At 38.2% G+C, this 139,280-nt stretch overlaps 4 protein-coding genes across 6 annotated transcripts; 2 read left to right on the top strand and 2 right to left on the bottom strand.

Annotated features, from left to right (window-relative positions):
• Positions 1–12,680: 12,680 nt before the first annotated feature.
• LOC126377188 (uncharacterized) lies at positions 12,681–21,691 on the bottom strand. Its single transcript, XM_050024883.1, has 7 exons — positions 21,560–21,691; positions 18,900–19,017; positions 17,320–17,390; positions 15,902–15,977; positions 15,233–15,379; positions 14,614–14,773; positions 12,681–13,580 (listed from the first exon to the last, which is right to left on the bottom strand). Exons 1-7 carry the CDS (start codon positions 21,653–21,655, stop codon positions 13,442–13,444), a joined length of 807 nt encoding a protein of 268 aa, XP_049880840.1. The 5' UTR covers positions 21,656–21,691; the 3' UTR covers positions 12,681–13,441.
• A 4,509-nt stretch (positions 21,692–26,200) lies between these two features.
• Positions 26,201–54,827, bottom strand: LOC126376981 (huntingtin). Its single transcript, XM_050024542.1, has 46 exons — positions 54,643–54,827; positions 54,427–54,568; positions 52,957–53,078; positions 52,024–52,241; positions 51,623–51,754; positions 50,937–51,070; positions 50,563–50,749; positions 49,888–50,039; positions 49,150–49,299; positions 48,627–48,736; positions 48,285–48,409; positions 47,825–48,003; positions 46,974–47,600; positions 46,568–46,764; positions 46,208–46,327; positions 45,742–45,991; positions 45,280–45,454; positions 44,711–44,962; positions 44,211–44,383; positions 43,461–43,991; positions 43,107–43,267; positions 42,551–42,644; positions 42,115–42,214; positions 41,905–41,999; positions 41,427–41,550; positions 40,990–41,111; positions 40,498–40,733; positions 40,096–40,262; positions 39,471–39,657; positions 39,039–39,180; positions 38,628–38,810; positions 38,240–38,358; positions 37,820–37,951; positions 37,469–37,621; positions 36,123–37,167; positions 35,373–35,566; positions 34,703–34,849; positions 34,433–34,624; positions 34,090–34,238; positions 33,166–33,293; positions 32,409–32,630; positions 31,800–32,005; positions 31,334–31,472; positions 30,633–30,768; positions 29,878–30,197; positions 26,201–28,702 (listed from the first exon to the last, which is right to left on the bottom strand). The coding sequence occupies exons 1-46, from the start codon at positions 54,705–54,707 to the stop codon at positions 28,298–28,300; spliced, it is 9,339 nt and encodes a 3,112-aa protein (XP_049880499.1). The 5' UTR covers positions 54,708–54,827; the 3' UTR covers positions 26,201–28,297.
• A 2,890-nt stretch (positions 54,828–57,717) lies between these two features.
• Positions 57,718–59,718, top strand: LOC126377190 (pyridoxal phosphate homeostasis protein). Of its 2 annotated transcripts, none has more exons than XM_050024886.1 (5): positions 57,718–57,905; positions 58,187–58,406; positions 58,664–58,801; positions 59,010–59,251; positions 59,590–59,718. In XM_050024886.1, the coding sequence occupies exons 1-5, from the start codon at positions 57,813–57,815 to the stop codon at positions 59,656–59,658; spliced, it is 762 nt and encodes a 253-aa protein (XP_049880843.1). In that variant the 5' UTR covers positions 57,718–57,812; the 3' UTR covers positions 59,659–59,718. The 2 variants fall into 2 exon arrangements, with proteins under 2 accessions (XP_049880843.1, XP_049880842.1); XM_050024885.1 differs by lacking the exon at positions 57,718–57,905 and adding an exon at positions 57,965–58,111.
• Positions 59,719–60,337: 619 nt separating this feature from the next.
• On the top strand, positions 60,338–101,832 carry LOC126377210 (uncharacterized). Of its 2 annotated transcripts, none has more exons than XM_050024908.1 (5): positions 60,338–60,604; positions 94,824–95,210; positions 98,046–98,213; positions 98,889–99,024; positions 99,491–101,832. In XM_050024908.1, the coding sequence occupies exons 2-5, from the start codon at positions 94,985–94,987 to the stop codon at positions 99,624–99,626; spliced, it is 666 nt and encodes a 221-aa protein (XP_049880865.1). In that variant the 5' UTR covers positions 60,338–60,604; positions 94,824–94,984; the 3' UTR covers positions 99,627–101,832. The 2 variants fall into 2 exon arrangements, with proteins under 2 accessions (XP_049880865.1, XP_049880866.1); XM_050024909.1 differs by lacking the exon at positions 60,338–60,604 and adding an exon at positions 91,205–91,497.
• Positions 101,833–139,280: the final 37,448 nt, after the last annotated feature.

Genomic DNA, 139,280 nt, shown 5'->3' on the forward strand with positions numbered 1-139,280 from the left:
GCAAATCTGGCAACGTCGTCCGATATCGCCCCATGTCGCTAAGGATAATAATAGCCTAATGGGGACGCGGCTTTTAGGGCTAGGTGTGAAATTCCTTGCCATCACCTGTTTTCCCCAAGAATTCCAATTTAAACCACATTAAGGTAACAAGGAACAGCTATATGTCAGCCTAGCGTGTTCCACTCTTACTTTACACACAAACTAATGTTATACATGAATGAATGAATTCCATTTGCTGTGGTCCTGACACATTTCTCTTGCTTCCTCCACGTTCATATACACGCAGATAGATCGTACTAAACATTTTCTAAGGACATCTCCAATTTGGTGAATGTATGTGATTCTAGGTCTTCCTCTGCCAGCCTTACCATCAACCTTCGCTTTATATACTGCTTTTGTGCTTTACGTGTCCAAACCAACTTAACGTTCCCTTCTCAATTCAAATTCAAATTCAAAAATATCTTTATTCAATAGGTAACATAGTTACACTTTGAATCGTCAATTTTACATAACGAACGTCTCATCCGCCTAAAACTACTGCAGCTTCTCACAACCTGTATAGCCGAAGCTGCAAGAAAAACCTCGGCACAGGGCCCTAGACGTTCTTAAAAAAAATAAAAATAAACATAAAATATTGGTATACAATTGAGTAATTTAGCTGCCTAATATCAGTTCTCAGACAGTTAATCCCATGCATTCATATCTTCTAAATAATCACTAACTTTATAATAACCTTTTTTGTAAAGTTTTCTTAGTCAATCTTAGTCACTTCGTATTATATCGTCTTCAAAGACGTCTAGAAGACCACATCTCTCTCTTATCACACTGTTGCTTACTCTGTCACGGAACGACCTTATTATATTACGTATTGGAAGTATATTTAATTATAAAATGACGTATACAGTCTATGCTGCTTCCGGTGAGGAGACGAGGCAATTTTCGATGAGGAAACCCCGACGAGAGATTTATAGTAAGCCCGATATAGATAGTCGAAATTCGGAGAGTGGTGCGAAATATGAGGTTTCGCGATTTACCTATGCACCTATGTTTCATACATATACAACTATGTTATATACTCTAAACTCGCATACTCACACATTCATATTAACTCATGCTCGCTACAAGCTCAAGACTTAAACATACATGATATAAACATCCTATATACGTTACAATGCTGGGCACAGGCCTCCCCTCAACCGGCCGGTTGGAGGTATGAAGGGAATCCACCACGCTGTTCCACTGCGGGATATTTGAGCTAGTAGCCCGGGACCAACCAAGTGATGCAGCCTGCAATGTCCTAGCCAAAGAAAGGACAGTCTCACAAAGTTATTTTCGACAGTATCCACGTCGGAAATCGAACCCGGACCTCCAGATTGTGAACTCAATGCTCTAATCACTAGACCGCGGAGGATGTTCTAAGACTTCTATATGAGAGTTCCATACTTAAAGTTATTTATTATTCTATTGTTTTAAATATAAACGCCAGGCGCTTCTCCATAAAGCCGTAAGCACACACACGCGAACTACCCAGGTTGCCTCAGGTAGGTAGTCAACTGATACACCCGTCGCCAAATAATTTATGTTCGCAATATCCGAACACACGCACTATCCGTCTCACCCTTCCCGCGATTTTTCAGCCCTAGTGTGAGTGAGCCCTTAAAAGTGACGTCATTTCTCATTGGGTGTTAGAGGCAATCGACTGACACGATTTGTGCTAGGAAGAGATTGCCACTGAATGACGTTGGAAAAATCTCTAGCCTTTTTTTTTCAACTTTAAAAAGTGATATAGAATTTAAGTGCATGGTTCGGCTACTCTAAAGTAACACACACTTGATCTTCATGTTATCATGTGGGTTGTGAGGTGGACTACCAACCCCATCAACCCTGGTGTCAGGGTTATTACTGAGCCGCCAAAGGCCCCTAACATGGCTCGAGTAACGACTACATACTTACATTTGTAAGTAGTAACCGGGACCAACAGCTTAACGTACCTTCCGAAGCACGGATCATCTTACTTTCGGACAATCAGGTGATCAGCTTGTAATGTCCTTACCAAACTAGGGATCACAAAGTGATTTTTTGATATGTCCCCACTGGGATTCAAACCCGGGGCCTCCGGATCGTGAGCCCAACGCTCAACCACTGGACCACAGAAGCCGTTGCACACTTGATAATTAAAACATATAAAAACCAGGTTCTTACCGCGTTTATCAGGGATATGAGACTATTTCAACACTGTTGCAATTGCCACGATCACGGGACGACCGGGAGAAGCTTGCTTACACTCATTTCCCCTTGAGTTAGACAGAGACCAAGGAATTTCACTGACTAAATTCCATCCTGACAAGCCACTTTCGTTTCTTCCAGTCTAATCAAAATTCTTGACCTAGCTGTTCTAAAAACATTCATTACTTTATGTTACTAAAAGTTGGTAAGTATGTACTACGGGAGTGGATGGACAGTCTGAGGCCACTGACCAAGCTACTGAAGACTATATCCCAATTTGGTGTCTACCCCTCAGACGTTGGTCTAACAGAAAGCTGAGTTAGGCTCGTCAGAGGTACATCCACCGCAAGATGGACTAATTATCCCCCTTGCGATGGATGAACCTCTGACGAGCCCAATTGGGATATAGTATCCAGCAGCTTGGTCAGTGGTACCTATCAACCCTACTTACCAACTTTAGTATAGCGTCCCTTAGTACTTAGTCCTTTTAGTATTGAAACGTATAAATATACAAATCTGTGACTGTCACATACATAATGTGTTCAAACTTTCACGCAAGGTTTCAGAATAATCCAAGTTTTGGAATACATTGGCGACACGTGCAAAGCTAGACAGAACTAGCGTACACTGGGAGAGTTTACTAGAGTTGACAACTTATAAACTTAGTTCACAGAGTAGCAGTCTGACGGTATTGCGTTTACACCCATATTCTGAGATATTAACTCGAACCTTCGGCATTGTCCTCAGTTGAAGCAACCTTGTGGAAAACCTCAAACTCAGCTCAAAATCAACGGCCTCTGTGGTCCAATGGTTGAGCGATGGGCTCACGATCCGGAGGTCCCGAGTTCGAATCGCAAAAATCACTTTGTGATCCCTTGTTTGCTTAAACATTATAGGCTGATCACCTGATTGTCCGAAAGTAAGATGATCCGTGCTTCGAAAGGCACGTTAAGCAGTTGGTCCCGGTTACTACTTACTGATGTAAGTAAGTAGTCGTTACATGAGCCTTGTCAGGAGCCTTTGGCGGCTCAGTAATAACCCTGATGGGATGATGAGGTTGGTTCCACCTCACAACCTACACGATAAGAAAAGGAGCTCAAAATCAGTATTCATAGACGTTGCCTCAACCTTATCTCGAGATTACTCCAGTGAGGTTGAGTGAAGGCATTACGTCATTATTTTCGTTTTATTTTGTTAGTAGTATGATATGCTCGACTCCAGTGAGTAAAGGCCTCAAAGTCGAAGACGTAATAATAATTGTCATTTTAAAATACCAAATTGATGGCCGATTCGAATGGAGGAAGTTTCGAGTTAAAATCTTAGAATAGGGGTGTTAGACTTTGTTCTCGTGCAAGAATAAGTTGTCTTTTCTTATAATAAAATTAAATAGAAAGAGGCGTCTGTTGTTTCACATATAAGTCATAACTACATGTCACAGGTCACAGACTCTCAGTAGCCTGTCCGTAAGTAGAATCTTCTTAAGTAGAGTGTCCATTCAGAAAACTGTCCGGTTTGACGTAATGGAACGGCAAATCCCGTGTCATTATTAGAACGATAATATCCGAACAACAGAGCAATTATAATTATGTACGCATATATATTCTTTATTTCTATATTGTAGGAAAGGTAAATAACCACTTTCGAACCAGAAAATTGATGACAAGTCGTTTAATCTGACGACATGAACGAGTATTGTTCTCGGTAAAGCCGATCGTTAATTTAATTTTACTAGGGACAAATCCCGTCTTACCTTGTCTGCGAACACGTAACTTAGAACTAGAAGCTAAGCCAATCTACAGTTTTCAAGCCGTTTGGAGTTTAAAGGTGAGAACTTAGTCACAGCCCGGACACTCCATACAAAAATATCGATATCAGTATCGGTTATCGGTATTTTTACGGTGTGCCGCGACGTAAGTGTGAGGAAGACAGACAGTCCGCGCGCGCTCCCTTACGACTATTTAGACAAAAGCAAGACCCAATGGCCTTAGCTCCACGAAATGGTTCGGGGCGCAAATGGCCGTTCTGTAGTACTATTCTTTATTCTATGACTTGGTTTAACGACTTTTAAGATGTTGTCAATACCCAGGACCGATGATTATACCTGTCCTTCGAAGCACGAAACACAAACATACATTAGGAAGATGTATTTATCACACGTGTAGGCGTTATAATTAGTAGTATATTTTGTATTCGTTCGTTTTGGGTTGTAATAACGTAAATGGCATGTAAGCAGGCCCCATTATGTTGTTTATCAACATTAAGGTCACAGATCAAAAAGAATGACTACCATTAGTCATTAATAAAATTATAATTATTATAGGCCCTTCTTTGATGTTCGGATCACGTGGTTTTCAGGATTTGTGTCCTGTTAATTAGGCTCGGCCCCATAGCTGTCGCAAAGTGGTTGTATAATTATACACCTACTATTATAGCCTATTCAGTTGGTTCGGTTGCCGTACCCGCGGATTTTCTCCAGCCGTGTTGTAGCTGAAAATCAGCGTTTTGTTCGTGAGAGCAAAAACTTGCGCCGAGCTATGACCGATTTGCGCTGCTATAGCACACATACATACCTGGCGTGTTTAATACAGAGCTTCGTCTCTGTTGATTGGTTGTCTGTATCTAATCTTTTTCTTTTTGTATGAATGTGTGTCTGTGGACCAAATAAATGTTTTTATCTATCTATCTATCTACCCCTTCGGAGACAAATGCGTGATGCTGTGTTATGTTATGCCCTCTTTTTTAAATAATTATGTTCTGTGAAGTTTCTCCCAATCGTTATTTATCATCATTATAATTTTATCGATCGATCAATCTCTTCGCTTAACGTGATTCAAAGCGCTATTGAAACCTCCTTTGCTCTTTCCTGCTGAACAAATAGCAGTGCCTTAATACATAATAGTAGAGTCGATTTTCGTCACTCTTTCATTCGGTTCGCGTACATTTGTTTGAATACACGTTTTTCGATAGTCCATTCATGTTTTCAGACGTACTTATACTTACACGTGTATACAGGGTGTTGTGACATCGTAACGAAAACTTTGAGAGATGATTCAGACCATGATTCTGAGTTGATATAAAGTGGAGTTTTCAGTCGCAAAATTATGGAACTGAAAATAATAAAAAAGATACTAATATTTTTATGAATTTTCCTACGGAAATTCCACTTGATATGAACTCAGAATCATGGTCTGAATCGTCCCCCTCAGTATTCGTTACGGTGTCACTAATACATGAACGCGTATGGCTACCTGTACGTACTTGTACGGGGCGTAACGAATACTAAGGGGGGTGATTCAGCTCATTATTATGAGTTAATATCAAGTGGAATTTTCCATCGCAAAAGTATAAAATTTAAAATACTTAATTAAAAAACCTTTGTTTTAAATCATCCCCCTCAGTGTTCGTTACGATGTCACTAACACTCTGTACTGCCGCTCTTGCGAGTACATTATTATGTATTATAGCCAACTTAATTCATGTTTATTGTACTAATTAAACAAGAAATCCTTCTCTTGCTAGCTCTAATAGGATAATTTATAACAAGGCAAGACCCTTATTTCACGGCAGTGGTACGTATACATGATGAATATTAGGCACGCAGTAAGGGGTACGTACTAATATTATATAATACCTGTAAATCTGCGTCTATTCATCAAGTTACATACACAGGTTCCCAAATACGGTTCAACGACATAATTATTTGCTCGTGACATATATTACAGAATGTTTCGCCACGTGTTGGTTGGCACCACAGTGTACATACACAGATGCCGCGGCAGCATAGCCAGTGCGACCGAAATATGCACAAAATGATCATATTGATAACTGATCTCTCCGACCGATTTTGGCCATGGTGACCCCATCGACTCCTAGTCGGCACGACGCTGATGCGCCTGAAGATGGCTTATGTAGCCTGTCTTTATATGAGCCAAATATCATATTATAAAACTTTTCGGAAGCTTAACTAGTGCGTGTGTTACTACGCAATTCATAGCGGCAAGATCCGGTTTAACGCGATCCCCATTGCACCGTATAGAGAAGCACATTATTCTGGGCCAGATAAAGGGTAAGCTTGCCAGAAGAAGAACGCCGATCAGATGGGTGGACCAGGTCAAGCATGTAGCAGGCGGGCCTATACAAAGAGCTGTACGTATAGCACAGGACCGAACTCAGTGAAGGAAGACCACACACAATCATGATCCTCAACAGTGAGGGAACGACAAGAAAGAAAGAAAGAAATCCAGTTAAATCGATGTATCAGCTCAACCATAAACGTCTTGCTGCGACCGCTTCACATGATTTATTGCTGAGAGCATATCTCCCTTGTTTCTATGATCTGTGGTTTGCACGAACAATTGCGGTCGTACCCCAGGCCCAGGTTGTAGTGAATGCACACCCCGGACACTTCATACAAACAGCCTCGGTTTACACAGACACTACACATTGACATTATCGCACATGCGCAACGTGTGTGTGACGTCTGAGGGCTGCCAATTACAATGCCTAATTTAACCGTCATATTAACTTAGGTAGGTAGTTTTACTTATGAAAGAAGCTTTTATAATCATCAGTTAATATTTATTAATTTATTTATTATTTAACACACAATTCCGAATGATCACAATATTAATAAAAAGGCTTTTTTTCACTTGCCTTAAAAAATCACATTAACTATACATTAAGCACTTAGCCTATGTTTAATTTATTGGAAATTATTGGCATGTTTTGATGAACATTCACCATGAAAAATAAATATTTATAGGCGCCACGCAGACTGGCCCATTACTGTGATACAGGCAATTACTGTGACATCAAATTTAATATTCGAAAGAACGTCGGAGTCCAATTTCAAAATTCGAACATATAAATTAAACTGATAAAAATAAAAACAACGCGCCCAGCCTAAGCTGGAACGGAGAGTTGCCGTTCTATACGTAGTATTATTCTATGATGAATGGACGATTCGGTGTTGATACCAAAGTAACAATGTGCGTATGGTTTGATGGCACGTAGACGTCTATGATTCAGAGACCCTTACCCAGATAATTTCGGTATTGAGCGAATGAATTTGAATTGATTTGGTACGTGTAGAAGTATGAGAGTGTGGGACTCATAGCATAGCCTATGAGTAATTAGATCTGAGTATGTGTTTGTGATTGAGGAGCTCGGTGGCGCAGCGGTAAACGCGCTCGGTCTGCGATTGTAGAAGTTAAGCAACTTTCGCAAAGGCCGGTCATAGGATGGGTGACCACAAAAAAAAGTTTTCATCTCGAGCTCCTCCGTGCTTTGGATGGCACGTTAAGCCGTTGGTCCCGGCTGCATTAGCAGTCGTTAATAACTATCAATCCGCACTGGGCCCGCGTGATGGTTTAAGGCCCGATCTCCCTATCCATCCATAGGGAAGACCCCTTCCCCAACAGTGGGGATGTTAATGGGCTGATGATGATGATGATGATGATGTGTTTGTGTTTGGGTGTGTGTGTATGTATATATATGCATTGGCCCCGATTCCTGCAGACACCGCCTAATTTTATTTTAAGTTATATCCGTCATTTTCATATCCGTCGAAAAGGAAAGGGACAGATGATTCACAGCTCTTAATTTTAGGAAGAACGTACGTCGCTGGTATGCAATCCGTTTGACGTGCTGTCTACTTAACTGTGTCGGGTTATTGACTGATGTAAAATTTTTAGACGGTTGGTTTAGATTTGTGCTTAAAATTGACGTGTGTTCCATTTTTATGCTTGTCGATTACCCGTCCCTTTCCTTTTCGGCGGATAAGAAAATGACAGATATAACTTAAAATAAAATTAGATGGTATTTACAGGAATTAGCACCACTATGTGCTTATTTAGATGGGCTCATCACTTATCAAATTATTTATTGCTGAAAATAACATTCCGGAGTTGTTACTATGTATGACTTCTTTCGTGTTACTACGTATATTATTTAATTAGGTCGTGTACTAGGTTCAGGATTAATTATGAAATTCTGATTACTATTTAATAAAGTCAGATGTAAAACTACCGAAAATCATTTATTCCTGTTTCTATTTAACTTATTTATAAATTTTAATCAAGAAAAACGTAATAATAAGTCGGACATTTTATCACGTTTTTCTATAAAGTCACAGTGTGCTTTTTCATACAAATTCCATAGTAATTTCGTGTTTTGACGTTTAGTAAAAAGTAACTGATTTGACTTGGAAACTAGCCTATTGTAGGTAAGAACGATCACTACGAAATGCCCATCAAAAAAAAATAATAGAAAATGTCAGTAACACTAACTAACTAAACGGCCGGGCGGCCTCTGTGGTCAAGTGCGTGAGCGTTCGGCTCACGATCCGGAGGTCCCGGGTTCGAATCCCGATGGGGACATATCACAAAACTGACTTTGTGATCCCTAGTTTGATTAGGACATTTCAGGCTGATCACCTGATTGTCCGAAAGTAAGATGAACCGTGCTTCGGAAGGTACGTTAAGCCGTTGGTCCCTACTTACTACGTTGGTTACTACTTACTGATGTAAGTTAGTGGTCCCTAGGCTGATCACCTGATTGTCCGAAAGTAAGACGATCCGTGTTTCGGAAGGTACTTTAAGCCGTTGGTCCCGGTTCCTACTTACTGATGTAAGTGAGTAATCGTTACATGAGCCATGTCAGGGGCCTTTGGCGGCTCATTAGTAACCCTGACGCCAGGGTTGTTGAGGTTGGTAATCCACCTCACAACCCACACGATAAAAGAAGAAGACTAAGTAGCTTACTGCACCGCCATCTAGTGGCCAGCGTGTTATTCATATTATATTAGTTCCAGGACATCGTACCAAAGTTAGTTGCAAGTTATCTTCTAACTTGTGGATCTGCCGTGCTCTACCCGCTCCATTAGGAATTTTTATTTTTATTTATTTAAGGATTTTTTATTTTTTATTCCTTAAATAAATAAGAATAAAAATTCCTAATGGAGCGGGTAGAGCTCGGCATAATAATATTATATATATCGTTCTTTCTTGAGTTTGTTTTAAAATGTGTTTAAAGAATATTTGATTTGATATGAAAAAAATAGAACTTCCTTTTTTTGAAGTCGGTTAAAAGGGCTTTGTCCTTGACCTTTTGGATACTGAAATATAATGGCTACCTACCACCTGAAATGTAACAAACAGTGAATAATTCATGTCATTTATATTGCTAACTATATTTCATGGTCACAAGCATACATCTAATATTATATTGAAATGATTACATGCAAATTGGAATGGGTGGAGGCCTGAGTACTTAAGGCGGGGGATTTCGCTATAAGCAGAAGCGGGTATCAAAACACATCGCCTGTGCCCCGAAGAGGTAACATCATCACTAATTTAACACGCTCTTGTCGGTGTCACATTCTCCATGCTACTTTTTAGGGAACAATAGGGCAGTGGTTTCCTTCTCGCCTTCCGACCCGCAGTACTCTGTCTGACGCGAGTGGGATGGCGCCCAGAGTAGTCTATTGTATATTTAGTCTATATATTCCCATTCCCATCCTAGAGTTGAATTGCATCACAGATTGAATCAAGTTAACGCTGTATAGGACCAATCGATAGTAATAATACGTATTTATAGATATTAGGAAAATTTATAAAAGAAAACATCGAACTATCTATTTGCGATATAATACGTAATTTCAGATATCCATCGGAATCGATTAGGTAACTATATTGATAGTGCATCTTATCGCCTGAACAAGAGTAGGTACAGGAACGTACTTGTTATAGGTATTCCTACAGAATAGAAGAAAGAGATTGGAAAGGCCCTAACACGCATTTTGTATGAGAACCGCTGGCGTTTCAACCCCACTCTCACTCACTACTAATCCTGTAAACAGATAACTACGATAGCTCTACTGCTTCTCAAATTCCATAGCCATTTTACTGTATGGATGTAAATGGATATAGAGGAAAGAAACGACCCAAGAAAGTGTGGATAGATTGTGTAAAAAACTATATGTGTGTGAAAAGTGTGAGTACCGAGACGGCTGACAGAAATGAATGGAAGAGGAATACTTGTTGTGCCAGTTGAGGAGCTCGTTGGCGCAGCGGTAAACGCGCTCAGTCTGCGATTGTTGAAGTTAAGCAACTTTCGCAAAGGCCGGTCATAGCCCATCCTATGACTTTATATTCTAACTATCTATCTATCTAGCGTGATGGGGACCTTTGCGCCCGGATCCACCCGCGGGGGCTTATTTGACTAAATAGATTGTTATTGACTATTTTATATGCGTATTTTTGTTTTGACTTAATAAATGAACAATTTTTTTTCTATCTATATCTATATAATTTCATTTCTATGATTACCACAAAAAAAGTTTTCATCTCGAGCTCCTCCGTGCTTCGGAAGGCACGTTAAGCCGTTGGTCTCGGCTGCATTAGCATTCGTTAATAACCATCAATCCGCAATGGGCCCGCGTGATGGTTTAAGGCCCGATCTCCCTATCCATCTATAGGGAAGGCCCGTGCCCCAGTAGTGGGGACGTTAATGGGCTGATGATGATGACCTGTTGTGCCGACCCCACCTAGAGAGGGATAAGGGCAGATCGATGATCGTTGTATTGCCCGATTCCTAGATAAAATCTGCTCAAATCCAACATCTGGTCACACCCGGAACACTTCACACAAACAACCTCGATTTACACAAACACATTGACGTTATCGTACCGTCACGAGCATTAATATGTATACACTTTGGTACCAATGTCACATTAACTTTTTTGACATTTTGAACTGTAAGTCTCACTAAATGTCAAATAAGTATGTTAGTGCGACAGAGTCCTAATTATATTGCTCATGACTGTACACGCTCATCTCTGTGGACGTCTGACGCCACACGATTCAAGTCTAAACTATGTTCGAGGGGGGTGAGGTGAACCGAACTCAGACGCTGGTGGGGAGCGGAGAGTTGCCGTTCTATACGTAGTATTATTCCTTATTCTGTGATCTGGTTAGAAATGCATGATTTGGACCACACACAATTGGGGCAAGGAGCAGAAGGGTCCAACGGCCGTCCCGGGACACCCAGGCCAATTTGGCCGCTATCCATCACTTGCACAGAATATGTTAACACTCACCCGGATTACTGCAATTTACCTTTAATACGCACTATTTAGTTTTAGAGGTCAATTTATTCGAAGGACATCTACGACGTCGTACTTATTTTTTCTGCCTAGCAATAGTTTGGTGAAGAGGTTTGCCTTCGATGCGCGATAAATCTTCTAGTGTAATTGGTTGCGGGTGGCGGTGGTTTAGTAGTTAAAACGTAGGGTTCACAATCTGGAGGTCATGGGTTTAATTCCCAGTCTGAAAAAAAACTCTTTGTTTGACTCTGATGTATCCAACTTCATACAAATAAATTATTTGATTTGATCTCAAAGTTATTTTTGTGATATGTCCCCACAGTACTCGAACCCGAAACCTCCAGATCGTGAGCTTAACGCTCAACGACTGAACCACGGAGATTATTATCATGTAATTTGATAAATTAATAAAGTGTAAGTTCCTTGAAATAATTTAATTTAATTTTCCTACAAGTTGTACTTAATGTAAGTTTATTTATTGCAATTATCATAATATATAATATATTTATCTCAGAATATAAAAGTAGATAATTATTATACATGCATTATTTAGTTCAATACAGTTTTAAATTCTGAAATATTCTTAATGAGCCAATTGGTTATTATACATTATTTGATCAGATAAGAATAGAGATAGGAAGGCAGATTGTGATCATACAACCCGCGTAGATAAGCCAAATTGTTAAATGTGTTGACTAACAATTATGTACGTAGTTTATAAAAGATATCTTACTAAATAAATTACTTTATATTTACCTAGAAAAATAGGTCCGCTTTACACATGCTTAGTTACTTACTAACATAATTAGTTTAAAGAAAGGCAAGGTCGCATTTATTGTATTTAATCCGCTGACACTTCATAATCATAATAATCAATCATTTGCCCGAACATAAACTTAAAAATATTAAACAATTATAACAGTGCATGTATTCAACCTGCAAGCAGGAGGAATGAAAATTTATATAATTGGGTAGGTAGTTTCCTAGGAAATTTAAATTCTGATTACTAAATAAAGATAGATCTAAAGGTGACAAAAAACCTTTTCTTTGTTCTATTTAAGTAACTTTTGTTATGAATTTTTAATAAAGAAAAATGTACGACATTTTGAGTGCGACATTTTGTCACGTTTTCTATGACGTCACAGGTTGCTTTTTTATACTTTCATAGTAAATTCGTGTTTTGACATTTAGTAAAAAGTTTGACTAAGATTTGACTAGTTGGAAACTACCCTATTATATGATTATGTATTACTAAACTTAAACAAAAAACACAAAATCCATTGTATAATAATATTTTGGTTTTTTTTTAAAAAAAAAAGAACGTCTAGGGCCCTGTGCCGAGGTTTTCTTGCAGCTTTTTTTTGCCCGGCTATACAGCTTATGAGAAGCTGCAGTAGTTTTAGGCGGATGACACGTTCGTGCCTGATTCTGGTGCCTATGATAAATAATGATAGGGTGTTATATATAGGTGTTGTACTACTAACATAGAATTAAGTTTCATTGTCACTAACACTTTAATATTTAATTTGATTGTTAACTAACCTAGTAAGTAAGTGCATTGTTACTAACAAATTATGGATGTACGTATTATCCGAAATAAATTGTTTTGAATTTGAATTTGTTATGTAAAAATTGACGATTCAAAGTGTAACTACGTATGTTACCTACTGAATAAAGATATTTTTGAATTTGAATTTGAAGGTACCTACATGGTTTTGCGAATATAGAAGCCGATCTGGGAGCAGCTAATTCTTCTACATTCCGTGAATTTAATGACGCCTATTTTTTTTAACTAAATAATCTAATCTAATGGAGGAGGAGCTTGAGGAGCTCGGTGGCGCAACGGTTAACGCGCTCGGTCTGCGATTGTTAAAGTTAAGCAACTTTTGCAAAGGCCGGTCATAGGATGGGTGACCACAAAAAAAAAGTTTTCATCTCGAGCTCCGTGCTTCGGAAGGCACGTTAAGCCGTTGGTCCCGACTGAATTAGCAGTCGTTAATAACCACCAATCCGCACTGGGCCCGCGTGGTGGTTTAAGGCCCGATCTCCCTATCCATCCATAGGGAAGGCCCGTGCCTCAGTAGTGGGGGCGTTCATGTGATGATGATGAATCTAATATAAGAAAATGGTGCCGTCAGAATGGTTCTCCACTTTGATGGTAGGGGGCGGAGGATCTCGTTCTAGCAAGTACTTCCTCAGTTCAATGAGACCCACGTTGCATAGTGAAAATATCACCGCAGCTATTAGCAACCTGAAATACAAATAGTACTAGTTAATTCGAAGTAGTATTTAGTATAATTTATTTAACACATGTTTATGGAATACGATGTTCGTGCGTCACTAACAGGGTCCACATAATACCATTGTCGTGGTTCACGCCGCGACTTGTGCTGAGTGAGGCCCTTTTATCTCAGGACGTCCACCACCACCTTATGGTCATTTCGACAAACGTCCGTCTTGCTTTTTTGTAATTGTTTTAGTGGAAATTTGATATGATGTTGTTGATTTTTTTTTGTGTGTGGCGTCCTTTTATAATAAACTTTTTCTATTCTATTCTATTCTAATTGTCTGCTGAGCTGGGAGTATATGCTTATAATCTCAAGCCTATTGTGAAAGTCCACAAAGAGATTTTTTTTCCTCACTAAATAGACCATTATAAGTAATACTATTATGGGTCTTTCTTTATTTACTAATCAAACTAGGTGCGCACATATACGAACAAAATTAAAAAACAATAACAAAAGTGACATGAGAAGCACAATCGGCGACCTTACTGCTAAATAGCAATTTCTTCCAGGCCACATTAGGGTAAAAGATCTTGCTAAATATTGGAGTCAGGGACGGATGTAGTATATATTTAGTAGCAGCGTTAGAGAGGGTGGAAAATCTGTGGTCGCTACATAATGGAGTCAATAAAGGGTTTCACTTCTAACTTGCCAGGGACAGGTCTGATTTTGACCAAAATTCAAATTCCAAATAATATGTTGTCTTTAATGTACTTTAAAGAACTTGCAGCTCTAGCCTTAGGTGAAGAAGAAGAAAAACCAGTCTTAGGTGATAATAAAGGGATCTACGGTTAACTAAGTAATAGGTACACTTTTAAAAATATACCTTTTTAAGTACACAAGATAAACTTTCGAAATATAAAGGACTGGAAATGTCAGTTATGTATAGTTTAATACTTGCTAAAAAGTCTGATAAAATTATGTAAATGTCTAACTTCTATAGTTCGCAAGAAAAAATGAAGTACTTAGTTTTGCAGGTTAGTGTACATAAAATCTTACCAGTAAGAGTATCCTAGGCCCTGGCTGAGAGTGTAAGATATTTGCGCAGTGTCAGAGAAGGCGAGATGGTCTTTTAGCCCTGAGGTCGCCCAGTACACGCCGAACATGAGAAGAACGGTAAATCCTAGGACTGCTGTGATCGCGTTAGACCATAGACATCCTGGAATAAAACACTTTATTTAATAATTGGAAAGCAATGGCTAAGCGATGATGAATAACTTGTCAAAGAACGCAAACGCAAATCGGCCTAGAGGGCCTGTTAATTCTTTGAAGAATAAAGTAAATTTATTGCCAGTAACGAAACTATCTGTGAAATCATCTATATTGGTTTTGGTCAACGTAGCCTGGATAGTTCCTCATTCGCGCCGCGGACAATTTCACCATTGACCTCATAAACCACTCAAATGAAAAAAGAATTTAAACCTAACCAAAAGTAACAAAATGAACAATACAATACACTTATAAACTATTCACACGATAAAATGACACTATGCTATTTACTGCACTCCAACTTAACCCAACCTAACCGTAACCCAACCTCCAAACCTAACCTAACCGTAGAGAGAAATTGGACTGCTATGTTCTTCACTGTTATTCGGATCTATTACAAGCAACTCACCAGGTAGACCCCATATAGGTTCAGTGGGATTCCTCGTAGCATTGACGATGGCCAACCCTGAGGATATCACGGCGAAGGCCAGGTGAAGGAATATTACGGCCAAGGTGGACGCGTAGAACGCGAACGATATTACTGGTGGTGGGTCCACTGGAAGAAAAATGTTTTTTTTTTATGAATCCGGAATGAGAGACTTCCAGCGTAGTGTCTCCTCCGTGGTCCAGTGGTTTGAGCGTTGGGCTCACGATCCGGAGGTCCCTGGTTCGAATCCCGGTGGTGACATATCACAAATATCACTTTGTGATCCCTAGTTTGGTTAGGACATTACAGGCTGATCACCTGATTGTCCGAAAGTAAGATGATCCGTGCTTCGGAAGGAACGTTAAGCCGTTGGTCCCGGTTACTACTTACTGATGTAAATTAGTAGTCGTTACATGAGCCATGTCAGGGGACTTTGGCAGTTCAATAGTAACCCTGACACCAGGGTTGATGAGGTTGAGGTTGGTTGGATGTATAACATTAAGAAAGGAATACTTATCGGGCGATATCGGAATAAAAACATTCCAATACTCAAATTCCCAAAAACTAAAAAATGTAACCTAGTTATGTCATATTTTTTATTTAAATCTCGTCTATTTTGAAAATGGAATACTTATACTAAAATATACTCACATAAATCTCCAGGAAGGATGGTTGAGTCCGAATTACATCCTAAAACTGGACGGTAGCCTTGAGCTAAGGCTCGAACCTGAAATGTACAGACAATTATTATAATTATAACATTACCATATAATATACTGTTATATTATTTATTTTAATACATTATATTATTTTTATTATTGCCGTAACCAAATAGGTGGGCTGAGTTACAAGTAGGTAATCAACTAGCAGAATTTTTTAAAAACTATCTATTTACGTATTTTATGTGTATTTCAAAGAATTTATTTTTTATATTTATTCCACTTAGGAAATTTTCAAAGTTTCTTGGAAGACAATTTCACAATGAATATGTAATTAAAATTGTAATATTCAAGTAATTTTGTGCGATGTCAGGAGAAAATTGAACATTGTTACGTAAGTACATCCCTGGGGGCGTTAAAAAGAAGGCGACATCAAATCCCCCCCAAGGTCACCCATATAATAAGTAATTGCATATTAAGCAGTTTATGTGGTCCCTGGTTTGATAAAAGAACATTATTTGATCTCAATAACACAGTATCATTAAAAATATCTAGATATACATACTAAGCAAAAGATTTTCCTTTCCCATTATTCTGTGTAAAGCTCCCTTGTTCCCAATACAATATTCCTGGAGCTAACTTTGCTCATGAAATATTTTTCAATCAAATGAGCACACCTTTTCAACCGGGTAAAGTCAAAATTGCCGGGAAAGCGTAGGAAAGGAGGCGTGAACTTTATGTAACCACCCCGGAAAAGTTATCTGGTTTCTGCTGTGCGGCTAACTTTAAAATTGAACGCTTTTTTAATATAAAAACAGTTCTTTTATCGTGTGGTTGTGAGGTGGATGACTAATCTTATCAATCCTGGCGTCAGAGTTATTATTGAGCCGCAAAAGGCGTTAAGGTAAACAGTAAAAATAAAAACAGTTTACGCAACTATATTAACAAAACATAATTTAATATTAATTTTAGTTCAACAAAACACGACTTTTGCCATAAATAAATAAAAGTAAAAACATGAGACTAAAATTTTATGTTTTTGAATTTAGAACATTGATAATGAATTCAAAACCGATAAGTACCTACTGTTGTTACTAATCTAATTATTTAATATTAATCAGGGGGTTAAAATCGAAGGAATTCATCTAAGAAATCAATATTTTAATTTGACATTTGCGCATATAAAAGTAAGTGCGCAATGCAAACAAATGTCAAATAGCAATATTGCTTTCTTAGATGAATTGCTTCGATGTGGCCATTTTAATCCTCCTGATGATCTTTGAGGTGTTTCGATTTTTTTTGACAAAGAGTGTATAAATACGAAGGTTTTGATGAAATATTTTCGCTAATTAAAAATTAGGTACTTAGTAAGTAAACAGTAAAGTTAGGAACTAAGTAACTACTTCTTACCTCATTTTCTCTCGCCTCAGGCGTCGTTTTACAGCTTACAGCGCAGGCATTTTCGTCTACCACACATGTCACTGGAAATAACAAACAAATCATTTATTAAAAAAAAAAAAAAAACTTTTATTTCAAACAGAATAGTGCCCATTTTTTTGTTAGTAACAATGTAACTTACAAACTATGTTAGTAACAACAATGATGTAGCGTGGAAATTTTATAATAATAATTAGCCCATCCCTCGGTCTACCCGTTTAACGTGCAGATCCAGGAACCGGCCAAAAACATCAGAGTCCATTCTCGCCTCTATCATATTTAGGAACTAACTTGACTATTAACTTGCTAATTAGAACTTAAAATAACTTTCATGAAATTGGGAATTCGAGAGAAAGTTTGTCGCATTACAAATTTGTGTGATTAATTATGTACATATTATAAATGAAATTAAATTAAAATTTATTATTTTAAATGTGATATACAGATGGAAGTATTATTTTTAGCGTTCAGCACACTTAGTCATATTGTGACAAACAATGATAATTAGATAACACAAATAAATACAAATATTACTTATATTTAAGTAACTAAAACAAATATTTAAAGCCTTAAATAATCATTTAAGCTATAAAGCTGTTGTCCCTTTAACCAGTTTTAGTTTTATAAATAAGATAAATAAATCAAAATGTTTTTTTAGTAAGTAAGTATATAAAATAAATACAATGTAATTAGGTCTCAATGAGGTGTTCGATAATCGATAAATCGCCGCTGTCGGCTATCGCCCTAAGAACACTGTTTGCTGCTTCCACGTAGCCACTGTCTACTCTGAATAAGAAGCTATTAAATATTCATTCTATTCTATTAAATATAAGACAACCATTGTGACGTGCTGCGAGGAGCAGGCATCGAGACAAACTTTTGCAGGTTTACTGATGTCTGTATTCCAATGTTTGTAACATTGTTTTTATAAGAAAATAAATAAATAAAAAATAAATAAAAAATGCTGTCTACCTCTGCGTGCGCAAATTCAAACTACCAGCGCGGTAGTCACAACAACGCCCTTGGGTTACGTGGTTGTACTGGATACGCTGGGCACTGTATGTCTTCTTACACACATACATACATAAAATCACGCGTATTTACCGTTGGGATAAACATAGACCACGGAATTCCACTTACTACATTGACCCACAGACTTCCCGTGTAAAATTACGAGTAAGTACAGAGTGCTTTCAAGTAGCATCGTAACGAAAACTTTGAGGGTTGATTCAGACTTAGATTCTGAGTTGATATGACGGAAAATTCCACTTGATATTAACTTATTATTATTATTATACTTGTACAAAATTTTCCTGTACCCAAAGGTTGCCTGGAAGAAATTGCTGCATGAGCAATAAGGCCGCCTGTTGTACTTTTCTGTATATGTTGTCCTTATCTCTGTATTTTGTGTCCATTGTGCTCAATAAAGTATTTTATCTATCTATCTATCAGAATCATGGTCTGAATCTTCCTCCTCAGTATTCGGTACGATGTCACAAACACCCTGTATATATACTTACTGCGATTATATACAAATTCACACAAACACTTACTATACAAGGTATTAATGACAGGAGTGCTCAGGATATTGATCTCCAATTCGCCCCGGAAGAGTCCATAGTTAATGTAGTTGTCGCGGATCTGCCCTTGCGCACTCGCGCTCGATACTATCTGAAACACGCTGGCGGTTAGCAGGATACTAACCGGTACGGAGTGAGAGCCCTCAGCGCTTCTCATTTTTCCGGTCAAGTAATTAATGCCATGACGTGACTTATTGTAAACCTACACTAAGTCACGTCAAAATAAACCGTGCCTTCCGAAGCACGACATCATCTTACTTTATTGGACAATTAGGCGATTCAGCTGAAATACAACACTGCGTTCAAAATCTGAAATCGCTGATGTGGGACGTAATGCCGCTAGACATAAATGGGATTGGGCCGGACATATTTGTCGCATGCACCCTGAGCGGTGGGCACAGATCGTCACGCATTGGGTGCCTCACGACGGGTACAGGCGTCGTGGTAGACCTCGAAAGAGATTGCGTAACAACTTTGACGCATGCCGGTGAGCCTGGCCGGAATGGAAAGCGGAAGGGAAGGTCGTTGCCCAGCAGTGGGATCTTGTAGGCTAGATTAGATTAGGCGATTCAGCCTGCAAAGTTCTAATCAAGCAAAGGACTGTCTTCGACAAAATCCATCGGTCCCATTTCCTAACACATTTGTGAGCCCAACACTCTAACTTCGCCGGTATTATTTCATGTCTATAAATATCAAGTCTTAACATTCGTCACTTATCATTAAAGGCGTGATTATTATCATTCGTTACGACCTAAGATATACAAAGATTATTTAAATTATTTTGAATGAGGATAAAAACTAGAAGCTCAAATGTAGACGGCAGCACACAGTTTGACAGTTTGACAGTTCTCCGTACAGTCCAGCTGAAAGATAAATTGCTAAAATGCGGAGCAACGTGGAGTGTATCCCGTTTGAAGGATGAGTTACGAAAAAGAAAAGCAGCTATTTGGAAAAAAGCAATAAGTTTTTCTAAGTTTTCTCCATTCCGATCTTGATATTACAGCTGCGCAAAGGGTTGTGGTGGCAAAATATAACCAAAACAATATGTTTGTTCCATAGTATGGGGAACTGTCAAAATTGAATAACACTTAAAAGTACCGACACATGATGGGAGAAATAGGCAATTTTTACCCTCATTATGTTTTAGCCGTTGATCCCGGTTATTAGCCGTAAAAACACCTCCACCAACCCGCATTGGAGCAGCGTGGTGGAGTATGCTCCATATTCCCTCCGGTTGATTGAAGGGAGGCCTGTGCCCAGCAGTGGGACGTACATAGGCTGTTTATGTATGTATGTTTTGGTTAGTTATATTAGACCGAGAAATAAAAGCACCTTGAATTTAAGCGGGAATACACTTGCCTTTAGCTGGCGTACTTGCATGCATAATCTGTGCACGTGCCTGCTACTTTCATGTGTAATAAGTATGTTAACCGGTATGATGATGCCTGTACCTACCTCAAAGATATTTGTAAGTACCTAAATACCGGAAATAAAATACAAGCCACTACTCCGTTTTACTAGCATGTCTATTCCCGCCTTTATGTTAATAAAATTATGCCAAAACATAAGTTCACGACTGGGTATATTCACAATTACCTTACAATGAACGGACTACCCACGCTTCACCTGAGCTGTCTGTTAGAACAACGTGTTAGGTGATGGAATTTTGTCAAAAAATGATTGTAATCTGCAAGCAATTTGTGTAACGAAACCCAGCTTCGATTCCCTGAAGGATTGAATTGGCAAACTTACTTTTCTGCCTTTTTAGGTAAGTGGACCCTGTGAAAAACTGGGTAACGCTAGTGAGATGATGACTTTTCTGCCTTTCTCTCTGCCTAACCCAATGGCAATAGGCGTGATCTTATGTAAGCCTGTACGTATTTTTCTAAAACTATTCTGGTCGGAGGGTACCTTTTAAGAGTTGCTTTAGGAAGCTAAATACTCGTACTTTACCTACATGAAAATGTTTTGAGAAACCAAAAACCAGGAAGTCCTTTCTCTCCGTTTTAAGACATCTACTTCAGTGGATATTAAAAACAATTTACGCTTAGGTACCTACCCTATAGCTACGTAGGTACCTATTAATACACAAAAAAAATCATTATCTAGGTCTTTTATGAGACAGTAAAATTCACATAATACCCAAATATTTTAAGACCTATGAGAATGTCGTCAATTGTAGGTAGGTAGCACCTAATTTTTTTGTTTTGTTTGTTTGCCCTATTTGTTGTCTCAATAAAGAGTTTTTAATTATACGTATTGTATTGTAACAGCCTCCGTAGTCTAGTAGAGCGTTAGAGCGTTGGGCTCACGATCTGGAGGTCCGGGTTCGATACCCAAAGGGGACATTGTCGAAATCACTTTGTGAGACTGTTCTTTGTTTGGCAAGGACATTGCAGGCTTGAATCACCTGATTGTCCGAAAAAGTAAGATGATTCCGTGCTTCGGAAGGCACGCTAAGCCGTTGGTCCCGGGCTACTAGCCCAAATACCTCCATCAATCCGCAGTCGAGCAGCGTGGTGGAGTATGCTCCATACCCGGAGACGGTTGATTGAGGGGAGGCCTGTGCCCAGCAGTTGGACGAATATAGGCTGTTTATGTTATGTATTGTAAAGAATGAACACATTACTTACCCAACTATCACTTGACACTGCAACCACAATCAAAAGCACAGAGACAACTCCAATTAAAAACGAAGAGAAAATATATTCCCTCCGTGTTACCGCCATGTTGTAAACTATATAACTAACAATATCCGAGTAATTTATCGATAATTATCACTAGATAAAACGTACGATTTGATATCCAGATAACAGGGTTTAATCGCGATTCGTTTATATACGCAATTTTCCCGGAGTAGATAAGTTCGTCCTTACCCTTCCATGTCTCCAAACACAGGTTATGTCGCTTAAATGGAGACCCCAATCCACCAGTAGTTAAGGCTTTATTGTAAAAGAAAATAAACATTTATCATTTTCATTTTTTTCATGTAAAAACCGACAGACGCATTATCTTTTCTAAAAAGATTAAGAATGTTGCAATAAAACAAAAAGGTATTTTCATAATTTTATTTATCCATCTCATTACGTAAGCTTCATGTTAAAAATATAGTTTCAATATTTATTAAATTATTAATAAAATATACAACAATTCCTAAGAGTTATTCATAAAGTAAATTACTCTCTACACACAATATTCATATCATAACGAGGTCATAAAGTGATAAGCGCTAATAAAATTGACACTTATCCATAATATTATCAATGCATAGGGACTGTGTTATATATACTAATAAAACGTAATATTAAATTGTCCGGGGAATCCCCGAAAGAGATAGCTAGCCTAAGCTAAGCCCTACTACGTTAAACGGCCGTTAAGTGACATTTACTAATTTTTACCGACTTCAAAAAAGGAGGAATTCTCAATTCGACTGGATATTTTTTTTTATGTTTGTTCGGGGATAACTTTGTCGTGTATGAGCCGATTTTGATAATTCTTTTTTTGAACTAATGACACTATCAGATTCAGTAAAGCAATCTGCGTCCATCCATCTGATCGGTAGGTATATTATTATCTTTATTAGTCTCAGAGATACGGTAAGCGTTTAGAAGTGAAGTATATTAATTTTGACAGAATACTAAGGTGAAAAGCGGGAATTCGCTACATTAGACTTCTGTTTCGCAAAAAAGGCGTTACGATACCTTTATTGTTATAGATGATTCAGACCATGATCCTAAGTTGATATCAAGTGGAATTTTCGGTCGCAATAGTATGGAAATGCAAATTGAATTTTCCGACAGGAAATTCCACTTGATATCAACTCAGACTCTTGATCTGAATCATCCCCCTTGTGCTACGGTGTTACTACCACATACGTAACGAATACTGAGAGGGATGATTCACCTCATGATTCTGAGTTAATATCAAGTGGAATTTTTCATCGCAAAAGTATAGAATTGATAATAATTTAAAAACACAACAAACATGAATTTTGCGACGGCAAATTCCACTTGATATCAACTCAGAATCTTAGTCTGAATCATTCTTTAAAGTTTTCGTTACGCTGTCACTAACACTGTATACACTTACAAGTCGTTTTTCAGGTCTTTGTTTTCTCTAAATGTACTTTTGTCTATTAACAACCTTTTAACGTATGAGGGCAGTAAGGTACCTCCCTCACAGCACTATAGGAAGGATATTGCATTAAATGTACGACTTTAAGAGTAGATAAGATTGCATTCCCAATGCAACTCAATACAAAATGACTTAAGTTCTTCATTCACAATAGTACCAACAAATCGAGGTTTCATAACATAAAGCACCTAGTATTTGATTTTATTAAACTATATCTACTATATTTTTGAAAAGGAAATGTTTTAAACACTTTAAAGCAGTTATTGGTCTAAATTTTTTACCCCGTGGTTGTTAGCTTGCGTAATATTAATATATAGTGCGACTACTATAGCTTGGCAAATAAGTATAAGAACATTTATTTACATTCATGATTTATTTATCCAGTGAGTAATTAAAGCACATAATAACGGGTTCTTACCGCGTTAAAATGGGGATATGAGACTCCCGATATTATGATAATAACAGCGTAAACTTAAAACAATGTATCCAGTGATAGTAATAGTCAAAAGTAAATTGTAAAATGGAATACAAATACAAAATACAACACAAAACAGATTTAAGTAGGTACCTAGATAAACTTTTTGTTGTACATCGTCGTTGCCAATGTAAAAGCTATTATGTGCCACCAGGTCAATTTTACAGAAATTAAAAAATATTCCGCCTGAATTTTTTTTATATGACTGTGTGTTAAAAAATATTAAAAGATAATTGATATTTAAGTACATAAGAGTGTATACTGAATGTTTTAGAAGCGAAATACTATTCGATCCTGACAAAAAAGAAATTTGGTGAGGGCGATGTATCGCTGTATGTAGCGATGTATCTTATGTATAAGAGCTTTTAAATTGGCAATGACGATATTGTCTACTGTAGACTCGTGGGAATCTACTACCCAAATAGGATGTACTGGTGTGTAAGATGCATTATTAATCATATTTCTGTTTTAGACAACGTATAGTAATAACGTATAATGTCACGTATAATGTATTTATTTTTTTGTACTTCAGATCATACATACATAAAACATAAACAGCCTATATACGTCCCACTGCTGGGCACAGGCAATCCCCTCAATCAACCGGAGGGGGTATGGAGCATACTCCACCACGCCGCTCCAATGCGGGTTGGTGGAGATGTTTTTTTCATATATTTTTTCAGCGCATTGGGTTACGCTGTAATGTTGTATGTACCTCTACAAATAAATAAATAATAATAATATCTAATTCAAAATTGCGTTACTTATTTTAGTGAAAATTTTAATAAATTATTAAAGGAGAATGGGCGAATCTGGTCCAAGAACCTCCACTGATGAGACTTATATGTAATGAAAGCTTATGCTTTCCCTATGAATCTGGCAAAGTTCTATCAGATTCTGTCCCGGGGTTCTTTTTTTACGGCCATGTTTGTCCTGGCTAAAAATGTGATAAAATACAGTGGGAGCTAAAATCGGCTCAAGATTTGTTGCTGGATAACTAAGTCTACATAAATAATTATGTATCATATTGTATATCATGTTAAAGAGGATCTTTTCCAGAATCCGAAACATAAAAAAAAAAACAAAAAAAGTCTTTATGTAAGCGAATTATAGTCAATTTACATCTGCAGCGCCATTGTTTCTCGGTAGCTAAGTTCAAGTTTCATGCCTTTTACCCCTTCCAAAAGTATCTTACCGATTTTTTTATATTGCTTCCTGAATTTGATCTAAGTGATAATAACAAGAAAAATAAATAGACACCTCTCCGATAGAGACCGCCTAAGCTATTGCCTATTGCAAGAAATCGTCATCATTAGCAAGTCATTACGGTATTGCATATAAGCTTACCAGCAACTTGGAACTTGGTCCAAGAACCTCCACTGGTGAGACTTGCATGTAATGATAGCTTATACTTGTCCTATATTCTGGCAAAGTTCTATCAAACTCTGTCCTAGGGTTTTTTTACGGCCATGTTTGTCCTGAGTGTACAGTAGTGGACTGCAAAATCACCTCAGGATTTGTTGTCGAAAAACTATTTAACTAAGTCTATATACATAATTATATATCATAATGTATATCAATTTTAAAGGGGAAGGTTATCAGAATCAGAAACATAAATAAAAAAAATACATTATGTAAACGACTTTTAGCCAACTCACGTCCGTAGCACCATTTTTCTCAGCAGCTACGTACGAGTTTCGCGCCTTCCAACCTTTCCAAAGGAGCCCAATCATTTTTTTCCTTCTTCTGATATTGCATTCTTAACCTGACAAGTGACAACAACAAGAAATAAAATAGATACCATTCCGATAGAGGCCGCGTAAGCTATGGACCTATTGCAAGATAACGTACTCAAAGGCTAGTCATTATAATCCAACAGACGTAACATGATTAGAATGCGGCAGGACGGAAATGTATCAGAAGAAAGAAAAAATGATTGGACTCCTTTGGAAAGGTTGGAAGGCGCGAAACTCGTACGTAGCTGCTGAGAAAAATGGTGCTACGGACGTGAGTTGGCTAAAAGTCGTTTACATAATACATTTTTTTTTTATTTGTGTTTCTGATTCTGATAACCTTCCCCTTTAAAATTGATATACATTATGATATATAATTATGTATATAGACTTAGTTAAATAGTTTTTCGACAACAAATCCTGAGGTGATTTTGCAGTCCACTACTGTACACTCAGGACAAACATGGCCGTAAAAAAACCCTAGGACAGAGTTTGATAGAACTTTGCCAGAATCATACGACAAGTATAAGCTATCATTACACGCAAATCTCACCAGTGGAGGTTCTTGGACCAAGTTCCAAGTTGCTGAAAGCTTATATGCAATACCGTAATGACTTGCTAATGATGACGATTTCTTGCAATAGGCAATAGCTTAGGCGGTCTCTATCGGAGAGGTGTCTATTTATTTTTCTTGTTATTATCACTCAGATCAAATTCAGGAAGCAATATAAAAAAAAATCGGTAAGATACTTTTGGAAGGGGTAAAAGGCATGAAACTTGAACTTAGCTACCGAGAAACAATGGCGCTGCAGATATAAATTGACTATAATTCGCTTACATAAAGATATTTTTTTGTTTTTTTTATGTTTCGGATTCTGGAAAAGATCCTCTTTAAAATGATATACAATATGATACATAATTATTTATGTAGACTTAGTTATCTAGCAACAAATCTTGAGTCGATTTTAGCTCCCACTGTATTTTATCACATTTTTAGCCAGGACAAACATGGCCGTAAAAAAAGAACCCCGGGACAGAATCTGATAGAACTTTGCCAGAATCATAGGGAAAGCATAAGCTTTCATTACATATAAGTCTCATCAGTGGAGGTTCTTGGACCAAGTTTCATACAAAAGTGCCCATTGTCATTTGCATAATTTCTATTCATCTTTATGACTTCAACTACGTATGTATTCTCATAGACAATCAAAACGGAGTTCAGCGTTCTTTCTAAAAAGGCCATATTGAGACAATTCTCACAAAAAAGCAATATTTGACATTGAATTTGAAATTGCGCACTTTTATATGCGCAAATGTTAAATTGCAATCACTTTTTAGATTAATTGCTTCTATGTGGTGGTAACTATAATAATTTCTTTTTAGCACATTTCAAAACAGACATATCAAGGTGAAGACAAGGTATAAAAATACTACTCGCTACATACAAAGCCTCGCGTTACGAACTTAGATGACGTCATAAAACATTTTTGCATAGATTCTGTAATATTTTGTTGTTGACAGTTTTAGTAAAATAGAGTAGGTAGACAGAATTTTTAATATAATCTCTCATATAACATGAAAACGTCATTACTGAACATCTAAACCGGGTGGTTTCACGAAGTATTTTATCTTTGTACCATATTGATACAGCACTCATATTCAAGTGTATTATTGTTGGTAGAATCAACATTACATATTTTTGATCGGCCGATGTTTAACGTAGCATGATTATGAGATATAGAACATCGCCTAGTGCGAACGAGACGAAAGACATGTCTCTTTCGCACTAAAAGTATACAGTTTAGTACGAAAAAGACGAACAACTACACATCACTATAATCATAACAACATAATCTGCGCTGTAAAGTCGCGAAATGTAATGTAAATAATCTCTCGACTATATCCAAATTGAGTTACTCAATGGTACAATGGAGCAAAAGTTCAGTCACTGAGCCCAGCGAATTATTTGTAAACAGTGGTGAAATTATGAACCAGTACTTGTCATAATTATAAAATTTACGTTTTTTTAGGTGGTTTTGGTCTATTACAGAAACGACTTGAACCAGGTCTTAAGGGCAACCAGTTAATTTATTACTTTGCAAGAAACCGGTTGGAGTTTGAACTAAGTGACTCCATGAGCTTTCTCCATAATCACGCTACGTTTTTACATAACTTGCGCCTTTTTACTACCGGGGATAACACTAAGGAAACACACAACACTGTGGTAAACGCACCACATTTTATAACCGCGTCTACTGTCCGTCAAAGCCTTAACTGTCCCGATATTTTACGATTTGTCTTGAAATGTGATAGGTACTTTTAACTTTCCAACCTTCCAATTTAGATATCCCCGTCCCGCACTCAAGTTTGAGGCTTAGTACAAATTTCAGCACATCGACCCACTAGCGGCTTTCCCAGCTGTGTACAGTAAGCATAACTCTTTCGGATATTGCCCTAACTACGGACCGATCTAAAAGTACGTAATTAAATTATGTGACCACTCTATTTAAAATGAAGCATTTTAGTGCTTATGCCTATGATAAATAATATGAATATACGCAGACTTCTAATTAATACAAGACACGACCTTTTATATTCTTTCGCATATCAATAACTAGTCATAAATAAACTAACGTTGTCTCTATCCTAACAAAATGTAAAGCTTGGCTGTATACCTACATTGACAAAACACAGCCATACATTAAAACAACAAATAGACTGACTATTCAATATCTGTACACACTACCGTTGAACACATTTGTATGTAAACTTTGTAAAAAAAATCTTAATAAATTTAACAAACAAAATAGACATATGACAAAAACTGAGGCATATTTTAGACCGATGTATTAATGCTTTTTTTAACGGCTTGAAGAAATGTTTTAAAAACATATAATAGAATTTAAACTCGTTTAATGTTTCCATTCCGGCCAAGGAGTTAATGTTGTTTACCGCAAATCTACGTACGAAAAGTCACGTCAAAAACACGTTTACAGACAAATGTGTTTCAATAATATAACTAACTAAAATCAAACAGTCAGACAAGCAAGCAAGTCCTGTAAACACTGATTACTTTCACACAACTCCTTTAAACGCTCCAAATATGTCTTAATAAAATCTGAATGCAATCCTACTACACACAGCAACCGCCTATCCGAAAACTTCATAGCTACATCTTGACTTAAAAAGTCTTTAAAATGTCCCCAATTTTCACCCTTTTCAACGCATTTACTGAAGCCTAATTTCAATATGTGCTGGCAGAGTGGAGATATTTTCCTTATATGCTGGTTTGAACTAGCTGATACTAGTAATGTCAGCATGCAATAAGGTAGAAGATGCGGCGATATTTTGCCGTGTAGTAGATGGCAGAAGGCTTCGAATAACCAACCGCTCAGGACTGGCAGTTGGTCTTGAGTTACTGCTGTTTCGAAGACCTGTAAAAAGTAATCAAGTTAGTGTGCAATCATGCTTTAAAGGTTGATAGAGAAAAGGATTTTGTTTAGACACGGGAAGTAGGTATTAGCGAGTGGACTTTCTAATTTCTAACTTGAAAGTTCTCGAAAACTCGAAATAAGGGATCTTGTACGTAAAAAGAATCAATACATCAATAAAGAACTCAACCGAATTGTCGATTAATCAATTAGTTAACTTCTCTCACTCATGACCTAATTATAACAAAATATTTGGGTATTGAAAGTTACGCGTACTACGCGTAATACGCGTGTAAAGTAATTTATAGTCGCCCCTAGAGATCTAAATATTCTTAATATAAACTTTTGATAGATGATTCTCGAATTCGCGCCTGTATTAGCTCAATTTTGGTAGGTAAAAGGGGATTCCCTGGGGAAGTTACGAGCCCAATCTGTTTCCACCGAGAGAATTAATATTAATTCATCATCTTTTGTTGTCAAATCTCGTTTCCTTTAGCGTTGCATACGAAAGTATTTTGGCGTTTTGAATCAAATCAAACAGTCAGAGAGGCAAATCAAACTGTTTATTTCAAAACTTTGATTGTCGGTGTCCTTAATTTGGTATCTCATGTTTTTAATTTAGGAGTGAAACTATTAAAAATGTTTTTCATATTTTTTTTAACTATAACCGGAGGAATAATTCATTCGAGATTCAAAATGACTGTCCAAGATTGACAGACATTTTGGACCTCGAATGAATTACTGCCAAATGTTAGAAATAATTAAGTTATTAATCGACGAATTATTTATTCCTTAAACAACGTATAGGCTTACTAGAAAGACATGAAGAGAGTTCCAGACTTAATTCTTCTTCTGTCGTGTGGATTACCGACTTTGTCAGGGTTATTATTGAGCTGCCACAGGCCCCTAATTAGCCTCATGTAACGACTACTTACTTACATCAGTAAGTACTAACCAGGACCAACGGCTTATCGTGCCTTCCGAAGCACAGATCATCTTACTTTCGGACAATCGGGTGATCAGCCAGGGCAGGGCTCACAAAGTGATTTTTGTGATATGTTCCCACCGGGATTCGAACCCGGGTCCTCAAGATCGTGAGCCCAACGCTCAACCACTGGACCACGGATACCGGTATCTTTAACAAACTTAACTAAAATGTAAATAATAAAACAACTTACCTCAAAAACAATATCGGCATTCAACACAGAGTTGAGCACCCATCTCTCTCTATCACTTAGCACCTCCAATCTCCTCTTCTCACTCTCTTTACAACTCTCTATGAACTCTATTACGACTCTGCTTACAGTAGCCGCAGGAGGAAGAGTCTCTCTTAAGAAGTACTTTATAACAGAAGTTACTATTTCTTTGTTTTCCTTTCTCTTGCATTGTCTTAGAACTTTGTACAATAGAGTAATGCGTTCCATAGAACTCATAAGGATGTCAGGATCCATGTCGGAGACATCCGAAGTCAGTTTTGGACTTAGAAGTTTGTTGTCCGCTGAAAGAATATAAAAGAGATGTAATTTGGTAATAATATTGACGATGTAAAAATTTCTTCTAACATTCTGTTTGCGAACAAGTATCAGTCAAACACAGTAGAATATAAAAAAATCTTTCGATATTTCAGTGTTTTGAACAGGGACCAATAATAAAGAGGAGTCGGCGTGTGAACTCCGTTAGGAACAATCCGGCCTGTGACGTCACTAAAGAAGGCTGGGCTGATGTATTTGATTATTACTCTGTGTACTCGATTCGGGACGCCTACCTCGCCCCCTCTGGATCTTGCTTTAATCTAAATGCCTGTAAGCCGCTAAGGAGTAAGGAGGAGCGCTTGCGAACTGTCTGTCTCGCTCGCACTTACGCGTCAGGCAGCACCGGTAAAAATGAGATTTTTGTCTGGAGTGTGCCTATAGTGACCACAAATGTTTCTTACCAGTGAACAGATGCACGACCAGTATTTGAACAGCGTGATCTTCGTTGTAATTTTTCATGTTATCTAACAACTTTTCTATGATTGTCTTCTTCAATTCTTTCGGTAATACTTGTTGCCGGATTGTTAACGTTATACCCTAAAATGAAAAGGGTTGTATTGTACATAATAATAATAATAATAAAAAAGTTTATTTAGGTAAAACCTACGATACACATACACATAAAGAAAGTACCAGTCAAAAGTTCATATTTAATATAATTAAGATTTTTGCAGAAGGTCCAAGCCAGCCGACGAGAATGGGTACGTTATGGACGAGATTGATACATGGGCGTCTAGGGCGTACAGTAATTAGTAGCCTAGCCCAAATGTTAAACATGCCTTCCGAAATCGTCTAAGTTTTTGGACAATCAGGTGGAACAAAGAAAACACTCCCACAAAGTCCCATTGGAAATAAAGTAGAACCTGAGAACCTGATGATGAGCTGAATGCTCTAACCACTATAATATGGTGGCTGTTGCGAGTGGTGAAGTAACGGCTGCAAACGATGATGATGATGATGTACAGAAAAAGAAACTGGCAACTTGATATTCCACTTGATATCAACTCAGAATCATGGTCTGAATCACCCCTCAAAGTTTTCCCTCAAAGTTGTCGTTTCGAAGTCACTAACACCATGCTAATGTAAGATCAATGTTTTTTACCTTAACAACAAGATCGGTGCAGTAGTGTCGAGGGTTGGCCAATACAAAGTCCACGGCAATGTTAATTAGATCCGGATGCCCAAGTTCTATTAGCGTGAACAGCACCGTCCAGTACAAACTCTGTTCGTATAGCGATATTCTGAAAAGGAAGCAGCTATTGGACACACAGCAATAATTAAGAGGTGGTGTGTGATTGTAGTCCCCAAGGGGCGGGGTTTTATCAACACTTTTTGTTCTCGATGCCTTAAAACGTGCCATTGTCAAGTTTCATTCATTTTAACTGCCTTCTCCCTGCTTAGTCAGTTCAGGATTCTATAGGCTTTCGGTCGCCATGTTTGTTTACTATAAGGCTCAACCTTAAAAGAATATAACTTAGTTAAGCGCAGGTCTCAACATTACCATTACCATCAAGTCTTACTATGGACAATAAAGAACCTATTTTTAATGAATAAAAAAGTCCACTCACTTAGAATTGGGAGCTAAATACTGCCGAACAGCGACGTTCAACTGCGACACAAGTTGTTGGTAGGGATTCGGCGTAGATTGCTGGCTCACAATGTGTGGAGCTTTGCCTGTCAGTTGCAGCAGGCAACCCTGTAACGCGGCCTGGCGGAGCGGCGCGTAGGACGATGATAGGGACTTTAGCAGCTTCTGGTGGACTGTTGATAGCTCCTGTTGAGGAAACAACAGTCGATTTTAACATTTTTATTATCCATGCGAAACAAATACGTGGAAACATGTGGTCATGTTTGCTGAATGTACCCAAGAGGGGGTAACGCAGGCTCAAAAAAGATAGAAAGATCATGTGGATGGCTTTGAAATTGCAGATGACTGGAGTGCAATCACAGAAGGGAAGGCCTTTGCTCAGCAGTAGGAGGCAAAGCATAAACATAACATAAGCTCTATATTCCCAATGGGGGTAGTCAACTAAGTAAAACCTACGCTTCGCCGAGCTTTCTGTTAGACCAACAGCTGGTGGAGAGCAATACCGCCATCTATAATGGTCGACACAACTGAGTTGCGGTGACAAAAATCACATTGACCTCTGATGCTGTAAAACTCCCCAATAACTGACCTGTAGCCCTTCAAACCCGTCCAGCACAGACAGACACCTTGACAAGGCATACAACAGAGCTCTCCCCGCCGCGTTGTACTGCGTTAGGTGCGCATGAGACACCCCGCATACAGCTATCAGCGTCTGCGCCGCGTAGCACCACTGACCCGTCTGCGTGAACTGCTCGCTCGAGTGGGTGATGCAGGAGAGGAGGGCCACACTGCAAGCTAGGCCTGTTGGGGCCTGAAATAACAACATAACATAAGTCTGTATCACCTTCTTTATATTTTTAGACGTGATTTATTTTAGATTTGCCGCAAATGGCATTAACTACTTGGCCGGAATCACTACTATCCCCGAAGCAGGCAGAATTGTACCAGAAGCTGCTAATTGTAGTATAACACTGACTCCTCGCCAGTTGTTTAAGTCCCACGTAATAGGAGGCGCAAATGTCAAATTGCAATATTGCTTTTTTTTAGATGAATTGCTTCTATCTGCCATTCTTAACTTACGCAGATAGAGTCGCAGGAAACAGCTAGTATTTTCAGTCACACAAGGTACAATCAAAGAGCAAAAGTGCAGTCACTGAACCCAGCTATTTATTTGTAAACAGTGGTGAAAATATGAACCATTAGTTGTCATAAATATAAAATTTATGTTTTTGTAGGTGTTTTTGATCTATTACAGAAACGACATGTAACCAGGAGGTCTTAAGTGCAACCAGTTAATTTATTACTTTGCAAGAAACTGATTGGACTTTTGCACCTTATCTACTTACCTTAGCTTCCAACATTTGCGATGTGACGTCCATCAACAATTGCAAGCAGCTGTTTACATCGATCTCCCTTGTCTTCTTCGTTCTTTTCACTTCTTGACGCACTTTATATGAAGCGTCATCGATTATATCTGCAAAAATTAATAATAATTAAATATTGTACTCAATTACCCGGTGATGCCTCTTGGGGTATACAGAGCGCGAATTGGGTAGAATGTGGTTGGCCATAATTTATCACTTTGGAAATCTACCCCTATATATGTGATATAATAGTAGATATCGTGAATTCGTATGTTGATCCACAATCATAGGTTAGTCTTATAAAAAATTATCTAATGGCCCCGAACCCTGCAGACATTGTCAAATTTTATGTTATAACTTAAAATATCCGTCATTTTCTTATCCACCAAAATGGAAAGGGGCGAATGATTGACAACTGTCAATTTTAAAATGAATGAGTGAATGGAATAACCCAGACGAATAAAATAGGCATCTCGCGGATATGCAACCCATTTGACTTGCTCTCAACTTAATTCTGTCGGGTTATTATTATTTTATTACCAATATAAAATTTTGGGAGTTTTTTTTTAATTTCTGTACAAAATTGACGTGTGTTCCATAAATTTTATACCTGTCCCTTTTATTTTCACCGGATAAAAAAATGACAGGCATAACTTATAATAAACTTAGATGGTGTGTACTGAAATCAGCACTGTTCCTTGACTATACTCATCTTTATTTATTTTTATCTGAAATGCAGTTTTCACTAACACAGTTGGATCGACCATTGTACACGGGGTCTTCGGTATAAGGGTCACCAACGTTGGTCTAACAGAAAGCTCGAGTTCTTCTTGCAATGGATGCACCTCTAGACTATCCCAACTGGGATATAGTGAGCGTATGTTGTGTTACGCTATTATTCTATACCTGATGCCAACTTCAGATACTCCGAATTGAACTGCGCGTAGTGATATCCGTCGAAGCCATCGTTCATCAGTGGTATCCTCTCTAAGTTCACGTTGTCAAACAGTTTGTCCGCTTTCGTGCCCACGAGGAGGTTTCGGAGGCGTTGCATTCTGTGTACAAGAGAGTTGTTTAGAAAGAAATAACATACATTAAAATGACTTAAGCAACAAGTGACAACACGCCTATGGCCTCTTCGTCGTTGCCAGTTTGTAAACCATAAATATCATAATCATAAACAAGCTTTATGTTCTTACTAAATGGCAGTAGATGTCTTCTCGTCTTCCAACGTCTTAGCTTAACTCACCCACAGCTGACGTGTGCGCTCTGCCTGGGCACGTGCACGATTCCGCGGCGGCGCACAGTGGGCGCGGCGCTGGTCAACAGCTGGGTGATCCCGCGCACGGCGCAGTGCGGACCGTTGCCTTGCAACGCGCCCAGGAGGCCCACCCACATTTCCTCAAACTGTTTCTTCGATGACCAGCCTATTAGGTTTACCCTACAAATTGAAATAGAAATATATTTTGAGAATTGACATTCAAATTTCAAGTTTATCCAAGATAATTACTTTAAATACCTGAATAAGAAAGATTCCAGCACATCTAAATCTTGTAACGCTTGTAACGGTAAGTCGATCTTATTGAGTTGGTCCTTCTTCGTTGTGACTTCTACTGACGGCCATGCAATTGGTGGTATTAAAGCTATGTTGTTTACTATGTCCAACCTGCAGACAAATATAAATTCGAAAATAATTTTATCCTATATTCTTCTTGCAATCCACTGTAGGAAGACCAGAAACCAATGTGATAAAATGTAGATATAAGCGAGAACAACTCTTCGTGATTTTATATATTTTGTACTACAGAGCGATTCAAACACCAGTGTAGCTTTTATTGGTTGGTAGAAGTACTTTTGATCATAATACTGTTGCTTATCAAGGCCCGTTTTACCACGATACCCATCCTCTTAGACATTGTGCCACGAAGAGTTATGCGATAGGTAAGGCAGTAATCTGTACAAAGTCATGTAAAGTTTCCAATATTGATAGCAGGTTAGGAAAGCTTTTAAATAGAGTTTAGAAAGTTCCTGGGGTCTAAGGCCTTAGCCAAGATGCAAACGATTATGACAATCGATAGTGACAGGGATAAAAATATATGAGAGAGAGAGAGAGAGAGAGAGAGAGATATCCCCCTGATCCTTCATTTGATAATTCATATATTCACTAAATACTTTACAGAAAATCTTACCTAGACAAACTAACGATCAAGGTCTCAATCGGTTGCCTATAGCATTTGGCCAAAAAGTCCGCGCTCTGTGCATAGAAATGCCGCTCCCAGTAATCTATCAATGTTACAAGTTTGTCGCCAACTATGATTATATCTGGTTTTGGACCTTCATCTTGGGTTTGCATGTAGTGTTCTAGGATTAGAGGTTTTGTGTCCTGTAAAATAAAAGTTTATTTCAATGTGTAATATTTTAATAGAACTTATAATATTGTAGCTTTTGATTTTCACTGTTTTACGAAACTCTTATAAAGTCTTACTAATTATATGTACAATTCTTTTCTGTTACACGACAGTGGAATCTTAGGGATTACAATATCAAACTGAGTTCAACTGACAATCTTCTTCTTCTATCGTGTGGGTTGTGAGGTGGATTACCAACTGCATCAACCCTGGTGTCAGGGTTATTATTGAGCCGCCATAGGCCCCTGACATGACTCATGTGACGACTACGTACTTACATCAGTAAGTAGTAACCGGGACCAACGGCTTAACGTGCCTTCCGAAGCACGGATCATCTTACTTTTTGGACAATCAGGTGATCAGCCTGACTATAAAGCTTTGGTAACAATATACATACAATTTAAACGGTAACCGAGATTTGTTAATATATCTGTTGTTTTGTTTTGTTTATAAGCAATAGCAAGTAATTTTAAAATGGTAGTCGTAGATCTTTTAAAGAGGAACGGAAAAGATTCTATCAATGTAACTTACCTTAACCAAATACTTCACAACCGCGTATAAACAACTGATGGCAGATTGCGTTCTATTCACATTACTATCCACATTGAGCTCCGACCAGATCTCTTCAAACGTCAATGCTTTAGCGACGTTGTTAATAGTAACAGAAACCACATTATCCACTATAACAGTCTCTGACACCACAGTAGCTCTGAACGAAACGTCAGTGTGAATAGGACTCTCAACTATCTTCTTATTCTTAATCAAAAACGATAAATACTGCAAAGATATAACTGAAAATATCGCTATATTCTTTGCTAAGCTGCTTGGAAGTATATTCTCAATACATTTCTCTAATAAATCACAGTCGGTTTCGTCTATAAGTGCGATCATTCTGTCTAAGGAATCCAAGAAACCAGAAAGGATAGTTTGCATGTTGATAAACTCTTGATAGAAAAGCTTATCTTGAAAGACTTGGTGGCATCTTCGAGTATATCTGTCTATAGTCTGTTCTGTACTCAGATCGAAGTTTTCGGATTGGCTCAGAGGCCGATTTTGTTTAGGGAATAGTCTTATTACATCCGCCAAACATTTGTCGAAAGTAGCTAAAGCTACAGTGTATATATCAGGTAATTGTGGCGGCACTAATTCCATTTCTTCATCAGATATTTGTAAATTCCCAAAATTGTCTTTCAAATTTTCATTGTCAGTTATTGGTATGAAAAACTGCGACTTAGATTCTTTATTATCGCTCTTCTTAAATACATGCAAAGTATTTACAACGTTCAGTTTGTTGCTGTCGATTGATGACGTCATCTCATCTCTCATTTTAGACATCTCCCTCTGTTCTCTTATGTTCTCTTTCTCCATTTCTTTCGTTTCGATAGTAGATGTAACGTTTAAGAATTCCCTTAAGTAATTATCGCAGGACACTTTGAAGCACGCGGAGAGAAGTTTTCTATCGAACTCAGGAGAAGACATGATAGTTGGCAAGTCGTCTTGAGGTAAATTGGATAGCAAAAGTGCTAGTTCGTTTTGTTTAGGTACTTTTGGGGCTGAACAATCTGTTTGACAGCATCTGAAACCCCCAAGAATTTGTTGCATATTTAATGGTAAGTTAGATCACAAAATTACCAAATGTAAAACTGAATACATTTATTAGATTTCTGTTTGTAGTTGGGTACATATTGGTGTACCCTCATGTTAAACAGAAAGTTAGTTTTACATTTGGTCATCTAACCATTATCCAATGATAATGAGCTTGCCCTCTGGTGATACCGCTTTTTGGATATGTTCTATCCATGGAGATAATAGTTTATTGGTAGTTGTCCCTTTGCACAATTTAAAACTTTATGGCTGTGTAAAAACTGATCACATACCTGCTCTTAACTTGATTCAGCAGCCAGTTGCTATCAACGTTGGTAGTAACAATGTACTGAGGGTTTATAGCTCTATCCTGAGACAGATCTAATGGAGACAGATCGAATACGCTGGACGCTAAGGCGTTTAATTCCAGTACTAAATTAGAATACCTGTAAAGAATTCAACATACAGTTTAGATCATCTCATCCATCTTTGGACTGTGTCAAAATTTGCTGCAAGTTATTTTCTTGTCGCTTAACCGACTCTTACACATTCTTCTTCTTCTTTTAATCTTATCATCCCCTGTTGGGATGTAGGGCTCGTACAACAGATACTTTTATACAACAGACAATAAATCTACAACTCACCTAACGTGTACTTTATCTCTCTGCAGTAACTCCAGTGCGACTTGCACGTCTTCTTTCGATAGTTGTACGTGTATTTTGTCCACTGGCATTTCTTTCAGCATTATGCATCGCTCTATGGCTAGTTTTGCGAACCTGCGGATTTCAAATACAACTTAAGGATTTTTGGTGCAATCGGCACAGATTTTATAGTCATTAGAACATTCATTCTAGAAATTACTGAGGAGAAAGAAATACCCTATCTCTGATATAAAAAAATCAACTATTAGTTAAGGTTATTGAGCACAATGTAATAGAGCAGAATCATTAGTGATTTTTGGGGCTATATTTCAGGAGGTCTTTGGGGGAACATTAGTAAGTTTAAAAAGGAGTTGGTGATCACAACCCGGTCGAAATAAAGATAATATTAAACCATGAACTTACCGTACTGCAATAGCAGGTTCAAGTTTGCCAATAATTCGACAGATGAGGAAAACTAGAGCGCCCGATTGACTCTCATGGCACAACGACAGTATCTTGTAAGCGTTCAATGCAAATTCATCCTGAAACAAGACAATACGTAGCATGATGTCATTACACATAAAGTACTCAAAGGTTGGTGAGATCGACCTTCAATGAGTTGGAATGTAGAATGATGCGAGGTTCTTTATCCTCTATGAGAGGTTCAACCTGAAAATTTGGCTAATCCGGTTTTTACAGAAGCGACCGCCTGTCTGGCTTTCTAACCCGCGAAGGGAAAACCAGCCCAACACAGATTAGGTCACATACCTCCGAAACGCATTTCGTTCAAAACGCAGTTCGAGTATACTACCTTGAGACAGCTCTGGCACCTCGCAGCCACGGCTTGCAGCAGCAGCCCTGACGCACCAGCCACCTGTTGTACCTTGGCCACTACGCTCTGCACTATTGGTTCCCGGTACTGACTAACCAGGATATGAACCCGGTTTACTAGTAGCCAGGTTAGGTGGACAACTTCTGTTAGGCCATTTTCTACCTGTGGAGAAATGTGGAAGTGGTTGAAAACTTTTGTGTGCGGAACGCTGGTATCATGTGTCTGGTATCTCGGTAGATTAGAGGTTAACATCAGCTATCGCAATTATATCCTTAGATACGTCGTGTCAAGCGGGTGGCGTATTATTTAATATTTATATAAAATTTATATTTGGGTTGTAAACGTCAGTATATTTACTGAATAAAAAGATATAAAATATACCATACTCACAAAGTATTCGCAGTAGGCCATAACGCAGGCAGTTTGTAGCGTATCGCCACGCAGTAGATGGGTGTCGCTAGCTGCGCTCAAAGGGAGGTTCCGGGCGAAACCTACTAGTTTCTGCCAGTATTTGTGTGATAGGAAGTTTAGTCTGAAATGGCGATAAGTTAAGAAATAATGAAGATTAAAAAATAATTAAGATTTAATAATGGCTTATTGACCGTTTGAAACTATAAGCGTCGAATAAAAAAAATCAAATAAAACAAGTCACAATATTCACAAGTACTCAATAGACAATCTAAAAGCTATGTTTGGTGGAGGTACGAGTATCAAGAAAGATTAATTGTCTATTGGAATAGCAGATTGGAAAATTCTTTTAGCACGGTGGCGAATCTAAGGCCGTCGACACAAAATAAGGAAATAAAAATAGAAACGTCTTACCGAATCAGCAAATGAGACCAGTGTACAGTCAGCAGCGGGATCCGATGCGCGGACCTCAGACATATCAAGTTCAACAGATCTAGTGGTATGTTTTCTTCTGGACTGTACAAGCCGGTATTGAGCCCGCTTTGCTCGTTGTGGAGAATGTTTTGCGCCGTCTTAGCTGTCAGGGGGAAGAGGCAGCCGTCTGGAAGAGTTGCGTATTGGAAGAAAGAAGTGAATTTGGGGTAGAATAGGCATCATCATACCTAGTCAAATGAGATACTTTTTAACGTCTAAGTGAGTTTAATGGAATTTATATGAAGACACAAACTATGAGGTAACGTAAATATGGAACGTATGGTTGCGTACGAGTATTTCTCGATTTGGATGCACTTAATTTTAGACCTGTCTTTATTTAATAATTAGCATTTCATATCTTTTTTCATTTATATAGAGCTGTTAAAAATAAATAAAATTGTGAAATGCTAAATTACGAAAAGACATAAATTATTGAGGGTGGGTTACTGAAACGGAACAGCGCGATCAATCGCAATGAGCGACAGAGTACCGCTCTGATTTAATGGGAACGCACCCTTATGGTTTGTTTTGTAGAGTTGCATGATAGGTTTTTAAACATACTTACTTGTCAAATGTAGCATATGTTTAACATGAACTATAATATTGACACAAACAGAGTATAACAACTTGTGATTTTCGCCCGTATCTGACACGTCTTCGCGGTCCAAATTCGCATTGCTGTGACAGTTGTCCATTTCTGTTATAGCGAATGTCAGGGTTTTGAATAGAAATCTGAAAAATAAATTATTTTCTACATATTTTATTAGGAGGCCTCTCTCACCTTTGAACAGCCATAACAATTTGAGAGAACTACTTACAACACGGTTGGGACGCTTTATTAGAAAACTTCTTAGCTTATAAGTAGAATGTCAGTGGTTTTAAGTGGTTATAAACATGCTCTGCTATCCGCGCAGAGCCGAGGTGGGTCGCTAGTACTTACTATAATACGTTGTATCATAACACTTACCTGACTAGAATCACATCTGGTGACAAATTCGCGCAATTCTCGTTGACATTTTGCACATTCAACGGATCCACATCTGTTTTGACATTGAAGAATATCGACTGAGGCGATATGTATGTGGCTTTTAGATAATTTATCGATAGCAGGATCTCACTCTCGGGTATAAGGATTAGTACTTTACGTAGTAGTACCATTATTATTGAGAGATAGCGGAGTTTCAGCTTGTATGGTGTAGTTGACTAAAAAATAAAATATATTTATGTATATTTTTTATCAAATATTTATTCGTGGAATACTAAGTGTTAAAGATATTTAAGCCATTCAGTTATAAAAATATTATCCGAGTACTATCATAAGTCGAAAGGCTGGTTTGAAATACCAATAACATTACGAACACAATCTTTGGTTGCTGTTTGCTGATATTATTCAATAGACTAGTTCAAATAAACTATGCCCTAATGTATTTATTAGATTTGATAAGATAATTAAGTATACCTGATCAGGCGGTGCTTTAAACAATATCTTCAATAATATTTCTACTCTACTCTGTTCTAATAGAACGTCTTTGTACACTGAATCCAACAGTCTTTCTAAAGCCGATATTGCTCTGGCCGTATCTGAAAACGAAATGAAAGTGGACATGACTCCTCTGCATGACGATATTCTCACCTGACGATAAGTGATGATATGGTCTAAGCTAGAAATAAACTTACGACTATATCCCAATTGGGGTAGTAAGAGGTAGATGTATCGAAAAATAAACTATGTACCCACACGTCACCGATCTTTCTGTTAGACCAACGTGATAGGTGGTGAGCAGTAATGCCATCTATGGTCTAATAACATCTAATAACACATTGGTGCAAGTACGGTATCGGTTGGAACCAGCGCCGTCAAAGCTAGAGCAAGAACAAAAATACATATTTACTTACCAATTTCAATAGACCTCTGTGAGAGTAGATTGAGAAGTGTGTCGCTGGCTAACTCTGACCACCGGTAGTAACTCTCAGGGTGTTCTTGAGACAAGGATAGCACGCACGATACTAGGTCGAGAACCTGCAGGGGTAAACACGAGCTGAGAAGTATAAAATCATCATCTCCCCAACGTTTAGCATCCCAATCTGAGCTTCGGTATTTTACAGAACCGACCATCATCCGAGACCCTAAACAATCCACAAATTCACCTAAAGAGCATTATTGCAATTCGACTTTTGCACAATGTCTTCTGGTCTTCCAACCCGGAGTAAAGAAAGATTTATTTTATGTGATAAGACAAGTCTCTAACACGTTGGAGGAAAATAATAAAAATAACAAGTTTAATACGCTTGCCACAATATATTTTGTGATTTTCAACTTATAATGATTTTCATGTCTACCCCAGACCCCAGTATAACCCCTTTAATAACTTACCTTATGCTGATGCATGGACTTCTGAAGCATGTAGAACAGAACTTCTCTCGTCGCCTGGGCTTCTTGTTGTTGTGCCCTACCCAATATACTACCACCTGTTGACAAGTGAGATTTACGGTCAACTTACAAACTATACCATTCTATTGTACCTAGAAATTCAAAACCAATTTTAGGAAAAGTCATAACTTTCTTAAAAAGTGTCTAACTTACCTCCCATACTGCTGAAGACTCTAACGGCGACCGGTTCCAGCCCAGCTATGCATTCAGCGTGAGCCCCTGACGCCATCAGACCATCGCAGAGTTGTATCAGCTGTAACCAACATTATTAAGTCATCGGTTATTCCAATTAGTATTGCAAGCAATAGTATACCCTCCTTTCCATTATGTATATTATACGTAATCCCATTGTTTAACTATTATGTCTGGAAATGCGGTTTTTCCGAGCATATGATATCGATAGTCTATCGTGACCTTGAACATCAACTTGTAAAACAGTAACAAACAACTGGAAAACCAGTATTTGTTACATTTTAAACATTTTAATGGTCTATATAGGCATTTCGCGTCTGATGGATCGTGGCATACATATGGCTTTAGCTATTTAGACGCAGTTCACTTTTTAACGTATTATGAAAACAATGTTTACCTTAGGTATTTCAATGATCTGTTTAGTATGATGTTTAGATGAGGACAGTTGTACGAGAAACATCAGAATACTATTGACCAGCTCACAGCAGTTACTGTAAAAAATGTACCATGGCTATAAAACAAAGATTTTAATGCACTAGATGGTTTAAAATTGTTTTTCAGAATTTATATTTTCATTGTCACAGAGAATAATTATAAGATCGATTAACCCTTTTAATGTTGTGTACGTATTATGTTCGTCAAAAGAGTGAATAGGTTACAACTACTTTTTAATTTAAATCATTTTATTTCATTTATTCATTGCTTTTACATCTGTATATTTATAGGATCTTATAAATAGCTTAGTTGATGGGGTCGATCATAGATCTCACAAGCACGACCTACGCGAGAGAAGAAGAAAATAGGGTTAATTTTATTTTGGTTAATATCAGAATTTTCAGAAGGCAAAAATTTTGCTGTGCGGTTGTGACCCAAACGTCTGGCAAATCGTTAGATACAACTTTCCTCGAAAAACATCAGGTCATTTTGTCGTTCTATAAACCGTAAATACTCACGGTATCTCGTGCTGTTCAACCAAGTCAAGTTGCTTCATCAGGAAGCCGATGAAGATCTGATCGCTATCCAACATGCAGTAGTTTACTCTGAGGGTCAACAGCTGGTTTAGAAGGCAGAGCACTTTGCATTGCAACGGGATATCGTTTTGCATTGTATAGCTCTGAAATAAAACCTGGATTTAGTCTCGCAGCATTTTCAAAAACTAACAGAAAGTAGCAAATTAAATTTTCAGTAAAAACTTTTCTCTTGGAGTAGGTAACTAATATGCTTTTTAGTAACGGAAGGGAATGTAAAATCGATGAGGAATTAGTGAAAAATTTAATTTTAAGTATACAAAATTAAATCAAAATTACCTTTAAAGCTTGTATCACAACCGGCTCAAACAACCTTATATATCTCTCTAGTTCCTTTTTATTCGTACTCCACTTCCTATCAGTTCTATTCTTGGAGAAATTCTCCATTTTTATCAGCAGTTCTCTTTCGGCCACCATTCTTGGATTCTTACTATCAAGTGAAAGTTTCTGACTAGTATTCGAACTAATGCTACTTCTTCTCGAGTCCTTATTAGACACAGCCAAAGCGTTTGCCAACATAATATCTTCGAAAAACGCAGTCTTATTGTTAAACTCTTCTTTGTCACTTATACTCAAGAAATCCGTATATTGATTGATCATATTTGTACCGAAAAGACATTTTAATAGTTGTGTGATGCAGTACACGGTTTTGTCAGGACATAACGGCATAATTACTCGTAGATAGTAAAGAAGTTCTTCAGTCACTGCACCAAATTCTCGCTCAGTCGCTAGTTCTAGTTGTATAGCTAAGCAGTTCAGGGTTGTTGACAGAAAATCGTGAAACATACTTGATTTTGGATCTAGGTTTATCTGTAACGAGATGAAAGTTTGATTATGAAGACTATAAACCCCATTATGGGTTAACTTAGAAGGTTTACGTTAGCCTTCTCTTGGTTTAAGACTTTCCAGCTGTAAAGCGTTGTTCAACTCAGATTTTATAGCTAGAAGAAAATTCGGTTTTCTACTATGAAGTTACGAAATATTGCATGCCACTTTAACAGTAGTATTATCAAGTTTTACCATACCAACCTTGTGATTGGAATAAGTTGCTCGAAGGGTTTCATAGAGCTTCATGTAGAAGGGTTCATTGAAAAAATGTCCAGCCAGGTTACCTTTCAGAGTTGCGGTTTGTATGTTGGGCTTCTTTCTCAGACCTTTGTCGTCTAACTCTGTTGTCATACTGCCCTTTCTAGGTGTTGGATCTGGATACGATATTTTTGTAAAGAAGAAATGCTTTATTGAACCAAAGTACATCAATTACAGACGGAAGAAAGTCGGTTACTTCTTGTAAAGTGAGGTGAATAATTAAAACGATAACAAACAACATTCAATGATGGATGCAACACCAAAATCACCATCACGCGACTTGCTCAGTCAAACACACTTGGTAAGTCCTGAATTCCTAGGATAAATATGGCGAACCATAGTTGGACAGTCGGTACCTGGAGTGAAGGATACTTCTCTGCTACATAATATTATCACATGAAATCATCAGGAAACGATATTATAAAAAGTAACTCAAAACTCACCGTTACTTTTCCTTCGAACAGGACTTCCAGGTAAAGCAATGACTCCTTTATTCAAATGTGTATTAGGATTAACTTCCTCTATAAGATGCACGAGTACATTCAGCATTTTTAATGTAACTTGTAAGAATTTATCGCATAAACTGGCAACTCTGTCGTTTTCTAAATGTTGCCATTTGTCTTTGGAAGGCATCGTATCTCGTTCGAATATGTTTAGATTGGTTGTCTTGTAACGCATCACGTTGTGGATTTCCACTGAAAATAAAATGTTTTTATTGTAGTCCTCTAACGATACCATATTTGCATTTATTTTCAGGGATTTTTAGGGTGTTCAGTTCATAATTTATGAAGGCTTCCTATTAGAATTACTATTCAAGCTCATAGATAGAATAGCAAGAAGAAAGTAGAAGAGTTAACATTCACAGGAACATAAGTAGACAGGTATGAAAGAAAAAACATGTTTCTAATTGTTTCCTGAAAAAAAAAAAACTACTTGAGACTCAAGCTTTAAAAAAAATATTTTGTCAAAAGTTAAAAAATATCCAAATCTTAACAAATGTAATTCTTCTCACCGGGATACAGTAGCGAACACAAGTCAAGCAGTACAGTTCGGGCAGCAACGGTACCGATACAGTAGTCCAGATTGTCCAGACAATAGCTCAATATACTCTGCTCTGTGTACGCGTCGATATGCTTCCACGGAGGCCACCTCCTGCATATCGATTGAAGAGCTTCTAGTAGACCTAGCTATAAGACATATTCATATTATTGGGACATACGTATTGAACACGATCCTAATAATGAAAAAAATTGGGATGGTGACACGTCATGTTGACCCCGTGGTTGAAGAGTTCAGTTATAAATAACCGCTAAGAAATAGCGATATAGATTGTAGTCTATTCTACTAATATTCTTCCGGTCGATGAAGTAGGTCATATAAATAGGTCAAGATTTTGAATGATTCCAGGTATCGATCGTGGCAGAGAATACAGCCCTAAGGCTACTGCTTAATACTGTCTACTTAGTGTACTTACCGAATAATGTTTACAACTTGAAGCCATAAGTTTTCCCATCAGATCTCCAACGATCACCTTCAGAGAGTCACCATTGACGATCTCACCGTCTTTCAGCTGATCAGGCAAGTCGTAATAGAAGTAAATATTCCTGACTAAGTCTAAGGATAAACTCGGATGGTCGAAGTTGATCTGCATACTGTGTTTAGCTATCTCTGCCACCATAGTTGTTGGTGTGTGTCTTTTGGAAGGAGTTATTTTTGGTATTATGCTGAAAAGGATATGTATATATTTAGAAATATACCTAGATACTTTCAGGCGTACACAACAGCCTACGACATGACGGTTTAGTTTAGTGAAATATTGTGAATATAACGCCATTTTCTTTATAAAGAAAATAAATATCCAATGAAGTGCCTAAATTAGGATAAAATGTTATTGAAAACAAAGTTACCATGGTAATTAGTAACGAAATTATTTCACTTACCTCGCTATTGCCTGTGACGCCGCGTGTCTCACTCTTTGGTCTTGATCTCCCAACAGGCGGAATAGTGTATCCATTATAATCTTACTCTTTATTTGGTAACCAGAATACAGAATAAATAATCTGAAAGTATTAGTTATGAAATAAGAAAAAAATTCCATCCGATTTTTTGGAAAATTCTATTAGCTTAGGCCGATCGCACTTTGGACACGGCTTTGTACGATTTTGCATCGTACTGCTCTGCAGCACTTTCCAACACGAACTAAGTGTTCCTATTGTACTTTTAAGAGATGTACATCTGTGATTGTTAAAACGCGACCAGGCCTAATATAGCTTAGCTCCTTTTTGTATCTAAACACTTACTTCTGGTAAGGCAATTTCTCATAAAGCTTACAGAGGTTGACTCGGCAGAGCCAGTAGTTGTTATTCTCCACGTTGACTAGAGCATTCAATGCGTCTGTTAGGAGTGACCAGTGGGCGCTGTTTGATAGGGGCACTGACATTTTGGTCAGCGCTGAGAGCGTATGGTTTACTGTGGAATGCAGTTCGTCTGTAAGACCCTGAAATGTGAAATATTGGGCATTTCCATTTATCCAAAGGGAAATGACCTCAAGTATAACCTTACAATAAAAGTTATGCAATGGTCCTTTGTTAAATTTAGGGTGTATATTGTTATATGAATCTGGACCCAAAAACACTCATTCAATGTCTTGAGTGTGAATGAATGAAGTATTCAGTTGAAGTTACAAAAAATGTTTGTGCAACTTACCTTCAAGGCAATTTCAACCAATCTTTCTGTGCTAATATTATCTTTGACTTCTTTCGGTAGCAAACTGAAATTTCTCCACCTGTGATAGTCGCCATGAGACAAATCAAGAGACGCACTCAAATAGTTCCCGATACACACCCTTACCAACCCCCTGATTTGGGGGTCGTTATGACCCTCTAGTAAAACAAACACGTCACTCATATGCTGAAATTCAAAGTCCTTATCATCTTTATCTAAGTCCATCTTGTCCAAATCCTCACTCTTCATACTTTTCTCGATCAAATCGGGAGCGTCTTTACTATGCACTTCATCGGTGCGTTTGAGAGGTCTTTTCGACCGTTCTTTCTGTTCCAAGTCTTTTAGATTGTCCAAATTTGTGGTGGACTCTCCGAAATGATCGAATTTCATGTCAAGGTCTATGCTGGAAGATAATATGTCCCCGCTACTGGACATAGGGTATCCAGTTTGGTCGTTACTCGTCGTCATATTGGAATGACTAGTGAAGTTGCTATTGGTCATATTAGGGTTGGTACTGTCAGTCATAGCACTGGCTACCAGTTCTTTTGTTCTGCTATCTAGAATGTTGCTTGGAACATCTTTCGATGAACTTTTTTGCTCAGCGCTGTCCTGAAAAGATTTTCACACATTTTAAAATTCCGTTGGATTTCAAAAATGCTCCTACTTCTCGTTTCTTCAACAATAAATTATCATTATAATATGACTTCTTTGACAACTACAAAACTATTAATCTCTTTGCATAACACCCCATTAATTAATATAACATATACCTCTTATTTATTGTTTCGAAATCTTCCAATTCCTTAAAAATATGCCATAGCATATAAACAAACCTGTGATTTCTCCAATGATTTGCTATCCTTCTTCGAAATGGGTTGGGAAGAATGACTGTCCATACTACGATTGAGGAGTTCTTGGCTTAAGGAGTCTGTCAGTGAATCTTGATAACAGACATTCCTTTCGAGTATGAAGTCGTTTATGTGGTCCTGATTCGAATCTGTTTCTGACGATCCTACAACAAATTTAATAAGCACCAATCACTACTGCTCTAAACTGCACGCACGATGCTCTGAAACTTATTATATTTCTACTTGTATCTGAAGATTTGTTTACATGTAGACCAGAGACTTATAAACATTTTTTTTTTAATATTGATATTCAATAAAAAAAAACAATACTATCTTAAAATATATGAAGTACAAAGCACGTCACACACATGATCAAGTGAAAAAGATAAATTTAACTTACTCAACTTATTGCATAAAATCTTTTGATCAATATTTAGTACCGTACCTGATATGTTGTGGCTTTTGACGTCAGCATCTTTGTCCAAATACATGGTCATCGCTTGTGGGTACAGTTGCAGTATCTCAGACAAACAGTTGAGAGCTGAAGACTTTACTGAGACCCTTACTGACCTAAAGATAATACATAAATAAGCACAAAGAACTTGACGTAATGCATCACTGGATAAAATAAACGCCGAAAAAACTATCTCGATCAATCGTCAATCGTTACTGTCTACTAACCATTCACGAAGTGTCACTTTATAGCAATATCTAAACAAATGTCCTTTTTGCCAGAATACGCTTTTGATTAATTAGTGTAAGCTTTTACCTATATAAATCCCTTTACCTGTCAGTTATAAGATCTCCTTTGTTGCCAGCCAATAAGAACTTGGATACGAGCAATCTTGCGCAAAACTTTAGAGGAATGTCATCGTCAATTGAAGAGCCTATATTAATCTGAAAAGTAAAATCAACTGACTTATAAGTCTTCATTACAAAGATTTCTATTTATGAACAGGATCCAAAATTATCCGATCAACTGAACGACTCTTTTGCCAAATTTTTGATAACAACCGATCAAACTTTCACGCAATTTTAACCTAAAAGGCAAAGGCTGACTGTATAAAGACACGTCCCACTGCTGGGCACAGGCATGTCCTCGACTCTAGGGGGTATAGGGAAATCAGTCCACTGTAAATGTCACAGATTTTTATCTCGTACATACACCTAAGGAGTGTTTCATCACAAACAGAAAACGGCACGGATCGAATCACATACCGAACGAAATCCTATAGATATTCATATCATTATTATAATATATTCTGTCATACGTTGTCACAATTCAATACAACAATAGCAAATGAACATACCTTTACTCCACTATCGCTGACAGGATGATCTACTTGGTCACTCTCTTTACTTTCCTCTTCTATTTCTTGTAGTTTCTCTGACAGATGTTTAGTTAACTGTTCTGCGCTTGGCAGCTGTATATCTGTCTCACTCACTGGTGAATCCGGTGTCTAAGGGAAACAGATGGATATAGATTAGTGGCTTTTATAAGTTCCACTAAAGTACACAAGAAGCACAGCTAAGTAAAGTAAAGTAAAGTAAATCACTTTGCTGGTACGACCAGGGTAGTTGCCAACCCAGCTACCCTAGACTATCAGAGTTTCGAAGTTTCAAGTAGAAAATCAGTGTTTCGAAACCAGTTCAAGACTAAGGGCGTTTTAACTAGTGTTAATCAATCAGAGTCAGTCAAATGACGGATCCGTAGGGGTCGTAGAACCAACTACTTGTATGGTAGCTTACGCATTACATCAGTCAAATTGTCATAAGTTAAAGTCAGCTCAACGTATAGTCTGACCGCGAGCTTTATTTGAACTCGTGCCTTCGTTTTCCCTTTCCCCGCACATCTGTCACCAAGGCGCGGTACAGTCACTATAAGATAAGCCTGTAGCAATTATCCTGCTCATATTCCGGGGTCCTGGTTTGGGGTAACCTGAAGGTTTTCACAGTGCCCGTTTTTTCAGAAGCACCTTCCAATCTGACCGTCCAATCTGAAGGGGAACCCGTCCTAATTATAGGTTAACTTGTATTCAAAACAGTACCTGAATAGTAAGGTCTTCCACACTCAAACTGGGGGTATTGAGTTGCAACAAGCTGCCGAGTTGTAGGGCTCCGCTGAAAAGCAGTTCCGGTTGGTCGCGGGGCTCCGTCAGCGGGCTTGGAACGAAGCGGGAAGATGCTGCGCTTGCGGAACCTGAAATTTTATTTTAAATGGGTTATTTATACGGATAAATACATAGTGTTGCTCTTCCTAGACTGTGTTGTACCCAGCTATATGTGAAGCTCGGCCCAAGGCGTCGTCTGAAGGATTATTGAAAGCATTAATCGACCTTAGTGGGCTGACACGTCGGCAGGATCGATATCGGGGTAAATTTGAGTTTCCAATTTTCTCCAGCGATTTCTTTTTAGTCTCTTTCAGAGGTTTTTATGTTCAGATAACTAGTAAAAGATGTCCGAAAGTTACTAACAGAAATGGTAATCATCTACAGATTAAAAATACGTATGTATCCCTGAAAAATGGAACTGGCAACAATAAATAAAACTCCATACAAATACTCACTTTACATTCGAAATACGTTAAACGGAGAGAAGCAATAACTTTAGACGATTATTTTATAATTTTAACCAAATCTTTAGTTAAAACTTCTTGACAAAAGTTATCAGAAAAAATACGATATTTTTCAAAGAAAAATGACAATCGGGTCTTTGATACTTACTAATATTCCTCCTATGTCCTTTGACGCTAACATTGTCCAAGCTAACAATTTTTGGATGGACTTCCAACAGAGCCTTCCTATACAGTCCTGAAGCTTGCGACAGTAAAGTGGTCAGACATTCCATAACCGCGTTCTGTGTATTGTGTTCTGTTGACGCATCTATGTAGTGGATGCACAGGTGGTATAACTGAAAGAGAAAGACAAGCTATTGGGTCGTATACTTTATAACGTCACAGTTTGCCTTTTCATAGAAACTCCATATTAATTTCGTGTTTTGACGTTTAGTAAAAAGTAACTAATTTGACTAGCTGGAAACTACCCTATTCTTACTTTAATGTAGAATCTATTTAGAGTTGTATATTATTTAATCTCACCTCCAAATAATCCAGCACAGAGAACAGATCGTTTTCATTGAACTTGGATATCTCGTTTGCCTGAAACAGTGATTTGACGACGCCAAACCAGCCTAGTATGGCGTTGTTGTCTGATGCTGTAGGCCATAGCTTATCTGTGTGAACAGCAATCAAATTAAATAATAAGTAAATGTTTTTAAGTTTTCATCGGCGATATGGCTCACCACTTATCTCACGTTGGTCTAACAGAAAGCTCGGTGAGTCGGTACTTAGTTCATCTTGCAATGGATGACTGCCCCAATTGGGATACAGTAGTTTCGAGTTTAGTTTAGTTTGGCCAGATATGTCTTTATTTAATGAAACATCTATGAGCATCTAGGTGAGCATAAAGTAACATACTCCAAAGAAGTTGTTAAAAATATAGACTTTTACCATATCCATAAAACAGTGCTTGTTACATTTCTCGTTCTGTTTTTAATTTGTGAGTACAATAAAGAAAAAGGAAGGAAAAAAAGAACGAAAGAAAAAGGGAGATTTTCACATAATGTGTCAATAACATTTGTCGGTAGGGGCCTATGGCGACTCAATAATAACCCTGACACCAGGGTTGATGGTTGGTAAGCCACCTCACAACCTACACGATAGAAGATTTGTCAGTTATTTGAAACGAACGCACCGGTGGACTACGAGCCTAATACTTAACTTACCAAATAGTTTGGACAGCACATTGGGAAGCAAGGGTTCTCTATGCGCAATAAGATGGGCTACGCAATTGGCCACACCTCGCCTGACTGCAGGCTCTGATGACTCCACGTGTGATAGTAGAGCTTTGGATAGTTCTGGAAAAAAAATATTATGTATAACATTTCAATCATGGTGTAAGAAGACCAGGTACGCTCTATCCTATGAAAAGCCGCCATATGTTGCGTCATCAAAGGGCTACCTTTGATGACGCAACGTAGGGTGTTATGACGCCAGCTGGGCTAACCTTGAAATGTTAGCTGTCACTTTTGAGCATACCTGGTTTTCTTATACCACAGTTAAATATTACTGCTTCTATCTAAATACTCTAGGTCTAAACATCTAATAACGAAAAAGAAAAACTCACCAGATATCTCCTCATCAGTGGTATAATCAGCCAAAGCTACTAACAGTCTGGGCAAATTGGTCTCCAAAGCCTCCAACACTAGTTGTACTTCGCTGGTCTGTCTGACAATCTGACTGAGCTTCGGAAATAAGGTCTGGGCTTGAGTGCGAATCTTGCCCACCCCTGGGCGTAGCCAGCAGTCGCCCAGGCACACGCGGGAGAGCGCTGCGCGGATCCATCTGGGGGAATAGATAAAACATTTATGATCGTACTAAAACTTTATAGCATATTTCTGGAGTGTTATTTGACTGTTGAAGATTAACAGTAAGAAAATAAAAATAAATAAATAAAAATGTTAAAGGGCAGAATCTAAATAGTCCACAAAGTAATCGTACAGATTCTACATAATGTGTTGTGGGTATGAATGTTGAATGCTAATCACCTATACGATGATTGCTTGGTCTCTGACGTTCGTGTGCTCGCATGTGGCTTATATAGCCAATTTTATTGGAAAAGATCCTCGCACATAGCAGGCATGTGAGTACACCATTTAAATATGTATAATTGATCGCCGCAGGTGGTAGGGCTTTCAATTCATCCCGTTTGGCATTAAGCTCTAAGCGCCACGGCGGGAAATAACGCGCACGGATGCGTAGATTATGTTCTTTTATTTTTTTATTAATAATTTATTTTTATTTATTTTTTCCAATTTTAAAAATGTTTGAGAGCTGTCATAATATTTCCACAGCACTTAAGCTGCATTACTGCATTAAATTTGTTGAGAAAAGCAGTTTGGCCCAAAATGACTGATGAGTCAAATATAAAGATAAACAACTGAATGAACAATGTATAAAACAATGGATAAACAACTGTCCTATCTTATTCCTATAGGATAAGATACTCCATGCTCATGCATGATACAAAATAACTAGCTGAAAAAAAAAACAATCATACCTGGCATTCTTAGTATGGTCTATCTGGTTCTGAAGGATAATATTGGTCTTATAGGAATGGAATGCAAATCCTCCGACCACAGCTCTGTTGAGTGCCTCATCTCCGACAAGACGTACTTCTGCCTGCAAATCAAGAAGTAATGTTTTATAAAACTATCTTCTTCTTCATTCTAGAATTATCCCCACATAGTTTCAGGATCTGCTTTGCTATTTATTGCCTCCCAATTGGGTTGTGTACTAGGTTCAAGATAAATTAAACTAACGAAAAACATTTTCTTTTTTCTATTTAACTTTAATAATAATAAGTCTGATATTTTATCATGTTTTTCATAGTTAAATTACATACTAATTTCGTGTTTTGACATTTAGTAAAATAAAAAGTAACAGATATGACTAGCTGGAAACTAGCCTATTTGCCCGATCTCCAGCTTTCCCAAAGGTGAGATTGACTTCTTATTCTAATGTTCTAAGGTTAAGGTAGGTATTGCACAACATAGGTCTCGTGCTGTAGGGCTCCCCAAGTGTTCCGGGCAGCCCTCGGCGGAGGGGGAGGCGCTTGACGCGCTCTCATGGGCGCTGGGCCCGCAAGGGCATCCGCCGGCGTGGACGCGGTTGTGTGCAATTGCGTTCCCGTATCCCCGCCACACGGTGGCAAGGAGGAACACCATTGGGTTTTAGTGGGTATACCGGGTGGCGACACACGGGGAGTCCCACATAACCACGTCGTCCCCCCGGGCGGCGTGGTATGCGTAACGCATTTCCCAACATTAAAAAAAAGGTATTGCAAAGGCCTTACCTTATTCATACACAGAGTGGTGCCAATTATGGCAAACAAAACTTGATAGTTCTAAAATTAGCTCTATCTCTTTCATATCCTCATTGTGTGTGAAGGATAGCTCAATTTTATTGCTTTCATAATAAAACTAAGATTTATCTGCCAGAATCAACACCAGTACATAATAATTTTGAAAGGTAGGTTGTAGGTTTGGTATTTTTAAATAATTCTAATAATTAGTTCATTAGTATTCCTTTTTCCTATAAGAATACTAGTAAGACACAAATTATAACTAGTATCAAAATAAAGAATAAGTAGTATCAAAAAAGAATGGTTTATAGTTTACAAACTTAATTACTTTTTAATGATGTAGGTCTTAATGTAATATTTTAATTCACTGACAAATTATTTACACATTAGAACTCTGAAGAATGTTTTCATATGACATAAGCAGTAGAATTAAAGAGTCTGTCTGGTTACTTAATTAAATTTGATATGATGAAATATCTTATTAAACGCAATATCGTGCACTAGACGTGATTAGTTGTTGGTAATTGAATTTAAATCATGTTAGCACCTGCTAAAAGAAACATAATAATTTCATAATATGAATTATATTATAATTATATTTAACATTAGTGTATATTACAGCTTGAGTCATTACATTCACAGTTGGCAGCATAATAATGTACTCACACTGCTGTTACTGGCCAAATTCAACAACGTAGGTATAGCGGCGTGAAGCAAGTTTGCATAGTGTTTGGCGCAGTTTTGCCGGCTCCCCAGCACTCCGAGACATCGCCCCAGGGTCCCCGCCGCAGCCTGTACCTCATGGCTCCTACGGCACAATCACAAAATTAGAAAACATCCAACGACCATGAACTAAACATCACAAAACTTTCAGCAACCCACTTCGTGGAACTATCGACGTTTTTCAAATATTCCAACGCCTTTTCTGCTTTCTCTAACACGTTCATGGCTGTTGTTGTGTCAGCCCAAGTGAGATGAAGGTGTTTTGAACATAATGAACACGTTCAATACACAGGAAAACACGAAAATCCGTCGGGGAAAACGCAAATAAACGAACGGAAAATCAATCAGACAGGAGAGATATTTCAAGTTCACGTTCATAAAAAAAAAATAACTTGCTATCTCACTTACATTCGTGAATTAGAAAGAGGTGCAAGAAAAAATATTTCTAAACGAACCTCAGAACAATAACTAAAGCATAGAAGGAAGGCTAAAATAGCAACAGAACTCTATAATTCTGCTCTACTTTATCTTACGGAACCGGCGTAATGTTAGACAAAGACGCATATACAAAAATTGTTTCGTAATTTCGTAGGTTGTCACAAGTTTTTCATTGCCTAGTGTTGGGTTTCACTTTAGTAGTATGTCGATAAAATTAAATTTACTTACAATTAATGTCGATAAATTTTTTTTACAAGATTTCTTTTTGTAGGATGCAATTATCTTCTTCTTGATGAAAGGAGACTCTGTCTCTGATAGGTAAGTATCTAACCATTTTTGGATTATATTGTCTGGTTTATATTAGTTTGGAGCTGCAGCTCACATTCAGGAAGGAAAGAAAATAGCCAACTGTTATCGTTTCATCGGTAAGTATTTTGTAATATTCGAATTTATTTATGATGTCATCCGCCGTGCACTGGTGTCGATCGACGTGCCGTGCAAATTGGAACCGCCGCCGCCGGGTCTAAGCCGCACAGACGGTAAGAGGCCCGATGGGGTCACGCCATAGACATAGAAAAGAGTATGGACTGGAAATACCTACAGAAAAAACGTGCCACTCTGTAAACATAAAATGGCGGTCTTTACTAGGGCTACAAGCTGTTTCAATACTAGGATTACCATACTCGTACCTACTAGATATAGCATTATACTTAAAAAAATACGGCATACAAGTATTCATAAGAGAACAGAAAGGGAAAGTAAAAGGTAGGTAGGTGGTGTACTGTATCTTTCGTGTAAAACTTGTAAGTATTGTATGTTGTGTGCAATAAAGTATATTACAAATACAAATATAAAGTATATATTTGTATTTGTAAAGGAAGGTGTAGTCAAGATTTATCTAAGTCGCTTACACAAATCTATAACATTCATTACATTCTTTATTGGGCGCAGTTCGTATCAACCTGGAGTGTTGGAGTAGGAGTAAATAAGAACAGGAGGTAAAATGAAATATAAATTAGATCGTAAATCTGTTCATTAGCAAGTATTTATTTCACACGTTATTAATTATGTACATTATATTTACAATAAATACAAATTTATTAATTTCTAAACAGTGTCAATTTGCTTAGAAACTGTCTTTGTGACACCCTGTCACATTGTTTTTTTTTTTTTTCATTAAGTCGTTTGATCTTGAGGCGGGACTTGTTCAGCTTTTCTTTTAAATTTTTCATCTCGTCTTCTTGAACTGACTGAAATAAAGTTTAATAATAATGTTAAAATAGTATATGTACAAAATAATCTATAAAAATAAAAGTAAAATATATCTGATTTAAGTGCATTGTGCAGCTGGTTGAATTATACACTCTATATATGTATATCATGTTAAAAATATAAAAAAAGAAAATTATTTGATATACCTTTTCATGTAAATCCAGTCGACACTTTTGGATTTAATATCTGAAATCAAAGATAATAATAATTTACTTATATAAAACGTGTACAACTCATAATTGTTTTAGACATAAAACAACTACAGATTTAGTATATACTAAGTTTATTAAGTACATAATAATATGTAGTTGAATGATAGATAGTATAAACGTGTTGTGATAACATGATACAAATATCTTATCTATCTATCCAGCAGTGAGATGATGCAGGCTAGGCTGAAATTTAAATTTAAACACCATTTCATCTGTCTGATCTATAATATAATGTTCAATGTAGGAATAGCATCGTCTCGAAGACGCCTCACACTTTGAATTAGGAACACACATAAATGAATCCGCAGTAAAATGTTTCGAGCAAATACGGCTGTACTTATTTGAAATCCAATTTCGTCTATTAATGCGAATTATCCATTCTTTCTCTTTGTTATCGTCTACAGGAAATCTAAAAATTAAAAGTATCGATAATTTTAGTACATCACTATGGACAATCAACATAACCTCAAATCAATTCCGTATTCATCGATGAAACGTATAATATAATGGATATCTCAAATATTTTATGCTACAAATCTATTCAGCAAAACATATTACTTTCCTAAAATTGTTCAGCAGTTCACATTTCACTTGAAAACTACAAAAAACTTACCGATGAAACGACAGAAGTTGTTGGCTATTTTCTTTTCTTCCTGAATGTGAGCTGCAGCCCCATACCACACAAGACATAATGTCACACAGTCGAGACACTCAATTATTTGATATAAATAAAAGTTTCTTTCCATTTATTTGGAAAAATATTGTTAAATTATCACTTAAAACAATCTGAACACAAGACACTCGTAAACACAGTTGACGCGACCGTGTCAAATAGTTCGGTAAATATAAGTAAAATCTTTTTATGTATGTTACTATGTATTTGGCCGAGTTAAAATGAGTCCAATAGGTCCAAATGACATTTCATGTTGTGACAACCTCGGAAAAAATGAAGCAAAGAGCGAATCATTTGTCCTTTTCTCACTCATAGTTTGTGTCGTAAGCTAGAAGAGAGCCGGTTTATAGTTTCTGAATTCTTATTTTAGCCTTCCTTCTATGCTTTAGTTATTGTTCTGAGAAACGAACTCAAGACTGTCAAATTATAAATTATATAGCACACTCGTTTCATAGTTAAATACCGATTCAAGATTTTTAATTGTCAGTTTTAATAAAAAAACTAGTTTTAAGAAAAACAACAAAAATAAATTAAAGTTTATTTGTTACTATATGAGTGAATATGACAACTATATTAGGGTACATACCCGTGGAAGTAAAGTTTTCTTCTTGTTTTTATTTGAACGACTAGTCCCTGTATCTATCATTCATCCATCAGTATCATCGATTGATAACAAACGTCAGCTGTTCGAGAGATTAGTAAATTAGTTTGGATTTTGCTGAAATAACAACGCTATGTCCGAAGGCACTGAGCAGGAAGTGGACATAATGTTCGGACTAAAAAATGTACTAACTCAGATCGAGGCTGCTGTAGCGAGAAGGAGCAAAGTAAGCAAACAAATCTAAATACCTACTGTACCCACTATCTCGACTATTCTATTTCAACAAGACGTAGGTATAAGATGATTTTTCTGGAAGTAAAGAGAAATCTAATAACCGTTACGCAAGGTCAATATCTTAAATTAGTTCTTAAGTATTTTATCATCATTAAACACTACGACGCGGAAAAGTATTTGTATTGTTTTTCTTTTTTTGTAAGTTATTTTTTTCATTTGACAGTAACATTATTGGCTCATTAAAAAAATGTCCTTCTATTTTACTCTTTTCAGGATCTTCCTCAAGTTACTCCTCAGTTGGTGGCTGTTTCCAAAATAAAACCTGTGCCTCTCATAATACAAGCCTACGATGCTGGCCAGCGCCACTTTGGGGAGAACTATGTGAACGAGATGGCTGAAAAGTCCATAGACCCACAAATATTGGACAAATGCAAAGACATCAAATGGCATTTCATAGGACACCTGCAGACTAATAAAATAAATAAACTACTAGGTAATTTATTTTACATTTTCTTAATTTTTCATAACACTTACATTTTATAAATGTATTGTATGAATCATATCACCAGTTTTAGTCTTATTTTTAAAGAAAATATCATTATAAAAATAAAGCAGTATTTTTTTTATACACAATCTTTGTAGCAATAACATTATTATTATTTCAGCAGGTAAAAAAATATTCTAAAAAGTCTAAAAACACTTCTCCATTGAGAAAATATACATAATTAAACGTTTTTTGGAATTTTGTAGGTTCTCCTGGATTGTATATGGTTGAAACAGTTGACTCTGAAAAATTGGCTGACAACTTAAATAAACAATGGACTAAATTGAGGAAGGAAGAAAACAAGTTGAATGTAATGGTACAAGTTAATACTAGTGGGGAGGAAGGTGTGATGAATATGATTTTTTAATTTAAAATGCTTTTTTGTCATATTTTTTATAAAATATCTTTTTACTAGGTTATTAGATTTTTAAGTTAGAAGCTTGTACTTTATATAACATGATGTTTTTTGTAAAAAATAACTTGAAACTACACTATTTAAAAAAAGTTTAGTTATAGATTTTTTAACATCATTATTTTCTTTTCTGTTTTCAGCTAAAAATGGCGTCGCTCCTGCTGAAGCCACAAAGTTAGTGGAACATGTTTTAAAGAACTGTCCAAGTCTTGAATTCAATGGGCTCATGACCATAGGTCAATATGACTATGATGTGTCACAGGGACCTAATCCAGATTTCCTAACTCTAGCCAAATGTCGACAGGAGGTGTGTGAGAACCTAAACTTGGATATTAATAAGGTGGAACTTTCAATGGGAATGTCCAGTGATTTTGAACATGCCGTAAGTCATAGCATACTTTTTGAAATTATCTTACTATACTTTATATTATATTAATTTTATTATTGTGAGGAATAAATGAGTTAGGTAGTGAATGAAAGGGAAGAATATTGAGTCATAAAAACCATACTGTTGAACACAAAACATCTTCCCTTTTGAAGTTGATTACTAATTGTACTACTCAAGTACTCACTCTCACTCTCTACCCTATACCTATAGGGAAACATTGAAAAAAAAAACATGAATATGTATTTCAAAAAGGGTAAAACTTACTTTGAGTAACAATAACATGATCAAGTGTAATACAGGTAAAAATAATAATGATAAGTATATTTTTCCAGATCGAACTTGGAGCTACAACTGTCCGCGTTGGTTCAGTCATATTTGGAGCGAGGCCTCCAAAAAACTAAGTTTTGCTAAACAAAAATCTTTTGTTTAATATTAAACTCTTTTGTTGTTACATAGAATAAGATTTTTTTTTATTTTTCATGTTATAAACAGGTCTTCCACTTAATAACAATTAATAAATTGAAATAAATTTCATTCCAAAATATTATTTTTATGACACAAAACAAAAAAACGAATTTATTTGTGCTGTTAAATGTCCTACTTAATTTTTTTTTGTTTTTCTGTACAACCAGACTACCCAGGTCCGGCAGGCTTGGCGGGTATATTTAAATGGGCCAACCTCATATTATGGGAAAGAGACATGAAGGAAGAGAAAAAAAGAGAAAAATTAATTAATAATAAAAATAACACTTCAACTTTTGACTGTTCATCTATTTTTATATTTTTTTTTACTATTAAAAATACAGGCTTATTTTTGGTAAAAAATATTTTGTATAGCCATATAGCCTTATAAATAAAAAATGTATAATTTTTAATTTATGTAAAGGCATTCAAACATTTTTTTTCGCGGTTTCAGCCAGTATCTACATTTGTATGTTTTTTATGTACAAAACGTGCCATAGTTGATATTCTAATAGAAAGGAGCAACTAAACACGCTTTTGTTTCTATTAGATGGTTTTATAGCGCACGAACTGGCTCGTAAATAAACGATCTGTCAAACAATTTGTTGATTTCCGAACGTGACGATTGACGCACGCATCTGAGACACGCATGAAAGTTTTCGTAAATTCTACTTGTTTTATTCAGTGCATTAGTGTAAAACACCTGACAATTTATAAACTGTTGCTATTATACGTTTGTTTATTAGTAATCTAGTTTTGCTAAATATTGTTTTTGTGTAGAAAACGGATATAGTACGTGTGTTGTTCTCATTTTATTTTTGTGTCACATAAGTACAAAAGTAAAGTTGTGGAGTTGAAAGTTTCAACAAGGCCGCGCTAAAACAGGTAAGGAATAAGGATAACGAGTTATTTTTTGTTTTATTTTAGTGACGAGTTTCGTTTTGGTGTCAGTTCAAAGGTAGTTCCGCTTCATCGACTTGTAACGAAGTCTCGAGCCTCATACCTTGTTATAATTATTTTCAATAAACTTTATTGACACTTCCCTTATATAATATACTTAGCGAGCCTGTTTATGTTTCTGTGTAAGGTTCTTATGAAACAAACATCTATCATGGGTATACAGCATAATATTTAATTTCTCTTTGTGAGTTTTCTTCAGCATAAGCAAGTGCAATTAAAACAAAAGTTAGCATTTAAATATTATGAGAATAAGTAACATACAAGTTTATGACTCATAGACCACCAGCATCTGTCAACATTTTTATATAATTTTTGTAAGGCTTCTGTTTATTGAATAGGTAGGTATCCTACTCCTTAAATTCAAAAATTCAAAATTCATAAATTAAAAAAAAACTCTGATAACTTTATCCAATAGTCAGAAAATAAAAAAAGAAGGTTAGTGAGGTGTGGGTCTTAGTACACCTTGCACACACCTTACCTCTGACTACCCCAATTGGGATATAGTTGTGAGTTTTTGTTATGTAATAGTCACAAAATAACTGCATACCTACTTTATTATCTAAATTGAAGGAAAACTACACTTTGGCATAGTGTTTGTTGACCCTACTAAATATTTACATGTTTTTGCATGTTCTATCCATATAATGATGGTAGACAGGCAAATCAAATAAGTTACTAAAAAATATTATATTCAGATACCTACAATGAGCTTAATGATAAATTTGGATCATCAATTTACATCTCCACTTACTTTTAAAAATAAGAAAGTTAATTTTGTTGACAAGTAAGATACAGATTAATAAAAAAAAACCCTGTTCCCAGTAGTTACTAAATACTAATTAGTACTTACCGAGTAGTCTTCCCGGTACTACTGTGTGTCTCTCATTTGTTTCCTAACTGTTATTGTATGCAGATCAAAGAGTATATACCTGATAACATAAGTGCCACACAAACAAGTCGTGAAATGTAAATAAATAAATAAAGATCAGGGGGGTTAAAATGGCCACATTAAAGCAATTCATCTAAGAAAGCAATATTGCTATCTGACATTTATTTGCAGTGCGCACTTACTTTAATATGCGCAAATATCCCCCCCCCCCCCCCTAAATAAATGAAAATTGTAAAATTTTTGGTTCTGTGTATTATTGTACATCATCATCATCAATTTAAGAGCCACACTCTTGTCGGTGAAGTATTTTCCATGCTACTTTATTCTTGTACAATAAAATATAATTATCTATATTAACAAATAGCGATATAAGATTTTATACCAACATTTGAAAACACCTCAACAGCAACCTAAAACCTCTTTACTTATTTTTAACGAAGCTATCAATTTGCACAATGAAGCATAGAGCGGTATTATTGCAATTACCGTTGAACCTTCAAACAATATTAGTTGCATCACATTCATATTCAATTTTCTCTGGCTAGTTCTCCCATGATGTGCTAAATGACCTCGTATTGTTTTAAATGCGTTACTTTTGTAACTCATTTTATATTCACTTTAAGTTTACTATGCAGTACTCTGCTGTAGTATTTACTAATACTGATACCTCTGGAACACCCCGGACTCTCGGCTCAGGCCGTCATCTGACAAAATAATATTTGAAAGAACTAATCGATCCTAGAGGGTCGATAGCGATAGCGCTGAATGAGGGAAATCGTCCACCACGCCGGCGGAGTCAGTATCGGGGTTCTGAAGTGTTCGTTTTCGCGAGATTGGTCGCCTCTATGGCTAGAGTAATCGGGTCGTCGGGATCGTATATTACGTCCTTCGGGCGCCGATACTTTTCAGTACATACCGTCTATAAGCGGAATGTGTTCGGAAGCCGCGACTACGAGGGCATTTGGGTGGTGCGGAGCAGAATCGAAAAATACGTTTTGAAGCTAATTTAACCCATTGGGCAATGGTTGGGGGACCTAGGTCAATGTGCAGATTTTCGTTGCGAAGGAACCACGAGGCACCCGTGGCTTTTCGCATATATTTTTTATAATTATTACTTTTTTTATATTTAATAGACACCAACCACACACACAATTACAGGCAACACAATATCTTCGTAAACATTAGCAACATTATCCCTACATTTATCTATCTATCCATACAAGTGAATAAGGTTACGGTATCCTCACATCATCACTAATTTAAGAGCCATGCTCTTGTCGGTGTAGCATTCTCTTAACTCTCATATATAGGCGCTTAGCGCCAAATTCATTATTTAAAATGACCATACAATCATGGAGAACAATAAGTACATGCTTTACCTATCATCATCATTTATTTATTTATTTATTTACTAATCATCAATTTAAGAGCCACGCTCTTGTCGGTGCAGCATTTTCCATGCTACTTTTTTAAGGAAAAATAGGGCAGTGGTTTCCCTCTTGCCTTCCGCCCCGCAGTACTCGGTCTGACGCAAGTGGGATGGCGTCCAGAGTAGTCTATTTCAAAGACGCAGACGGTATCCTACTGGTATAAAATTACGGTAGGTATCGATTTCTTATTGGTCTGTAAAATTGGTACAGCAATGTCATACTCACGGAATAGAGAAAGAGGTTGGAAGGGACCAGTGAGCGCGAAACGCGCGCCATGTATGAGCAAATAGTTCATACTTCAACTTTGCACTCCACTCGTCCGCAAACTACGACAAACGGAGCTCCGCGATAGTATATTAAAAGATCGCCTTGTGCATTATAACCTAATATCTAATATCGTTTATCATGGAAGCAGATCCCTCCTTATCACAGGAAAGCTAAAAACCTTTGTATGATCGGCTATTTATCAAAAAATACTTTTTATTTATTTATTCAAAAGGCGAAGAGAAGTGTGTCAGGATCGAAGCAAATGGAATTCTATAGTCTCTGCTTACCCCGGTGGGAAATAGGCGTGAGTTTATGTATGTATGTATGTCAAAAGGCGGGAAAAACGTACATGACAGTATATTCTATCTATTTATTAATTGGCGGCACAGTGTTGCCCTATTATACCGGGTGTTATAACACCCTGTATTTCAGACTATACAACACTTCGATCGTCTAGGGCTCTCTTTCGAGGTTTTTCTTGCAGCTTCTTTTCCCCGGCTATACAGGTTGTGAGAAGCTGCAGTAGTTTTAAGCGGATGAGACGTTCGTTATGTAAAAAAATACGACCCAAAATGCAACCATACCACCTACCGAATAAAAAGATATTTATGAATTTTTCTTTTGTATGCAGTATCTCATGAAAAGTAATAATAAAATAGCAGTCTGTCATATAAAATATACATTGCCGGTAAAGTGACTATGGAAATTGAGAAGTAGTAGAGCTATCGTAGTTATCTGTTTGCAAGAAGTAGTAGGTAGTAAAAGAGAGCGGGGTTGAACCGACCACAGCGGTTCTCATATAAAATGTGCGTTACCGCCTTTCCACCCTTTTTCTTCTATTCCGTGGTCATACCGGTTTGATAACGGTAACGACACTTTACCCGTTTGTATATCTTAATCCTTTCAAGCATATCTACAAGTCCCTTGCTATTTCTCGCGAGTGACTACCTTTCGAGCTATCGTAGTACCACAGGCGCGTGATGAAAACAACCTGCCTTTTGTTTGAAGACGCAATTATCTCAGCCACCCGAGCTGGAAAGTTGCATGTTTCCACACGAAACTTAGCACTGATCGTTTGCCTATCTCTCGTTAATATGTCGGCCATTTTAGAATTTGTAAAGGTGCGTCAATACATAGTCTTTAGGAAAACATTTCTTAAAACTGTGTTCAGTGTTCACATTATGTATTACTGTAGCTTAGGGTGGTATTAATAAACTAATCTCAGCTGAGACTGCCCTCAAGATCATGCTCAAGTCCCTGTTTTTAATAAGAACTATCACATTGACATGGTCTTGATTTCAAATTTGAGATTAGTTTATTAATAACCACCCTATGTATCATTCCACATTCTCGAGAAATGCGTTTAGGAGGTAGATATTATATGACCTAACCTGTATTAGACGGTGTGCACGCAAACTATACTCATGGCTGAAATTTGAATCTGCCGCCTCGACTTACGCGAGCCGCGGCATTCCACGCTATTGGTCGAAACCAATATGGCGTCACTCTGTTCGCGCCGACCACGGGGTTCACCACGGATAATTTGTTTGCTGTGAATTTATTGTGAAGAAACTGTTTAATCTATCGGAAATTGTGTTATTAATGTTGGACAATACCTAATTCAACTCAGCTGAGTGTTAAGTTGGTGAATACAACAAGGAACTGTCGGCGGTATAGGTATCTCGGTCCCGTGGTTTGGAGCCCGGCGCAGCAGCAGTCAGGTTGGTGGCCAATCTTATTTCATGCTGTGATTATGTATAGATTTGTGTTGCACTGACCACCTTACCAGCCATGGATTTAGTCTCTAGCTCTGGTTATCGAAGGAATTAACGAACATATTTTGGTCCTTTGTCGCTCGGATGGTAGGTCACGTAACATTCGGTCGGTCGGTTTTATTTATCGGTATTTACCTATTAAAAACAGTTTTCTTAGTGTTTTTTCGGTTAAAATACTAATATTTCGGGTTTAATTTAGCTTATTTTGGTTGTACTTATAGGTACATATACGTATTTACGGCGTATTTCGGTTTTTTCGGTTTCGGTCACTGACCTCTGCTCGGTTTCGGTTCTAAACAGTTTTCTCGGTGTTATTTCGGTTAAAATAACAATATTTCGGGTTTATTTTATCTTATTTCGGTTGTACTTATAGGTGCAGATTTGTATTTTCGGTGTACTTCGGTTTTTTCGGTTTCGGTCACTGACCTCTGCTCGGTTTCGGTTCTAAACAATTTTCTCGGTGTTATTTCGGTTAAAATAACAATATTTCGGATTTATTTTATCTTATTTCGGTTGTACTTATAGGTACAGATTTGTATTTTCGGCGTATTTCGGTTTTTTTCGGTTGTGTCGCGCCACTTTCTATTTTTGTGTAGGTACCTATTTCGTTGTTGAATAAAATAGGTAATTCAACATGGCGAAAAAGTTTGAAGTAAAATTCAAAATAGAATGCGATTGGTTTTTAAATACAATTGATATGATTGATTCATCGGAGTTTAGCTCAAGTGTAAAATTAGCGCGGTTACGGAAGTTAACCTCTCATTTTGATAACTTAACGGAGGCCTATGAATGTTTATTGGAGGTTGTAACCGATTCGGAAGTAGTTGCAAAGTATGACGAACAATATAAATGCGCAACTTTACAATATGACAAGTTGGAAGCCAAGGCGATGGAGCATCCACACTCACAGGGTACTTACATACCTACCACTAGTGCGCCGTTTGCTCGCCTACCGCAAATTAATTTGCAAACGTTTGATGGTGACTTATTTACATGGTGCAGTTTTATAAGTTTGTATAATTCGCTAGTGTCGTCTCGTACAGACATTTCAAAAACCGAGAAGTTTCATTACCTGTTCTCTCATTTGCAAAAGGAACCAAGGTCAATGTTACAACACTTGCCTATGGTGGATTCATCTCTTGATACGGCTTTGGAGCTTCTGAAAGCACGGTATGACAACAAACGCTTGCTCGCGGACACGCATATATCGCGTATTTTGAATATTCCGGTATTGAAAAAGGTTAATACGTTGCGTACGAGTATTTTGAACCCGTTACTGGAGTCAACTCGGGCTTTGAAAGGATTAGGTCTACCTGTGGACAGCTGGTGTTATATGCTTGTGCATATCAGTTTGTCTAAATTACCTATTGACATTAGGACTCGGTTCGAACAAAAGTACGGCGGATTAAGGTGTGATTTACCAACATTTGAAAATTTAACGACATTTTTACAAAATGAGTGTAGTTTGCTTGAAACAACGACTACAGGTTGCATTAATTCTGAGGTTCCCAAAACAAAAAATATTAATTCGGTTTCGGTAGCTCCGTACAGCACGGACGCTAAACATAGGTGCGCGTTTTGCTCAATCGCGGGTCATGATATTGACATTTGTTATAAATTTAAAAACGGCTCTTCTGGTGAGCGTAGAATGTGGATACGCAATAATGGGCTTTGCTTCAAATGCTTCGGCCAACACTCGGCGTCTTCTTGTAACCGTCATGTTCCTTGCGGTCGGTGTGGTAACCTCGGTCACCATACATTAATATGTACGTTAGATATGCAGCCTAGTGCTCGGACGGCAAAAGGTGCACACGTTCAAAATAATAATTCATATAATAAAACCTTTAATCAGAGCACCCGTAACGAGCGTATGGTGCATACTGTGATGTCTGGCCACCCCGGTCAGGCGCACGACGTGAGGCCGGGCGGTTTCGCTTGTTGTTCGGGCGCGGATAGCGCGGCAGTTGTCGGTCACGCGCTGCCGTCGGGTTATTCTGTTCAATCGGAATAGCAATTAGCGCAGAGTAATGTTTCTTCTATGCCTACTTTACAAGATAATGTTATTTTACCTACAGTTATTGTTAATGTTTTATCGGGTAATGGGGAGCTTGTTAAGGCAAGGGCATTATTAGATTTCGGTTCACAGGTTTCGGTTGTTCGTAGCGATTTTGTTAATTCACTCGGTTTGAAAAAACATTACTCTGTGACTCCTTTGTTGGGTGTAGGTGGCACTCACGCTTCGAATAGTAATTATATTGTTACTATTAATTTTCGGTCGGAAAGAAATAATATTTTTCTATCGGTTAATGCGGTTGTTTTGAAAACTCCTACCACTTATGTGGCTAGTCGGCTCGGTATTTCGGATAATTTACGTATTTCGGATGATGGTTTCGGACATTTATCGAAGGTCGATATTATTTTCGGTTGTGATATTCTCGGTGAAATTGTAGAAGGGAATAAGGTCACTTTACGGCCGGGTGGACCTTATGCCATTGATACAATATTTGATTTTGCTATTTTCGGGCCATTACGGGGCAATTATAATAATAATAATGTTGTTTGTCGGAATCGGAATATTGATGTTTTTTCGGGTGTCTCATTGGTGGACGCGGTTGAGCGGTTCTGGAAGTCGGAGGAGCCGCCCAGGGTTAAAATTAGGGATCCTTGCGATGTTGATTGTGAGCGGTTATTTTCGGGTTCGGTTATTCGGTGTTCGGATGGTAAATATATGGTTCGGTTGCCATTGATACCTAATCACGCGGAGTTGGGTGATTCCGCGCAGGTTGCTATTCGGCGGTTTATGGCTTTGGAAAGGCGAATGCGGGTTCAGCCTAAGTTCAAAAAAAAATATGTTCAATTTATTCGGGAATATATTCATTTAAAACATATGCAACTTTCGGAGTTTGATATTAATTCGGAACAGGAACATTACTTTTTAGCGCACCATGGTGTTTTTAAAACGTCTGGTGACACGGATAAGATTCGGGTTGTTTTCGACGGTAGTGTTAAGACAACTACTGGGGTTAGTCTTAACGATTGTTTGTATTCGGGAGAAAGGTTACAAAATGATATAACTAAAATTATTTTAAATTTCCGTTTACCTCGGGTGGTGTTTACCACTGATGTAAAGATGATGTTTCGGATGACCTGGATCCATCCCCAGGATCGTAGGTATCAATTGATTTTATGGCGGGAAAGTCCAGCTGATCCCATTCAGATTTTTGAACTTACTACAAATACTTACGGTCTTAAGTCGAGTCCTTTTGTAGCGATACGTTGCTTGCACCAGTTGGCTGCTGATGAGCAGGAACTTTTTCCCAGGGCTGCGAAGTTACTGATAAATAATTCTTATGTTGATGATCTTAATGGAGGCGCAGACACAGTTGAGGAAGCACAGGAAATTAGAGACGAGTTGATACAGCTGATGAAGACGGCAGGTTATGAGCTGCGAAAGTGGTCGTCGAATGAACCTCGGCTCCTCGCTGATTTTCCTGAGGATTTCTGCGAGACACCTCGTTGTTTTGAGGATAAAGACACTTTCGGTTTTATTAAGGTCTTAGGAATTCAGTGGAACCCTTCATCGGATGCGTTTACGTACAGGGTAAATAATTTACCTTCGGAGCAGTCGCCAGTTACTCGGCGCAGTATACTTTCTTCCTTGGCTAGACTTTTTGATCCGTTGGGATGGATATGTCCGGTGGTTTTTCGAGCCAAACTGTTATTACAAGAGCTGCTCAGTGACGGAGCTAAGAGTGTGGAGTGGGACGCTCCAGCCCCTGAACACTTGGTTAAGAAGTGGAATGATCTTGTTTCGGATCTACCGAATTTACAGAGAATTTCAATTCCACGGTGCTTGAAGTCTGCTAATGACGTCAGTTATTCTTTACACGGGTTTTGCGATGGGTCGTCGTTGGGATACGCGGCTGCAGTTTACTTACGGTCGGAGAATATTCACGGAGAAGTTTCGGTTCGGTTAGTGATAGCTAAGTCTCGGGTTGCCCCCCTAAAAAGCAAAATGACTATACCACAGTTAGAACTCAGTGGCGCAGTACTTCTTGTTTCTCTCCTACATCACGTTTTCTCTGCGTTGAGCGAGCTTTCTATTGAATTTTCGGAAGTTATTGGTTGGTGTGATAGTACCATCGTGTTGGCGTGGTTAAAGACACCCCCACACAAATTAGAAGTTTTTCAAGGCAACAGAGTTTCTCAGATTAACAATGCCAACTTACCAATTCAGTGGAGACATGTTTCAAGTGGGTTGAACTGTGCAGATATTGGATCTAGGGGAGCCTCCGCGGCTCAACTTGTGGAGCACCCTCTATGGTGGGGTTCGGAGTGGCTTTGTCAACCACGTGAGCTTTGGCCTAGTGATAAGACTGAAGTTCCTATGGATTTACCTGGACTACGTGCGAAACACGTTACCAATATCGTTGTCGGTAATGAAACTTTAGATTTGTTATTCGGTCGGTATAGCTCGTTCGACAAGTTAGTTAATGTCACGGCATATGTTTTTCGGTTTATTAAGAATTGTCGACAAAGGTGTCGTCGTAATTTCGGTAAAAATATTTCGGTTTCGGAACGTCGTAGTGCGTTAAATTATTTAATTCGGTCGGTTCAGGATTCAGATTTTAATGAACATATTTCGGCATTAAGGTTGGGAAAACCTATACGAGATTCTTTAAGGAAATTAAACTTGTTTTTGGATAGTGACGGAGTGATTCGTGTTGGAGGGCGTATTCGACATTCGGGTTTACCCTATTCAGCTCGTCATCCTATTTTACTTTCAAGTAAACATAGATTTACTTTACTTTTGGTGGAATATTACCACAAAACTTATTGTCACGTCGGTTCCAATGCGTTATCGGCTATTTTATCTCGGACTTACTGGATACTTTCTGTCCGTCGGTTGACACGGACTGTCACGTTTCGGTGTGTGCAATGCTTTAAGGCTAAGCCTCGTTTAGACCAGCCTTTCATGGCGGACTTGCCTCCTGATCGTGTTAGGTGTTCTCGTGCATTTGAAGGTGTCGGTACTGATTTCGCCGGACCGTTTATGATAAAAAGCAGTTCTTTACGAAATGCTCGGTTATTAAAATGCTATCTATGTATTTTTGTTTGTCTGAGCACTAAGGCAGTGCATTTAGAGGTGGTCTCGGAGTTGTCGGTTGAGGCATTTGTTGCGGCTTTTACTCGGTTTACATCGCGGAGAGGAATACCGTCTTTGATGCGATCCGATTGTGGAACAAACTACGTCGGGACAAATAAATATCTAAAAGATCTTTATGTTTATTTAAAGGGTCATCATGCGGATTTAGAACGTGAGTTAGTAAAAAGTAATATTACTTGGCTTTTTAACCCACCAAGTAGTCCAAATATGGGGGGACTATTTGAAGCGGCAGTTAAGTCTGCAAAGACTCACATGAATAGAGTTTTAGGTGAGAGACGGCTCACTTTTGAAGAGTTAACCACATTTTTTACCAAGGTGGAAGCGGTTTTGAATTCTCGCCCGCTTTGCCCTTTGAGTGCGGATCCTTCGGATTTGGAAGTATTAACACCCGGACATTTTATTATCGGTCAACCTCTGGTAGCATTGCCTGAACGTCCGTTCGAGGAAGTAAATATTTGTCGGTTGTCACGGTTTCACCAAGTTCAAAAACTTACTCAGCATTTTTGGTCTAGGTGGCGTGATGAATACTTACATACGTTGCAACAACGTACTAAATGGACTTCGCATTCGGAAGCTCCTAAGGTCGGTGATTTAGTTTTGATTAAGGAGGACAACTATCCTCCTCTAAAGTGGAAACGCGCTCGTATTTTGCGTCTTTTACCTGGTTCGGATTCGGTTACGCGCGTAGCAGAAGTTAGGACAGGGAACGGAATTCTGCTTCGGCCCGTGTCGAAGCTTTGTAGGTTACCATAGGTTTGGTTGGTTGATAACCAAGGCAGGCCTTGGTTCGGGGGGGAGGATTATGTGCACGCAAACTATACTCATGGCTGAAATTTGAATCTGCCGCCTCGACTTACGCGAGCCGCGGCATTCCACGCTATTGGTCGAAACCAATATGGCGTCACTCTGTTCGCGCCGACCACGGGGTTCACCACGGATAATTTGTTTGCTGTGAATTTATTGTGAAGAAACTGTTTAATCTATCGGAAATTGTGTTATTAATGTTGGACAATACCTAATTCAACTCAGCTGAGTGTTAAGTTGGTGAATACAACAAGGAACTGTCGGCGGTATAGGTATCTCGGTCCCGTGGTTTGGAGCCCGGCGCAGCAGCAGTCAGGTTGGTGGCCAATCTTATTTCATGCTGTGATTATGTATAGATTTGTGTTGCACTGACCACCTTACCAGCCATGGATTTAGTCTCTAGCTCTGGTTATCGAAGGAATTAACGAACAGACGGGTTTTCCCTTCGGGTTGAAAGGTCAGTCAGACAAACAGTCGCTTCTGTTAAAAACTGGACCTGTCAAATCTTCAGATTACATAACATAAGATCACGGTTATATCCCAATTGGGGTAGTCAGGTAGATGAATTAAGTACTCACACTTCACCGAGCTTTCTGTTTGACCAACGTGATATATGTATGATGCCATCTATAATAGTCGAGCCAACTGAGTTAGTGAAAACTGCACTTGAGGTGCAAGTCCGTTACCGGGATTCGAACCGGTGTTCCCTATTAGAGAAGCAAGCCGATGGACCACAGGACCACATAAACTATTAATGGCTATTAATTTATGCAAATTCACCTATAAAATCTATTTAACAAACCAGTTTTCTTATCGCGTCATACTTGACACGTACGTCTTTAGATAATTACGTGTAGATATGTCTTAGTCCTATTCTTAGACATATTTATCTAAGTTATCTCACTATTATTATTGCGTATGGCAGACAAAAATAAAATATCCTGCATGGATCATATATCCAGCTTAAGATCCCCTAGCCAAGTCGCTGCCGCATCCGTCACACAATGCAGCTCGACTATGCCTCCTGGGAACCGGTGCAGAGGGCACTCGTTCACTATGTGAGATAGGGTTTGATCCGAGTGACCACATTCACTGTATGGTGACTCCTTTAAGCCACATTTACTTGATGGTTCGACTTTCCATGGTTGGTCCAGATTTATTGTCGGATCGGGTCGAGTTAGTCGGGTTAGAGTTATTTTACTAAGAAAAAAAGACTATTTACCCACCAAAATTGTATAAAAAGTGTGGGTTGTAATGTATTGTAAGGTCTATGATCATCCTCAAACATTTTTCGAAATTTGAATTCGTATAGTTAAAGCATGTACTTATTGTTCTCCATGATTGTACGGTCATTTTGCTCGGTTCCAAATTATGATCCCATACTAACTACTGTTAAAAACATTGTAATTTTTAGTAATATAAAAATAATGAACTTGGCGCTAAGTGGCTATTATTAATATAGTAATGTTTCATTACTGAAGAATGAAAGATTCGTGAGACGTGTGTATATTTTTTCATTGTGTCAAGATGATTTCGCGCCTGTCTGTCGTCTCCGAGTTTAAGTTTATCTCTCTTTCGGTTTTCTGGAAGAAAAATCCCATAGAAATAACCGGAACCCGACTGTCTTGTGTTAGTCTAATTTGTCTATGTATTCTGTTTTGTGTAATGTTAAATAAATAAATAAACGGCCTCAGTGGTCCAGTGGTTGAGCGTTGGGCTCACGATCCGGAGGTCCCGGGTTCGAATCTCGGCGGGGACATATCACAAAAATCACTTTGTGATTCCTAGTTTGGTTAGGAAGTTACAGGCTGATTACCTGATTGTCCAAAAAGTAAGATGATCCGTGCTTCGGAAGGCACGTTAAGCCGTTGGTCCCGGTTACTACTTACTGATGTAAACTAAGTAAGTAGTCGTTACATGAGCCACGTCAGGGGCCTTTGGCGGCTCAATGATAACCCTGGGTTGATGAGGTTGGTAATTCACCTCACAACTCATACGATAGAAGAAGAATGAATAAACAGTGTAATAATGCTTAAATTATCTAACCCTTCACAAACTTTTATAAAAAGATGCTCCACATAAATTTTGCATAAGAATAATCATCAATGGTTTTTATTTCCAAACTCATACATAATTCCCTAGTTATTTTGCTACCATTTAGCCAAGCCGTTACATTTCACTTTCGACTTTCTAACACTTCGCTAAGTGTAGGGCAGAATTTATAATGCGATAAATGACCCAGAATCTTGCGTTTTGTATGCGGAAGTGTAAAATAAATGTTTGTTATGAACTCCTGAGTGCCTGTGTAAGTGATCGAAAGTGACTACGAGAAATACTTGCCAAAAATTACGTTGCATATTCCCGAAGCAAAAACAATTAAACAGTAATATTAAGTATAATTTTGCGTCAATCGTCAATAGTTTGGGAACCTCTATTCATTTTTTAAAACTTATAAAGCTTATACCTATTGTACCCTACCTCGAACATATGCGTTCTTTCTTTTTTTATATTATTTTTGATAATAAAAACATTTTCGATGTTGTTTTTTTCTTTTTTGTGTTAGGTAATACATACGCAGTACCTATAGGTTCATGAGATGGATGTGGGATATAGATTTGAAAGCGATATTTTATCTTCACTCCATTTATTTTCTCTTGTTTTGCAAAAAAAACATATGCACCTTTACACTCCGACTCCAATAATAATAGACCACCATTTTTATTTTTAAAACAAAAAACTTCCTTCCGTCCCATTCTTAACCATTCTAAATTAATACCATAAACAATCTCTTGCTTTCTTATAAATCTTACGTTCCGTTATACTCACTTTCCTACATGGATGTACCTCTGATTAGCGCATATCGTCGCTTTATATTGAAAACGTTACAAGCGCCTTTTGAAAAATAAAATTTCAATAAAACCATCGCATGGTTGTTAAAACATTTCGCAATAGACACGCTAGTTTTAATCCAGGAAAAAAAATTGGTTTCAATTTTTATCCGGATTGAAATTAATCGAAAGAAATTAGGGTTTTATTTGAAGAAAATTATCGACATTAGCTCGATCGATTCTTTTCTATCTAACAGTAGGTTAAACTCTTTGCTAATTCAAGTCACAGCACTGGCTTCTTTCTGCAGCTTTGTCAAAGCTAACTCGTCGAAATATAATCACTAATTGTCCTGAAGTGGACGTTCTGTTTACCTAATAGTAGTATACAGATATTTTTTGCACATAAAATCCTTGAAATAACTTGTTGCACAACAATGTGATGTAACGCCAACCGACATTAACGGTTTTAAACCATTTTTGGGTTGTCATTTTTTACACAATCATTCCGGCTATTCTACTCATTTCCAGGTCTTAAGGTCGTGGACGGTGTCAAGAGTTCAGTTATTGTAGCATTCGTTACTGATCTTACAGCATTCTTAGATAATGGTGGTGTAATACCTATTTCCTTCTCTGTGCGATTTTATGACCTGTGGTCTGTATCGATCGGTGAAGGAAAACATCGTGAGGAAATCCACATTCCTGAGAAATGCATTTTCGGAGGTATGTGACCTAACCTGTATTGGGCTGGTTTTTCCTTCGCGGCTTGGAAGGTCAGACTCAAACAGGCAGTCGCTTCTGTAAAAAACCGGACCTGTCAAAACTGCAGGTTAGGTAAGCGGACCCTGTGAAAAAGGGGTAATGCTATGGAGATGATGGTCTGTGTCGATCGATCGATCTTTGTTCTAACAATTTATATTTTAATGAAGCGAAGAGTGGGTATATATTCTAAACACCTATGCCCACCGTTTCGGAGATACATACGTGATGCTTTGTTAAATATTTTTAACTTAAGAGCCATGCTCTAGCCCTTTTAGCATTTTCTGTTTATCTCTATCCAAACCTAATTCTTTATCTTCTTCTAAACCTCTCTCTCTAAGACACAAAGTAAAGTCAAATTCTTTTTAAGTATATAAGACACATAGTTCTGATTCTCTTCAATTTGTTGCAAAGCCACAATGTAGATTTAATTCAGCCAGTTCCGATACTTAGTCCTAAAGAATAATGAGCAGAGAGTGAATCAGCTCACCCCCTTCTTTATGGGCTTTATGATATGACAGTTAAAGAACATAATAATAATAGGTACGATGAAATATTAAATACGCCAAACAAGGTAGTGTCAAGGATAGTTGGTTCGATCGACTTGTCCCGCTTAATGGCCTATTGTAAGGTCCGATAAAGGACCAACAACAATGTAGCCTCATGTTCCTTATGGTTATAGTTCTTAGAGGAATGTGCTTTCTGTGACTTATTAGACCGCAGCCTGTTTAGTGCAAATCTGGAACATGATTGATGATTATTAGATAATATTATGTCGCGATTGCTATTAGGTAATATCATTAATATATCAATAAAAAAAAATGTGTCTCTGATTTTAACACTGGAGTAGGGGGTACGGGTATAGTACCCCTTACAGTTGATTGAAGGGAGTACAGTCGTGTGCGTTACCCCAACAAGAAAGTATCTCCTAGAGTTATATGAGTAGAACGTATAGTTGGTGCCTAATCTGCTGTAAATGTGCCCCCACATAAAAAATGTGTGCCCCCTGTCGTTTCGAAAAAAAATCGAAAAAACGATTCTTGCTGGGGTAACGTTTTTCTAGCAGGAAAATTCTAAACGAATGATCGGAGAGAGAAAAACTGTGCATGGCCAGATAGCTTATATGTGTGCCAAAATGTGCCCCCAAAAATAAAATCTGTGCCCCTTCAGATTTTCGAGATATTGCATTTCCTGCTGGAGTAACGTTTTGATGAATAGTATATCTCTAAAACCATTGCATGTGCCCCTGTAGAATAAACATACGCGAGTAGCTCTTAATGTGTGCCCCTTTGTGCCCCAATTAGATTTTAGAAAATATTTATAGTTTTCAAGTTATCGCGGTTTTATGAAAACCCGAAAAAACATCGCAGCGCCTAAATGAGACAAGGCATAACTTCGCTGAAAACTGTATTCGGTCTTTCTTGACGCTAATAATAACCATACAAAGTTTCAAAAATGTTCATGCATGCGTTTTTGAATAATCTTGCTAAAAGTAAAAACGATGGTGTCATAACTTTGACGGCAAAATACAAGGAACTGGCACAATCCCAGATGTGTAGGTGTAAACCAAAATCTTGTGCCTTTAGTCAAAAATATATGGTGAAAATATTGAGCTTCAAATGTTACGCATTAAGTAAATATAAACAAAAAACCAAAATATGTAAACAACGGCTGGTTATCCGACCAAATCTGAATGACTACTAAAAAGCGACGGATTCATACTTAACGAGGACCTTCTTTATTGGACGTATTATACCTAAGCTGTTGTCCTTACAGTCGCGTTCAAAAGTTTTGAGGGCTAATTAAAAAATATATTAAATGCACCTTGTGACTATATAAATGAAACAGCTTGTTGATGTGGAAATTATTATTTACATTAGTATAAAAATACAGGTATGTCACAAAACAGTTTGGTCACGATTTTGAGCATGTTAGTCACATGTACATTTTATTTGAAAATGGCTCTTATAAATGTACTTAATCATGTGTAAGGTCATAGAAACAGCTATTAAAATATAATCCAATAACAACTTTATTTTATTAGTTATTACTTTTCTACTTCAGTGTACTCAGGCACAACACGTGTGAACCGGTTAGTGAGTAAAGTAAAGAAGGTCATCGATATGTATGAATCCGTCGCTTTTTAGTAGTCATTCAGATTTGGTCGGATAACCAGCCGTTGTTTACATATTTTGGTTTTTTGTTTATATTTACTTAATGCGTAACATTTGAAGCTCAATATTTTCACCATATATTTTTGACTAAAGGCACAAGATTTTGGTTTACACCTACACATCTGGGATTGTGCCAGTTCCTTGTATTTTGCCGTCAAAGTTATGACACCATCGTTTTTACTTTTAGCAAGATTATTCAAAAACGCATGCATGAACATTTTTGAAACTTTGTATGGTTATTATTAGCGTCAAGAAAGACCGAATACAGTTTTCAGCGAAGTTATGCCTTGTCTCATTTAGGCGCTGCGATGTTTTTTCGGGTTTTCATAAAACCGCGATAACTTGAAAACTATAAATATTTTCTAAAATCTAATTGGGGCACAAAGGGGCACACATTAAGAGCTACTCGCGTATGTTTATTCTACAGGGGCACATGCAATGGTTTTAGAGATATACTATTCATCAAAACGTTACTCCAGCAGGAAATGCAATATCTCGAAAATCTGAAGGGGCACAGATTTTATTTTTGGGGGCACATTTTGGCACACATATAAGCTATCTGGCCATGCACAGTTTTTCTCTCTCCGATCATTCGTTTAGAATTTTCCTGCTAGAAAAACGTTACCCCAGCAAGAATCGTTTTTTCGATTTTTTTTCGAAACGACAGGGGGCACACATTTTTTATGTGGGGGCACATTTACAGCAGATAAGGCACCAACTATACGTTCTACTCATATAACTCTAGGAGATACTTTCTTGTTGGGGTAACGCACACAGTACAGTCATGAGCAATATAATGTACTCACTTTAGGACTCTGTTGCACTAACATATTTGACATTTAGTGAGACTTACAGTTCAATTTGTCAAAAAAGTTAATGTGACGTGGTACCAAAGTGTATACATATTAATGCTCGTGACCGTACTTAGGGGGTGCCTTAAAATATAATCTGTTGGCAAACCTAATAAATAAATTTAAAAAAAAATGCTTGTTTGCTGTATGTTTTGTTAAGTATATCAGAGTATGCAATTAAGAGGACAGCTTTTCTCAAGAGTAGAAGAATGCTCAGAAGGTACAACCTAGTTAAAACTTAAAAAAAAAAACCTATTTTCCTCTAGCAACTTTCCGCGCATTATAGCCAATCAGTTACACTTGCCACTTGCTAGTGTCAATAACACAAGTTCCGGATTATCGTAACGATTTGCAACACTGAAATGTCCCATTGGATTACGTATACTGATCTTTGGTTTACTCGATGCAATTAAGTCTTTAGTCACGGAGAGGCAATGGATGTTAAAGTCTTGAGTCTTAACGATTCTAAGGTAGTGGTCACAGTGGTAATGTTCTATAGTTATTCCTTTTGTATGGAAATGTAAGTACTGAGTCGTGTCGGATTTGAATGATATTTGAACAGTTTGTTTGTTCGAATACGTCGACGTTACTTGTTATGAACTTTTTTTTATAGATTTTTTCGCTTTGAGAGTTAGTTGTTTACGATATACTTATTGATATTTAATATACTCATACTGTACCTAAGCACTGCCTTTTTATAGAAGTTATATCTTGTTTTTTTTTGACGTGACTTATTGTAGATTTGCCGCAGATGGCATTAACTACTTGGCCGGACAAATGGGGAGCGCTGAAGGCTCTCACCCGATACAACGTTTAAGACAACAGGCCTGAGGGTGCCCAGTTGGGCGCGAACCTCGGCTCAGGGCGTTGTCTGAGAGGAAAAATATTTGAAAGAATTAATCGACCCTAGAGGCGATAAGCGCTGAATGAGGGAAATCGTCGACCACGCCGGCGGGGTCGGTATCGGGGTCCTGAAGTGTTTGGTGTCGCGAGCTGATTGGCTGCCTCTATGGCTAGAGTAATATGGTCGTCGGGATCGTTATTTCTTGTTGCAGTTGTTATTTTATTTAATAGTAATATAGCTACATGATACATATTTTTTCAATCAATAATTCGTTATTCCACACCGACAGTTACAACCGGATAAAGAAGCATTACAAGCGATCTTATTGCCAAGCAGCAATCAAACACACACACATACATACATACATAAACAGCCTATATACGTCCCACTGCTGAGCACAGGCCTCCCCTCAATCAACCGGAGGGGGTATGGAACATACTCCACCACGCTGCTCCAATGCGGATTGATGGAGGTGTTTTTACGGCTAATAGCCGGGACCAACGGCTTAAAGTGCCCTCCGAAGCACGGAATCATCTTACTTTTTCGGAAAATCAGGTGATTCAAGCCTGAAAAGTCCTTACGAAACAAAGGACAGTCTCACAAAGTGATTTCGACAATATCCCCATCGGGAATCGAACCCGGACCTCCGGATCGTGAGCCTAACACTAACCACTAGGCCACGGAGGCAAACACACACATTTTGTATTATTTATTTATTTAAGGATTTTATACTTCTAGGCGATATGTATTACCAACATAGTAAATTTTATAGCAGATACTTTAAACAGTATTAGGTTATAAGATCAGAAAGACAGGTGTAAATGCTCAATATATACAATACCGTCTAACTTACTTAATAATGCTTAAAAAAACCTTTTTCGCGCTTATCACCGTAACCACAACCTAATCTCGTCGCAAAATGGTGAGTGAGCGAGTGAAAACTTAATTTGCCCGTGATCTAGACATTTCTGATTTTAATGGTGTTTGTACACTCGACGAGACACTCCAAGACGTGCCGATTTGCGAGGTTGATGGTTGTACTCGTGTTGCCTTGTCATGGCGACGGCACTTTTCAGGCACTCGGTCCCGTGGCGGTTCGGATGGATGTATGTATGAAGGGAGTAAATAATAAGGTCATAGTACTAGTAGCCGACGTACCTACACCACTCCCACCCAACACAGCCCTAAACTACAACGACTGCTGGCGGTCAACTAACGAGCAGTCTGATGGCGGTAAGCGTGCTGACACCTGGTGTTAGTGACATCGAACGTCATCAACGAATACTTTGAGGGATGATTCAGGCCATGATTCTGAGTTGATATCAAGTGGAATTGCCGTCGCAAAAGTATGGAACAGGAAATAATTTAAAAAAACACTAAAATTTTTGTGAATTTTCCTACAGGAAAATCCACTTGATATCAATTCCGAATCATGGTTTGAATCATCCCCTTAGTATTCGTTACGACGTCACTAACACCCTGTATATAAACTATATCGCAAGGCCACGATTTAAAGCACACATTTGAATGATATTTTATTAGTTGGGTGGTAGCAGTCGTGTAAGTGGGCTAAGACTTGGAAGACCTCGCGGACAGGTCTTCGAGAGACCCCTGACGAGACTCGTCGAGACTTGACGAGAACTTCGCGCGCGAGTGTACTTACCTCCAGTGTAATGGTCGTAAAAATCACTCGCCTCTTATATTCTATGGCTATAACGAGCCATACTTTCAACTCCCGCAATTTGTTTTCTAATGGTAGTCTTTTAGAGTAGGTATTGATTTTGATTTGAGTAATAAAGAAACTTTGATACTTACGTGCTGTTTACTGTATCAAGTCTTTCATAAAATGTACATAAGCTTGTCAAGAACTTGAGACGTTAAAAAGGTGACGTTTATTTATTATTTATTTATTTATTTATTATACCTTTTTTTCACGACATTACAGTGCCGAAGCGCTAATGCGCCGTGAAAGTTAAATAGAGGCACACGCAGGTGCCATTAATAGGGCATTACAAAACAAAAATCACAATACTTAAACTAAAATTAAATCACCTTTCACTCATCATTCATAGCCTCGCAGAACCTCAGACACTCACGACACACACTCGTCCATTCATTCATAAACAGATCACACTCTGGTGCTGAGTCCAAGAGTGCATTGAGCATGTGCTGTGCGCGGAGGAGCGGCGAGTGTCTGCGAGAGACAGTGCGCGCCGGCGGCACGGCCAGCAGCGGGCGGCTGCGTGGCCGGAGGTTGCGTGTGGGCACATCGGGGACGTACAGTCGCACCAGCTGCATCACCAGCTCGGGGCAGTCTGAGCCACCACGCAACGTGCGGCAGGCACTGGTTAGCAGAGTGTAATTACGCCTCACCTCCAGAGAATTAAACCCTAGAGTTCCCAACAAGAATTTCGTTGGATAAAGGAATGGATAGTATCCGTATATTTTCTTGTATAGAAATCTCAGGAAGGCTTTTTGTACCTTCTCTAGAAGTAAGGCGTAAGTACACTCATATGGGTTCCATACTATTGAAGAAGATTCTATCTTGCTTCGAACCAGTGCCGTGTAGATCAGCTTCAAAATCTGGGGGTTGCAGAAATCCCGCGAGTTACGGATAATAAAGCCTAACCTTCGATAACAATTAGCCGCAAGAGCTCGTATGTGTTCGTGGAAGGTTAAGCGCGTATCAAACAATACCCCAAGATCTTTGACCGATGATACACGGCTGATGGGCTCCGCACCCAACACATATTGCGCATAAGTAGGCTGTCTTGCACGACTGTATGTCATAACACAGCATTTTGCTGAGTTGAACAGTAATTTGTTCTCAACGCTCCAGCGGTATACAGAGTCGATATCCTGCTGTAACGACTGGCAGTCAGCTGGCTGTTCGATGCCGTACACAAGCTTTAAGTCATCAGCGTACAGAAGACATCGCGCGTTCTTAAGGACGGAGTCGAGATCATTCACCATGAGTCCAAAAAGTAGAGGGCCCAATATTGAGCCTTGACTGACTCCGGAGCGAGTGTGATACGGCTCAGAAACGAAACAGCCATGCTGTACAAACTGCTGCCGATCGCGTAGATAACTTGCAAAGAAACGAAGCATTTTAGGTGTGAAACCAATATAACCCAGCTTCCTCAACAGTACATCATTATCTACCCGATCGAAAGCCTTTCTGAAGTCAAAGTAGAGAACATCGACCTGTATACCGCTGTCCAGATGTTCCGAAATAGAATCCACCAATGTCAAGAGGTTCGTATCGACAGACCTTTTGGAACGGAAGCCATGTTGTGAGTCACACAGAAATGGTTTCAGCTGGGCAGAGAGCAGCCTGTGTAAGATGGACTCAAACAATTTGGCTAGAGCCGAAAGGATGGCTATTGGTCGGTAATTCTCAACATTGGCGATATCTGTAGTCTTCGGTATAGGCCTCACACGACTTAGCTTCCAAATTTGAGGATATTTTCCAGTGGAGAGAGCAAGGTTCAGAATGTGGTGAATTGGACCCTTGAGGTGTTGTTCACAGCCCATTATAATAAATGCTGGAAAGTTGTCAGGCCCAACAGAGCTACTAGCCTTTAAACACCGTATGCCCAACTCGACGTCAGCTAGCGTGATTTCACGTATGTGTATATAATTAGCAGCGTTACTTCGGTCACTGTGAGAAAAGGCGTCACAATCTAATGCCGGGGCACTAGGCAGAAACACACTTGAAAAATACTCTGCAAATCCGCGAGCTGCATCTTTTCCCACACACTCTATCCCCTGGTAAATCACACGAGACTGAAAACCTCCCTTAGATTTGAGCCTTTGTACATGCTGCCAGAACGTCTTAGGATCAACCCTAATAATTTCTTGTATGTGATCAACATACTTGTTGTACGCCAGAGCAACTCTTCTTTTAATGTTCGCTCTCAGACAGGAGAAATCGTTATAATGGGTTCGATCTCCAGTCGATTTCCACTGACGATGAAGCTGAGCCTTGACGTTAATGTCCCTGATTATGTCAGCGGTGAACCAAATAGGATACTGTCTACTGATCCTCCTAGTCCGTACTTTTTTAGGAACACTAACATCAAAAATGCCATAAAGGGTGCTATAAAAACCTTCAAGAGCAACATCGACGTTATCTGTCAGAAGAACCCTTTCCCAGGACACTTCTGATATGAGATTGTACATTAGCTCATAGTTACCCTTGGCAAAGTTCCAATCACGAGAACAGTCAATATTGCTAGGATCAACTTGCTCAGAAGGTGGTTGACGCAGTAATTGATCTAGTGGCAGAGTAATATCTAGCGGTGGATGGTAGTCATCGCGGTAGGGGACGAGTCCTCCTCCTTCCACCTCGACCACAGCAGCGTCACGAATGCACTCCGGGATCAGCACCACATCTAACTTTCCACCATACGCATGCATCACCTCATTCCTCTCTTGCAGACCTCACACGGTTAAAAAATAACAATAATAACTTAAGATACTATCCGATACATATATTGGATTCAAATTTAAATCACCGACAATGATCACAAGACCTTTTAGGCTATTAATGATAGACTCGACTTGCTGAAACCAGCACATATACACATCATCCGAAGAATTGGGGGGAATATAAACTACACATAAATAACACATAACATTATCAATAACAAAGGACGCCCAAAGATCTTCACCAGAGACGGTCTCGAGGTCACGGTGCCGCTGCAGCGTGATGCCCGGCCGCGCGGCCAGCAGCACGCCGCCGCAAGCGCGGATGATGCGATCACGGCGTAACATACTCCAGTCTCCACACACCACCTCTGAGTCTTCAACACCGTCCTTGAGAAAAGATTCAGTAACCGCTATAATGTCACAGTCGGCGGTAAGGAAATTTTGTCGAAAATAGCTCAGTTTGGTGTTAAGTCCTCTCACATTACGACGACGACGACGTTGACGTTGTATTACTTATTTCGAATCATCATCATCATCAGCCGTACGACGCCCACTGCTGGGCATAGGCCTCCCCAAGGATCTCCACGACGTAGTCGTTGTAGTTTAGGGCTGTGTTGGGTGGGAGTGGTGTAGGTACGGAGACTACTAGTACTATGACCTTATTATTTACTCCCTTACACCCGCATACATCCATCCGAATATTGAATACTTATTTACACTCACGCAAAAAATGGTATGAATTGGTATGTTACCATGCGACATGGTTAAATATTTATTTACCTACACTTACATACCAATTAAAAATATGAATTACCGGCAAAGACTATGTGAAATAGGGTTTGATCCGGGTGACCGCATTCGCAGTATGGCGTCTCCTTAAAGCCCCACTTATGTAAGTGATGGTCCTACACCAGTTCAGTCGGTTCCGTGGTTTTCGTTTGTGGTATCTCGAATGAGGGCGGAATGAACTGGTTAAGTAACGTAAATATGCGTTACCTAGTCGGTCACGGAGTCACAATTACAATACAATCGAACGGTTATGGTGGACCGTAAGTTATAATTGGTACATTACCGTTACTACTGTTACCGTCTATCGGGTTTTCGCAATTAACCCGTAACATATTGAAGCCACAACGCATAGACTTTGTGTCATAACATCAGAAATACTGGGTGGATTCCCAGTCTTGTCTATTATTAAAGAAAAAAGATATTAGTTCATACACATTTATAATGAAAGAAAGAAACATTTATTATTTTCGGATACCGCAGACACAGACATTACATTAAACCACACGGAAAATAATCGATGATGTATATCGACATCCAACATTATACACTTACATTTGTTTCGATTATCTGCCATGTACCAGTATTTATTCAATACGATTAATATAATTAAATATCTGTAGTCAACCATGATCAATCCTTTTCGCTCCCGATACCTATTAGGACTCATTCTTTTATGGACCATAGAGTTTTGGCCAAAGGAGTATTTACTTCGTTCAGCTACAACACTATTACGAAAATGAACTTCGTGTGGTTTCTACATCGACTACCCTAGCCATAGAATAAAGAACCATAGTACGTATAGTACTGTAAGGCCGGGTTTCCACTGACGCGGAGATGAGCGGAGATATGCGGATTTGACCAATCACAGCGTTCGAGAGAGCGAAAAACGAAGACGCTCTGTCACTCTCCCTCACGGTGATTGGTCGATTCCTGCACATCTCCGCTCATCTCCGCGTCAATGGAAACGCAGCCTAACTCTCCGCCCCGCACCAATACGTATCGCGCCTCATGCTCTGGGTCTTACGATAAGCCGCTAAAGAGTAGCTAAGAGAAAAAGCGCACGGATGGTGTCTCGCTCAATCTTACGCGATAGGTGGTACGCGGTAAGAATTAGATTTTTGTATAGAGTGTCCGTGCTGTGTCTTACCTTATACTGTCCAGTCGAACTGAAATAATCTCGTTGGAAAAATCTTAAACAACGATATAGCTACTTACCTACAAACATAAAATTTAGACAACAACCCATATCATAATACAAATATTTTTTATTAACCACACAAGAAACAATTAAACATACAAGGAAAGATAACAGTACAAATGGCGACCTTAATGCTCTACAACAATTTAAATATTTGGTAGTACAATTGTATGCGACATGTACTTAATATTATTGCTCTCTGCTTACCAAACCTTGCGGAACCAGTCTTGGATTTTACAAGCATTTTACACTAAAAATTACAATTACATTCCTACATAGTTTCAACGAAGTATTTACTTTCAAAATTGTTACGCAACTAAGGAAGTTGACAATATTATCCGCTATTTTATATATGTAGACAGTTTATGCAAACGTGTTAAACATGTCATAAAATTATATAATTTTATACTAGCCGGGTCAAATTCGCAATGACCACCGCTTTCTGCTTACATTTTTCTCGGTAAGTTACTTCATTACTTAATAAAGCATTCTTTACTATAGTATTCTTTACTATAGTATTTCGACAACTTAACCTTTCTCTCCTGTGGTGTTTGAGATCAATGGTCGACCGATTCAATAAATTTTGTTGAAATCGATAAGTTTGTTTTTTTAGGTTTTTTCCCCTAACATGTGTGACGTGATTTTGTTCGTACTTTGACACAACGGTATATCAAATTTAGCAAGTTCATCATCTCCTTAACTTTATCCCGTTTTTCATAGGGTCCGCTTAATCTCTATTTTATATATAGAATTATATACATAGAACCGACTGTCTGTCTGTCTGACCTTCCGAACTGCGATGGAAAAACCATCCCGTTACAGATTAGCTCACATACCTCCGAAACGCATTTCTCGAGAATGTGGATTTCCTCACGATGTTTTTCTTCATCGCATTGCACGACACGTGGTAATCATTTACAATCTAAACATGAATTGGAAATTAGAAAATTGATCTTAGGCCGGGATGAGAGTCGAACCTTAGACCTCACAGTGAGAGTCATGCGTTTCTGCAACCACAACCACCAACATCAACGACGGTAACATGTTGCCTGTTAGTTCCCACGAGAAATTAGAAATTTTGATCAGCCGCAGATGGAACTTATAAGGAAGCTATTTACAAGCCTACATAGCGACGTAGGAAATAGCTAGAAAATGTCTCTACTACACGATAGTTTACTTGTCATCACAGTGAAAACACACGTTATAAAAATAATTCTCTATTTCCTTTGCCACATGTGATTATGTGTACATAACTGCCACTCTTACTTTCTAACTGATGATATTTTATCTAAAAACACTGGATTCCTTGATAAGATGTATAAATATTGTTTTAACTAATAGCGCATCTGTGTTTGTGACGTCTGACGCCATACGATTGAAGCCTAAACTATGTTCGAGATGGGGTATTTTCTGTGTATATTACTTACTTACTAGCTAACTCCCGGTGGGGACATATCACAAAAATCACTTTGTGATCCCTAGTTTGGTTAGGACATTACAGTCTGTTCACCTGATTGTCCAAAAGGTAAGATGATCCGTGCTTCGGAAGGCATGTTAAGCTGTTGGTCCCGGTTACTACTTAATGTAAGTAAGTACTCGTTACATGAACCATGTTAGGGGCCTTTGGCGGCTCAATAGTAACCCTGACACCTGGGTTGATGAGGTTGGTACTCCACCTCACAACCCAAACGATAGAAGAACGTGTATGAGTCTTCCATCCATGTCTCTCTGTCGTCATCTCAGTGCACACACCTTTCACACACACATATTCTTCATATAATCATCCACACTTTCTTGGGTCGTCTCCATACTCATCAGTTTCCCCTTAATATACTTTAGCTCACTATAACGCGACGATATCCAATTTTTGCCCGACTGCGGCGAAGCAAAAAGGAGAGTTATGTCATTTAAGGCCAGACCACAATATGATACGTGTATAGTATACGTGGTCAGTCGTGCGTCGTGGTCAACAAACCATGACTTCTGTCCGTTACGTAGAATGGTCACACCAACGGATGTACACTGTCAAGGTTGCTTCGGATTGTAATTAGGTGAGGGCTCTGCTTTGTATGACATGCTGGGCGAAATATGGGTAAATAAATAAATAAATAATCATTTATTTCGGAATCATAATCTTCCATAGTTTGTTAGTATTGACAAAGAAAAATTACTTATATATCTAGTGTTAGTAAAGCATGTTATTTTACATTATAAATAAGGGGTCTGTCCCTCATATGTATATCATTCCAGTGTCCCAGAATAGGACACTGAAACCGCTCTGCTATCGGGCAAACATGTCTCGGGCTTTACTCACTGAATTCGACTTTATAGAGTTTGAATTCTTGTTTGGATCATAGATTGGTTTCAACGATTTGTGCCCGGTTAATAGGCTCTCCCTTCTATCGTGTGGGTGGTGGGGTGGATTACCAACCTCATCAACCCTGGTATCAGGTTTACTATTGAGCCGCCAAAGGCCCCTGACATCCACCTCGTAATCCACCCAGGTAAACCACGGGGATATTTTTACCCCGTTTTCTACCTGCATAGCCATATGTTTCTAACAGTAAGTTATGAAAGAAAATTATGGATCTTCTTGTTGTCACGTCAAAATTATTTTACATGTATCAAGTGTTCGAAAAACATGGCTCATGTAACGATTACTCACTTACATAAGTAAGTAGATAGTAACTGGGTCCAACGGCTCGCCCTTATTACAATGTGACTTAAATGTAGGAGTGAGTATATTACAGAATTGAAGCGATTTTTCGAATCGTGAGCCCAAGGTAAAGAAGGGGAGATCACTGTGATATGACATTAAAAGGATGAGACACATTAGGGTCCGGCGAACCTTTTCGCCGCGGAACACCATAAAGATTTTCAATGACGGTTTTTTATTCGAAATTTGACATGAACCTAAAACGTAACAAGTACGGCTTTTAGTAAAATGTTCTAGGTAAACAACAGCCTCCGTTGTTTAGTGGTTAGAGCGTTAGGCTCACGATCTGGAGCCCCCGAGTTCGATTCCCGATGGGGACATTGTCGAAACCACTTTGTGGGACTGTCCTTTGTTTGGTAAGTACTTTCAGGTTTGAATCACCTGATTGACCGAAAAAGTAAGATGATTCCGTGCTTTGGAGGGCACGTTAAACCGTTGGTCGGGACCAACGGCTATTAGGCGTAAATGGACTACGCTCCATACCCCCTCCGGTTGAATGAGGGGAGGTCTGTGCCCAGCAGTGGGACGGGAATAGGTTGTTTACGTCTAGGTAATTAAGCATGCTGCTTACATATGTATATAAATGTTAAACTATGTATATGTTAGGTATATTTATTTGTTTTCGACAATACTGCTGCGTAAGTTGAAAGATAACTTAATTCTAGCATCTCTCATCTCATCTAACTTTGGCCACAAATACGATTTCGAACTGTGGTTTACAATATTTGATGCAAAAACTAGTTCTTGTCTTAGTAAGACTTTGATTACGTAATCGCTACCCGTAGGTAGCATACAGGTCATTCTCTGTGGTCATTTTTAAACTGGTTTAACGCCACTTCTACAGATAGGCACATCAATTGCGCGAATTTCTGTCGTGTATTGAATGATTATGCATAAACAATATTCCTTCCAACATTAAGAGCTTCTTGGAAATTACACAGACACTCAAATATAAAAAGGCCACATACGTCCCACTGCTGTGCACAGACATCTCCTCAATCAACCGGAGGATGTATGGAGCATACTCCACCATGCTGCTCCGCTGCGGTTTGATGGATAATTGGGTAGTTTCCTAGGTCAAAGATAAATTATGAAATTCTGATTACAAAGTATAGACAGATCTAAAGGTGACAAGAAACGTTTTCTTTTTTCTATTTAACTTAGTTATGAATTTTAATAAAGAAAAAATGTAATAATAAGTGCGACATTTTGTCACGTTTCGACGTCACAGGATGCTTTCTCATACAAATTCCATAGTAATTACGTGTTTTGACGTTTAGTAAAAAGTAACTGATTTGACTAGTTGGAAACTAGTCTATAATTCTTGGAAATTATTTGTTATAAAATAACCGTCCTGTTAGAGAGATTGTAATGTCTCATTGTTACCTGCAGCTTCTCACAATTGATCTCATCCACTTATCCATTCACTCATAATTATTCAACGATTCAATCACAACACAACACCACCGCCGACGATCTCAATAGACTGTATAATCGCTGATACGAAACCATTAATAAAGTTAAACGAATGAATAGTTATAGAATCGATCACTTGTTGCAAAAGAAAGCACGTCTCTTGCGCAGATTTCACCCCATAGACGCGGCATGTTTAATTCATTGTAACACTTCGCGCATGCGTGGGAGAGCCATTGGTAATGATCTGCTAAATTGCAAATTGAACGTCGACTATTTGACAGGAATGCATAGAAACTCTGAAATTGTAGACATTTGAAAGGTATGCGATGAAAACAGCCGTGATTGTGGTCTAGTGACGATTTAAAATGAGGCGATTCGCTTTCCGACGCCGGTAGTGGCTCGATTCGGAAATGTTGATTGACTGGAATTGGCATGTTGATTACGGAAAGTATTGTACCAAGCGCGAAAAAATTCGTAAGTCTATATCGCATTTAGTTCTTGAATATTTTTCTTTAAATTCATTTTCTCTGGAAATGCAAATGTAAATGGAATTCTATAGTCTCTGCTTACCCCGGTGGGAAATAGGCGTGAGTTTGTGTTGATGTTGTTGTTGTTGTAATTTTCTCTGGATGGATTTTCCTAGGCACGTTAAGCCGTTGGTCCCGGCTGCATTAGCAGTCGTTAATAACCATCAATCCGCACTGGGCCCGCGTGATGGTTTAAGGCCCGATCTCCCTATCCATCCATAGGGAAGGCCCATTCCCCAGCAGTGGGGACGTTAATGGGCTGATGATGATGATGATGATTTTCCTAAGTAGATCAAGTGGTGGCGACGTTTAAAAATGTCATTAAGCATTTTTTTTTTCAAGCAGTTTCCGCAAATTGAGTCGTGGCGAATTGTTTTTAGTGTGCCTTGCCTACCTACATTCAATTCCAGCCTCTACTGCGCTTAAGTTTACTTTTTCTTCTTTCATTCTCGAATGTTTGGAGTACTAAAGTAGAGCTTCAGGTTCTCAACTTCAGGTTTAGTGACGACTGGAGACTGTACCCTAAAAACCACGGTCTTTCAAAGACGAGGCGTATTGTAGTAATTCGGTTGAAATTAAAAATAAAAAAGATTATTGCAGTAACATTTGGTACATAGGGTTGGAACCTCGTTTTAAGCAGGCATAATATGCTTGTATTAGAAGACTCCGCTCTACCATAACAGGTTTATATTTGTACCTATGCAGTTGATATAACAGACAGAGAATTTCTCAATAACCATGACAAGATCTCAATGAGTATTTCGTCATTCTCGCTACTCTCTACTAGTCTAATATAAATCGTGCTTGACGCATGACAAGTCATCGGATTATGTATTTCTACACACGCACTGTATACCCACATTGTGTTAGTGGGTAAATGGTAATCAGGTTAAATATATCACGCAAACAGTCTACGATGGTCTTTCAGCTAAGTTGATAATGTGTCTGTCTACTGGTGGGTTAAAGTGAACACATCGAAGCAATTCATCTAAGAAACCAATATTGCTATTTGACACTTGTTTGCATTGCGCACTTACTTTTATATGCTCAAATGTCAAATTGCAATGTTGCTTTCTTAGATGAATTACTACTTTACTTTTTTTTACTTAGTTAAGAGTCTTTTTGTAATTATTTCTTTTTTTATTTTGGTGCAATAAAGTGTATTTGTATTGTATTGTATGAATTGCTTCGATGTGACCATTGTAACCCCCCCCCCCCCCCCCCTGTTCCCAGTCGGAAATCAGAGTTCTAAATCTATTCAGAGGAAATGTAGTCAGATTTTATTATATTATCTTATTTTATAATGTATTTCATTATACTTATAAATGCTTGTCATACTTATAATTTTCAAAGAAAAATTACCTAAAAACTTCACTTGATTTACTAAAAGATATTTGCTTGTTAATCTTAAACAGCAGGATAGAGATTCTGTAACACTGACACAGGTAATTTTTTTTTGTTCTTTTTAAAAAAAGTGCTTATGGGGTTTTCAATATATGGCAACGATGTTGATAAGAAGTTCTATTGACTATAGACCTATTGTAGAGTCAATGCTCTAACAGTCCCCTAATAACTTTATGTACTGACTTTACCTTATGTCATTGTTATGCTGAGTGTGACTTTGAGTTCACTGGTTCAGTCGCTGCCGAAGTTTCAGTCATCGAGTAACCTCGCTTCGCTGTACATGTCAGTCTCGGCGTGTTTATGTTTACTTTGTCGCGTCGTATGTCGTGAGTTTATAACTTGGTGAAGTGTAGACACTGCGTAATTAACCGTAGGTTAATTAATTGTAATGTGTATTATGTGATATAAGTATTTATTATCGATTTTCCATATAGATGACTTGTTAAATTAAGAATAAAATTCGTGACTCTACGTCAAAGACTCACCTTTCTTTAGAGTAAATAAGAATGTGCTGGTGTTTTGAGGATAATCTCGAATAAAATACGAAAGCAGGTATACATTATTTATTTTATTTTTGGTCTATTTTCTAATAGTTTTTTTTTACAATGATAATCATTTTCAATCCGTGATAGCTCTGTTAGAAAAACGCGACTTACAATGTAGTGTCATAAGTTCGAATAGGGATTCTGTCGCCACCCGGATTCGAACCCAGTACACCTCCGGATCGTAACTCTCAACCATTGCACCACAGTGGCCGTTTAACTTATAATTAATGGATTATTTGTTCACGCAAAGAAGTTGAATTGAAGTAAATAATACTTACATGATACAAATAAATAAAAAAAAAAATTGTAATTTAGGTTAAAGACAAATTGCTTATTAGCTTGTAGGCTAGATTGTAAAGTTATGAAGCATATATTTAAGCATTCTAAAAAAAAGTAGTTATATTGTTACCTAAACGGTTCAAAAGTAATAACGTTGTTACATAGCTTGGTTAGATGAAGATTATCGTATCATCTCCGGGGAAAGCTGGTACGAACAATCACTTGAGCGGTACAGAAACAATCAATTATAATCGTAGCAAATCATTCTAATTGAAGAATTGGAAAGTGGTCTCAAATCGGTTGAAATATGGTCTGGTCTCGTCGAGGTACCAGTAAATAATTGCTGTACCAGTAAAAAAAAAAAAAATTCTTTAAACCTGCAAGGCAGCAGGTAAGCAAAACCCGGGTTTTCCGCATTATTATCAGAGTTGGTACTAAAGTAAGAGTTGTATGGCATTGGAATATAAATCTATTTTATACATAACATAAACCGCCTATATACGTCCCACTGCTGGGCGCAAACCTCCCCTCATTTTCAATCTATAAACCTACATTACCTATATAAAATCATGTCATTTCATTATTATTATATCCTATTACATAACATACATAACATAAACAACCTATATACGTCACACTGCTGGGCACAGGCCTCCCCTCAATCAACCGGAGGGGGTATGGAGCATACTCCACCACGCTGCTCCAATGCGGGTTGGTGGGGGTGTTTTTACGGCTAATAGCTGGGACCAACGACTTAACGTGCCCTCCGAAGCACGGAATCATCTTACTTTTTCGGACAATCACGTGACTCAAGCCTGAAAAGTCCTTACCAAACAAAGGACAGTCTCACAAAGTGATTTCGACAATGTCCCCAACGAGAATCGAACCCGGACCTCCAGATCGTGAGCCTTACGCTCTAACCACTAGACCACGCTGTTAAAAACATAAACATGATTTATCTGTAAAAGAAAGCTGTGCACCAGGGGGGTTAAAAAGGCCACATCAAAGCAAATCATCTAAAAATCAATATTGAAATTTTGCGCATAATTATAATTATGACGAATCGTAGTTAAGTTGCAATCATCATCTCCCTAGCATTATCCCGTTTTTCACAGGGTCCGCTTACTTATCCTGAAAGTGTGGCAGGTGCGGTTACAGAAGCGACCATCGGACCGTACAACCCGAAGCGAAAACCAGCCCAATACAAGTTAAGACACCGTACCGCCGAAATGCACTTCTCGGGTACGTGTGTTTCCTGATGATGTTCTCCTTCGCCGCACGTGATAATAATATATATGATCCAAACATGATTTCGAAAACAAGTTCGAAAATCATTGGTTTAGGCCTGAGCTGAGATTCGAACCTGCGACTTCAAAGGTGAGAGTCAAGCGTTCTTTTAACCGGGCTACGGCGGCTTTTAAATAAACACAAATGTCATTCGTTACGCTCGCCGGGAAGTAGAAGGGTCTACAATGACTTCCGTTATGTAAGCTACCGTCATTTCTTTGACAATCATTGTCATTGAGAACGCTATTATACAAACCATTACCTTGGGTAATCTTCACCAAAACACGATACTTTTTAACTAGATCGTTATTGTGGTTTATATCAGGAAGTCTCAGGAGCCGTGGTAGCACAGTTGGTAGAATGCTTGCCTCTCACTTTGAGGTCGCAGGTTCAAACCAGCACAGGCCTAAACCAATGATTATCGAATTTGTTTTCGAATTCATGTTTCGAACATAAATTATTATCACATGCTCAGCGGTAAATGAACACATCGTGAGGAAACCCACATTCCCGAGACCTAACCTGTATTGGGCTGGTTTTCTCTTCGCGGGTTGGAAGGTCAGACAGACAGTCGTTTCTGTAAAAAACCGGACCTGTCCAATCTTCAGGTTAAGTAAGCGGACCCTGTGAAAACGGGATAACGCTAGGGAGATGAGGGCCTATTCTTTTTTAGGGTTCCATAGGCAACAGATGTCAACTGTCTGATAGCCTATCTGCTATAAAAAATCAGGAATCAGAATCATTTATTCAACGTAATTATCATGGATACACTTGTTGAAGGTCAATGTAACATTTTTGAATTTACGTCATTTCGCAAGGTGTTATGGCTGGGGAGAAGAAATGACAAGAAACTGCAACAGCAACACATCTTTTAAATCAATGTTATTTAATAACTAGAGGAACACATTCAATACCAGACATTTTTATAATTTAGGTAATCATTAATCTTATAATAAGCTTTTTAAGCTATAATAATAATATACACTACCACTTTGTGATCCCTAGTTTGGTTAGGACGTTACAGGCTGATCACCTGATCGTCCAAAAAGTAAGATGATCCGTGCTTCGGAAGGTACGTTAAGCCGTTGGTCCCGGTTACTACTTACTGATGTAAGTAAGTAGTCGTTACATGAGCCATGTCAGGGGCCTTTGGCGGCTCAATAATAACCCTGACACTAGGGTTGATGAGGTTGGTAATTCACCTCAACCCACACGATAGAAAGAAAGAAGAATAATATAAAGAAGTGTTTGATAGCAGTACCTACCAGATAAGTTCTGGAGTTGGTAACGAATCCGTGGTAGCCCTGTTCGGAGAACGCGTGTTTTACAACGTAATGTCTCGGGTTCTAATCCCGGTTCGGGTTCTGGACCACTGAATTTGACTTTATGAGCTTAGATCATAGTTTAATTGATCATCATGTGGTTTCAAGGATTTGTGCCCGGTTAGTGGAAAGAGGCTCGCCCCTATTTCATGGGGCTTAAATACAACTTGCGAGGAGTGGGTGTATATATCACCACCACCACTACCACTACCACCCCGGCGCAGAAGGACGCAAAAATAACAGTGTAATCTTAGTACAGTAGTTCTAACATAAATATAGTAAACTACTTAAAATTCAATGTCAACAAACGTCCTTGCCTGCCACTTGTCACAGACCTAGAAATAACTCCCAACGGCAATTCATTCACTAGTTCACAATTCAAACGATCGACCGCGACCGTAAACTTTTACGTAATCAATTACCAATAATATTCTTTTTGTTGCAGATTTTCTTTTCAACGTGAGAAGAAATATCTACTACGGCGACAATGGATGACGATGGAACGAACTAGAAAATGCGAGAAAAACAACAATAAAAGTCGGCCATTTTGAAACATGTGACGCAACGACATCTAGCGGTGACATAGCGAACTAAGTGAAAGTGAAGATGAAGCTGAATCTGTTCAAACGGTCGATGATATTCGCGACCTTTTTCGGGTCCTGTTTGTGTATAGCGCTGATAGTTGCGTCCTTAGGGACTACACATTGGATAGATGCCAGGGCGAGGCGGACCTCAAATCCTTTGGAGTCTGAAGGCAGGATCAGTTTTGGACTATTTGAGGGCCACAAAGAACTGAACTTCGGGTATGGCTGGAGGAATCATGAGTTCAGCGGTTAGTGTTATTTCTTATTTAATCTATTTATACTCTTTAATATACTCTGAATATATGCACGACGGGTTTGTCCTTAATTGGTTTTCCGGTAACAGTGCAGATGCCTTAATCAAGTTACAAACAATTGTGACAATAGACATTGTCAGTGATAAAAATATTTAAGATAGACATGTCACTGTTACTATAGGGCTACCATGTGCAATGTCATATTATTTTGTCTCATTGCCGATTGGAGCTAATATGTGAACCCAAATAAGTCATGTGGTTCTGTCAAAATACCTTCGTAAAATCATGTGCCATGCATGTTAGGGAAAAAAACAAACTTACCGATTTTGACAAAATTTCTTGACTCGATCGATAATTTTATCACGCTGCGCATGCTGGCCATTGTCATAATCGCTTGAAACTTGGTTAAGCACCAGGACTGGTTTTGCCTACTACTTACGTAAGTACGTACTCAACGCACTATGTTATCGTTACATGCAGTGATGTGCCGTTCCCGAGAATGTTCCCAAATTAGGAATGTTCACTGGCTAGAATAAGACACTGGCTGTTTTTCTTTTTCTTGTCTACCTTTAGGTAATAAAGCTTTTTTTACATAAGTCTTGCGCCTTATTACTGCCGGGAACGTTCCCAAACTGGTAACATCTCGGGAATGGCACATGGATGAAATTAAACCCCGTTTAAATCTTATTAACACTTTATTTAGAAAATAATTCAACTTCAATTTTATGGTTGTATGGCAACCGGTCGTCATAGAGTAGAAAATTATTAAAATACAGAGTGCAAATGCGCGCGTATGACAGAGAGAGAGAGAGAGAAGCCTATAATTTTTTACAAATAATTGCAGACAAGCGCGACATTGCTCTTAAAGTTCTGCCAGGCACTATTTCCATTCCCTTAGATTTCATCACACATCACTGGTTACGTGTATATTGTCAGTAGATCAATACTTACTTTTGGCATCAGGGTGATGAGGTCAATAGCCGACCTTACGACAGAAGAAATAGAAATTTTAAAATTAAAAAAATAAAATTAAATTTTAATTTTTTTTTTTTTTATTATGTTTTTTATTTGTTTTAAATGTATATGTGTGTCGTAGATTTTACCTAAATAAACTTTTTTATTATTATTTTTTTTTTAAATTGACCAATTTAATCAACCTAGCAAGTCTAAACGTTGCTCAACCCGACCTTAACCAACCAATCCGCTTTACTAGACCTTACTATGTTCTCAGTGCAATCTCGCAACACAACCGATCTTTTTTGCGACCAATAAAAAAGACAATGTAGAAAAGTAAAGACGAAAACAATATACTCATTTAAAAAAAAACAAGTCCATATCGAGCACAAATAATGTACGGTTCTGTAGCATTTGTAGAACGGTCGTCGCGTCGCCAAAGCGGCATAGACGTAGACAATGTATCTCTACATATCTCATGAAACTGTGCATTTTAAAACAACTAAAAGCTCCTTGCAATCAGACTTGGTATTGACGTTTGTAGATGGACATTATAAAACCATTACCAGTCCCTCTCCCAAACAGACAGACACTTGTCATGGAAATGAAGGAATAGATTACAAATGTATTTAATTCTAACGTAGTTGATTAGAACAGCCTCTGTGGTCTAGTGGCTAGAGCGTTAGGCTCACGATTCGGTCCGGGTTCGATTTCCGATTTGTTTGGTAAAGACATTGCAGGCTTGAATCACCTGATTGCCCGAAAAATTAAGATGATTCCGTGCTTCGGAGGGCACGTTAAGCTATTAGCCGTAAAAACGCCTCCGCCAACCCGCAGTGGACCAGCGTGGTGGAGTATGCTCCATTCCCCCGCCACACGGTCGATTGAGAGGAGGCTTGTTCCCAGCAGTGGGACGTATATAGTCTATTTAAGTATGTTATGATTAGAATATATGGACAGAGATAAGTACAGAGCTTCGCCTACAGACGACACCTACCTATGTCTTTTTCACAATAGAAGCATACAGCTTAGCACGAAAGAGAGGAGACATAATATGTTATTTTATTTATGCTACCTTAAAGAGGGTATAATATTAAAGAACTTTTGTAATTTACTGTACGGATCCCTTGCAACATAAGTTGCACCGATATGATCGCCGCAGTTGATGCAAGATGCGTTGGTTTGTGCAATCGTTTGACACCGGTTAGTTTAGTACAGGCTGTTACAGGCTTATTAGTACCAGTTATATTCTGATGAAACCTGTTTTCTTATATGTCTCCATTTTGATTCGAACCCGGAACCTCCGGGTCGTGAGTCTAATGCTCAACCACTGGACCACAGAGGCCGTTACTGGGGTACACTGGCTTGTTTCTCAATCGCAGGTCAAACACTGGTACCGGACTCGCACCAATGAGTTATTAATTAATCTTAAGTGCATTTTTCAGTAACACAGTTAGCTCGACCATTATAGACGGCGATACGGCTCACCACTATCTCGTTGGTATAACAAAAAGAATGGTGAGGTGTGAGTCTTAGTTCATTTTGCGATTGATGCACCTCTGACTACGTCAATTAACTGTTCTCAATAACTCAATATTTGTCTCCTTTCCCACCGGGGTAAGCAGAGACTATGGAATTCCATTTGCTTCGATCCTGACACACTTCTCTTGCTTCCTCCACATTCATCAATCGCTTCATGCGCCGGTTCAGAGTAGATCGTGCTAAACCTTTTCTAAGGACATCTCCAATTTGGTCAATGTAAGTCCTTCTAGCTCTTCTTCAGCAACAAGACACACTTCAGACTTCATAGGCGTGAGCTGTCTCCTTTCCGTTACTGTTATGTGTTGTAATTTGTATAATGGTGTGTCATTCCAGTGAAAGCAGGCACGCACCCGGCGCGTCGCTGGGCGTGGTGCGGCGTGGCGGCGCAGTTGGGCGCGGCGCTGGTGGCGACGGCCGGCGCATGCGTGCTGGCAGCCCTCGCCTCCGCCGCGCGCGCACGCTGCCAGCCGCGGCCGCTGCTCGCTGCTAACTCGCTCGCTGGTAACTACCATAAAATACATCACAAATAGCCTATGGCCTCTATGGTCTAGTGGTTGAGCGTTGGGCTCACCAACCCAGGTTCGAATCTCGGGGGACATAACCACTTTGTGATGCCTAGTTTGGTTAGAACATTGCAGGGTGACCATGCTTTGGAAGGTTTAGCAGTCGGTTCCGAACTTCTTCTAATCGTGTGGGTTGTGAGGTGAAATACCAACTTCATCAACCCTGGTGTCTGAGTTATTACTAAGCCGCCAAAGGCCCCTGACATGGCTCATGTAACGACTACATACTTACATCAGTGAGTAGTAACCGGGACCAACCGGCTAACGTACCTTCCGTAGCACGGATCATGTTACTTTCGGACAATCAGGTGACCAGCCTGTGATATCCTAACCAAACTAGGGATCACAAAGTGATTTTTGTGATATGTCCCCACCGGGATTCGAACCCGGGGCCTCCGGATCGTGAGCCCAACGCTCAACCACTGGACCACGGAGGCCGTTGCGGTTATGGAGACTATTTATTTAAGTCAGTACATGAGCCATATCAGGGACCTACGGCGGCTCAATATTCCCCTGACAGGAGATAAGTACGCAAGTCATACCATAAATAATGTAAATCGCATAATACTTGGTCTTTCTCCTCAAAATTACACTTGGTCTTTTCTCATTCTAGTGCTGTTCACGCTGGGCGCAGTAGCGGTGTGGCTGACGGAATACTTCCTTCGCCTGCAACATAACGTGATGTCTGATGAAGATCTCGCCAACACCTGGTCCTCCGACGGGACGGCCGACCTGGGTCTTTCTTTCTGGTAACGTATTTGATATTAATATAACTCTTTATTGCACATGGTTCAGTCATCCACTTCTATACTATTCCGAAACCAGATATCAGAATCATTTATCCAAAGTAATTATCATGGATAAACTTGCTCCCCACGGCAGTCTACTGCTGGACATATGCCTTTCCCAAGGCGCGCCACATAGCCCTATCATCTTCAAACACCTTCGGCAAGTCGTCCCGCCATCTTGCCAAGGGTCGACCCACACTTGGTGCTGCTTTGTATTATAATATACCTCTCCTAGCCGATTTCGGCTACAGCGACTACTGCTTCTCATGGTAACTCCTTTGTTAGGGTGAGGAACTTTGCTGGACTCCTCTCAAATGTGCCCTCATATGACTGCAATAGCCAAACTTGTTAACCGTGCGAGCACATTGGCTGCATATATTCAATGGTAAAACCTGTATATTAATGCTTCCGTACTCGATGCTTCCAGGTTGGTAGTAGGGGCGTCAGTAACAGCGTTCGTGAACAATGTGTGCGTGCTGGTAGCGATGGCCGACGGCAGAGATGAGGACACCATCGCGCCTGCGCTTGAAGAGAAGGTCAACGGAGCTATCATGTTGTATTAGACTTTACGGACCTATTAAGACCATTTCATTAAACTATGTATTCATTGGGGAACAAAAACAATCCGTGTTATCTGGGCAGAGCCACTGGGCGCAATAGAGGTTGCACTACATCTAGCTGCATCGCATTTAATCGTTCGTTGAATAATCAATTATCAAATCAATTCACGTCCGTACATTAACACGCATACTGAAAGACAAATGCTTTATTGCCAAAACAAACAAATATCAACAATTATACCTAAAATGTAACGTTGTGGTTCATATGCCGACATGTTATATGAGCGCTAAGGCTTGAATCACATCTGGCATCATGGAACGGAACCGTACTTTCCTATGCTTCTATCATTTTCTATCTCTCAAAACCGTCATTTGGAGGAGATAATGCGCGCGGTGAAATTGGTGGTCAGAACGCAGTCGGACTCCCGCTCTTTATCTCGCTCTAGCAAATGACGGCTTTGAATGCCAGAAAAGGATTGAGGCATAGGAAAGTACGAAGCCGTGCAGCCCTGTTGGAACGTTACAATTGTAAAATACATTGACGGGTAGTTGGGAAATAATGTTTCGGAAAAACACTTCCACGTTTTTTTATCTTACATGAACAGTCATGAGCAATATAATGTACCCACTTTAGGACTCTGTCGCACTAACATATTTGACATTTAGTGAGACTTACAGTTCAATTTATCAAAAAAGTTAATGTGACATGGTACCAAAGTGTATACTTAGTAATGCTCGTGACTGAACATGATATAAAAACGTTTCACGAAACATGTTGAGTTTGTTTTTGGAACAGATTATTACCTAAAATATATTTCTGTGAATACATAGTTTTCTACAACACGATGTTTAGGGTCCTTGTTTCTCAGGGAGGGTGTTATTACATAAAAAGTTTTATACCCTGACAATATAGAGTCCAAAATATCGTATACAATAAGTAATACACTTTTTAGCCCAGTCCGGATTGACTTTCATTCAAATGGCAACAATTAAACGCAGTGTTACTGCATACTGGTATTTGTAAAGTTACTGAACAAACAGTAACTTCTATTATGGATCAACCTAATTGTATTTTTGACAATTTGTAACGAGTGTCTTCAAGGTTCGGGCATCGGGCAACCATTAACTTAAATTTAATTTAATTTGACAGGAGTAAAGCTATCTCTTGCTGAAAGACGGTACTAGTCTAAGATCTGTCAAACTATAATTAGATTAAGTTTGTGTCCGCCCAAACAGGAACCATTGTCAACATTTTAGAACCCTGTCCCTTAAACATATTCGATATTTAGTAAGACTTTGGATTCAATTTATTGAATATGTTAATGCGATAGGATACTATGTATACCATCAACTAATAAATGCTAATAATTGCTGTTAAAAAGAGACGACAAATACAAACTTAACGTGAGAATCTCGCTTACATTGAAATTTTACATTGACGTCCTTATGTTGTTTGCAATAAGGGTACTTAAAATACCTGACAAACTGAAATTAGTTCTTTCAACGAAATAAAATGATTTGACGCCTAACGCACAACACATTGAAAACCTACTCGCCAGATTTTATAGGCGCCTTAAGAATAGTTATTAACTAAGTTACAAGTAATAATTATAAAGGCTGAACATAGCACGTAAGCTATTTAATAATTATTATCTTATTATAATTATTCTTATTTGTAAGTGTAACAGTTTCCGTCCATCAAACATAAACCAATGTATTTAGCGTAATTTAAATGACATTCCAAAATATTTAATTTTGCGGGTAGATTAAGATTAATGTCTTGAAAAAGTTTATTAGTATTTTTACCTCAAATATAATTATGATACGTTTATGCAATACTTTCCGTTCAGAGTGTATGTTCCCAATAAGCCATTTATACACTAAACCACATTACCTAACATCATTCGTTCTACATTACCAGATAAATAAAGGTTATTTTTAGTTTTTGTTTTGAATATTGTCTAGTGGATGGCTTTAACTATACACCTGGATATGTACAGGTCTTAAATATACACCACACAAGTGAGGTGTCTAATTGATTCGCAGGAGATATAAAACCTATATTTGTACGTATTTCATCGCACAGTATTTAATTTAAAATTAGTCGTGCCATTAGGTGGAGTTTATGTATTTTTTTATTATTTTCATGTGTTTTCGTTTTGTATCTTTGTCGAATAATTTTCTCGAATAAACACTAATTGATTCTTAATTTTGTATTTTATTGGACTTTCTGACAGAGGGCAGCAGTAACTGTCAGTACTATTCAGAGGCGGAGGACAGGAGTTCTAGTATGGCTTTGTAATAGACTACTCTGGGCGCCATCCCACTTGCGTCAGACAGAGTACTGCGGGCGGAAGGCAAGCGGGAAACCACTGCCCTATTTTTCCCTAAAAAAGTAGCATGGAAAATGCCAATAAGAGCGTGGCTCTTAAATTGATGATGATGATCTTTTAATTGCAGCCACGAGCAGTGTCACAGCGACGCAACGGTGTGGCATGCCGTTATAATTTGTAGTGGTGATTGAAAGACACATAGCGACAGGACACATAGCGAGGAGAGTGTTTTTTTCTTATTCTCCTTATATGTATTATTATATTGTATAGGCTATTTGTATGTATGTGTGTGTATGTATGTATGTATGTGTATGTATGTATATATATATATATATATATATATATATATATATATATATATATATATATATATATATATTTATTTAAATATTATATATATATTATTATTTATTATTTTATTATTACTATTTTCTTATTTTATTTTATTTTTCTTTTTATTATTGTTCGTGTCATTATATGTTTATTGCACCAGCCCGTGCTCCAATGCATTAACTTCTTTCACCCTAAGGTTGCCTGGCAGAAATTGCTATTTAGGAATAAGGCCGCCTATTGTACTTATGTTTTTATTCGTATGTTTATGTCCTTTGTATATGTCGTTGTGCAATAAAGTATTATTGATTGATTGATTGAGAACCGATGGCCGCTGGGGCGGAAGGGTTCTGGAATGGCGACCACGTGTCGGACGACACTCAGTGGGTAGGCCCGCTACAAGGTGGACCGACGATCTGGTGAAGGTCGCGGGAAGCCGCTGGATGCGGGCAGCGCAGGACCGATCGTCGTGGAGGTCCTTGGGGGAGGCCTATGCCCAGCAGTGGGCGTCGTAAGGCTGATGATGGTGGATTGAAAGACTAATTCTTTAAACGTGATTGCTTATCAACCGAGGAGCGCCGCTTCGAACCCCGGGACCGGACTTGCCCCAATGACTTATTAATTTATCTCACTAACACGGTTGGCTTAAGTAGCTACAGTCATGAGCAATATAATGTACTAACTTTAGGACTCTGTCGCACTAATATATTTTGACATTTAGTGAGACTTACAGTTCAGTTTGTCAAAAAAGTTAATGTGACAAGGTACCAAAATGTATACATATTAATGCTCGTGACCGTACATAATAAATTGATCTCATCATTGGAAGATGATTATGCTAGGGATAGCATTATCCCGTTTTTCACAGGGTCCGCTTACCTAACCTGAAGATTTGACAGATCCGGTTTTTTACAGACGCGACTGCCTACTTACATCAGTAAATAGTAACCGGGACCAACAGCTAACGTGCCTTCCGAAGCACGGATTATCTTACCTTCGGGCAATCAGGTGATCAGCCTGTAATGTCCTAATCAAATTAGGGATGACAAAGTGGTTTTTGTGATATGTCCGCACCGGGATTTGAACCCGGGACCTCCGGATCGTAAGTCCAACGCTCAATCACTGGACCACGAAGGGCATTATAAGGCGACGATAGGAATATAATTTTGAGTCATTTTTTTTTCTTTTAAGTAAAGCGTTACCGGAAGTAGGTACCTTTGATTTACTCCTCCAATTAGGTGCGACCCAAACGTAGAATTTTTGTGTCTACTTTTAACCCTTCTAACCACTTTTTCAATTGAAGATTTCTACCGACTGTGATTTAATTCAGCGAGGCTGTTTCGTAAAATAGAAATGGCATTGCCTACAATCCAGAGGAGAAATCTTGTTATGGACTGGGACAGGGTGAGTTTATAGTCATGAGACGAGCGGGGGCGGAAAGATTTAATGCAATTATTTTTTACGAGAAAATTAAATCGAAAGAAAAAAACTGACTCTGATGGTGTAACGGCTACGGTGTCATCTTTACCATAAGTTGAAAACAACTGTAGACTTATCGGTCTAAGTAATACTTGTTAGTACTCAATGTTCAATATTAATGACGCCTCCGTGGTCCAGTGGTTGTGCGTTATACTCACGAACCGGAGGTCCCGGGTTCGAATCCCAGTGGGGACAAATCACTTTGTGATCCCTAGTTTGGTTAGGACATTACAGGCTGATCACCTGATTGTCCAGAAAGTAAAAAGATCCGGAAGGCACGTTAAGCCGTTGGTCCTGGTTATTACTTACCTACTTGAGTCATGTCAGGAACCTATGGCGGCTCAGTAATAAACTCTGACACCAGGGTTGATAGGGTTGGTTATTCACCTCACAATCCACACGATAGAAGAAGACTCAATGTTCTAGATAGATAGCACCGGTTTCGGGTTAATGGCGATACATAGATCGAAAGAATTTCGCAAGGACAGGAGGAGGACTCAGTAGTGTAATGGCATAGAATAAAGAATTATACTACGTATAGAACGGCATCTCTCCGCTCCCCACCATCGTCTGAGCTAGGTTTACCTCACCCCCCTCGGACATAGTTTAGACTTGAATCGTATGACGTCAGACGTCACACACACAGATGCGCGTGTACGATAATGTCAATGTGTAGTGTCTGTGTAAAACGAGGTTGTTTGTATGAAGTGTCCGGGGTGTGGTAATGATTAACACGCTCGTCCCGGCTTGGCAAGAGCTGCGGGTTTAAGTCCCGTTGGCGTCAGATTTCTTTCCCACATTAAATAAGTAGGTACTTATTTATTTATTTACAATTTGTCAATGCCCTGCAAAAGAAAGAGTCTCTACTTAGTTCTTTATTTTATGTTTTATTTTCAAATTACCAAAACAACATTAAAACATATCCGCTATTCGCTTCTGCTTATCACCAACCACTCTCAGTAAATGTACCCGCGGCGCAGTATATAACTTGATTCCATTCCGCGATTGTCTGTGCAATTGGTTTGTTCCCGATCATTTCTAACCAGGATACCTACAAATAATGGAGTCAGATTCAGTGTTGGATGTCGGAAATGATACTTATTTTAGATTGAGCTAAGATCCGTTTTGTTGAAATAAGAATAAGCAGTTTCTGTGGTCTAGTCGTTAGAGCATTGAAGGACGTAGGTAAGAAACGATCCCGATGACCCGATTACTCTAGCCATAGAGGCAACCAATCAGCTCGCGACACCAAACACTTCCGGACCCCGATACCGACCCCGCCGGCGCTTATCGCTATCGACCCACTAGGGTCGATTAATTCTTTCAAATATGTTTCCTCTCAGACGACGCCCTGAGCCGAGGTTCGCGCCCAACTGGGCACCCTCAGGACTGTTGTCTTAAATGTTGTACCGGATGAGAGCCTTCAGCGCTCCCCATTTGTCCGGCCAAGTAGTTAATGCCATCTGCGGCAAATCTACAATACATGACGTCAAAAAAAGTTAGATTCGGATGCGATTCTCGATGGAGACATTGTCTAAATCCCTATGTGAGATTATCGGACTGTCCTTTGTTTGGCTAGGACACTGAATGAAAGAAAGATAATTATGTTTATTATGTAATGACGCCATATTGCAGGCTGAATCACCTGATTATCCGAAAAAGTAAGATGATTTCGTGATTTGAAAGGCACGTTAAGCTGTTAAACCACCAATGATGCGCCGTTCCGGAAATGTTTTTACTTTAGGAACAGTCCCGGCAGTAAAAAAGCGCAAAACTTATTTAAAAAGAGCTTTATTACCTAGCCTTTAGGCTGGTAAGATCAGAGTACAAAAAAGAACAATTAAAAAGAGTCCCACTTTAATTCAAACATGAATTCAAACTCATAAAGTCGAATTCTGTGGTTTAGACCTTGAACCAGTCGTTTGCACAGGCCCTTATGACTTGTTATAACCTATAATTTATTTCGGACTTGTTCAACCTTTATAAACCTTTTTGAGTCCGTATCTAATACCAAGCAGTCGTCTATTCAACCAACTCCTACTTTCCAATCAGCTCTGTAATGCCAACTATTTGGGACGCTCGTATAAATTATTAGCACCTGGGCGTTAAATTTAAGGGAGGTCTGACTCCGTTACACCCTTCCCGGGAAAATGTGGACTTTGACTTACGGACAAAGTTGCAAATTGTACCGTTGGGAAATTGGGAGATAGGAAAATACTTTTATTTTTCTAAGCAGGTATAAGTACATACATAATGTTAGTAACATCGTAACCAAAACGTTAAGAGATAATTCCGAGAGTGAATTTGAAGTGGAATTTTCCGTCGCAAAAGTATGAAACTAAAAATAATAGAAAAAAACTAAAACTTTCATGAATTTTCCGACAGGAAATTCCACTTGATATCAACTCAGAATCATGGTCTGAATCATACCCCTCAGTATTCGTTACGGTGCCCCTAACACCCTATATTAACGGCTCCCGTTGTCCATTGGTTGAGCGAGGAGCTCACGATCTGGACGTCGTAGGTTCGATTCCCGATGGGGACACGTCCAACAAAAAAATATATTTTGTGACGCTCCTCCTGATTTCGTTAGGATATAGCAGGCTGATCACCCGATTCAGTGTTTCTCAATCGGTGGTCCCTGGAAGCATCCGAATAGGTCCACGAAACTTCTAAAAATCGGTCTAGAACTGGAGAGTGACGCGGGGTGTCCCCTAGTATTAACTTGAATGATATCCAATATAGGAATTAATCTTAACATACATAAACTCACGCCTATTTCCCACCGGGGTAAGCAAAGACTACAGGACTCCATTTGCATCGATCCTGACACACTTCTCTTGCTTCCTCCATATTCATCAATCGCTTCATACACGCACGCCGGTTCAGAGTAGATCGTAATAAACCTTTTCCAAGGACATCTCCAATTTGGTCAATGTAAAAGTCCTTCTAGTTCTTCTTCTGCCAGCCAATCTCAGTCAATTAATCTCTTTTACGCGCGTTTTCCTTAAAGACAGATCAACCCTTTCTTCACTTGCGTTTACCTCCAAATAGCTGATCTTCTTCTATCGTGTGGGTTGTGATGTGGATTGCCAACCTCATCAACTCTGGTGTCAGGGTTCTTATTGACCCGCCAAGGGCCCTTGACATGACTCATGTAACGATTATGTACTGACATCAGTAAGTAAGTAATAACCGGGACCAACGGCTTAACATGCCTTCCGAAACACGGATCAATTTACTTTCGGACAATCAGGTGATCAGCTTGTAATGTTCTAATCAAACTAGGGATCACACAGTGATTTGTCCCCACCAGGATTCGAATCCGGGACCTCCGGATCGTTAGCACAACGCTCAATCACTGGACCACGGAGGCCGTCAGCTGATGGTCCGTGGCAAGGCCGAAAATTTGTCATGTGGTCCCTTTTCACTGAAAAGTTCTAGTCAAACCTTAGGTAACAAATAAGTAAACAAACAACCTTTCAATCATTCTATGTACCCAATTCTCCTATTGAATGTATTCAAAGGCGCATTAGCTATTGATTAGTCAATTTCCTCCGCATCAGACGGGAATACGTAATGTGTGGCGTCATTAGTCAAATGATGGATTTGGTAAGGCGAGTCGCACACGGTGGCGCACGAAAAGGACTCAATAAGATCCCAGGCGGCCAGTCAGCTCACGATAATAATCACTTCAGTAGGGCTAAGGCCGGGTTTCCACTGACGCGGAGATGGGCGTAGAAGAGCGGAGATGTGCGGATTTGACCAATCACAGTGTTCGAGAGAGCGAAAAACGAACACGCTCTGTTACTCTCTCCCTCACGGTGATTGGTCGATTTCTGCACATCTCCGCTCCTCTCCGCTTAGCTCCGCGTCAATGGAAACGCAGCGTAACAGAGCAACGTGATAACATTGTGTCACGATCATTTTATCGATTCTGGCGATATAATCATGTCGTTTTGTCGATTGGTGGTAATGTGTGAACCCAAATAAGTCATGTAGTTCTGTCAAAATACGAACTAAATCGCGTGCCACGCATGTTAGGGAAAATAACAAATTTATTGATTTCGACAAAATTTATTTAATCGGTCGATAATTTTATCACGTTGCGCGTGTTAGCCCTGCAGGCCCCCGATACTCACTCCGCCAACGAACGACACACACACTCACACAGAGTTCATCGCCATCGGCCCATTGTCATAGAATAAATAATTAATACTACGTACAGTCATGAGCAATATCATATACCTCCTTTAGAACCCTGTCGCACTATCACATTTGACATTCAATGACACTTACGGTTTAATTTGGCAAAAAAGTTAATGTGACATGGTTTCAAAGTGTGTACAGTCATGAGCAATATCATGTACCCACCTTAGGACTCTGTCGCACTAATATATTTGACATTTAGTGAGACTTACAGTTCAATTTGTCAAAAAAGTTAATGTGACATGGTACCAAAGTGTATACATATTAATGCTCGTGACCGTACCTGTAAAATGGTAGCTCTCCGCCCGCACCAGTTCATATCGGGCGCCGACCCCACCCCCTCTGGGTAAATCCGTAAGTTGCTAAAGAGTAAGAGGAAAGTTCACGGACTGTCTGTCTCGCTTACACTTACGCGTGAGGCGGCACACGGTAAGAAGGAAATTTTTATATGGAGTGTCTGGGGTGTGTTTGTCTCACACATTATCTTCTTAGACGAGGCCCTGGGCCACGGTTTGTGCCCCGGTCAACCCTGCTAGATTAAATATTGTACCGGGTGAAAGCGTCTCGCCAAGTAGAAGCCGCGAACAACACGTCAATCATCTTTCAGTACGCCACAGAGCACACAGATCACACAGAGGACGCCACAGTTACAAAACTGTGGCGTCCTCTAATAATAAAATACTTTCTTTTTTTCTTCTTTCTTTCGGTATCTGACAACCATAGTGCATAGCGTAACAACCGCCTTATCCGGATATCCGAATCCATATCGGCGATGTCCGACGTTTTGTCGAACAAAAAGGACATTAGATCGGAAACAGATTGGGAATGGCTTATTCTAACACAATCGTGTCTATTGTTCATTCATATAACCAATATCATCCTGAAGAAAAATACCTACTTATTTATAGCTATTCAGACGATTCTACGCGTGTTACCTAATATTACACTTAAAATCGTATTTTTTTTAATAAATATATATTTTTTTAATTACTTAAGTATATTATATTCTAAAATATTTAAATACCGAAATTGTTTTTTTTTTGGTCCCATGAACAAGAGCCATTGGGGTGCAAAAAGTTACCTCTGAAAAGACTCCTCTAAAACACTGAATAGATAACAATAAAAACCCAAATCAAAACCAAACAAATAAGTATTTTAACCAAATAGTTCTTATTATAGAGAAATGCCGCGGGAGCGTAGCTAGTGGGACTGAAATATGCACAAAACGAAATGTTTAACTAAGAAAACGATGGTATAAAACTTTCCAGATTATTCATTACTTCTTGGGAATCGTGCAACCACAACTATAGCTTATGTTACTACAATGAACGGCGGGTAAATCGAAGTAGCAATCCAGCCAGAAATGTCTTGGTTCCGATTCACACGCCGATATAAGTTAAAAGGCGACATACGGACTTGTGTAATTTAGTGCTGAGGGCTTATCTCTCTTGTTTCTTTAATCTGTGGGTTATAGGTACGCGAGAGTTCCTCAAAAACACTCTCTCTCTCTCTATCGTGTGGGTTGTGAGGTGGAATACCAACCTCATCAACCCATCAGGGTAATAACCCTGATGGGTTGATGAGGCTCAGTAATAACTGAGCCGCCAAAGGCGCCAGACATGGCTCATGTAACGACTACTTACTTACATCAGTAAGTAGTAACCGGGACCAACAGCTTAACGTGCCTTCCGATGCACGGATCATCTTACTTTTGGACAATCAGGTGATCGGCATGTAATGTCCTAACTAAACTAGGGATCACAAAGTGATTTTTGTGATATGTCCCCACCGGGATTTGAACCCGGGACCTCCGGATCGTGAGCCCAACGCTCAAACTACTGGACCACGGAGGCCGTTCTCAAGGCCGAGTTCCTAAAAAACAGGGAATAGAATACAAAACAAACCAAATCAAATCCAAATCTAATAAGTATTCCAGCTCTACAAAGTACACTACATATTAAGGCATGATCTATTTATCCGTCCTCTACTGCTCACCCGGCAGATATATGTTATCTGAGCACATTGTTTATTCAACAGGTAACCTTATTCCTTTGTCGAGATTTCTACCCTACTCCTTCAAGGTAAACATATATCTAACGTATTATTAAGCTAGATGTATTGGGTTGATTATTTATTTAAATGACTGAGATAAATAAAAGACGGATTTAAATAACTACTAACCCTACTAATATAATGAACGCGAAAGGGGCCGTCCATTGATCATGCGAGCCTCGAGAGGGGCGGAGGGGTCCATGAAAAAATCACGAAATATCATAAGGGTGGAGGGGGGTGTAGTAATATATCACGAGTCGAGTATTTTTTATTTTGTATTTTATTTTTGCGACAAACGCGCGATTCTGAACCGAAAAGCGGCGTTTCGTGCAATTATTTTGGTAGGTACTAAAAATACACGTGATATAGGATGGGGGAGGGGGTAGTCTTGAACCTCACCATGTATCACCAAGGGGGTGGGGGGGTTAAAATGCCAAAAAAAACATCACATGATTAATGGACGGCCCCAAAGTAACTCTATAATAATATAGATATCAGTAACTTACACAGCAAGCAAATAACCGGTCTCCGAAATTACTTCCATTCTACGAATAAATAATAAGTCAGGAAGAGTAACAACGCTCACAATTTGACGCCACTAAAATGTACACTGAGTGGGCGGGGCTTAAAATGACTACTCGCACCTACTTCAATCTGCCTCGCGCCGTCACTAACGTATGTCATTGCTCGATTTATGCTATATTTCTATGGAAAAAACAGTGAAATATTATGTAAAATGTCGTCATGTGTAGTTAGTTGGTGTAGGAAACAAAAAAAGCGCAGCAAAAAGATAATTGGAATAACTTATCATCGGTAAATATAACATTTCTGTTCTCGTAAACACATTGTACTTTGGTCCGCATTATTCAAGAAGTTCCTAGCTTAATATTCAGATAGGTAAATTATAATTTTTAATACTATGCAGTCAAGTAATATTATCAATTTCCAGCAAAATATAAGTTTTTCAGTTATTTAGTCTTGTCGAAATTTCCTTTTTTTATTTTCCCCAAAAATGAAAACCGACTGCAAAAATGGATAAAAGCAGTTCGTTACGAAAGAAGAGAGGATGATCGGCTTCCATCCTATTCCAGTAAATAATAAGTAACATTGTAATTATATTTATATATCATCCAAGTAAAAAATTAAAGTATTGAATAGTTGTTTTTACTAAATACCAATTAATTCAAAACACAAAACATGCAATATAATAATACTACTTGAATACTTAATTCAGCAACACGCCTCATCCGAAATACAAAACACTAAAAATTATTAAATCCACCGTTAGTTTCGTCCATTTTTTACTTATACTCATCCATGCATTGCATAACAACATCCTTGATTTGAGAACCCCGGAAACACACGCACCAACCTCTATTGTGGTTGCTATTGATAACCAATCACAGCGCTTGTCGCAATGAAGCGCGTCACGGAATCGCTACTGATTGGTTTTATGGATTTACGATCTTTTAGAATGTCGTGGGGCCAATATTTCGCCGGCGTTTGTTCATAGTTACTCTTCCTGACTTATTATTTATTCGTAGCTTCCATTACAAAGCGCAGACATCCCCTTTACATAATGCAATAGCCCAAAATGACATTAAACTCACTCCACTAAATCTACATGACAAAGTTTCACAGAAGAACGAAGCACAAACCGACAAACAGACTAAACATAGTGAATGGGCCCGGAAGACATTGCACGGAAGACACCACCACGACCTGAACCAACCTACCGTCGACAAACTTGCGTCGAACGAATGGCTCAGGCGTGGTGCGTTGTTTCCAGAGACGGAAGGCTTCATGCTTGCAATACAGGATCAGGTTATAGAAACGAGAAACTATCAAAAGCACATAATGAAAGTTCACAATTTGCCCACCGACACATGTAGACGATGCACTAGCGCTTCTGAGACCATACAACACATCACTGGTGCGTGTAAGTCAATAGTGCAGACAGATTATAAACATAGGCATGATCAGGTAGCCAATATAATCCACCAAAAGCTTGCAATAAAGTATAATTTGACAAAAAACTCACCTACGCCTTACTATAAATATAGCCCGGAAATTATTCTTGAATCAACCACTCATAAACTATATTTTGACAGAGCGATACTTACGGACAAAACCATTCATTATAACCGACCAGATATCACCCTTATTAACAAAGAAAAACGAACAGCACTACTAATAGACATTGCCATACCCAATACACATAATTTACAGTCAACAATATCCGAAAAACTGAACAAATACACGGATCTAAAATACGAAATAGCACGGATGTGGAACCTTCATACAGTTACAATAGTTCCCATAGTCATTTCTACTACTGGCGTAATACCCAAACAGTTACTTCACAATATTCAACTCCTTGACCTACCCCGACAAATCTATAGTGTTCTACAAAAAGCCACAATATTAAATACATGCCGAATAGTCCGAAAATTCTTACAGACAGACCGACCTGCAACTTAACTCAATTTATTAAATGAGTGATCACTTGGTTTAGGCCCGTGATCACTTAAAAGTACCGGCCTTAACGAGCCGAGATGGAATCAGTCCAGATATATACATAATAAAAATAATTTATTTCCAAACAGATTTGTACAAGTGTGTAGAGGTGCACTTAGATTAAACAGAAGACAAATAAATATATAAATAAAAATAAAAATGTTTATTTCAGTAACTTACACAGTAATCTATAGGCTAGGGCTAAGACCTACCTAGTAGGTATGCAAGATACCTGTGTCAGGTGGCCTCGCTCTGACGGGCGTACTTGGTCGCAATCGACCGAGCGCCGCCTTGACGGGGACCTGTGGACGGTGGTCGGGGGACCGCTGTCCACAACGTAGGTCCCGTGCTGTAGGGCTCCCCAAGTGTTCCGGGCAGCCCTCGGCGGATGGGGAGGCGCTTGACGCGCTCCCATGGGCGCTGGGCCCCAAAGGGCATCCGCCGGCGGGGACGCGGTTGTATGCAATTGCGTTCCCGTATCCCCGCCACACGGCGCCAAGGAGGAACACCGTTGGGTTTTAGTGGGTATACCGGGTGGCGACACCCGGGGAGTCCCACATAACCACGTTGCCCCCCCGGGCGGCGTGGTATGCGTAACGCATTTCCCAACGATTAAAAAAAAAGGTGGCCTCGCTCTTCTATACATACATACATAAACTCACGCCTATTTCCCACCGGGGTAAGCAGAGACTATAGAATTCCATTTGCTTCGATCCTGACACACTTCTCTTGCTTCCTCCACATTCATCAATCGCTTCATACACGCACGCCGGTTCAGAGTAGATCGTATTGAACCTTTTCTAAGGACATCTCCAATTTGGTCATCGTAAGTCCTTCTCGGTCTTCCTCTGCCAGCCCTACCATCAACTTTCGCTTTATATACCGCTTTTGCAATCTTCTCAATTTTTCTTCGCAATCTTTTTTTTTTTTTTTCGCTCTTCTATGTCTATTAACAATATGAAGTGCGGGCGTCTATTTACAATGTAACAAGAAAAAAATGTACTAATTAATTGTTGAACTCTGATCCCCAAACTAAGCTTAACCTTAGCTTAACGACCAGACAATTTGAGTTGTTTGAGTACGTTGTTTGGGAGGGCAACACATCCACCACTCTGTCTGTCTGTTATGCTTTAGCACTAAAACTACTTAACGGATTTTGATGAAATTCGCTACAGAGATAGATTAGACCTTGGGAGAGATTATAGATATTTATATTATTTAGGAGTGGAATACACGTGTTGCGCGCGATAACCGAAATCGCCGCAGATGAAGTCGCAGGCAGGATTATTGTCTCCAATTGTATCTAATCTACTTTGTTTAAACTTCATAAACTGAAGCGAAAAAAAAAAGAAACAAAAATATTCACATTAACGAAAAAACACGTTTTGCATTCATGAGAACATTCACCCCTGAAGGCTCCTAAGGTAAGCAACGCGTATGAAACCATTCCCCCACATTGCGTCCTTGCGTACAAATTCACAATTTCATTTCAGAAGGCGTATAAAACGAGGCTCGTTCAAATGATTTAAAAATTTAAAGTGTAAGGTAACGAGTGTTTTGTATAGGTACCTATCTTATGGTTGCCTGGTTGGAATTGCTTTTAGCACTAGGACTGACAATTATTGTTTTAAAATAGCAGATAAGCTTCTTTATCTAAGTACGTAATCGTTTCTTTCTTTGTGTGATAAGGTCATTAGTCTCAGATGCCTTTACAAATCAAACACATAACGAACCTCCGTGGTCCAGTGGTTGAGCGTTAGGCTCACGATGCGTAGGTCCTGGGTTCGATTCGCGATACGGACATATCACAAAAATTACTTTGTGGTCCCTAGTTTGGTTAGGACATTACAGTGATTGTCCGAAAGTAAGATGATCCGTGCTTCGGAAGGCACGTTAAGCCGTTGGAGCCATGTCAGGGGCCTTTGGCGGCTTAATAGCAACCCTGACACCAGGGTTGTCGAGGTTGGTAGTCCACCTAACAACCTACACGACAGAAGAAGAAGGATACACATATATAACACATTTTGTTGTAACCCAAATCCCATTATTAACTATTGTGTCTCGAAATCTGAGCCTTGCGTGTTGGTCAAAGATTATATTTGCGTTTACACGCACACGACTTTACGATTATACAATATTCTCAAGATGATACGAAGCATAGAATAAAAACTTTCTGAGACCAATCCCTTCCTTCATCTATTGGAAGGAGACCAGTACTACAGAAAGTAGTAGGGGTAGACGTTTTCTTGTATAGCCGGACGGGAAATTGAACCAACGAACTCTAGTTTGATAATCAAAGTACCTATCTAGCCACTGCAGAGGTTGTCTTATGTTTATCTCTCTCTTCAGTCAAAATTCAAGAATTTAAAATTATTTGCTCATAAAACATGGTATAATAAAGGTTTTACAATAAATGTGAGAATCTCATGTTTTGCCGCAGTTTAGGATGCAAAAATTATATATCAAGTTAACGCAAAATATTAGTCAATATAATCAGATTTGGATACATTGGTTTTACTAATATTAAAAATATTCAATTTAGTAGGTATGTTAAGTAGCTATAAAATTCATTTAAAAAAATAAAAATAATAATAGTCAAGCGTGGTGTCTTCGGCGTTTCTCGCCAAAAAGCATTTCGGAGGTATGTGATGTAATCTGTATTAGGTTGGTTTACCCTTTCGGTTGTAAGGTCAGACAGGCAGTCGCTTCTGTAAAAAACGGACCTGTGATATCTTCAGTTTAGGTAAGCGGACCCTGTGAAAACGGAATAACGATAGGCAGCTAATAGACGTAGACAAAGAAGTAGGTTTGCGATAGTGTGGTTACTCATAAATTGTTTACGGATTTTTTTATAAGTATTTTTTTTTTAGATTAAACTGTCTTACTCTCTTGTCTTGTCTTGTTTGAGTGGTATTTCTACTATTCTTCGCAACAACATGCTGAGTCAGTCCCTTTTCCCTGGCAGTGTATTTTTGATTTGTATACTTATCTTTATCTTCTCTACTATTGTACTGCACTGTTTTGGGAATAAAGTTATTCTATTCTATTCTATTCTATTCTTAAGGGGCCTCTACGTGTTGGCTTCGGCTCCACGCACGCCTTCCAAAAGTCCGGGACTCCATAGGCCCGAGATATGGAAACGACATAAAAATGATCATCATCATCAGTCCATTAACGTCCCCACTGCTAGGGTATGGGCCTTCCCTATGGATGGATAGAGAGATCGGGCCTTAAACCACCACGCGGGCCCAGTGCGGATTGGTGGTTATTAACGACTGCTAATGCAGCCGGGACCAACGGCTTAACGTGCCTTCCGAAGCACGGAGGAGCTCGAGATGAAAAATGATAATAATCTGTATTTGTAGGTTTTGAATACCTATCTCATTTGTGAACATAAAAGCTGTTCTCGTTTCGCCGGCTCGGGACTCGCTACCAGTATAGTGCTTAGTGCATAATTATTCGCTGCATTGTCGCTGCAATATACGTATAATGCTGATTTATACACAGTTCCGCGTTGTTTGTTATGATGATGATTCTAGCCTCGTATTTCTCTAGATCTAAGATAAAACAGACACTTTTAAAGGTTTGAGGAGCTCGGTGGCGCAGCGGTAAACGCGCTCGGTCTGCGATTGTTGAAATTAAGCAACTTTCGCAAAGGCCGGTCATAGGATGGGTGACCACAAAAAAAAGTTTTCATCTCGAGCTCCTCCGTGCTTCGGAAGGCATGTTAAGCCGTTGGTCCCGGCTGCATTAGCAGTCGTTAATAACCATCAATCCGCACTGGGCCCGCGTGATAGTTTAAGGCCCGATCTCCCTATCCATCCATTGAGAAGGCCCGTGCTCCAGCAGTGGGGACGTTAATGGGCTGATGATAATAAAGGTTTAAAAGAGAAAATACATACATACATAAACTCACGCCTATTTACCACCGGGGTAAGCAAAGACTATAGAATTCCATTTGCTTCGATCCTGACACACTTCTCTTGCTTCCTCGGTTCTCCACATTCATCAATCGCTTCATACACGCATGCCGGTTCAGAGTAGATCGTACTGAACATTTTCTAAGGATATCTCCAATTTGGTCAATGTTCATGTGTATGTGTATGTATGTAAGTGCTTCTAGGTCTTCCTCTGCCAGCTCTACCATCAACTTTCAACATTTAAAAGACAAAAAAGAATTAAAGTATTTACTACTAGAAGATGCCACAGTAACACTACGTAATTAAGGTTAATTGTTTTTTGTGTATTTAAAATATATATTGTTATTTTTTTTGAGACAGATTTATTAAAGATTGAATGTTCCTTTAATTATAAATTATTTAATATTAATATTCGCACGCTGTATGGTTGAGTGATGGACTTTTATTGATATAATGTATATTTATTTATTTTGTACCAGTCTAGAGCGAATAAATTTCATTTCATTTCACAGTACGCACTACGAATACCTATCGCTTATTTCTTCTACTATTACTACTTATTGTTTACCTTCTTTACATAAAATAAATCGATTATTTTCAAGCAACTTAACCAATAAATGGTTAGTAACAATTTGAACTTACGTAGTAACAGACTAATTGATTTATATCTATTCAAAATTTAAGGCTAAAAAACACAAAAAAAAATATATATACACACACACAACACAACTCATACTTACCTACATGTTTTAAATGCTCTGCGGAGGCTCGTGTTGCGATGTGGTGTGTGTGTGATGTGTTTTTGTGAAAAAACTTGACAACAACTTACTTTGCTTGACTCGACAAGCTGGTTTCAATCCAGGAAAAAAAATATAAAAAATAATTGCCAGAAATCGAGGTTTTGTTGAGGAAAATCGCATCAAAATGTGATTTTTCAAAAAGGCACTTAAGTACGTGGTTTTCGCTTTGAGGAGAGGATAACAAGTTAAGCCATCTATTTCATGCACTAAACTACCCGTTATCCTTGTTTATATTAATATACTCCAAGTATAGTGCACACTGTACCTATGTATTTCATATATTGCAAAGATAATCTTCTGTGGATCTCGACTGTACCAAGATAATCTCAGCATTGAAGACGCAATGCGGTCACTCCTTTGTAACTAAGCCCTCTTGTATACGAGGAGAAATCGAACAGGATTTATATCTGAGACGGATGTACTCAGATTCGAACGCTTATGATGATAGGAAGGCTTTGTAAAGGTTCTAAATATAAAAGTTTTGTTATACAGACTCTGCGTAGTGTGAATGCGAACTGTTTATATGCACTGGTATTTTTTGCTCTGATTTATTGTAGATTTGTCGTAAATGACAATAACTACTTGGTCGGAATATCCTCCTGCCGCCATCAGCTTACCATCGCCGTAGGTCTTGCGCTCGTCATGCAGAATATGACGTAACTTATTGTAGGTTTGTCGCAAATGGCAGTAACTACTTGAGCGGACAAATGGGTAACGGTGGCCTGGTATAAAAAATTAAAATAGCAGGTCTGATGGTGTCCAGTTGGGCGCGAACCCGGGCTCAGGGCGTTATCCAAATGGAAAATTCAGAGACAGCACGTCACAGCAGCAGTAGACGATAGGTTTTAAGCTTGTATATAATGCTATATTGCTAGACACTTATTTGGCACAATATAAAGTTTAGCATCAAGTGAAAACAAGTCAAAAATATATCGTAAAAAACCTTCAGTGAGTTACCAAAGACCGTTGCCGTTGTCAAGTTGCAAACGATTTGAAAATTGCAAATTGTAAATAAAGGTGATAAAAATATTGACAAAAATATTATTACTGTCGCTTTTCGAAATCGTTTGTAACTTGGCTAACGCCCCTATAGTTGATCACTTCATATTATGTCAAGCATCGCCATAAAAAATACACAGTTGAACTCTTCACATTGTCTCGAGGACGCTTGTTCCAACTCTTGTTCTTTGCATATAGATTACAATGACTGAAGATTATTTTCATACTAAGGTGTATCTATTCTGACATCATCATCAGCCCATTAACGTCCCCACTGCTGTGGTACGGGCCTTCCCTATGGATGGATAGGGAGATCGGGCCTTAAATCACCACGCGGGCCCAGTGCGGATTGATGGTTATTAACGACTGCTAATGCAGCCGGGACCAACGTCTTAACGTGCCTTCCGAAGCACGGAGGAGCTCGAGATGAAAACTTTTTTTTTTTGTGGTTACCCATCCTATGACCGGCCTTTGCGAAAGTTGCTTAACTTCAACAATCGCAGACCGAGCGCGTTTACCGCTGCGCCACCGAGCTCCTCAACCTATTCTGACATCAGTTGCTATATTGAGGGACTTTCCAGCGTTGGCGTTGTTCAGCTTTAACGTGATAATTACCTATTTTTTCATTACGTGGGTACATAATGATTCCAAAATACAATGTAATGGCAATGTATATATATGTATATATATATATATATATAATGTATATATACAATGTATAATGTAATTATGTTGCTACATATCTTGCTTCTCTTTACTTTGATCAGAATCATAATGGGTGGAAGATTCAATTGTGTGTGGGTGTAATAAAAGTAGTCATCATTTATACCCAAAAACAAAGATAAAAGATGCATATATTATGTCTGTTATCCATGAAATTAGAAGATTAAATGAAGGAAAATCTTTACAGCACCATCTTTATTGTTTTTGATGAACGTAGCCTGAAAAGTCCCTGATTAGCAACTTGACAGCCTCCGTGGTCTAGTGGTTAGAGCGTTAGGCTCACGATCTGGAGGTCCGGGTTCGATTCCTGATGGGGAAATTGTCGAAATAACTTTGTGAAACTGTCCTTTGTTTGGTAAGGACTTTTCAGGCTTGAATCACCTGATTGTCCGAAAAAGTAAGACGATTCCGTGCTTCGGAGGGCACGTTAAGCCGTTGGTCCCGGCTATTAGCCGTAAAAACACCTCCACCAACCCGCAGTGGAGCAGCGTGGTGGAGTATGCTCCATACCCCCTCCGGTTGATTGAGGGGAGGCCTGTGCCCAGCAGTGGGACGTATATAGGCAGTTTATGTTATGTTATGTAGCAACTTGACTTAGTCTTGATTGGCGTGATCTTATGTAGGTATGTATTAAAAAGTGTTCGTATCAGAATACGTCCTCCATCTTTTCCGTCGCACCTCCGGAGCCTACATATTTCTAAATTCAAACAACTCGAGACCCCAATATCCGGGGCGCGGGGGTACAGCTACACAGAATACATATTGATATGTTTCCCTGAAATAATGTTGGGAATTCTATATTTAATTCTGTTTTTATAATTAAAGTTGAATTAAGGAGTAATATTATTTATTATTTAAGTAAAGTGAAATAGAACAAACCACGCTTAATATAATTAAAGAACGACATTTAGGAAATTTGGCATGCAGGTACCTTAGTTAACTTAAAGCTTAGTTGCAACAGGATATTTCAAAAATTCCCACGGAAACGGGATGAAACATTTGTATGAAAAAAATCTAAACTGCATAAGTTAGATGCTTGTGGTATGCACTCCCTCACACACAAAGACACGCGGACTAAGTCGCGGGCAAAAGCTAGTAATATAAAATCCTCTTTATTTTCACAATAAAAAATACAAACACATTTGTAAAAATGAGATTTAGGTTCTGTTTTTTATTTATTAAAGTAGACTTTTGGCGTGCTCTCATCAGCATCGATGATAAAACAATTGCCGTAATTATATACCTATTTATAATAAACATTATACCACTATGTTAACACACTAAAGTATTAACAAGAGTAATAAATCAAAGCATTATCTAAGTTCTGGCTCGAGCGTAGATTATAACTTATACCAAATAATTTGTACGTCAGCTTACACCGACCTACTTCTACTTAATATTTCTAAGCTAATCTTATGATACTAAGTAATTCACGAGTTTACTTAGATTATAGTTAATATTTATAATTTCAACCGTAGGCAATCGTAGCGGCGTGACGTAGCACTGTAGCGTTTGCTACGTAACTTTATTTATCCAGAGAAATAGAATAGAATTTATCCATCACAGATTCTTTTCATTCTTTATAAAAAAACATTTTTGAGAGTTTGTTCAAATCTGTGCCTAAATGAAAAGAGATCGTTCGGAACAAAAAAGGTAAAAAGTAGGGTAAGGTTTTATCCAGCAGTGGGACACTTTAGGCTAGAAAAAAAATGTTCTTCTCGTTTTACGTCCTCTATAGGGCGCCACATTGACTTTAGCGTAACGTCACATAGTCTATAACCACCGGATCAAGACGCTTCTAGTGAATTCTGACAGGTCATTTAGAAGTTAGGTTGGATATACACATACATACATACATATATAGCGGTCATATACATAACCTTCCTAGTTGCTTCTCTGCAGTCGGGTAAAATAGGACAGTAGAAGCCCTCTTGCCTTTCGTCCCGCAGTACTATGTCTGACACGAGAGGGATGGCGCCCAGAGTAGTATATTTCAAACCCGTACTAGGACTCCTGTCCTCCGCCTCTGAATAGTACTGACAGTTACTGCTGCCCTCTGTCAGGTTCCAGGTTATAGTCTCTGTGATTTGCCCCTTCCGTCCTGCATTGCCGTACCGATGACTCCTATCTCCGCCTCTGCAATCGTTGAGGTCTTCACCCGTATCGAGCAAGGGTGCTACGTCATACCGCGTGGTTCAGGGTCCCTATCCAAACTCAGCCACCATCTCTCTCCGGCCTACTGAATAAGAGGCACATTTTCGAGTACAAAGGGTAATTAAAAATCATTCGTATTGTTCAGAAGGCTTTGTGTCCACGACCAGTGTTCTGATTGGTAATATTGTGCTGCTATCGAAATGATCTCTGCGGCTGATTGGGTTGTAGCATAGTATTTGAGTTTATTTAGCATATTTTAAATGCTATAAAAATTAATTCGTTTTTAATATATACAATTATAAGTACTTACAACCGGAGGGGGTTCCGGGTTCCGGGGGGTCCTCTGGTTTATTGAGGGGAGATCTGTGCCCAGCAGTAGGACGTATATAGGCTGTTTATGTTATGATGTTATGTAAGTTCTTACAGTATTAAATTTTTATGAATTTTTCGACAGGAAATTCCACTTGATATCGACTCAGAATCATGGTCTGAATCATCCCCCTCAGTATTGATTACGATCTCACTAACACCCTGTATATTGAAAATAAATGACATTTGCGTAAAAAAATACTTACTTTTACGCACTTGCGTAATACAAACAATTAATGTCAATATTGCTTTTTTAGATTTGAAAAAAAGAAAGAACAATTTGAAAAAAAAGCAGCCAGCGTCCTTACTACTAACGAGTTTTTACTACAGGAATATTCCCACTTTGGAAACACTCCTGGGAAAGGCACATCCCTCGACGTGTGCTACTAGTCGTTAAGATATTTGAGTAGGTAAGTTTAATTTCTACTTATTTCATTTTTATATTTCAAGTTCTATTTGACGAAGTTTCTGCAGGTAATACTGGACGCTAAGCTTACTTCATACAATCCATATTCAGACACTATATAGTATCTAAATGGTACTTTATTTCTCTATTTTCTTACAATAAGACCCTTATAAAATAAATAGCAGTACCGCTACGTGATTCAAATATTGAAAGGCAGAAAACTACAGATAAATTCTTGTTAATCTGTATATAAGTATTGTACATTTGAAGAAGTATAAGAAGAAATGGTCAAAGAGTGTTGTTACTTTTGTAGACCATCGTGATTCAAGTTAATAACGCTTGAAAATATATATTAGGTACTTACTTATATTAATTAAAACACACAATAACGGGTTCTTACCGCTTTTAAAGCAGGGATATGAGACTCCCGATAGAAAATAGAAAAAATAGAAATAGAAAAATATTTATTTCAAAAAAAGAGATTTACAAAAGTAATCTGTTACAAAAAAACTGGTATTATGAGGTAGTTTCAGAAAATCTACATATAGACAGATAACACAGCGGACCCTGCACTAAGCATAAGCCTGTATCGCAGGGGCCCGAAAAAATTAACATTGTTTGGTTTTGTTCGGACTTATCCAGAAGCAACAGATGAAACATTTAAACGTACAAAAGAAACTGGTATGTGATAAAATATAATATGTATATAATATATAGTATTTATAAGTTAGAAGGAGTGTCTATGTGGGTGTGTGTGTGTGTGTGTGTGTGTGTGTTTGTGTGTGAGTGTGTATTTCTATGTGATCCCGTAATTATGAATTTGGCATCAATTCCTCCGTTTTGTCATAGTCCTGACTCAGCAACCATGTCTCAACTTCTTTTTTGGTCTCTCGGAGGGACATCATATATTTCGACATTTCGATATTTCGACACTGTTGCAAGTGCCATGATCACGGGATGACTGATAGTCATCCCATGCTTTAAACGCGGTAAGAACCCGTTATTATGTGTTTTCATTATGATAATAACCGCGTAAACTTAAAACTTACTTATATTCGTTATCTAATCTAATCTAGCCTACAAGATCCCACTGCTGGGCAAAGGCCTTCCCTTCCTCTTTCCATTTTTCGCGGTCCTGTGCGTACTCCGGCCAGTCCCTATATTCGTTATAATATTAATAATATTTGTAGTAATGTTTTGTAATAATATATATAACGTATGTTGTATGTATGTGTGTATGTATATATTATAATAATAATCAAACCTCGTAAGCGCATTTTTGCAAAATCACATTCGATAGAACACCAATCCCATAAAATCTAACAGATTTTTATAATGTACTTAATCGAACCCTTTTTCGTTATTTAGCTCTAATTTTAAGCTAAGCTGAAGTACTAGTCTACTAAAGGCGGACACACACTAGCCACTAATAGTCACCACCACGTCACCACGAATATGAAGGTACGCAACACACATTGCGAAGCATTTGCTCCTACGCCGTACGTCACACGCTTCGTAATTAAACAGTAACAATGCTTATAGATATATATATACCCCCTCCGGTAGTTTGAGGGGAGGCCTGTGCCCAGCAGTGGGACGTATATAGGTTGTTTATGTTATGTACCTCTTATTATAACATAAACATACATACACCTAAGTACACCACCCACCTTTTACCCACTTAAATGTTCTATGCAGCATTTTGTTTACCTATGGTTTGTGTAAAGTTTAAGACATAAGAACTTTCTTTGTTATTTCACTTTTATATATGGAAGCTTGTAATTGGCCTTCTGCTAACTACTTTTGTATTTATTTGTAATTAAAGCTGTTAGCTTCATGAAGAAAGAAAATAAAATAATACATAAACAGCCTATATACCTAACGTCCTACTGCAGGGCACAGGCCTCCCTTCAATCAACTGGAAGGGGTATGGAGCATACTCCACCACGCTGCTTCACGGTATATACAAATATATAAACATAGATTGAGATAAGTATAGAGATAAGCTAGCTAAAAGAAATTTTGTAAGTAATTATATCTTCACCACCTTTAATCTGCTAGTAAACGCCTCACTGAGAACACGCATTTACATACCATACCACTAAACCACACAACCCAAACCATATTGGCAAAACGGCTAATAGCTGGGACCAACGGTTTGACGCGGCCTCTGAAGCACGAAATCATCTTATTTTTTCGGACCATCAGGTGATTCAAGCCTGCAAAGTCCTTACCAAACAAAGGACAGTGTCAGAAAGTGATTTCGACAATGTCACAATCGAGGACTTATCATGGTAAAAGAAAACCAGGTATGCTTAAAAGTGACAGCTAAGAATTTAAGGTTAGCCCAGCTGACGTCATCCGACCCTGTATTGCCGTTTCGTAGAAAATAAAATGTTTTTAATTTACTTTGCAAGGGAATTTTGAACTACTAGTAAAAGATTTACCTACAGTTTAAATGATTTTTATATATGTGACAAGGCAAGTAGGTAATTAAAATACATTAGTCAGTAATTCACTTAATTTTCAAATAATAAAATTTACGTCCTTGGAATGATAGAGATACCAATTTAATACAGTGGTAACACCTACTTAATCAAAGGGCTAGCAATGGCAGCTTGTCATAGGATTGAGCATACCTGGATTTCTTATACCATGGATAATATTATTTGAAAAAAGTACATCCTATAGGCGGCCATGATTGTTCAGACATCTATTAGCAGTAACACTATTACCGCAAGTAATGAAGCGAAACGACTGAAGCTCTCCATTCGGTTGTTTTCATAAATCGCCGGTACTAAGCACTCGTAAACATTTACTACATAAAGGGTCGTTTATTCGAGTTTGTTTTTACCATAATGGTCTAAGCGGGGAGTACCAGCCTTGGTAGTCCTGTTGGAAGAACGCTTGACTCTCACTGTAAGGTCGCAGGTTCGAAACCAGCACGGGCCTATGATTTTGAAAGAAAGAAAGAAAAAATATTTATTCGACATACTTATTGTTTTAACATATTAACACAAAATAATACAATTATGAATGTATGCCGAAACGGTTCCACCTCAGCTGATTTTCAGTTGAAACCGGTAAGGTAATCAGGTAACACATTAAACAAAAAATGGACACGGAGTCTAAGCACGTTTTGTAATTTTCTAATTGAGCACATATTTTAAATGAACGTGCTGAAAATTAAAATATATTTTTAATAAAAAAAACTATATAAAATAAAAGGTATTCGTGTATGTGTGTATGTTTGTATTCTTATGTGTCAGTATTTAGTATGTCATCATCATCATCATCAGCCGTACGACGCCCTCTGCTAGGCATTTAGTATGTAGTGCAAGATATATAAGTAGGTATTTTAGACAAATATTTTATAAAATCTGTTAGGTATTACTATGTATTATTTTCGAATTCATGTTTGGATGATAAATGATTATCACGTGCGCAGTGGCAAAGGACAACATCGTAAGGAAACCCACATAACGAATAATCTAACCTGTATTGGGTTGGTTTTCCCTTCGCGGGTTGGAAGGTTAGACACCTGTCTGACTGCCTAGTCGCTTCTGTAAAATACCGGACCTGTCAAATCTTCAGGTTAGGTAAGCGAATCCTGTGAAAACGGGATGACGCTACGGAGATGATTGTCGAAGCGAGGAGTTTTTTTGACAACATGAGATATCATTACTCCTGCATTCCCGTAGGGGTAGGCAAAGGGGTATAATATACAAGATGTTAGAGACAGCGTACCGAATACTGAGGGGAATGATTGAGATCAGGATTCTGAGTTAATATCAAGTGGAATTTTCCCTCAATATCGAAGTATTCGGTACAGTATCACTAACACCTGTAAAGTCGCCAGCTATGTTCAAGTCCCATTATAATATGAGATGAGCCTATCGCCATTAACCGGACACCAATCTTGGAAAAAAAATACTTAATAAGTTTGGGTTTTTCAACTTTAAACATCGAGTAGGTAACCAAATAAAATAGTTTTTATTGCATTTTCTTTTTCAAACCTAATCAAAGTAATACTTATAAAGTTGTTTACTTGCAAAGCTGCGGGCTGCAGTAAGAAGAGATTAAATTGCGTTTCAACTGGGTTTCCTTTCAATACCTCTTAATGAAGTTTGAGTAAGATAGAACAAGTAACACCAATAAAAACTACAATAGATTTGGTATCATTTGTACTTACTTACATGTATGTTTAAAACCGCTATTCGTATTTAAGTAGGACTTTTTGATAAAAAGTGGTTGAATTGTCTTAGGGACCAAGTGCGTGGCGTATATTCTCCCCATAGAATATAAAAGGCTTTGTTCGTGTCTGAAACTGGAGGTATTATATTATTAGATATAAACTTTATATTCCATTTGATTCTTTTGTTCAGCGATTTAAACACTTCATAAAAAAATCGGAACTAAATATTGAATATTAAAAATATGATTAAGTAGGAGCATAAAAAATATATACTTACTATAGATTTAATATGTATAATGTAGGTGTATTACTTCCCTCAGCCGGTGACAAGAATGCCAACAATAGTCAAATCCACTAGAGACTAGAAAACAGATAACAGACAAAAACTTAGAAAAAGCAAAAGCTCCAAACTCAATTTATCCAAAACAAACAGTAGAAACACAAAGTTCTCGTAAAATATTTAGTGATAAGTTTGCTTCGTTTGTCATGAACTCCGCCCTCTAGGGATGTACTTGAAATTGATTAGCGAACCAACTTGCTCATCCTATTATTACCTTTGTGGTAGATGCTGATTTCACCGAACTTTCAGTTAGACCAATGTGATAGGGCGGTGAGCCGTTTCATCGTCTCTCGTATAATAGTCGAAAACCAGTTGCTAATTGTACTTAAGATAAATGAAAAATTTAGTCTATTTGGGTTCATTAGTTAAAGGTCCAATCTGTGAGACACTATTTATTAATTAATAAAATTCGCGCACACGCATCCGATATAAAGAACAATACCACACAGAGAGAGATAGAGCCCAGACAAAATATTATGGCCGCGTACAGCGCATAGATAAAAGATAATTGTTAAGGTTCTGGTGAAACAAACCATAAAGTAGAGCAAATGTTATCTAAGAGGTTACACACACTGACATGAAATAATTATAAAATAAAGGAAATGCGCGGCGGAAATAACTACTGGCGGAAACGTCAGGGCAGGGTGCCTCTGGTCGCCCCGAGGGGACGTTCCAAAGAGGTGTCGATCACTATAAAAGTTATTTAACTCTTTATTGTACACATTAAATAAATTAACGACAAACAAAACAAAAATAGGTACAAAAGGTGGGCTTATCTCTAAAAGAGATCTCTTCCAGCCCCACCCCGCATGGTATGAGGGGTCATAAAAACTGGGAAGGCACAAAGTGTACAAAAAAGCCGTATATACATCATACATACAAATATATACATTTATATATAAACACAACTGTAAAAATATATATTTAAATATACATTGTGTAATATCCAATATATACCATATAAATATACATAATACACACAGGGTGTTAGTGACATCGTAACGAATACTGAGGGAGATGATCAATCCTGTCGGTACATTCATGAAAATTTTAGTGTTTTTTTTTAATTATTTTGCTTTCATATTTTCGCGACGGAAAATTCCACTTGATATTAACTCAGAGTCATGGTCTAAATTCTAAATCATCCCGCTCAGTATTCGTTTCGATGTCACTAACACCCTGTATCCTGTATACATTAGTCATTGTGTAATAGATAATGCTTTTAATTTGAAAGAAGCAACTGATGGACTTTCTCTAATATCCGCTGTATTGAATATATTTGAATAATTCATTCTTCATAACCGCAGTAATGAAATAGGGAGAAGACAAGAGGCTTTAATAAAATAAAATAAAATTAAAAATAAGTAAATATACTTTATCACCAAATATAAGAGACATTACCAATTTCACAAAAATGTCTTCGAGAATTCGATCACGTAAAAATCTTTTCAAAATACGTGTCTGTCCTGTCTTTATATCAGCATTAAATAATTCTGTTCACATTGCCGTTTGTACGGAAGGTTACTTATGGTTCTGTACATGAAAGGATTTAACTGAGGTAGGGTCTGTGGGTTCATCACTTCAATTTTTCTTCAACTTCATCAAAGATGTGATTCACCAAATAAATTTTTAGCAAATAATCACAACCACTTTAATTAGAAGATCATTTATGCACATTTAGGTGTGGGTGTAATGTATAGTATAGACACCTCATTATCAATAATAATCATAATGACTATGAGACATCTCAATTTAAAAAAAAAGTATAATGCAGGAACCAACACAAGAGTCCGCCAGACGGAATTTCGTATTCTGCTTACCCCGTAAGAAATAGACGTAAGTTTATATTTAATATAATCAACTAGTACAATTGATTTAAATTCAAGCTGTTTACATATTCAGGAATTCCTAATGACTACACGGCGTGAATGTGGCAATTATTATAATTTATTTATAATTTAATCCTCCGTTTTCATCCCAAAAACGGATTTCGTTTAGTAACGTACGTGTGTAGGTAGTTTAAAGGAATTTCAGAAGTTATCATCTAAATTGATAAATATACATCAGAATTACCTATTATTGACGCCATTATATGGTGTATTATAGGTATATAATGATCTCTTCAAAAATAGATAGATATATAATGGATATAGGTATATAACATGGAAAGTAAGCATGTTCTTTTGAATTGTCTATGTATTTAGAGTTACCCCCGAACTCTACATGAAAATGCCTTGCTGGCACGTGAGACATGTAACGGAGTTATCGAAGATAATTGCCACTACACGACAGTAGACGTTTTCAAAAATCAGCCTAATTAATAATAAGAATACAGTTAAAATTTTGACTTAATATCTTGATACCTCATAGCATACTTCACAGCAACTTGACACCTTTGTCCGTTATTTTAATATTCTAGAACCTATTTAAAGTTGCAAAAGAAGAACCACATTTCCTTGACATTGTATTGTTTATAGATGTACTTAATACAACATACAAACAACGTTATTAAAACACGTAATAACGGGTCCTTACCGCGTTTAAAATGAGGATATGTGTTTTAATTATGATAATAACCGCGTATACTTAAAACAATGTACAAACAACGTTGTTATTATTAAACTTTAATTTCCAATCAAATATCATGTTACCCGTTGTAAAATCGCTTTCATTCCAAGGTAATTTAAGGTGTTTTGTTACAGATTAATGCGTATTTTGCGGTAGCGCAGGCTTTCTGAATGATTTTGAGGAGCTTATTTTAATTAATAATTCAACTCGAAATATTAATAAAGATCGGCTTATGTTTTGGTGAGTTTCTGAGAAGTTTTAAAACGATGTATTTTAGTTTAGAAGAATCGAGGAAATCACAAATTTCCTGGATTCTTCTAAATTATGTTTCTGATCCGATTTCGTAGGAATACTCACATCCTTTGTCTTCTTTTTAACGTCCTTCACAATCCTTCTTACCCTAAATACCTTCTCGAGTGTTCCAGGTTTGTGCGACCACCCGTCAAACCCTGTCGCACTCGCGTAGATCTCGCGTCGTTATCAGATGATATAATTATTTTGAGGTTATAGTGTGCATGGCGTTGTATTTTTGATTTACATAAGTAGTAAGGTCTATAAATGTAGGATAGAAATAAAATAGAATTCGGACTTTAACAAACAATTCGTTATGATAGTGTGGGTAACATTAGGGTAGGTAGGGTAATTTGAAATTTGAAAACGGTCTAGCTGATTAAGTCTTTAGAAAAAAAACACAACCTAGACAGTTCTGCAGCTGCTAAAGAATGAAAATATAATTATTATGTCACTGTAGAAAAGTACTTTCTAGAAATAACTAACTTTTTCTTGACATTTCAGTTCTTTTGCGAATCGGATTTTAATAAGTAAGTTGTAACCCACCTGATGTCAACTTTGAAAGTTGATATAACTTATTCAAAGGAAGTAGGGAGGAGAATTTTACCTTTCACTGAAAACTTCGCTTAACTTGATTTATTCTAGTTGGTTCAAGCTCTTTTCTAAGAAATATAATGGAAAGCAGATGTATGCGGATGATTGATTAGTTATAAGGGAATTCTTGTTAATTAGTTTGACTTCATGTTCCGCAAATGTTTAGGGGCTGTATCCGATACTACCTATCTATCTTATTATATAACTTATTATATATTATTATTATATATCTTATTATATATTATATAAGATAAATATATGTGTACGTTATATATAGCTGCCGATCCAGAATAAGATAGTTTTAGATATTATTTTTTATCTGACAGAACATCTATGTGCAATAATAAGATACTGTTTTGTCTAGATATTGTAATGACTTTAGCTTATGACACAAAAAATCCGAATATAAAAACTAAGTCTAGATTGATGTATAATAATTATGTTATTATACTGCCTCAAACTAATACTCTTATAAAGGTTGCTTTTCGAGCGAATACAAACTAAACCTAATTTAAGTTTGACAGCTCTTTAGACAGTGTCGTTCTTCACTTACTATAAGTGCAAGAAAGAGATAGAACAATTTTCAGTCCTACAAATTAAGTTAAAAATAAGTGGGTTGCTCAAATCTGCACCTATGTCAAACTTTACAAAAATGTTGTGTGAAAAATCAATCATGTGACATCTCTCGAGATCTCACAGGATTTGTTTGCTCGCAAACAAACGATCGGAATATTCTAACAAACGGCAGTTTTGACTGCTAGCTGGTCGTAAATTAAAATATAAATGGAATATGTCCATAAAGATATGTCATTCTTCCTATGAAATATGTGTATGCTAATCGAAAGTTGAAATGAATTTAATATTTTATTTATTTCTTGCTTTCAGGTTAACTTCGTTAATCGTTAATCGCCGTCTGTAATGGTCGAGCCAACTGTCTTAGTGAGTGTGGTAGTGACACTTAAGATAAATTAATAACTCATTGTAATGAATAATAAATAAAAACACGGATAAGAGAAGGTGCAGGTTGTGTCGTATCGGGAGATGAAGGTTTTGGCGGGAAGAAGAGAGGAATGGCGATTACTCCACCGACAAGAGCGCAGCTCTTAAATAGAGAGAGAGAGAAGGAATAATACTATGTGTAGAACGGCAACTCTCTCTCAACTGGGGACTACCCCATCAGCAACTGAGCTAGATTTACCTCAATCTTCAGTCTTACTTTAGTCTTCAATCGTAAGGGATGCACGCGGGTCATTTTTCGTTTTTAATTTTTATCCCTAGATAGTTTATATTTTCGAATATTTTTTTATTGAGTTTATGTTTTTTTTTTGTGTGTTATATTTTCGAATTTGATCTGACAGTATTATCCGTGCAGCGCCTTTACTTACTTATTTTGTAATCGTAATTGTTTATCAAAATATATGCTAATAATTTGCAATAAAATTGTAAGTACCTAAAATATTTTTTATGTACTTAACAATAATATGAATGCAATTAATTAGTTCAGTGATGTTTTTAAGTGAAGTGTAGTGTAGTCTATAACACCCATTCGGAGTGTTAAAATATTGTTATTTATGATATTGGCTGTTAATTATAAAACTTCTTGCGTAAGTTGTACTACTTATCTAAGTAAGTAATGCCGGCTAGATCAGGGATTGTAGTCAGACGTCACTCACACAGTTGTGCGTGTTTGTTAACGTCAATGTGTAGTGTCTGTGTGAACGGAGAATTTTTCTATGAGGCGTATAGGTGGGCTGGTAAGTACCGGACCGCTAATGTAATGTAACTTAAAAAAAATCCAAATATTCTCATCTACCTCTTCCAAACGAAGTCCATCTCTGGCAAGAAGAGTTCAATTAAAAGAGGAAATAGTGTTAAACAAAGATAAAGTTCGGCCAGTGCTTACAGTTGGGAAGTGGTTCCTTTGAAACTTCACGGCTTCTTGCTGTTTTCTCGTTCGTTTTGTTTGCTTTAGCCTTTCAATTACAGGGAACCTAAATGATTTGTTAGTTTCATCATTCCGTGAATGTAAAATTCGGATCATTTTATAACAATAATTATGATGGACTTATAATTAGGCAATATTACTGGGTATAGACAAATGATAACATGCTACTCTAATTTTCACTAACACAGTTGGCTCGACCTACCCCTCTACCTACCCCAAATAGGATATAGTCAATAGTTAGCCTCAAAGGTTGCCTGGAAGATATTGCTACTTATCAATAAGGCCGTCTATTGTACTCTTTGTATTTCTCTTTTGTGTTGTATTTTGTGTTTCCTGTGTGTGCAATAAAGTATTTGTTATAGTATGTTATGTTAGAAGCCTTTTCTTTTTGACTTGCTTGTTGATTTGAAATCAAGAATTTGTAGTAAGTACGACTGCTCGACCTTGTCTATGACACAGATAAACATTATTATACCATACGCAACTAAACTATTCCATACAAATTCCATACCTCCATACACTTGCTTGATTTTAATGGAGGGGTGGGTACTAAGTACGTCAAGAAAAATCAAAAGATAGCACTTTTTAGTACACCTAACCAAGTACATAACATACACATAAACAGACTATATACGTCCCACTGCTGGGCATGGGCCTGCCCTTAATCAACCGGAGGGATGGATCATACTTCACTACGCTGCTCCACTGCGGATTGGTACCAAGTACATAGTTCAACTTTCGCAAAGGCCGGTCATTGGATGGGTGACCACAAAAAAAAAGTTTTCATCTCGAACAGCTTTCATTCGTGCTTCGAAAGGCGCGTTAAGCCGTTCGTTGGTCCCGGTTACTACTTACTGATGTAAGTAAGTAGTCGTTACATGAGCCATGTCAGGGGCCTTTGGCGGCTCAATAGTAACCTTGACACCAGGGTTGTTTAGGTTGGTACTCCACCTCACAACCCACACGATAGAAGAAGAATGCGAATGCAAACTCAATTAATAAGCGAGATTGAAATCATAAGAAACATTATCCTTACACGAACATAGCCGGAAAGTATTTCACTGATTGACTGTTCGTCCAATCGTACGGAAACACACGTAATCCTATTACGCCGATTGATCGGTCGGCCGATCGGACGAATGGGAAACACTCGCTGAGTGTAACTAGTGTGATATTGGCTATGTGCCGAGTGCTTTAAGCCGTAGTTACTTAGTAACTGTTACCCAATCTGTGCCCGAGTGCATAGGCAGGCAACCCTGGGTCAGTCGAACCGGCTTTGTTTGTAATGGTCAATTTACACAAAGAAATCTATGGAGCGGTTAAATACAAACTCCTCTATCTGCCAGCCAGGATGATGTGACCTGGCAGGCACGATATTTTGAAATAAATCTTTAAATGAAGGTCTTACAACAGAGACTGTCAACAGCGCAGTGCGCCTAGCATGATGTGGATTGCTTGGATTTTTATAAATTAAATAGTTGGTAGAATGTTTGCATCTCATTTTGAGGTCGCAGCTTCGAATCCAGCGCAGGCCTAAACCAATTGTCGAATTTGTTTTCGAGTTCACAAAATCATAAACGGTTATCACGTGCTCAGCGGTGAAGGAAAACATCGTGAGAAAACCTACATTCCCGAGAAATGCATTTTCGAAGGTATGTTGTCTAACCTGCATTGGGCTGGTTTTCCCTTCGCGGGTTGTAAGGTCAGACAGGCAGTCGCTTCTGTAAAAAAAAACTGGACCTGTCAAATCTTCAGGTTAAAAGAAAACGTAATGTTAGGGGCATGATGAAATAAGTAAGAACCTACTTCCCCTATCATTGTGTGTGTGTTCAATTGGATAATAAAGTCGGTAAATTGTTTCCACCTAATTATTATTTGTAGAGCCGCGTACAGTTCCGTCGCTGTGTGAATTATTAGCCTTTGATGTAGTACTAAACGATTCCCTGAAGGGGATGCTTCAAAGGTCGAAGCGACGTCTCGTTAATATTGTATTCGATCGTATTAGTGTGTCAGTTTGGAGATATTTGATATTTACCTTTACATCTAATACTTTTTTCAAATATCGTTAAAATACTAGGGGCATTGAAGTACTTTAAGGGTTTTATAAGAGATAATGTAAGTGTTTTTCAAGGACAAGCCATGTTAATAAACATCGTACTAAATAAATCGCTTTTCTTTACATGATGTTTTCTGTATATTTTTTAATAGTAGTAATATTTTCTACGTAAAGCTGTTGGCTTTTAGCTTTAACAATGTAAAACAAGAATAAAACTACTTGAGTGCAGTTTGAATAGCACAATTTGCTCTTGAGTAGCACCATAGTAGCACTTTTAATCCGACAAGGAAATAAACAAGCTCTAAGGGAGTGCTAACTTGCTCTGAAACTCCTCTCGCGGTTCCTCTTTCAAACTGTTTAATGTTTCTTTAAAGGAGTACTTTATTTTTTTCAAAGTCACAAAATTTTTTAAAATACCGGTTCGAATCCCGGTACCGGACTTGCACCAAGAAGTTATTAATTTATCTAAATACAGTTCTGTTGACTCGACTATTATAGACGGCCTATACCGCTGTCACTGTTAGACCACTAGCAGAAGCTCGGTGAGCTGTGGGTACTTAGTTTATCTTGGGATGGATGTATCTTAGACTACCCCAATTGGCATATAATCGTGAGCTTATGCTTATGTTTTTTTTATATTGTAAAGAATATACTTGCGATGCGGTACACATTAATTAAACTCATACAGGGTGTTAGTGACATCGTAACGAAAACTTTGAGGGGTGGTTCAGGCCATGATTCTGAGTTGATATCAAGTAGAAATTTCCGTCGCAAAAGTATGGATTGGAAAATATTAATTAAAAAGAAAAGAAAAATTTTCATGAATTTTTTGACACGAAATTCCACTTGATATCAACTCAGAATCATGGTCTGAACCAACCCCCTCAGTATTCGTTACGGTGTCACTAACACCCATACCTACTTATATGGCTACCGTATGTACTTGTACGGGGTGTAAGTGTCATCGTAACGAATACTACGAGGGATGATTCATCTGATTATTCTGAGTTAATATCAAGTGGAATTTTCCATCGCAAAAGTATAGAATTGAAAATAATTAAAAAAAAAACTAAAAAAAATCATGAATTTTGCGACGGAAAATTCCACTTGATTTTAACTCAAAATCATGGTCTGAATCAACCCCCTCAGTATTCGTTACGATGTCACTAACACCCAGTATATATAATTATATACTTACAAAGAGTTAGTGACATTTTAACGAAAATTTTGATGGGTTTGGGTAGTCATCATATATATAAAAAATCACATTGTATACCGCTATTTATATTTTAGGTATTTTTAGTCCCCAGTTCTGTTAATTGCAGGCTCAATCTAATTTTATTTTACGTTATACCTGTCACTTTCTTATCCGCCGAAAAAGAAAAGGACGGGTCTTTCTATTCAAGCATCCTAATTTCTACAGCAGCGAGGTACGCCGGAAAGCAACGGGTGAGACTTGTACAGGACCGGAAAGGATGGTGTAAAAGAGAAGAGGCCTATACGCAGGAGTGGGTGGACACAGACTAAGTAGAAGAATTATTAAGAAGTACAATGGGGTAAGTTTCCTAGGTCAAAGATAAATTATGAAATTCTGATTAAGTAGTAAGTAAAGACAGATCTAAAGGTGACAAAGACATTTTCTTTTTCTATTTAATTTATTTATGAATTTTAATAAAGAAAAAAATAATTATAAGTGCGACATTCTATCCCGTTTTTCTATGAAGTCATAGGTTGCTTTTTCCATAGTAATTTCGTGTTTTGACGTTTAGTAAAAAGTAAATGATTTGACTAGTTAGAAACTACCCTATTATAATTTTCATAACTAAAAATGTTGACCTAATGCTAAATGCTGACCATCTACAAACTGTACCTACCATTTTTAAGGCGAATAAATGAATTATGGAATGAACTAGAACATAATTCCATCCTTATCTAGATTAAAACTTTTCTTTCCCCATCTGCCCATTTTCCTGGAATTATCGTGATGATAAAAAAAGAATGGGTGTGAAAATGGTACAGAAAGTTTGTAATGAGAAAAATTCTTCCTCTTTGTGTTCCTTTGTTGGATTTTACTTTATGTTAGACATTGTTATGAGCTTGTTCTAACCTAGGCAGTGTGTTCATTCTTTTGTGAAGATGCTCCTGACGAAATATTAAAACTTTTATATTATATAACGTTTCGAGGAAACTGGACAAATAATACGGAGAGAGAGAGAAGTGTTATTAACTTAGGGTGTTCACACTATACTGCTCTGATATTTTTTCATGAGGTTCTAATTATAACGTTCTTCCCACGTGTGGATTGAGAGGTGGATGACCGACCTCATCAACCCTGGTGTCAGCGTTATTATTAAGCCGCCACAGGCCCTTTACATGACTCGTGTAACAACTCACGTGAAGCTTACTTTCTGTAAAAAAACTTATTGTAAAATTAATGATTAGCTAATTGATAAAAATGTCTGGTATTGAATGTGTTCCTCTAGTTATTCAATAACTTGTAATGTACCCTCATTGATTTAAAAGATGTGCTGCTGTTGCAGTTTCTTGTCATTTCTTCTCTTCAGCTATAACATCTTGCGAAATGACGTAAATTCAAAAATGTTACATTGACCTTCAACAAGTTTATCCGTGATAATTACGTTGAATAAATGATTCTGATTCTGATACTACTTCTTACATCAGTAAGTAGTAAGCGGGACCATCGTCTTAACGTGCCGTACGTGGCTTGCTTGACGATAATATGATTAGGTGTATACAGGGTGTTAGTGACATCGTAACGAAAACTTTAAGGGGTGATTGAGGCCATGATTCTGAGATGATATCAAGTGGAATTTTCCGTCACAAAAGTATGGAAAAGAAAATAATTTAAGAAAACATAAAAATTTTTAGGAATATTCAGACTGAAAATTCCACTTGATATCAACTCAGAATCATGGTCTGAACCATATCCCTCAGTATTCGTTACGGTGTCACTAACACCCATACCTACTTGTATGGCTACCGTATGTACTTGTGTGGGGTGTAAGTGACATGGTAACGAATACTGAGGGGTATGATTCAGCTGATTATTCTGAGTTAATATCAAGTGGAATTTTTCATCGCAAAAGTATAGAATTGAAAATAATTAAAAAAAAACTAAAAAAAATCATGAATTTTGCGACGTAAAATTCCACTTGATGTTAACTCAGAATCATGGCGTGAATCATCCCCCTGAGTACTCGTTACGATGTCACTAACACCCTGTATATCAAGTAATAATACGTTTCGGAGGTAAGTGACTTAACCTGTACTTCAGATATTTTCTGAAGCAAACGCGAGTGAAAATTTCGCAATATAAACATTGTTGCTCACAGCTCTGTATGTAACGAGTCGAAGCCTACAATCCTTTCGCACGGAACAATTTTACGCTTCATCTGATGTGGCAAACAATGACAAATCGACTAACTTCACGTGCCATCTTGACATACCTTAACCCCTTCCTTCAAAGTTTATTTTCCTGTAAATTATTTCGGAAATCACGCGGTAATGCTCTGGCTGTGTATTTGTATATGATGCGTTTGGTAAAGTCTTTAAGTTGTTTAAGATAAGGTTGATTTTGATTTGAGATTGGCGGAAATTATTTTGGTTTTCAGACGAGGTGATCAATGTTTGGATTGCCCTCCGTCGTAAGGTTTTCTATACGAATGAGTCTGGGGTAATAATTCTCTCTGTTTAGGTATTCACTGTACGAGTTAAAATTTACAAAAGTTACTCAGTCGAACGGCAAGATATTGTCTGTACAATTGATTTGAGGGTTTGCGTGTGAATCAATTAGACCGTATTTTAGGTATTTCTATAACAAAATTCGCCGGAGACGAGACAGGCCTTTCCACATAGCCTCAGAATTGATTGTGATCAAATGCGAATTTAAACTAGAAAAAACCGTATCTGAGGCAATGTGATGCTTTCTCATTATCCTTCATAACGTGTACGAAAGTTGGAACGCAATTAGTGGCGCGCACATTTCTCTATCGTATCGAATTTTCTGAGGTAATGATGTTGTAGTTTTGTTAATACATTTAGAACTTGATATATATATGATATTGGATATGATTAATAATAATAATTAGAATAAAGTACTACAATGAGTTAGAGGAAGGTCTACATTATTAAATTATTAAAGACGGTATTATGGAGTGTGCTCGCCTCGCCTAGTCTTACTTAAACATAGCTAACTTAATCATAAACATAGAACTCTTCCTATCCCTTCGAGGATACAGGCATGATGTTATGTCATGATGGACTATTAGTAGGAAGGGCAAAGGATGCTGACTGCGATATAATCTATGTCTAAGAGGGCAATAGTTAGAAACCAGAAGTATATCTAAAGAAATCTTCTCTCGTGTGGGTTGTGTGGTGCATTACCAACCTCATCAACCCTGGTGTGAAGGTTACTATGGAGCCGCTAAAGGCTCCTGAAATGACGCATGTAACAACTACGTACTTACATCAGGACCAACGGCTTAACGTGGCTTCCGAACTACTTTCGGACAATCAGGTGATCAGCCTGTATCTAAAGAAATAAAAGAAGTCGGTGACCTTAACATTGTTAGAAGTTGTCATAAGAGATTTATTTTTAAAACGTATCATGTCTCAGCCCATTAGCTACCGCAATACCGCTCATATTCCGTAGTAGACAGGTAGTACGCAAAGTCACACAGAAACCTCCGGGCGTTCATTTCCGTTGTTCGAAGCCCGGATCCCGGAGCCCGGAGCGAAGTCGCGCGGATTCAACTCACACTCTATTACATATTGCAAATACGCTTCTTTCTATACTCCCCGATACCGACCCCACCGACGTGGTCGACGATTTCCCTCATTCAGCGCTTATCGCTATCGACCCGCTAGGGTCGATTAATTCTTTCAAATATATTTCCTCTCAGACGACGCCCTGAGCCGAGGTTCGCGGCCAACTGGGCACCCTCAGGCCTGTTGTCTTAAACGTTGTACCGGGTTAGTCTTCAGCGCTCCCCATTTGTCCGGCCTAGTAGTTAATTCCATTTGCGACAAATCTACATAAGTCATGTAAAAAAAAACTTCTTTCTATACAATAAAATACACAATAACTACATTGTACAAAACGATCATTCAACACAGAAATATAATCAATCAAAAGGTAGCTAATTCTTAGAAAACAGTTAGGTTTGAATAATCTTTGAGTTTTAATTTTGAATCTTCAGACAGTTTTTTTTATTATAATATTGTATGTATTCTTAGGTTAAGGTATATATTGTATTGGTAAATTGAAAATCACACTGTCATATATTAGAATGGAAACAGATAGAAAGCAAAACGCTGTTTGCCATTTTTAATAGTCACTGGTTTCCATGGGCTGGTA

The sequence above is a fragment of the Pectinophora gossypiella genome, chromosome 22, assembly GCF_024362695.1.
Source record: "Pectinophora gossypiella chromosome 22, ilPecGoss1.1, whole genome shotgun sequence".
NCBI classification, from domain to species: Eukaryota; Metazoa; Arthropoda; class Insecta; order Lepidoptera; family Gelechiidae; genus Pectinophora; species Pectinophora gossypiella.

What these genes read in the sequence shown, in the direction of transcription:
- LOC126377188 (XM_050024883.1), bottom strand. Translation starts at nt 21,655, where the DNA reads ATGGCGGTAACACGGAGGGAATATATTTTCTCTTCGTTTTTAATTGGA. An exon ending in TGTCATTAATACCTTGTATA is followed by an intron (nt 17,391 to 18,899) that starts GTAAGTGTTTGT and finishes TGTTATTTCCAG; the next exon opens with TGACATGTGTGGTAGACGAA. An exon ending in CTGAGGCGAGAGAAAATGAG is followed by an intron (nt 15,978 to 17,319) that starts GTAAGAAGTAGT and finishes TGTACATTTCAG; the next exon opens with GTTCGAGCCTTAGCTCAAGG.
- LOC126377190 (XM_050024885.1), top strand. Translation starts at nt 57,980, where the DNA reads ATGATTTTTCTGGAAGTAAAGAGAAATCTAATAACCGTTACGCAAGGT. An exon ending in TGTATTGTTTTTCTTTTTTT is followed by an intron (nt 58,112 to 58,186) that starts GTAAGTTATTTT and finishes TACTCTTTTCAG; the next exon opens with GATCTTCCTCAAGTTACTCC. An exon ending in TAAAATAAATAAACTACTAG is followed by an intron (nt 58,407 to 58,663) that starts GTAATTTATTTT and finishes GGAATTTTGTAG; the next exon opens with GTTCTCCTGGATTGTATATG.
- LOC126377210 (XM_050024908.1), top strand. Translation starts at nt 94,985, where the DNA reads ATGAAGCTGAATCTGTTCAAACGGTCGATGATATTCGCGACCTTTTTC. An exon ending in GAGGAATCATGAGTTCAGCG is followed by an intron (nt 95,211 to 98,045) that starts GTTAGTGTTATT and finishes GTGTCATTCCAG; the next exon opens with TGAAAGCAGGCACGCACCCG. An exon ending in CGCTGCTAACTCGCTCGCTG is followed by an intron (nt 98,214 to 98,888) that starts GTAACTACCATA and finishes TTCTCATTCTAG; the next exon opens with TGCTGTTCACGCTGGGCGCA.
- LOC126376981 (XM_050024542.1), bottom strand. Translation starts at nt 54,707, where the DNA reads ATGAACGTGTTAGAGAAAGCAGAAAAGGCGTTGGAATATTTGAAAAAC. An exon ending in GTGTTCGCTACTGTATCCCG is followed by an intron (nt 44,963 to 45,279) that starts GTGAGAAGAATT and finishes TTTTATTTTCAG; the next exon opens with TGGAAATCCACAACGTGATG. An exon ending in TATTTAGCTCCCAATTCTAA is followed by an intron (nt 31,473 to 31,799) that starts GTGAGTGGACTT and finishes CTTCCTTTTCAG; the next exon opens with AATATCGCTATACGAACAGA.